At 37.7% G+C, this 144,179-nt stretch overlaps 5 protein-coding genes across 8 annotated transcripts in view; 2 read left to right on the forward strand and 3 right to left on the reverse strand.

Annotated features, from left to right (window-relative positions):
• Positions 1-8,583: 8,583 nt before the first annotated feature.
• Positions 8,584-27,325, reverse strand: cwc22 (CWC22 spliceosome associated protein homolog). The gene is made up of 20 exons (XM_028436773.1): positions 27,228-27,325; positions 25,045-25,101; positions 24,739-24,953; positions 23,529-23,656; positions 22,595-22,813; positions 22,388-22,516; positions 20,075-20,243; positions 19,506-19,559; positions 19,295-19,430; positions 16,836-17,042; positions 16,667-16,729; positions 16,490-16,582; positions 16,169-16,250; positions 15,812-15,872; positions 12,480-12,557; positions 10,977-11,129; positions 10,756-10,883; positions 10,552-10,653; positions 9,415-9,581; positions 8,584-9,333 (listed from the first exon to the last, which is right to left on the reverse strand). The coding sequence occupies exons 2-20, from the start codon at positions 25,097-25,099 to the stop codon at positions 8,915-8,917; spliced, it is 2,658 nt and encodes an 885-aa protein (XP_028292574.1). The 5' UTR covers positions 25,100-25,101; positions 27,228-27,325; the 3' UTR covers positions 8,584-8,914.
• A 580-nt stretch (positions 27,326-27,905) lies between these two features.
• Positions 27,906-76,346, reverse strand: itprid2 (ITPR interacting domain containing 2). 4 transcript variants are annotated; one of them, XM_028436451.1, is made up of 23 exons: positions 76,213-76,346; positions 71,324-71,414; positions 70,606-70,767; positions 69,554-69,596; positions 66,335-66,384; positions 66,109-66,162; positions 58,351-58,390; positions 58,157-58,252; positions 54,970-55,029; positions 54,716-54,863; positions 52,928-52,988; positions 47,364-47,471; positions 44,790-45,135; positions 43,222-43,414; positions 42,796-42,847; positions 39,632-39,714; positions 37,160-38,908; positions 35,200-35,259; positions 34,780-34,904; positions 34,587-34,701; positions 34,383-34,448; positions 32,373-32,741; positions 27,906-30,501 (listed from the first exon to the last, which is right to left on the reverse strand). In XM_028436451.1, exons 2-23 carry the CDS (start codon positions 71,358-71,360, stop codon positions 30,394-30,396), a joined length of 4,125 nt encoding a protein of 1,374 aa, XP_028292252.1. In that variant the 5' UTR covers positions 71,361-71,414; positions 76,213-76,346; the 3' UTR covers positions 27,906-30,393. The 4 variants fall into 4 exon arrangements, with proteins under 4 accessions (XP_028292252.1, XP_028292253.1, XP_028292254.1 ...); XM_028436452.1 differs by lacking the exon at positions 54,970-55,029; XM_028436453.1 differs by lacking the exons at positions 54,970-55,029; positions 58,157-58,252.
• Positions 76,347-81,414: 5,068 nt separating this feature from the next.
• neurod1 (neuronal differentiation 1) lies at positions 81,415-86,176 on the forward strand. Its single transcript, XM_028436320.1, has 4 exons — positions 81,415-81,524; positions 83,011-83,299; positions 84,065-84,294; positions 85,083-86,176. The coding sequence occupies exons 2-4, from the start codon at positions 83,022-83,024 to the stop codon at positions 85,640-85,642; spliced, it is 1,068 nt and encodes a 355-aa protein (XP_028292121.1). The 5' UTR covers positions 81,415-81,524; positions 83,011-83,021; the 3' UTR covers positions 85,643-86,176.
• Positions 86,177-88,451: 2,275 nt separating this feature from the next.
• On the forward strand, positions 88,452-121,024 carry cerkl (CERK like autophagy regulator). Its single transcript, XM_028436221.1, has 14 exons — positions 88,452-88,669; positions 90,209-90,318; positions 94,872-95,102; positions 105,015-105,146; positions 106,514-106,577; positions 110,866-110,996; positions 111,073-111,147; positions 112,934-113,111; positions 113,304-113,369; positions 115,922-115,959; positions 116,041-116,149; positions 116,230-116,326; positions 119,659-119,864; positions 120,383-121,024. Exons 1-14 carry the CDS (start codon positions 88,560-88,562, stop codon positions 120,459-120,461), a joined length of 1,626 nt encoding a protein of 541 aa, XP_028292022.1. The 5' UTR covers positions 88,452-88,559; the 3' UTR covers positions 120,462-121,024.
• A 27-nt stretch (positions 121,025-121,051) lies between these two features.
• Positions 121,052-144,179, reverse strand: part of itga4 (integrin alpha 4) — a 26,804-nt gene continuing 3,676 nt past the window's right edge. The window contains exons 3-29 of the mRNA XM_028436220.1: positions 143,697-143,815; positions 142,363-142,463; positions 141,883-142,015; positions 140,636-140,703; positions 140,170-140,302; positions 137,357-137,442; positions 137,164-137,226; positions 136,943-137,083; positions 135,174-135,282; positions 133,112-133,206; positions 132,176-132,266; positions 132,050-132,095; positions 131,662-131,810; positions 131,294-131,448; positions 130,395-130,547; positions 129,875-129,951; positions 128,752-128,893; positions 127,979-128,080; positions 127,464-127,540; positions 127,171-127,260; positions 126,972-127,059; positions 126,146-126,253; positions 125,912-126,037; positions 125,321-125,446; positions 125,098-125,196; positions 124,419-124,538; positions 121,052-123,633 (exon numbers count right to left, since the gene is read on the reverse strand). Of these exons, the coding sequence (XP_028292021.1) occupies positions 123,532-123,633; positions 124,419-124,538; positions 125,098-125,196; positions 125,321-125,446; positions 125,912-126,037; positions 126,146-126,253; positions 126,972-127,059; positions 127,171-127,260; positions 127,464-127,540; positions 127,979-128,080; positions 128,752-128,893; positions 129,875-129,951; positions 130,395-130,547; positions 131,294-131,448; positions 131,662-131,810; positions 132,050-132,095; positions 132,176-132,266; positions 133,112-133,206; positions 135,174-135,282; positions 136,943-137,083; positions 137,164-137,226; positions 137,357-137,442; positions 140,170-140,302; positions 140,636-140,703; positions 141,883-142,015; positions 142,363-142,463; positions 143,697-143,815 (2,899 nt within the window). The 3' untranslated portion in view covers positions 121,052-123,531. The remainder of the gene's footprint in view (positions 123,634-124,418; positions 124,539-125,097; positions 125,197-125,320; positions 125,447-125,911; positions 126,038-126,145; positions 126,254-126,971; positions 127,060-127,170; positions 127,261-127,463; positions 127,541-127,978; positions 128,081-128,751; positions 128,894-129,874; positions 129,952-130,394; positions 130,548-131,293; positions 131,449-131,661; positions 131,811-132,049; positions 132,096-132,175; positions 132,267-133,111; positions 133,207-135,173; positions 135,283-136,942; positions 137,084-137,163; positions 137,227-137,356; positions 137,443-140,169; positions 140,303-140,635; positions 140,704-141,882; positions 142,016-142,362; positions 142,464-143,696; positions 143,816-144,179) is intronic.

Below are 144,179 nucleotides of genomic sequence, written 5' to 3' on the forward strand. Positions count from 1 at the left end.
TGATGGGAAATCCCCAAATTCCCCTTTAGATAAAACTACTGATAATTCATGCTGATTGACTCTCCTCTACAGCAGGGGTTCTCAACTGGTATCACTCTGGGACCCACATATGCCACTGACCCACTTTTTTTTTTTTTTATTCAACCAATCAAATGTAGTTTTTCAAGAATAGCTGTTGAAAACACACATATTATCTATTTTTTTAAAAATATAAATCTATATATTTTCCTGTGTATTATGCATTCCACAGCATGCCTCTCATAAGGAAAGTTTCTTTCAAAATAAAAGACAAATTCAACATGAGAGACCTTATTTATTTATTTTTGACCAGCTGTCCGCGACCCACCCAGTAAAGGTCCGCAGCCCACTTTTGGGTCCCAACCCACCAGTTGAGAATTGCTGCTCTACGGCAAGTGTTTCTCAAATGGGGGTACGTGTACCAGAGAGAGAGAGAGGAAAATTAACAAATGAAAGCATTAAAAATGTGGTTTCATAATGTTCATTTTTAGTTAAAAATTATAATCACACTGAATATTATTAGCAACTCACAAAATGACAACAAAAATACACAAAATAAGAGAAAAATATACTGTATAATAAAAAAGAACAAACAACAAAATATACAAAATGACACCAAAAAAAACACACACAAAATAGCAAAGAAACACTAAATTAGAGAAAAATACACAAGATCATTACAAAAATAACAGAGAAACATACAAATCGACACCAAAAACGCACACACTGAGCTAGAATTGTTTAAATAATACCAACAACACACAAAAACGACAACAAAAACACACAAAAGAAGAGACAAAATACACAAAATGACACCAAAAACACACACACTGAGCTAGAATACCTTAAATAATACCAACAACACACAAAAACAACAACAGAAATACACAAAATAAGAGAAAAAAATATACTGAATTATAAAAAGAACAGAAAAAAACAAAATACACAAAATGACACCAAAAACACACGCACACTTAGAAAAATACTTACCATTACCAGCAACACACAAAACGACAGCAAAGAAACACTAAATTAGAGAAAAATACACAAGATCATTACAAAATAAACAAAAAATAACAAAGAAACATACAAAACAACACCATAAACGCACACACTGAGCTAGAATTGTTCAAATAATACCAACAACACACAAAAACGACAACAAAAACACACAAATTAAGAGAAAAAAACACTGAATTATGAAAAAGAACAGACAAAAAACAACACAACATACACCAAAAACACACAAAAACAACAACAACAAAAAACACAAAATGATGATAGAAATGATCTCGAATAGATCATGAACTGAAAATACAAGGGTCAGTTTTGGTCCCACATCAGGAGGGAGATGACCATAAATAAATGATAATAAAAAAAATATAGAAATAAATCTATTCAGGAGGCACTAAATACTGTTTCTTGCCACTTATTTTCAAAATGAGATGATTAAACATGTGTGAGCACTCATTCATTCCATCATTATGCTTTATAGTTAGCCATAAGGGGAGTGGGTACTAGAGCTGAGTACGTGTGAGAATCACTGCCCTAAAGAACACACAGGGATCCATGTTTGGACTGTGGAACACAAGAGCACCAACTGTGTATTAATCCTCTGCTGAAAATAGTCCCAGGAAAAGATTTGCTACTAATTACCTCGACCAGCTGTTTGTCATCATCACTCAGCCCTAATGAGACCAAACCACAGTGAGCTGCAGCTGAGGGAACTCTTCATTTTACACGACTGATCCCTGAGTGACAGCAGGTGACGTTCTGCTCAAACTATCAGAGAAATAAACCTCCCAGACACTGGATGGTTGTTTTTCTGGGATTTAATGAAGATTAAAGAGAACTTACAGCTGTTACATGCAATTGTCTTTAATTAGATCTGTGAATAAGTTCTAATCACATTGTGATTTTCAATGGTTTCGATACATCTCAGGGTCCAAAACATCACACACTGAAAAGTAAGGGCCGGAGTTATTTGGTCGATATCGATATTTTTTTCCCCCACGCCTATTTATAGCGACGTTGTTTCTGTAGTAGAATTAACATACAATCTTATTCTGCATTATCATGTTTGCAGACATGAGAAAAAGCTGAAAATGATGTAACATCAGCAATTCCTCGTGCATAATAAGAAAAATATATGAACTCAAATCACTTTAAACATCGTATTTATTTGTGACAATTGTTTTCAAACAAAACAATACAGATACTTGCAGCCAGTCCTATACTTAATGGCCGCGGCTATTCATATATTCAATTGAGAATGAGGAGTTGTCGTCACGGCCTAGAGCCCCTCCCCCCAATCCTCCCCGCCGCCATGTTGGCATAAGTCCCACGGCAAAACAGATTGTTTACATGTGTTTTTAGTAGTAGTAGTAGCGGAGGTACTTGCTATTCCACACTGTTTGACCATGACTGGAAGTCTCTGCTGCGTTAAGAACTGCTCCAATACCTCCCACGATAGCCATGGAAGACGGAGGAACAACGGGATACAGTTTTTTAGGTTACCGAAATGGACACAGCATCTAGGAGAGCAAGTGTCTGACCGGACGAGGAGACGTCGGATTGCTTGGTTGGCTGCAATTAGAAGAAAGGACCTTACTTTCGATCGCACACCCCCGTGGATGAGTGTGTTTTCTGCATTTTCACTCTGGAACGTTCTCTTAAAATGTCTTTATGTCGTTGTCTCTTAAAGCTAGGAAGTGTAGGTTACCTTATGTGATTGTGGACGCTGTAGTGCCTTTGTCTCTGACACACTAAAACACATATGTGAAGAAACTTACTTTTGCCAGTACAACGCTGCTTTCACCAGCTGGAGGCTTGTAGAAGACCAATTCCTGGACCCAGCCGCAGCAGAAAGTCTCGTAACTTTCCAGAGACTTGTGGCTTTTTAACTCCTGCATTGTGTAGTAACGTACACCAAAAACTAGATAATTTACAATGTCCATGTATGTGCACGGAGGTAAAAGGTCCAGGTCTCTGTGCCATTCCGCTGCAGATAGCTCGTACGGGTCGATGTTGCGAATGTCCACTAGCTTCTCCAAGTACATCTTTTTTGCGCTTGGTATCAGTTTGTCCCTGTAAGGTTCGCCTTCTCTTTTTGCATTGCTTTTCTTCTTTTTCCTTGTTGTATTCCTCTACGTAAATGCGCAAAAAGTAAAGCTCTGGCGAATGCGTGAAATTCTGGGGGCGTCTACCACCATCATGGCTGATGGGCTCAGACCCCCCCAAAACAACCCAACTCACCACGTGACTCCTCACTCTCAATAGACTGGAGGTCTATTCATAGGCAACACTTCCCCATTGGCCAGTTTAGGTGACGTGATAGGTGCACCACGTGACTTAAAGTTCTGCCAGTTTTATTTTAGCTCATATTTATTGTTAGCTACCCCGCTAACCCTTTTATTTTAGCCCTAACCCAGGAAATACCCTAAAATGTAGATGTTTTTTGTATATGTATTTTTAAAGGTGGAATTTGCCAAAAAAAATAGGAAGGATCCTTGAGTGCGGCGCTTTAGAACACTTGGCCATCGTGGTACGGTGAAAAAACACACAATTTGACTTGGCTTTCCACACACAGTGCTACAAAAAAAAAAAAAAAACACTACAGTTGTTCTCCCATGCCGCTATGGTAACGTGTATTTTGCAGTACTTCGGCTACTTGGCAGTAACCGCGTTGCACAGCGGCAGTGTCGGCAGTTTTGGAAAGCATTCGTCTTCCCTGCAGAGAATCTGGACCTATTGGAAACAGTCAAAATAACAACTTCTTATTTGTCTTTTAACCAACAGCCAAAACCAAACAGAGCTTTACCTTCTAACCTGAAAACGATGTTAAAACAGAACTTTCCAACTATCTTCATGACATCAGTTACCGTAGGTGTCAGATCATTTTTAATGGAATGTATAAGATTGTAATCTCCTCATGCCACTTTTCTCCCCCTCGTCTATTTGTTTCACCGTCTCTCAGCCCACGGCCTTGATGTGGTTTCCCACAGTTCCTTGCAGCTCCCAGTGGATCTTCTCCATTTGTAGCACCAGCAAACCAATCAGGTCCTTCCAATCCTCAGGGCGTCAGGCCAATCGCAGTGCATTAATGCGGCGACCTACTTACCCACACGGATACCTCCCCCTCTCACCTTGAACGTCACATCAAGGTTGTACAAGGATACAGCAGAGTGTGTGTGTGTCTAAAATCACTGAGAACACACACTCAAGCAATACAAGAAAAATAACTATTTCTTTAAAGTACTTTAAGCTGTCACACATTTATGTAGAAAATGCTACATGTAAAGCCCCTTGACAAATATTTTCTATCATTCTAATATATAAATCAAAGTAAAAACAACATTATCTACTGTTTTCCATCAGTAGAAATGGGTTGAAAAAGAAAAGTATCTCAATCCCACTGTGATGAAGATCAATGGTCGTGATAGTCTTTGTATATACTGTGTGTATATATATATATATATATATATATATATATATATATATATATATATAGTGTGTGTGTGTGGATTCCCCAGTGTTGTCTGACAGGTTGAACTATAGCAGGCGCAGCATCAGGACTCAGTAACCGTTGCTGCTGTGGTTGTTCCTGATAAGACAGTCAGTGAACTGCAGACATCAACATGTTGTGAGTGACACGGTGAGACGACTGTGTTTAATGTAAATAGAACATGTGCTCTCTCTACCAGTCGTTTCAAACAAAGGCTGCACCAAAAACGCAGGCGGAGAAAGGAACCATCTGTTCTACAGTCATGGGCGATAGAATTTTGTGTAACACTATGTACATTTTGGCTCTTTTCTTCTGCTTTTTTGGGTTTTTATTTTCATTGCGCAAAAAGGGAATAAACACATGTATACCAAAAACATTTGTAATGGCAACAATTTCTGGCAGAAATGGTGTATTTTGTGGAAAAATGCCAGGGGTGCCATCATTCATCCGTGACTGTACATGTTGTAAAATGAAAGTTAAGATGTAACTACTTTCTATGAATCCCGAATGACCGCCAGAGGCGGTGTTTAAAGCACTGAATATTCCCTTCGTGCATGCACAGTTCGAGTATGCATATCAACAATGTTACCTGTGACCCCTGGGCAGTGACGTGCCGTGAGCACCAGGGTTGGGTAGGCAGGGCGTTGTAAATCGAGACCATCATGTCGATACTAAGCACAATTTCATGTGTTTTGACTGGCAAGTGTTAATCTAACAAAATCAAGATTGTAAAACACTATGAAAGAAACAAACAATTATTTAATATAGCCTCCATACTCTCCCAACAAGATATATGTCATGACACTGCAGCGCATCCGTTGTTTATGTTGGAAACACGGAGAAAATGACAACAACAATCTTTTGGACCATTCACTGTGGAAAACAATTTTCTGACCTTCCCTTTGCTCAGGGTCTGGTAGCTCAGATGTTGGTCTCCCATCTTTTAAAAGCTGTCGTTTTTTCCTCAAAAGAAAGTTGTGAAAATGTCTATCGTTTCTACCACTGTCATCCTTCTTGTAGTGTTATCCCGCCCACTAGCTAGAGAACGTAGCAGCGGCCGTGCTCTATCAATTCACTAATGCACTGTGAACGTACGTATAGCATTTCGCATAGCACGGTTATGTCCAAAGGCAGCGTAGCGATCTGGCTTTTTGCGTGAATGGTTTTCATATTGGGGAACTGACTGGCCATGCGCAAACACATCTATACACTGATTTGAGCACGAAAGGCAAAGCAGCAGTGTGCTTTTGGGAGAGGGTGTGGCCTCTCCCAAATAAAACAAATAATAAAAATATCAATTCACCCTTGGGTAGGCACTGCCTACCCTAACTGCACGTCACTGCCCCTGGGTGACACAAGAAAGGTAATCGCTTCCTACAGAATCTTCTCGCGGGAATACGACGATTCTCAGTGACATGAAGCTCAGGCGGTCATTTGGGATTCATAGAACCGTAGTGACATTTGTAACTTTCATTTTATTTCATCCCCGCTGACTGCCAGAGTGCTTAAAGCACTGAACGACTTATACCTCCGTCGTCACCAGTGTTTGGAATAACGGCGGGTTTTTTTTTCAGGAACGGGCTAATCTAACTAATTACTTTTTACGTCGTTACGCCGTTTATTTAAACGCCGTTATTCCAAACACTGGTGACGATGCAGGTATAAGTCGTTCAGTGCTTACTGAATGTTAAATGCGGTGATTTCCATGCATTGATTGAATAAACTGTTATCCGAAAGCATCTCTGGCTTCTTACTCAACTGTAGTGAGGAGGTGGGTTAAAAACAAGGTGAGCGATTATGATTGGCTAAGGCGGCGTCATGTGTCATGGTAGCCAATTGGAGTCAGTGTTTTTACACGTGCCAGCACACACACACTGCAGATTTGATGAAGCAGCAGAAATGGCGAGCGTGGAGCAGGGCGATGAAAAGTTGTCATTTTTAAGGTGGCGATGCAAACACTACTTTAAATTAATTGTGGTCAAAGGCAAGAACGTGCATGTGAAGTGTACATTATAACCAGGAGTGAAGACTTTGTCGACATCCGTTGTAAGCAACTCAAATTTAATGAAGCACCTCACGACACACGCATCTAAACAATCTGAATTATTTGACATATAGCAACTTTTTTTTTTTTTAATAGTAACGCAAATAGTTACTTTCCTTGGTAATGAGTTACTTTTATTATTATAGAGTAATTTAGTTACTAACGCAGTTACTTTTTGGAACAAGTAGTGAGTAACTATAACCAATTACTTTTTTAAAGTAACGTTCCCAACACTGGTCGGCACAAGGAATCTCAGACACCAACCTTACCGAGAAGCCTCTGAAGATTGAAGGACCACGCCCAGTGGATGAGGAGTAGCGACATTCACATTGTAGAACCTGGAGAATGTGCATGGCGTCATCCATGAGGCAGCAGCAAACATTTCCTCCAGGGGCACTCCCTTAAGGGCAGCCCAAGATGTAGACACACTCCTGGTAGAATGACAACGCACACCCACTGGTATAGGGCGGCTTGACACCTGATACGAATGGTGAATAGTATCTACAATCCAGTGAGATAAGCGCTGCTTGGAGAGAGCAGAGCCTTTGTTGGGACCTCCATAACAAACAAACAGCTGTGCAGATGTACGAATGGCTGCTGTGCTTTCAATATAAAATCTCAGGGCCCTGCCAGGACACAAGAGCTTTGATCTGGATCTAAAAGACATGTGGTGGGTTTTACAGTGGGAAAAACTTGATCAAACATCTCAGCATCAACTAGCACAAAACTGTCCAGTGGTTCCTCAGGTAAAGATAGACACTCAGGACTAACTATGGTACGATTAGATGAAATATTACATCTGTTAGTGTCCATCTTTGCTCTGCAAACTGCACACAAAGAGACTCAGGGGGGTAATTTGTGAACTATTGAAATCAGGGTTAAATCATTTTACTGAGTAAAATCCATAAAATTAAGAAGATGTAAAAAGTCCCTCGCGAAACAATCTAAAAGGTTATCTACATGTAAATCAAAATCACCTAATAACAGAATCCTATCAAATTTGTTATAAATAATTGATTAAAAACTCATCAATAAAAACAGTGCACGGTCTTGGGGGTCTATAAACAATGATATATATTGCTCCGTGAAAGCCACAACGCCGTTAGATGGGAGAAGGGACGCAAACACTACCTTCACCAGCAAAGGCTTCAGTTAAACCTCCAGTTAACTCGAGAATATAGACAGAAGCACCAATAAGCCGGGGGAAGGGGGGCGCGCATGCCGCTTAGCCAAGCAGAGGTGAATTAGTGTTAGCGTCGAGAAGTGCGCAACACTGTAAACTGGGAGAGGGGACGCAAACGCTACCTTCACCTGCAAAGGCGACCATTAATCCTCCAGTTAACAAAAATAGAGACAGATAATAGCACCAATAAGCCTGGGGAAGAAGGCGGAGTTTAATCACCAAACACACGTGTTGGCGTCGAGCAGTGCGGCGCTAACGCCAGGCTAACCGGGCCTTCACTCCAAAAGTAGGTTTACGGGTCACTACAGTGGGACACGAGAACAAAAAAGGAAACAAGCCTCAGGTGACACCGGAACTTATTACCTATCTTGGGTCACCCAGGGCCCACAGGTAACATTGTTGCTATTCATAATTGAATTGCGCATGCGCCAAGGGAACATTCAGTGCTTTAAGTACTGCCTCTGGTGTACAGCAGGGATGAAATAGAACCATAAAACACATTCTTCCTCCTGTAAAACGATCAAACTCTGAAAATGAACTTCATACAGTACTCATAACCATTGTCTAACAATTCATAAAAATAAAATGAGACTAAGGATTACACACCATGTTCCAAACAGGCAACGTGATATATTCCAAAGTGCCCAAACCAAAATTTGCTGAAGCTGATAAAAGCATTATGCTGTAGAATTTGCTCTGATTATTTGTACAGTTTGAATCTTGATCATTGATCACGAGCGTCTCATGGCTCACTTGAGAGCATTAAACAATACTTAAAACTTTGCTCGGTCACTTGATTCACTTTGATGAAAAAAGTGGGACATACAGATCAGATATAAGAACATCTTAAACTATTTTATTGTTTTTTTTTTTTTTTTTTACATATTGTCATTAACAACAAAAAATTAACAGTACAAAATAAACAGAGAAAAATAGAGAGAGATGGGACTAACAGTGACACCAGGGGGATGTAGACAAATGATAAAGTGAGGGAATGATGGGATAAAAGTAGGATTTCAAGTAAAGCTAAGACAGGCTTTAAAAAAGAACAGAACAGTGGAACAAAATATGTGACTGAGTGGGATCAGTAGGACGTAAAGGAGTGAGAGTGAGCCAAAAGTAAAGGAGGATACAGAAAAGACTATTAAAGGAGTGGAGAACACTTCTACCTCCTCCTCCTTTCCTCTCTCTCTCTGTTCTTGTCTCTGTTCTCTTTATTCCTTTCTCTGTCTGTTTCCTTTCCTCTCTCTCTCTTCTCCCCAGTTTCTCTCTCCCTCTCTCTCTCTCGCCCTCTGTCCCTCTCTCTCACTCTGTCCATTTCTTGTCGCGTCTCCTCCTTCCTTCCTCGCCACTCTTCCTCTGATCTCTCGTCCTGTCTGTCTCGCTGAGGTCTTTCACGTGCACGCTCTACGTTGGGCCGAGCACGGTCTCTATCAGCCTGTCTCTGGTTAAAACTGGCCTCTCCGTCGTCTCTGTCGTTCCTGCGTTCATCTCGTCTCTTCTCTGGCTCGTTTTTCTTCTTTTCTTTCTTCCTCCTCTCATTTTGTTGTTTCCTTTTCTTTTTTTTGTGTTTGTTGTCAGAGTCTGCAAGGAAATCCCCATCATCATCATTTAATTCACAGGAATAACTAAAGCCAGACGTGTGTGAGTTGACGCTAACTGTACCAGAGCTGCTGCTGCTGCTGCTGCTGCTGGAGGAGTCTGAGTCTGATGAGTCGCTGGAGGAGTCGGATGTAGAAGACGATGATGAAGAAGTGTCGGATGATTCAACTTCCTGGTTCTGGGTCATGATCATCTTCGGAGCGTTTTTCAAATGTTCCCTCAACTCATCACTGAAACACAGAACCACAGGGAGGATGAGTCAGCACAAAGGTTAATAATAATAATAATAATGACTAGGCAAGACCTGTATTCGCAAGGCGAATACGTATTTGGCAATTGAAAATTGGCAAAGATTACAACCTGTATCTGATTTGTTGACACGTTACATAATGCAGGAAAAACAAAAGACTGACTTTGACCTTAAGCAAAGGTCAAGGTTGTTCAAAGATACCAGTCTAAGCAACTTTGAACTTTGACCCCTACCCCTATGAGCTTTTCATAAATGTAAGCATTGAACTTGTAGAATAAGTATTCGTAGATATATAGAAAATTTTGGTTTTAGACACTTGACGAGACCTTGACCTTGACAATTTGGTGCCAAAAAAGATTGACAGACCATCCTTGACTTTGCTCCTATGAGATGACATACTTGTCATTAGTGCTGCATTAATAGCCTACGAGGAGTTTTAGGACAAAGCAAGTTGTGAAAGAAAATGTGTTCAATTAATAACACATCAATGACACAGATGATCCTTTATCAGCCCCTTTATCATAGGGATATTTTTATTTATTTATTCCTTTCATGAAAATGCAAACCAACATAGCTTCCCAATGTACATCAAATAACATCACAGTCCAAATAAAACATTTTTATGATTGGAAAGGAGCAGTAAGGAGAAAACAATTCTCATATTTCTGCCCCTCAACTTAATCACTATATAATTGATGACCCCTCCAACCTTCGCCCATCAACTCACACAATTATTATTAATTGAGTAGAAAGTTTGGCAAGTACTGTGTAATTTCATTTAGTTAAAAAAAAAGAAACTTCATTTTTTTTGTGATGTTTGAGTGATTTTGTGTGCAAAGCTATCAGCTGTGCAGGAACTGCTGTGTTTAGCATTATCCAGAAACCATCTGCAGGTGTGTGTGTGTGTGTGTTTAATCATAACACAGAAAACATTTGTGTGTGAGCCTTACGTCAATCCTCCAAGTCCGATGGAGGTGAAGAAGTTAATGGCAAAGCGAGTGTTTCTGGGGTTGTCCCGAGGGAAAAGGCCTTCAAAAAATGACTGCAGAGTGCTGTAACACACACAAACACACGATAAATAGGAATAAAATCACAGGGGAGGTTTTCTCTGTTTGCACGTGTGTATGTGTGTGTGTGTGTGTGTGTATTCCTACATATCTTTCAGCCTCTGGTTGAGTCTGGGGAGGCCCATGTACGCACAGAGCTCCTGAAAGAGGATCTTTACAAAGATTCTGCTGGATGAGGTCGTGGTTTCTTCACTCATGTGAATGGATTCCAACACCTGGTGTGTGTGAGAGAGAGAGAGAGAGAGAGAGGGGTAGGGGGGTCGATCTGAATCCTTCACGTGTATAGATGTGTGCGTGTTTGTCCTTACACTCCAGGGTACAGAGTCTGTGTAGAGCAGGTGTGCGAACAATCGGGCAACGTTTCTTAGTTTGTTGGTTTCCATTCTGTGAATTGTGTCGTACTGTTCAGAAAATATGGCCTCAAAGCTCTCCATGTACTCCTTCTTTAGCAGGCAGAACCTCTGCAGGAACACACACACAGTAGTAAATTAAATTGTGAATGTTTCTTGGTTAAACAATGTTTCCATTGGCGGTATCGGCTCTACACGGTTCCGCACTCCTTGCTTTCGTGACCAGGTGCTGTTTTTCCGGAGCGTTTCTATTGAGCACCAACCTGACGTGAAACTGCCAGACTACACGGGTTGCACTTTTTCACTGCCATCTTCACAAGATCGTCAACAAAAATCAATGGTGGCCAATGCTTCCTCTCTGTGTGTGAGTTGATGACTCTACGCAGTGACGATTTTTTGAACCAATCGGTGTCTGCTTTGTGCCTACGTCACATTTTAAGACCAGGCACCACGGTCTTCCCAGTAGAAACGGGAAAAAGGAGAGTAGAGCCGAGACGAGTAGAGCCGATAACACCAGTGGAAATGCTTAATGCCATGGATTTCTGGATTCAGTGGCAATTTATAACTTTAAGATTCATAAGAAACATTTCAACCAGAGCTAAAGGCTAAAATCTAGTCCCACTATAAATAAATGAATGATTAGAATAATTCCAGCAAGTTATTTTTGTTTTCTTTTTGATCAATATGTAAAGATTTCATTTATTCTGACAACAGTTGCCTCTGACTAGAACGTGTAAAGACACCTTGATGTGGTTACGTTAAGTTATTTTAACTGGATACATTTACAAGCATCAAGAGAAGAAACTGCTTTATTTTGAGACTAGCTTCCGTATTTTTTTAATCTAATCTCTACTTTGTAAACACTTGTTTGCACAGTTGACATTAAATGCTAAATGCTCCCTCTGTTTGCATATTGTCTGACATCTATGTTCACTTTAATCCTGTGTATTTCTTGTGCATGTTTTCTTTTTATGTAATTGTCCTTTAATACGGTTATTAAAATTGTATTACAACAACTTACTCTTGCAACCTTATGCTCTAATCTTTGTCACTGGCATTCTTAGCGAGGAGGAAACTATGACTTTAAATAAGCAGGGCGACGTGTTTCTTAAGCTGTGCACTGACAATAAACACTTTGAATTGATTGAAGCGTTTGATGTGAAGGAGCTATAAGAGTCTTACTTATAGAAACATCCAGTTAAAGTGCTGCTTCAGGAAGTTTAATCCACTTCTACTTCTCACAGACAAACAAATTATTTTTGTGTTATGCAGATGAATATGCTATTCCTTGTGTATCCTGCTGGCATTTACAGCACACACACAAAGTGCATTTCATTGCCATAATCAAGTTTTTGTGAAGATGCTGCACCTTTTCTATGTAAATCTCTTTTTATAAAACATCAGGCTTCAAAGTTCCCTTTGATCGCTATGAGATAACATAAACAGTGTGGTTGGTCTCACCCCGGCCAGCAGACCAAAGAACTTCTCGTAGGTCCTCTGTTGAGCGCAGCAGTCCAGGATCATGTTACACAGCTCTTTCTGTTCAACACAAAACACACAAACAACATCTCATCACTGCACAATGAACAAAGTGTTACACTTCCCTATGACAGGGGGATGTTTAACACAGACAAAACAATGAACTGAGAGTTCTTCATAAGGGAAATGTTGTTCTTTTATCAGTGGCATCATGGGTGATGAAACTATCCAACCTAACACGGAGAATGTTGTTAACAGCTGGACTTAACAGTGGTTCCAAAACTGTGTCTGCTGCCCCAGATAAGAAGATGATACTGATTCAAAGATACAACCACAAAAAAAAGATACAACAAACTGCTGAGGGAGCGCCTCTCGCTCACTTTGGAAAAATATCATCAAACAGACACACAAACATGTTGTGATGTGAAAATAAACAGAGGTTGGTTTAGATCAGAGATGGGTCAACTTTCATCACAGTAGGAGCCACAAAAAGATAATTGTCTGACCTGAGGGCCACATTAGCAGCATTTATCCCAGGATTAAGAATAATGACCAATCTGAAGATTAATACAGCAAACAATAAAGGGTTTTAGTCTGTTTTTATTTTAGATTTGAACATTTTTGTTGTTGTATTGTGTATTGCTGTAATTTTGTATATTTCACACACACATTTTGTGTCTTTTTGTGTTTATCTTGTGTTACTGGAGTCTTCTGTATTTTTGTTGTCGCTTTGCATGTCTTTTTTTGGTCTCTGTGTCTTATTGTTTGTTTTGGAGTTATTTTTGTTCTAATTTTGTTTATTTTTCTGTATTCATGTTCTTTTGTCAGTTTGTCATTTTGTGTATTTTTTCTAAATTGTGTGATTTTGGTGTCAGTTTGTGCATTTACATTCATGCATTAATTACGTGTGTTAGGGTCCATACACAATCAAACCAAGGGCAGCCAGTTGCCCATGTCTGGTCTAGACACACACCAGAGAAACACACCTTTAACACACAAGTCACAAACTTTTGGATGAAACACAATTTAGCATTTCGTTGGTTCATCCGCAGTTAAATATTAACATACGTTTGATGATCTGAAACAATTCAATGTTCTCATTAAGGGAGGACAAAATAACAACTAGGTAAATTAACTCAATGGCTCTAAAAGGACACAGTTAAGTGCAAGACTAGAAGAGCTCAAAACAACATTTGAGATGTTATTTTAATTCTGGTGTCAAATAAAATGCATAATGTGACACAGACTACACAGAATGGTAACACTGAATGTGAGCAGGAACACATTATGGTAGAACAGTAACATTAAACAGAACGACGCACAAAGGAGAAACTTCCAAAACGCTCTACAATAACTGAGCACAATTCAGAGAATTTGCTGCCACTCAAACAAACTTTTTTGCCATTAAGTGAGAGAAGTTTGTCTTCAAACTACTTCAGCAGTGACGTTGCAGAATCCATCCTGAGACAAGGTCATCATCTGTGACGATTGTCACAATGTCCATGAGGACAATCACTGCCTTTCACACCCACATGATGCGTGCCACTAAATCTCGACACAGCTCAGACACAAGGTGACGATGATGATGATGATGGTGATGATAATATCACATTGATGCGTCTTTGTATCTCCTGAAAGCTCAGATTATCTTCCTGTTTAGCTTCAGAGACAAAGAGAAATGCTGGAGCCATAATTTGTTCAAACAATCAGTGACATTAAACACACAAAGCTCCATCTTAGTATTACAGTCATGAAAACGCAAAATGAAAAATATTATACAAGTCCAGCTCTTTAGCTAAATTTGGGAGGTGTTAGATACGTAGAAAACCTGCTCAGTATGCGATGAATTTTGATTTATCCCAAGTACAGAATGTCTGTGTCTGTGTAAAGCAGGGAGTGTTGGGTGTGTATCCAAACATCATATGTTCCTTACATCCATTTCTTTAAGGGCCTATACTACAAAGCTAGATAATTTTATTGCCGTTAGCGGGCTTCACCTAACCAAACATTGTCTGACAGACAGAAGCTGTCCTACGAATCCTGAATACAACTCGCTTGGCGTGTTGATTCCAGCCTGGTTACGTGTGCGCCGCCCTTGTATCAGGGGAGAAGAATACAGCGTCAGACCAATCACACACGAATAAAGCAATTTAAGTCACAATTGAGGAATAATTCTTTCAAAATATGAAGACTTAAAATCCATAATTCAGACCAAAACCAACACTGTTACTGCAGTAAAACCAGCAAGTAATAACACAGGAACTGATGAGTGTTAATGCTTAAATTAGTGAGATTATAAACAGAGAATAAACACACTCTGATCAGTTTCACCTTCTCTTTTACCTTGTCTGTGACTCTGATGCTGCATGCAGATCAGCCTACATAAGGTGGAATATATTATATCTTACAGGACTGAGGCTCTTTGCATACAATACACAGAATACGTTCATTAATTAATTAATGTATGGGTCTGAAATCGCCCGATGCACGCAGGCTTTATCAGCTGACTTAATCTGACTGCACATCAGAAATAAGACACACAAACACACATTGCCCCTGACACATCATGTTTCATGCAACACACACACACAAATGACCTGCAACTGTCAAAATCTAAAAGCAACCATTAGTGTTACACAACGTGGCCTGAGGACCACACACAGACACACAAACACTAAAAGCAGCAGAAGCAAAGACAGCACAAGGTGACAGTGATCGTCTCCCCTCATCAGCGCCACCAGCTGGTCAAACAAGCGTAGAGGAAGGTTTTACATTGAAACATTGCTCACTTTTTTATAGACACACTTAAACTAATTATCTGGGTCATTTTTCCTTTCTATTTATTGTTTAGTTGATGTGGAGAACACAATCACATTGGACAAACCAGATGCACTGTTGGGTGATTTAACACATGTGCTAAATCCCAAAACTTGTCCACAGAAGGCCTTTGAAATGATAAAAATAACGTTTAAAAAAATAATGCAACGTACAAAAAATTACTTAATTATTTGGCAGAACCTCATCTTCCTAAGTCAAGTAGTAAATAAATAATACGAAAAAAAAAAGACAGCAATGCTTCTACAAGATGGTGATATCATAGCATAATATGTTATATTTAGATTTAAAAAAAAAAAAGCCTCACGCAGCTCTTGCCATTAATTTACTTCAACTGTTTTTCAAAGTTAAAAGTTTACCAAAGTTAGATTTACTGAGAAAAGACAAATAGTGACAAATAAACTTTGTCACTATTTATCAGACCAATCAACTGAAGTGAAGCCAAGTGTGTGCGTGTGTGCATGCATGCGTGCGCTCACCGTCTGGCTTTCTGGAAAGTCCATCTTGATCAGTTTGTGTGCGCACTCCTCAAAGTCCAAGCTACATGTATCAAACAAACAAAAAATACCGACTGATCAATGCCGGTGGGCCAAAGCGTGTAACTGTATCTGTTCGTGTGTGTGTGTGCGCGCGTGTATGTGTGTATTTATCCATCTGTTTGCCTGTTTCATCCAGTTTTCCAAACCTGGAAAATGCTCTTCAATGGAACATGAAACACTAGGCGACACACAATGTACTATCTGTTTGTGCGGATACATCTATTCAAGCTCTATCAAAAATAAAATGAAAACAAAACAAGTGTTTGCATGAGAGTGTGTGCGCGCATTTGTATTTACCTGGACTGTATAGCAAGGTAGATGGTTCTTCTGAATGCAACCAGGTTTACTTCTGTCTTATCTAAGATGGTCACCTTCTCATCTGAAATATAGAAAGGTCGATGTGTCTAAAAATACACTATGTCATGCTTTCCAATATAAAACAATGCTTTTATTTAAGGACTGTATTGGCGTCTATGCACACACTGGCATTTCAAACATTAAATTCTAAGTTAACTGGCATTAAAAAGCAAATCCACCTTATTGTATCCACACCAGTGCTTTAATTCTTACATTCCTCTGGAGTCACATCTTTTTATTCAATTAAGTCATCTTCCTTACCTTCTCCTTCCCCCTCATTTTCATCATCATTGTCCTCATCCTCGTCACTGCCATCACCATCCTCCCCCGAGTCACTGCCCTCATCCAGTATATCTAGAACAGGACGAAACAGCTCATTGGTTCATTTTCCAAGGCGTGTTTTCCTGATTACCTACAAACGCTATGACAACTTCTTACCTTGTTTGATGGTTTTGTATTTCTCCTCGTTTTCCAAAAAGTCTGGGTCCATTTTAAACACATCTGAGGAAACACACCCAAATAAATGTCACGATAATACATGAACTTTATTTTACTTGTGAGTTGTTGCTGAGGCCAGTTCCTGCGTTGCCAACTGACTGAGACTCACTGAGGATGTCCTCGGTGTTGTACTCGTCATCCAGAGGTAGCATGTGTGTAAACTGGTCGTCCTCATCTACTAGGTCCAGTCCATCTGGGGTCACGGGATGATCCTTGAAACCATCTTTTCTGATGGCGAACATGACCTCGATCATGTACTGGACCCTCTTATCAATGGCAGACTCATGGAGGACATTCCTGAGACGCTCAAAAATAGCTGAAATATACAGACGCTGTGAGTGGTTATATTGTAATTAATCATTTAGTTTTAAAACACTTCCTAATATTGGAGGGTAAGAATGATCAGTTTTGTTTTCTTATTTATTGTAGAACATTTTAAATGATTTTAAACCCAAAAGAGATCAAATACATGCATCCGCTTCAGAAGCAAAGGTGATTATATTTCATTGAAAGAATTAAGGCAAAAACAGGAAGTCTTTTCATTACAAAAACTAAAACCATTAGTTGGTAACTTTTTTTCGTATAACTACAATATGTTTGTGCACCCATTTTTTTTTTTAAAGATAATTCACAAGGTTTGTCAGTAGGTTTTTCCCAAAAGACTTGTTCACAAAAACAAAGCCCCCACCACCCATAACAGAACATTAATTGTAATTGGGGTCTCTATAACAAGGGTGATATTGACTGTGATCAACCAGTAAATCACAGCTGTATTATGTGTTAATTACAACTTGAAAGTACAGTGAAGAGTCAAGCCCTTTAACTGTTTTTTCGTTTTATTGTTCCAAAAGTTGGTTAAAAAGGGGGGCAGGTATTTCTAAAGTGACCACAGCATTGACCACATCATTAGCTGTACTTGTTACAGCTAATGGAGATCAAATACAAATACAAATTGTAGACGTAAATGCGAGACCATGTGAGTACAATCAGCGTAAAGCACATGGACTGTATGCAGCATCATTTCCATTCAAAGAGAACATGCAAATCCTACTTCTAAAGGGACTATGGACTATATTTGATACGTACAGCAGGGGTGCCAACACAACTTTTAACATGCAAACAACATATGCACCATGGCAGACTTAATGGCTAATGGTATCATTAAAACTTTTGACCAGCTCAAGGCTGGTACCTACAGGTTTGGAGCTTTGTCTCCTCAAAAATAAGGCTACATTCAGGGGGGCTCTCTCAATGTTCTGTAGAAGAAGTACTGCAGGATCCCACCCCAACGAAAATGAATAACCAGGTTTTATAATGCTCTTTGTCCACTAGCAGAGGCTGTGAGCCCTCTGAAGTAGCTTTGGGAGGCTTGACCTTGGTACAATAATCGGATGATGAGTGGAGGCATGTCTGGCTGGACTCCTCTGGTTGTCTGTCCACTACCAAGGTTAAGGAAATGCAGTTCAAAATTATTTAAAGGCTTCAAATTACACCACTGTTACAGAATAGATTCAACCCTTCTTTTTGAAAGTATTGTAATAAATGTAAGGTCATTGAGGGGACATATTTCCACTGTATCTTTGACTGTCCTTTCATTAAAATGTTTTGAGAAAATGTATGTAAAGACATGTCTGTGATATTTGGTAAAATTTTAGATCATAGGCCTGTATCTCGTATTCTTGGTTTGCGTTCTGCTTTTAACCTTAATCCCAACATGTTGAAGCTCCTTGATGTCCTTTTGTTTGGTGCTAGAAGATGCATTTTACTTATATGGATCTCTGACAAACCTCCTCAGCTCTCAATGTGGGTACAAAATATAATAGAACTCTTATTCCTGGAGGCAATGACCTACTGGCTCAAGGACAAACCCTCTTCATTCTATAAAATATGGGACCCCTTTCTAACTTTTGTCAGACCACAGAAAGCACAGAATTTGCGAAGAGGCCTTTAAGGTCTTACTTGGACAGATATTCCTAAAGAGGCTCATTCTCAAACTATTTTCGACCCTTGATCAAGCGAAAAAACTGTTACTCTTTACTGCCTGAAGTCTTGGCTATGTAGACATTTTAATTGGAATTATTTTTATAATCTCTTGTTACTATAATAACATTTACACTTATTCATGTGTTTTCATTTTTTGTTTGTTTCCTTTCTCCTCCCACATCACCCTTTTGTGATATATGCTTGCTTAATTTTGCATTATGTGGGTTGGTTATAGTTTTTGCGTTTTCTTGCCTGTACTGTTTAAAAGATGGTAATTGATGAAACTGTATCTTGCTTTTTGTCTTTAAATTGAAAAATAATAAAAAATATCTTTAAAAAAAAAAAAAAAAACATGCAAACAGCTTTAAATTAAAATGTATTTATTTAATTGCAAAAAAAATAAAATCAAATAACCACATTTGGGCTACGTGGTTTATACCCTTTGACTCCAACTCTTGTGAACCTAGACAACAAAATAAAATAAGTAATGCCATAGACTACTGCAAATTAAATAAATTAAATAATAACATCGATAGAACCAAAGCCTTTAATCCTGGATAACTGTAACATTTTATCTTAGCGTACCGTTGATTCCTTTAGGGGACACTTCAGTGAGCTTGAGTCCACACTCCTTCAGGAAAGCGATAGCGACCTCCACACTGTCATCTGTTGGTCGCTCCAGCAACAGCGTGAGCATCTCTAGACACAAAACCTCATGGGCCTGAGGGAGAAATAACATACTCAATTAGCTAAAAAGATGCTCTCAGTACACATGCTATATGAAGGCGGCACATACCACATTCTGGTTGATGAGATGAGCCACAAACTTTGAGGCTGTCAGACATTGTTGCTGGAAGAATAAACACAGACAACATTCAATTAGAACTCATTTGATGAAGTTGCCAACACATAAAAAAAGAGATTAAATATATGACCCATCAGCTGAAGCACAATTTCATTAGCGTTAAATGACAGAGTTATTTGTATTTGTTGAATTCACTGAGCTTTAAGCTGCTGAACTCAGTGTGAACAAGTGATCGATCTAAATTCTGAGCTCAGAACCAACTTTCCACTGAGGGGAGAGGATGTAATCAAGCGCTCATTCATGTCAAAACATTTCACACTAAATCTAAAGCATGAATCGCAACAAAAATAGGAACAAGTTACAATAGTACCATTATCCAAGTGGGAGAATAGTAGCAATGTTCATCAACAAAAGTTACATTCACGGGACACAGCCAAGAGTTTGGACTTAATTTAACTGCGATGGGTCAATAAAAAGGATTTATGACATGGAACAGATGTTGAGGAAGAGCAATAATTTCTGCATAAGCAGCGTGTGTAGCCTAAGCGACACAATCATACCTTGAGGTTGCGACGATAACTCCGCCTAAAGGCCAGGATAAGACGTTTGAGGATCAGCTCTCCAATCTGAGGGAACTTTGAGTTGATGATGGCGACCAGAGCAGCGTAAACGTGGGTGAAGATGGGAGACGCAGCCTGAGCCTGCAGCACCGAGCGAGCCAGCAGACCCCTGAAACAGGGTGCAAAGGTGTGAGTGGATAAGTCTGTGGGGGTCACACACACCCCTATAAATTTGCTGATCAAAAAAAGCCAACAGAACTGTAAGATGTGAAGATGTTCTAAGGCTGCAATGATGAGTCGACATAATCGATTATATCTTCGACAAAAATTTGTTGAAGCAGATTTTGTATCATTGACTCATCGTTTAATCTGGTAAATTAATGATAAAATCCTTTCTGCTGCAGTACCTCACATTGACTGCTCGGGGCAGTGTTGCACCACCAACTTTGTGCAAGTAAACAGTGAAGAAGAATGGAAGAGAGAGGAAAAAACTGAAGAAGCTTAACGTGACCTAAAGTTTCTAAAGCTTCAGAACTTTTCACCAAAAACCAATTAGTGAAACGCTAAAAGAGTAAACTCTGAAGTTTAGCTCTCAATCATTAAAGCACGACGAAGATACATGAACACCTGTAACAGAACCACAGCAAAGCCCCGGTTTGTACACGGACCAAGAGAGGAGTGACATCCCTACCGCTGATATTTCCTCAATCTTTCATTTCTAATCGCATGCAAATGTGTTTGTTGGTCTGTGATTCAAATAAGTATTAATTAATAATAAATATTATGTCTTTGTGTACATCTGAAAGCATGTTTATCACTGCGCTCATCAGTGTTAGTGACGTACCCGCTTTGAAATATTTTCTTCTGCCTTCTGCTGATAGTAGTGTTTATTAATCTGAACAGTAAACCTCTTTAATTTATTATCAACTATGTGATTTGGATAACATTAATTAGACATATTATGAAAAATCTACTTTTGCAGTTTTTTCTTTTTTTAAATCACATATGAGGTAACTTGAGTGTCCATCAGCACACAAAATGTGAAATAAAACCATCCAGTTGTTTGTTTGTGGTCTGTGTAAGAGTTACACCACAGAAAATTGCTCCATTTCAAATTTTCAACATTTGTGACGTCACAAGTAAAATCGGGAATCAGTGTTACGAGATCAGATTGACAATTTCCAGCCCAATCACATCTTAGAACCCGCCTATTCCAATAAAAACAGGCCAAACACGAACCACGAATCTGGCAACACTGCATTTGTGACACAATGCGACGCAGTGGTTGGACAACACAATAAACTATCACCTTGAATGGACTATTCCTGTAATCACTACATGAGATGATGACAAAAAAGCAATGTAGCAGCTCCGGTAAGTGTTTGAAGAAGCTGAAACAGCCTGTTTTGCTGTTGAAGCTGCTGTTGCTGCATGGTGTACACACTTCATAAAACAATGTTTTTCTGACTCACAATCACAATAGCCGCTTAAGTAGCCATGTGTTTTACTGTAATGTGCAGTTTTTTGGCTGAAGTGTGAACAGCAAAAGAAAGTCGCTAGTGATCAACTGTTGTGTGGAGTCTATAGACACGCCCACTCAAACAGCCCGGTTTGTAAAGTAACTTTTCAGAGGGCTAAAACTCTAAAAAACAAAAGGGTTTGGGAAAATAAACCTCAAATGTTTTGTTGTTGGGATTCTTAGAACAAATGAAGATGGGTAAAAAATGGCACAATATGTCCCCTTTAACTTGTAAGGAATCTTTCAAACAAGATGTTATTATTTATTCTTTTATTTTATGAACTTGATTTAAGTAAAAGGCACTCTGTGATTGGTTTAAACCTCATTACCTCCACAACCTGTAGGCAGGTTAGCTCCAGCTTTTTATAGTTACTTATTTACACTCTTTATTTACTACTACTACTTTGTTCAAGACAACTTACACTGACAAGTTTGTAATATTTAATTTATTGATGATTTTATCGTGATATTTTATGTTTCAAATATAACAACTACACTACAAATAAATGTTTTGATTCCTCTCTGTAAAACATGCTGTCACAGTACAACAGGGACATGTTCACAGATGGAAGGATTTAAGCAGGTGCGCTAAAAAAGCAGTACAAAATATGTGCTTCAAAACAGAAAAATAATCGTGACTAGTTGACTAACTAATCGTTAGTTGCAGCTCTATTTCATACACACTACAGTGTTTCCTCCGTTCTGACCTGAAGCCTCTTCAGCGAGAGGTGAAGCATCTTTTAACGATTCCCATTTACCAGAAACAGGAAATAAGAGCATGTTTTATTGCTCACCTTCCTCTGACAATGTTCTCCTGTAGCAGCTCCTGGATGATCATCACAATGTTGGACACGTTGACTTTGTTGATCAGACCGTTGATGGACTTCTTCAGGGCTTCCCAGCTCATCCTCTGATAGGCCAGGCTGTGACAGACACACACAGTGACGCGTCAGCACTTCCATGCATACATCACTGACAAACTGCACATTGCTCTCTCTCACCTGCTCTTGTCAGTGATTTGCTGCTGCATCATGCGCAGCTTAGCAGGAGGGATGTAAGCTCCACCTGTTCTCGTCAAGATCGGATCAATCTCCTCCTTCTTCTTCTTAACCGGTGGTTCGCTGGCTGAAGTGGGCTCCCTGTCATGTCGAGGAGAGGTGGATCGACCCCTCCTCCGGTGATCCATATCTGGATTGCCTCGGCGATGAAAATGGTCCCCCCTGTTGTTGTGGCGATCATTATATTGACCCAAACAGTAGGACGAAGAGACAGAAATGATGTTAGCTTGTGTTAAAAAATAAAGTCAAATTTTCACAAAGGACAAAGAACTGTCACAGTTCAGATATAAGGAAGATTTTACTTTGTAATAGAAAGTATTTTTACTGCAAGTGCAATTAGATTTGGTGAGCAACAACCCTTGAAATACAGAAGTGTGTTATTTTATTTGTCCACTCTTCAAAACACAAGCAGGCCTATTTTAAGTTCAGATTCATCGTCCTCCTTTATTTCAGACTCAGGAGACCATTTTAAAAGCAAGAAGAAAATTAGTAAACACAAGAAAAAGGAAATACATATAAAACAGATGAAAACAATTAATAGATTCATCGAATGCCAGTGTTTTACAACTGACTATGAAGAGTCTCAACTACTTTGTGGCAGTAATTATCCAAAACGTTGAAGTTAAGGATATATTATCTGGTTAATTATAACACAATGTTTTATTCCTTTTTAATCTATTACACACTTATAGTTGCAATGTAACTGAGAATTGTTGAAATTACACATTGTTGAGTTTCTTTGGTGAAGTCCAAGTTGTTTGTGGAACATTTCTAGAATGTGTTACGTTGAATAAAACTTGGGTTTGGTTGTATTTCCTTTTCTTTTTTTTGGTTGTATTTTCTTTTTAGGTCAAAAGACTTCAAACTTATACGTTACCGTGCTTCACGTCTTCTGCTATAGCCATCTCGGTCTCTTTCTCTCGATCTGGACCGGTCTCTTTCTCTCGATCTGGACCGGTCTCTTTCTCTCGATCTGGACCGGTCCCTTCCACTGGATTTCTGGGACTACAAAAAAAATATGGCAGTAAAATTAAAAAAGTGTAGTATTTTAATCTTGAAAACATTCAAAAGCTGGAAAAATTCTAACTGTTAACACAAAACTGTGAGCTGTGTCTGTGATCAGCTGAGGGAAAAAGAAAAACCAGCAACCTTAAAGCTGATATCTGGAGTTTCTGGGAGAATGCCTCGCCCTCAACAGCTCCACTTCCTCTGCAATCTACCACAAGCCACGCCTCTACGTTTGTGCATGCGTTTTGCGGAACACACAGTCGCACCGGGACGCACTGATATAAGTCTATGGGTCAATGTGGCAATGGACATTTCTGAGGTAAGAGCTTCAAAGCGATCCTCCATGACGCTATGCTGCTCAGTGACACCTGTTTGCTGTTGTGACGCGCGTCCTCATTTCCGTGCACAGTTTATGATCGCGCATTCCCTTTGATTGACAGAGTCCAAGAAGTCGAAGCCTATTGGCTGGGCAAACTTGGTGCTCATTTCCATTTGTAGGGGTTTATAGGGGTCTATAAGACGAAGGCGGGTCTTATATACATTGACGTATATGAATGACCACCTACAGTAAACCATAGTAAAAGTCTAGTTATGTATTTTTTTCAAATTAAAAAAAAAAAAAAAAGATACATAAATTTCCCAGAAACTCCGAATATCAGCTTTAAGTTAGGTTCTAACAAGTAGTTCTATGATTTGCGCTTCTGTCAGTCACCAAGATTCATCTTTACTCTGAAGTTTTCCCTGTTAGCTATTTTCATACCCTGGGTAGTGGATACTTCATTTTGGACACAAGCTCGAGGACAGTTTGGGTCTCATTGCTGTGATCAGCGAGGTGAGCAGCGTTTTCACACCAGCTGCCATGTGGTTCAATTCGGTCTAAATTCCAATGCTATACAACATTTTCTAAAGGGAATTACTTCAGGAACAAGGCCTATCTATTGGGTAACATAAATATTTTACATCACTGGCGTCTAGTTCTGATTAATATAATAAATGTCAAAATCCTCAGTTTCTACTGCTGTGGTCTGATGGAACTATTAGCATTTTAGCCGAACGTGTCTACTTCAGTGTTCTCTTACTTTGATCTGAGCCACACTGCTCCTTATCTTCCTTGTTGTTGTCTCTTCTCCTTCATCGTCATCATCACTTCTACTGCTGTCTGAGCTGCTGGAGCCGGTTCGGCTACGAGTCGTCGGACTAGCCTGTTGGGGTGGATGCTGTTTGGGGCTCTTTTCAGCAGACGCCTCTTCATCATTCTCCTCTGCTGGAGGCCTGGACTCATCTTCTGATGTTCCTGTTAACAAAGACAGGAAAAACAACGTCAGAACATCCGTCCAAATCCAAAACGAGTTTTATTTCTCTGTATCGTGAAAAGCTTTACTGACTGCTGTCTTCCTTCTGTGCAGGACTTGAAGTTTGATTTCCGCCAGGAGAATCCATAACTACAAAAACAGACAGTAATGGCTTTTACATTTAGTAAAAACGCATAGTAGCGTGACAACACACATTTTTTTATCAGAAATAAAGGACACCTGTAATCACGTACATTAGCATTATAAGCACTTGCCAATCATTCCGGTTTATTTTCCAGCTTTGTTTAAGACCCAAAACAAAAAAGGAAAAAGGATTTGCTTCCTTTCCCAACTTTTTAAATTCCTTAAAGATATACAATTATACATTTAAGTAAATATTTCTCATAAAATATTAGAGAAACTTTAGTCAAAGTCTTTGATTTGGGGAACAGTAGGACTTGAAATAAATATATGCTTTACTTTACAGTTAAAATGCAATATTGTGTATTTTAAACACTAATTTAGTTTAACTTAAATTATTATTTTAGTGCAAAAATGCTGATAATGCTACATTGATATGAATGATGTCTTATATCGAGTGTAAGAAAATCCTCCTATATATAAATATTTCCAAGCTCTTGTGTGTGTTCTATAATAAACATTAAAACACCATTTAAAATCTTCAAAATAAGAAATAAGATCAAAGTGCTCAACAAGTACATTTTAAAAGCTACCATAATATTCTAAGTATTTAAGTACCGGTAAGAATGTATATACATATCAAACAATCTAAACACTTTAAATCATATTAGAATTATGTTTTATAACGTAGGCATATCAACGATTAAAGCAAAAAATTTGTGATTTTTCCCTTTTGGCTTGCGTTGAAGATTATAAATTGGATTTTATTTGGATTATTTATATGCATTTCGTGTTCCTCCAGGTTGTTTGTTCTCAAGATACAAACATTTTTAAATAGCTGCCTCCAAACTGAATGCAGCAGGTGATTCTTTGAAAAGCAGAATTCAAATTTGGATTGTTTATTTGCTTTTTAATGACAGGAATGCCACTGTGAGGTAGTTATTATTACTAGTTAATTATGTTTTTTGTACTGATACAGGCACTTACAAACTATTAATAATCGAGGTGCAGGACATTTTAGCTCTATACTTACGGATTGTAGTAAAGCTGAACGATTAATTGCATTTGCGATATTATCGCAATATCATAAAACGCAATTTTATAATAGCAAAGGCAGCGTTTTTTTTCTTCTTGTCCTGTGCTGTTAAGCTCAGAGTGTTTAAGAAGTGCAGTCCACATGTGTTTACGTCTTTCTTGAAACGTGAAGTTATTTAAAAAGGTAAAGCCACAGATTTCTTTGCTTTATTGTTGTAATCTTTGCTTTAAAATGTATATTTTATATTTATTTAAAGTTTAAATAAATCTGAAATTGTTCATTATGAAACAGATTGATTTATTGCTTGTGTTCATTGAAAAATACATGACAAGAGGCCCTTGAAAAAAAAAAATCGCATATCAAATCGCAATATTGAGGCAAATAATAGATTATTTTCCAAAATCGTTCTATTTTATATTTCCTTACTCAATAAACACCCATTTTACCAGAAAAGGCTGTTTGATGATATGACACACACTCCTCCCATTCATTCTGACAACTTAATTTAGTTGTTGATAGCTCAAGACAATGAACTTTAATCATAACTGTTTAAATCTGTATAAAGTACTAGCTCCACTACTCGTCGATCATACAACGCCCCAAATATTATCATTAAATTGACGTCATTACGATCAAACTATTAAACTTTGAGAAACAAGCTATATGAAAAAAAGATTGTGTTATCTTAATTCAATACATTTAATCAACAGATGGTGTGTAATACAGTGAAAAGACTAAAATTAGAGCAGGACAATAGACAGCTCCTAAGCTCATAGTTGAATTCCACAGTTAGACTGAACAATAGCAACCGCTGCATTAAAGAATTCATATTAACCAATACAAAAATCAAAGAAAAAATCTTCAATATGAACCAAATTCGACGCGTCCATGTGGAAGTAAAACTTTACAATCCCCAAACCGCTACGTACCCATCGCCATGCGTGTTGTGGGGAGACGTTAGCAGCTTTAGCTTCGGCAAGCTAAAATACCGAGAATTCAGGAATTCGACTCAACAAATCTGAAATATCTTTTTACATGGTCCTCTAAATATAGTTCTCATATCTGTATTCTACTATTTTATTGTTAGATGTCAACCTACCGCTCCGTTAAATGACTTTTTTCGAAACAACGTCCTCCTGGCCTGCGCTTAACTTCCTGTAATACCCAAAACACCTTCCGGGTCAAAATACACTTCCGGATTTCACAATAAACGCTCACTATAGCTTTTCTAATTCACCTCCTGCTGGTGACAAAATACATATTTTCTCCTAAGATAGTATTTTAAGTACGTCTGTATTTTATGAATGTGGTTTAATTGCTTAAACTGCAACTCGGCACATTGATTAGATTACTTTGAAGATCAGCATTAAAGATTTAGATCTGTCTCAATTTACACAAAAAAAACAAAAAAAAAACCAAAAAAACAAAAAACAAAATCAGAATGAACCCTTATATAAAAATACAGTGGATGTATTTTACGTTTGTATTATATTATTATTTCCAAGTATTTGAATAACATCAGTCCAAATAGATTTTTGGAAAGTTACACAAACAATGGATTAACAGAGATGTCAGCCATAGAAGCAAATAAGAGTAAAGTTTACTCATGCAATAATTGTACAGGATATAAGGGAGATAATGTACAGTAATTATTTGCCTGGAGAAAATTCACACCGTTGAATAACATGATCAAGTCAGATGTTTTTGTGCGTTAATGTGTCTGTCTGCTCTCACAACACAAAATTAAAGATGACAAGAAATGAATTCAGAAAACACATTTTTGTACTTAAAATAAATACCTCTTTATTATTCTAATCTCCACAGAGTGAACTCCCCATAGCATCATCCCTTTGGGAGACATCCGTAAAAAACAAATCGTCATCATTAGATATCCACAGAAATGAACAGACACCCACAGTTAAGGCAGTTAAGTGTTATTATTAAAGATGTGTTGAAGTATTCTTGGTCATTTAAAAAAAAAAAAGAAAAAAAAGTGTTGTTTCACCAGAGAAGAATTAGTAATCATTTAACACTGAAAACACATATAACAAAAGAAAGCTTCAAAGGTTACGTTAATAACAGTTTGAAACCTTTACATTCACACACTTGACCCACGTCAAATAGGTAATTACTCTTAGAAAGCATTGAAAAGAATCACATTTATAAAAAAAAAAAAAAAATGACAACAAACATCAAATTTACCAGAGCCACCATCAACATGGAGAAAGATCAGCTTTTAGACACAAATTTATTTATACAATTAGACTTTGTGGCACTTAGTTAGATTTTATTTCTCACTACGAACGAAACAAAACAATTGCTCTCCCAGCTAATCACGACTCACTCACAGTTAAAATATTTCTATCCTAAAGACCTTGTTGTACATTCACCAGTGATGATGAAACATAAAATACAATTTTAAAGAGCACATTATTTCTATTTTTGTTTTAATCAATGATTCATATTTAATGAAAATATCAAGAATATTACAACCACTGCAATAAATTCAGTGAGGAATAAATTATCCTACAAATTTAAAACGTGTTAGATTAGCCATTATCAGGGATTATTAGGCTCACATCTGAAATGTCTGTCCTTGGACTACTGACATTAATCCTGGGACACAATTGCATTATTGCACAATATTATTGTTTTTATTTTTTTTTCTTTAATAAGAGATACCGACTCTTATACTGGCTCCTACCCCTGACCTGCTGTTACATCATCACCATGACAACTTACCAAAACCCTCTGATACACACATCCCTGCACCTCATAAAATCACAATAACCTTATCACCTGCTCACACACACACACGATCACACACAAAAACATCCAAGCATTTTTGGGCACCTTCAGCTCAGCACAAACACTAGAAACAAGAGGTAAATGCAAGTGCAGCCTAAATAAGACATTAGATTTAAGAATTAGCAAATCAAATGAAAAAGAGACTGCCACTTAATAGAAACAAGTTTCCATTAGATTTAAGATTTGTCAAATGATCTGCTACATGTTGCACAACAAACCAACGAAACTATGGGATGAGCTGATAGACATGATGCAGCACACCATCTAACGGAGTGTAAAAGCACCAGAGGCATGGTATGATAATGATGATGATGATGCAACATGCCTATGTTAAAAACAACCTCTAATACAATACGATGTGAATGGAGGATGTTCAGGATGAATAAAGCTAAGTTTGACCCACAGCCTCAAGAGTAACTCATGACAAAAGTCAAACGACGACACAAAACAAAGAGTTCAACTCTTAATTTCTCTGCTCTGTACCAAATCTGTAGATACTTTTATACTGTATGTAACGAGGGTGTTTTAGTACAAACTAAGTTGCAAAAGCTTGAATTTAATTATGTTTTATGATCTGATTTTAACACAGGCACTGTTTACTTTCCCAGGGTGTATTTTCTCACTCAACAATAAAATAACGTCAAAAAGGCAAGGCATGAAGGTGAGCAGTAGAAAAAAAAAAAAAAAGAATTATAAATGCCTATTATGTCCTTTTGGTCATCTGGGAAATGCTTGAGCAGCTGTTGGAAAAACGAATGACAATTTACAGATCTTGGCAGTAAAAGTTTTTTGTTTTTTTATTTACTTAAAATATAAGGGCTCTAATAATAAAAACCTGACTCCAAAGTGCAACCTTTAAACTCTGAAATGCCTTTGATGGCCTCAGGTATTACCAACTAAGTTATTTCAAACATTAACACAGGCAGTGTTTGTTAGGTGTATACATGATTTAGACATTTAGGTCATTTCACTTTTTGTTTTGTTGTGAAATGCAGTATTTACGTCACTTATTATTATTTTCTGAACAGACTTTATACAGAGTGTGAATTTTAAATGAACATTGTGCTTTGATCTCTACATTGCTGTAATGAGTGGTGCATAAATATGTAGACATATCGCTTTGCTGATGAATGTTTAGGCTCAACTTAGTGGAGAATTTAAAGGGTTAAATAGTGGTGATCGTTTGTACTACTAGTGGTTATCATCCTAACATGATTGCTGATATCTCATGGAGGTCAGACATGCTCAGGTCGTCAAGTCACAAGTAGTGTTAATCACAAAGTGGAGTGGGCGTGGCTTACAGTGTAGGCAGAGTGTTTCTTTGCTTCATCTTCATCAGTGTTGCAGACATACAGTATTACTCAGCTATACAGTGTCACAGACAGTCAAAGGTGTTGCTCAGGCTGTGGTTACGAAGGCAGTAGGTGAAAGTGGGCGGTGCTTTGTTGCTGATACAGTTACAATGGACGCTGCCTCGTGGAGGACGATGGTTGCGGTGGCGTTACGGCAGCGAGCAGCTCGTTGTAGATCTCCTGTCGGATTTCCTGTGCAACACTGTCTCGGATCTGGTGATAGACCGAAATAGAAATGTAATTAAGAACTGTCACTGTGTCATAAGATTAAAACAGAGGTTCCCAAACTTTTCACAGTCTCGTACCCCTTCAGACATTTAAAGGTGCAGTCTGCAACTTTTATAAAAGTGACTTTTTGTCATATTTGCTAAAGCTGTCACTATATAAGGACACCTTTACATGAAAATACTAGTTTGTGTGAAAAAAAAAAAACAGTCTCATTGAGTCCCCCCTGCTACTCCTGCACAATTTGGCAGATTGACAAAATGCAAAATGACCGAGCAAAAAGAACCAATCAGAGACGGGATTGTGTTTGATGGGCTGTCTGACAGCTGTTGCTCACAGGCCCCGCCCCTTTATAGTGTATGGTCTAGAGGAGAAGAAGATGGAATTGGTAACTTTTCTGCTTGAAAGGTAGTTACTGCTGCTTGATTTACATTATGTTTGATTTGTAATTGTTACACTAGAACTCTGTAGTGCATGTGTTGTTCATGTGCGCGCAGCAGCCTCAGTGTGGGTTGCTGTAAGTGACACTGTGTTGTTGCTGCTGAGGTGTGTGCACGTAGAGAGAGAGAGGCTCTGCAGTAATATGCTTTAAATGGTAAATGGACTTGATTTTATGTAGCACTTTATCCCCACACTGAAGCAGTCTCAAAGCGCTTTACATATCAGCTCATTCACCCATTCACTCTCACATTCACACACCAATGGGACAGGACTGCCATGCAAGGCGCTAGTCGACCACTGGGAGCAACTTAGGGTTCAGTGTCTTGCCCAAGGACACTTCGACACAGTCAGGTACTGGGATCGAACCCCCAACCTCTCGATCAGAAGACGTCCCACTACCACCTGAGCCACGGTCGCCCTTTAAACAGAGCATGCTATATTACTGTGATGTGGTTGTCGGACTAACTTTAGCTTGTTAGCTCCTCTGAGGGAGGGACTTTGGAAAGTTTGGAGGCAGTGCAAAAGAGCAGCAGGGAGAGAGGGATCTAAGAGCACATTTAACGTGAAGCCATGTACCCCCTAAAAAACATGTCATGTCAGATACAAAGTAAGCGAACAGTCAAATTTGTCTCTGAATTGTATCCATCCTGTTGAGGAATAATACATATAAAAAAAAAAGAATAATCTGTAAGCACAAAAAAAACATATTATTCAGATTTATCCAATCAATTAGCCTAATGGTATTATTAGTGAGAAACAATCTCTCTTATTTTGGGACCACAAAACATTTGTTGATTAAACATTTACCATACATACATATATTAATCACCCTGAAACTGTCAAACACAACCCTCTACAACTTTAATGAGAAGCGTGAGGTTCAGAGGATCCACATACTGTAACTGCAATGTTTGGCTGAATTTGAGAGAGTCTGAGTCTTAAATCATTCTCCACGCAGTCTTGTTCTCTATTTTGTTTTCATGTTTGTCAAAGCTGAAAATCTACTTTCACACAAGTACGTGGTGGAAAAGGGCATCAAGCGTGTTTGGCTAGAGCAAAACAACGTTGCTCTCGCCATATTTGCACTTTTTTGATGAGACTGTTTTTGCGAGGTAAGTGTGATGGCCAATGTGTAATTTGTGACAATGCATGGAGGCTCCTGACTGCTAGTCTGTTTATATTCTAGTTTCCAATGTTGTCACATTGTTTCTATTCAAGTACGTACCCCCATGACATTTTGCATACCCCACTTTGGGAACATTGGGATTAAAAGATAAGAACTTCTCCAAACTGTGGAAAGAGGTTTTAGCTCTTGATGATCACAGAGCTTTAAAACATTTCAAAAGTAATATTTCTCATCCAAGAGGCTCCATCAGTGAAAAGCCTTTCTTTATGTTGCAAACTTGTGCAATTATTACCTCCTGAATGAGCTGCTGCAGATTGTCCACTCTGACTCTTGTTGATGCTCCGTCCTCCTCCACGTCTTCTCCATTTGTGCCTCTTCCTTCTGCTGCTGCTCCACTGTCCTTCCCTCCCTTTTCCTTCCCATCCCCTACATTTTCCTCCCCATCCCCTCCCTCCCCTCTCGGAGTATGTGCGTTCGGGCGAGGAGGCAGGACGGGGGTGATGTCGACCGATGTTCGGAACAGTTTATGCTTTTGCCCGCCGCCTCTCACTGCAGCTCTGACTGGGCTGGAGGAGCGGGTGGAAACGTTGGCTGATCGATCGCGGTCGTCGTAACCGAGCTCTGATCGCAGGAAGAGCTGTTCATTCAGGAGATCAGACACCTGAATGCATAGAAAATACAATCATACAATGAGACAAATACATCATCGATTGCATATGATGTGTGCGCTAGGGCTGAGCAATATGGACCAAAACTCATATGTCAATGTTTTTTCTCAAAAAGGCAATATACAATATAAATCTTGATATTTTTAATCCAAATGAAGTCAAACCAGCAAAACTATTCTCTCAGACACATTTATTAACAAACAGCTGCACAATATGTGCCATATTTGGCTTTTACCCCCATAAGGGACAGCACGTGTGAGTGAGCTCTGTAGTGTAGCTTCTTTAGAGGAAAGTTTGGGTTAGGACGCACTCAGAAATCCATTTAACTATTTCTTTCATGCTGTTCTGTGAAGTAGTGAAAGTAGCGACTCCTAAAATTAGCATTTCAATAAAAAATGAGCTATAAAACTTAGGTATGCACCAAAATGAAAATTTGTGGCTGAAGCCGAATAAAATATAAACACTGAATATCGAATGTGATTAAGTTTTTCACTATTTTTTTTAAATAGTGCATAAATAACCAAGAATACATTTTTAGACATGTTTTTTAAAGAAAGTAAATGTTTATTGAATATTCTGACATTTTTTAAATATTCCAGTAGCCTTTGCTTTTCAAACTAAAAGCACAACTATCTAACTAACCCAAACGCTTTTCATTTATAGTAGGCCTCCAAATGAAACAAAACATGCATTAAAGGGGAGGTATGATGAAAAAAATCACTTTATAATGGTTTTGCTACAGTGATATTCATCCCTTTAGCCTCATTCAGAGGGTCAAAATTGAAAAAGTTCTGTTTCCTCCCTCCCTTGCTATTCCACATTTTGTAAAAAGTCAGTTCCAAACGGGCGAGTTGGATTTTGCCCACGTTGGCAGGTGATGTCACCTAACATGCCTCTTAGAATATGAGCTCCTTCTCCAACTATCTAACAGCTAACACAAACACTGCGGTTTAATATAGAATATATATTATACTTTATTGCTATATATGTAAATGCAAACTGCACTACAGGACTCTCTAACTGCAATACTTTTTCTGCTGCCGATCGTGTTGGGAGTAACTGCTTGGAGCCACGAACCCATTGTATATACACATCAGCTGTTAGCACTATATGCTAATGCTACACCAGCCTATGCAGCGACACCCGACGTCGCTTGTGAACTGAGGAGGAAACGAGGGAGATGTTTAAGGATTCATGACTCACAGCGCTAACGGACTCGGTTGTGGAATTATACGACTTCCAATTTTTACGAGTGACGAACGAGAGAGAGCGGTAAGCGGAAAGGAGAGAGTCTGGCTGTGTTTGTGTGCCGAAAGGAGGAGCTGCTGCACCTGCTGCTAGTTCTGCAGAGACATGCACACACTTTTCTGACTCAAAATCACTGCACGTTGTTTGATCACGTCATTCCGTTACACACTACTATTCGCCTTGTTTTTAACTTACTCCACCGAAGGCCGAATGTGGCTTTTTTTGCAATATTCGGCCGAATATATTTGGTTACCAAATATTTGGTGCATCCCTAATAAAAATATATATATCGATATAGGCAATATTGTAATTCCCTGTATTACCAAAATAGAAAACGTGATATATCAGATATATTGCCCAACCCTAGTGTGCGTGTGTACACTGACCGGCTCCATGGTTCTCAATGCAGAGATGGTGGACAGATCATCAACACTGCTGTTGCTATGAAGATCCTTGGAAACAAATCAATAGTGGCAGCATTATTTATTGATCTAATCCAATTATTCCATCCTTGCTTGCTCTGTATAGGCTCAGAGTGCAGTGGAGCGTATCCCTAGAAAAGTCAGTGCAAAAAAAAAGCGTGTATTTACTCTGTGTTTTGTGATGTCAATCAACTCCATGAGCTTTTCCTCCAGCTGCTGTTCCAGCTCCGCCAACTCCTCCCTGATGTTGCACCTCAGAGCCTGCAGGTTCTCCACTTCCAGCCTTCACACAAATGCATTTAATGATATTGCATACGTCTCCATCACCATGAAGCCTTTTCATTTTGCAGCTAAAAGTCACCTGTCGGCAGGGCCCAGTTGGTGGTAGACCAGGGCTTGCTGCTGAATGATCGACAGCTCGAGGTCCATCATCTGACGGCGGAACAAATTCAAGTTTCGTCTCTTCCGCTGAAACTCTGCCAAAGTCTTAAAACAAGGCCAACAGAATCACATTAACAGACACTTAAAAACAAACAAAGGGCTGCTATGTCTTTTTTCTAAAAGGAGATAAAAATCCGGAAAAGAAATTGAGATTTCAAATACTTTAATTATTTGTTCAGACCTAACATACAACAGATATTTGAGACTGCTGCAGAAAAAGAAAGTCTGCTTTTGGATCTTAATAAAACACATCAGTGGTACGTTTACTTTTGTAATAAATACAGAAACTTCATTATTCACAAATATAAGATTTAATATAGTCATCATCATATTAGGGTACCTGACGGTAAGATGAAGCTGTTCTGTGCTGGCTGAAAGTGTCCGGAGTGTCAGCTTGAATCTGGGCAGGAAGAAGAGAAAAGGGAGGACGTTTTTCTTTTATCTAATACTTGGATTTTGTTAAAGGTTCTTTAATTTCTGTTTGACCATGAATAAGTATTATAAGAAATAATTAGAGATGCTTCGACACACTCTTGGACCATTGTGATTTTAAATGAAACAAATTACAATTTTTATGATCAGATTACTATTCAGATTCCTCTAAGGCAAAATAAAAACCAAACTATTGTGACTTCCATTCCTATTCTCTCATTGTTATTACAGCCAAATCTTCTGTTTCTAAAATACAACAAAGTCCTAAAACAACTGGACTTTACACTGTGTGACACCTGGATTAAAATAAGGGGTCTTACAAAGATAATTAATTTGCATTTCCTTTTTTGTGCTGTAAAGAAAATGATGATCAATAATAAAAGCGTGTCAGTGAGCAAAAGTGTTCTATGCAATGATGAATTTAAAAGGGGGGGTGGGGGGTGGGGGGGGGTATCATGTAAAAATCACTTTTTCAAGCTTTATATCATGGTAGTGTGTCATCCCCTCATGAAAAACATAACTCCAGTGTTTCTCAGAGTGATTCACGTATTTTTAAGTAATCTTTCAATCTCTAGTCAGCAGCCATTTTCCTGCTGTTTCACTTGAGGAGATGACGCTCCGCCTGGGGACGAGGCCCCTCCCCACCTCATATGTTTTCTTCCTTAGTTCAGCCCACAGTACCCGCCTCTGCAGATATAGATTTTAATTTACTTATTTGAAATACTTTTCTAAGAAATCCCTGGCTTATGTTTATGTACGTATTAAAAAATAAGAAATAGAAAACTTGCACCCCTCCCCCCGCTTCCTGGACGCCCCTCGGCAAAACAGCTGCAGTCACAGCAAACAGCTGAGAGAGAATTGCGTGTTGATCGGCCTACTCTGCTGTTATCGTAGTAGCTACCTGCCTTTAGTTTTTAAAAATGGCTTCAGCGAGAAAATATATTTTTGGATGTGACAAAAACAGCCCTCTTTTTACACTTCCCAAGGATGAAACAATTCATCAACAATGGTTGGAATTCATATTTGGAAGCGGCCCTCGTCCCAAAAAGATCTGCTACATTTGTTCCAGGCAGTTTTCAGATGACTGCTTTCAAAACAAGAGCTTATTTGAAAGTGGCTTAATAAGTACACTGACACTAAAAAACAATGCAATCCCTACTTAAAGAGGACAACTAAATAATAATAATAATAATGCATCAATTTTATTTAGCGCTTTTTTGGACACTCAAACTCGCTTTACAGAATTAAGGGATTATTCTTTCACGTCACAATTAGTGGTGGTAAACTACTATTGTAGCCACAGCTGCCCTGGGGCTGCCCCTCCGACCACCACCAACACTCAAGGGGGAGTGTTCATGGGCGTGTCAGACATTTAGGAGGAGACAGAGGCGAAATCGAAGCGTCATGAACAATACTGCTACAGAGGGAAATTTATTTTGAGTTTTTTTTAAAAATATTTGCTGCATTTTACAAACAATTCTGGATAGCATAGTTATTTCAGTATGCTATAAAATGGTACAATGTGCCTGAAAAAAACATGTTACCCCCCCTTTAAAACAATATCACACACATATGTGCTTTCAATTTCTTTTCCCCAGCAGATTGTTCAGTCTAGTTTTGATTGTTCAGTTTTCACTCATAAATAATAAACAGACTAAAGACACATTGCAGCAGGAGTCTCCAAATCCAGTCCTCAGTGGCTGCAGTCCTGCTTGTTTCAGCCATTTGTAAAGAGAGATTGTTTTCAGGCCCTCTGATTCACCTCCAGATTCATGTGTGTTGTAGTTTTGGGATGTTTATAACGTGAGACTGCTCCTATCTATATAATGAGTTAGGATCTTTTATAGATGGGCTTGAAGAAGACTCACCTCGCTCAGACTCTGAACAGTTCCCCTGATCTCGTGCAGGACTCTCCTTAGCTGCATCTCAGTGCTGGATGAGACCTGACTGGATCCTGGACCAGGAGCAGCAGGAGGAGTTGGCCCCAGGTAGAGACTGTGACTCGGGCCAAATATTGAATCTTGACCTGGAATAAAGCCCGTATTCAGGGGATTCTGGTAGTGGGTGTGGTCTGAAGGCATTTGAGGATAATTGAGGACTGGATTTGGGATTGCTAGGAGAGTGTTGCTGTATCCTTGGTAAGCCATGTGGGGTGATGGAAATTGCTGCCCATGAGGCGCCGTGTGATAAGGAGTATGATGGGGGTATGGGTGGTTGTAGCCCTGATGGTGCATTGTGGGAGTGCCTGGATGGATAAGACTGAGGTTGACATGGCGAGGTGTTGTTGAGGGGTGATGCAGGCTTGACATGCTGTTATGTGGGTGCACTGGAGGAGTTGCTGGGTGTTGTAAACCAGGTAAACTAGAATGGTGGGAAACAAGGTTTGGGAGACTTGCATAGGGAGGCACAGGAGAGGGATATTGTGGATCTGGGAACATACTGGAGGAATACTGGCTAGAAATCAAGCTGGGACAAGAGCTTTGCTCCGAGTACTGAGATGAAGGGTTTTGATGGGGGAACATTGTCTGACCAGGAGTCCAGCTTTGCTGGTTCTGGTTCATTTTTAGGTGAGAGAACTGACCAAGAGACTGTTGACTGGAGAAATAATTAGGAACACTCTGCGTACTCCAGGAGTCGGGGCGAACTACTGGGGACCAAACAGGGGGTGGGCTCGAACTCTGGAGGGAGCAGGTGGATCGCTGCAGGTGGCGAGGGATAGCTTCGGGTGGGACGGTGTTAGGGGGCTTTTTGTTAGAGCCAGACGAGGAAGGATTAATGATGAGAGTGGAGAGAACATTGGTTTGCTCTTCCTCCTGCAGCTCCTGCTCCTCACCTTCTTTGTCCTTGCTGTACTTAACAGAGTACCTGGGCTGGGAGCAGGACATCTGCCCTCGACCAACGTGAATCTTGACAGAGGACACGATCGTGGAAGGTGAAAAAATTGATGAAGGCAGGGAGGAGGACCTTTGCAGGCGCATCATGCCTTGCCTTCCTCTTCCTCGTCCGTAGCTGGGAGTCATCTCCTGTGGGTCAAGTCCCTGAGCTGGCTCTCTCACTTTATACTGTTTGGCTCGGTTCAGAGCATTTAGGACCTGAAAGGACGGGACAGGAGGAGAAAGTAAACCTGAATGATCAAAAAACAGAGACTCTTCTTGGAAAGTGTCCTCAGCACTGTCTGTTTCTGTGAGTAGATTGGTGTCCGTCGGGGTCTCAGTAAGGTTCGGAGTGTTTTCTGGATCTTGACCTGAAACAGCCCGACTCTGTGTATCCTCCAAGTCCAGTTGAAGCTCTTGTTCTGCAGCCAACACAATGTCAGTAGTCTGTGGGTCAAGATCCTGGCTTTGACTTTCATCCCGCTGAACTTGCAGGGGACTGAGCTTGGGGAGCTGGTGAGCTGCGTACTCTGGGATCATCTCTGAACTCACATTAAGCTCCTGCTTTTCTAACGAACTACTCCTCCCATCAGCCTCTGTAGTGTCCTTAATCCCCGCCTCTTCCTGTGTGACTTCTGGCAGATCAAAAGTCGGATGTTTGAGAGCGACGGGTGTGGCCAGGTCTTGTGAAGGGTGTGATGTTACTGTGGTCTCGCTGTCACAACTATCACTACTTTCCTGAACCTGTAATGACAACAAAGCAAAACCAGTTAATAAATAAACCGCTTTCTAAAGAAATCATGAGCAAAAGTACAAACAAGGAAATGTGTGCTTTTCTGAAGAAGACTCCTTTAATTGCACACATTAATAATTTTCTATCCAGTGTTCCCTAATATTTGTTTATCTAAAACAGGAGATTAAAACATCTGACTAATCGACCAAAACGGATTTACAAAAAGGCACAATAATTACACGTTTCAATGCTATAATTTTTATTGTACTATTTTCTTTACAGATATAACATATCTGTGAGTTATATATTTAAAGGATAAAGTTAATTTTGACAACTGGTACATCCCAATGTGCCAAGGATGTCTCGGAGACCTCGAATCTTTAGAAAAAATCTTGCTTTTGGTTGATTTATTTCTTTTGTGCACGTTTATTCTCTGTATCGTCATGTCAAAGGACACCGAAAGATTAACATCTTGGCTAATGAATGTAAAGTGTGTCTGAACACAACAATATCACTTTCAAATGAAAAGTTCCACCTGGACTTAAAAGCCTCTATAACACAGAGTATTATTGGTGCTTTACAATAGATATCCGGCAATTTCTATTTGAAGTGCGATAAACATCTGACTGGAGTTTTACGAGTCACTTCAAATATTTTGGAAATTAAAGGTGGAAACCACAATAAAAGTAACAATGTAAGGGAGTGAGAGAAGTCAAATGTAAATACAAATGGACCTTGAGGTAACTGCTGGAGTCAGCAGAGGGATCCTCAGCAAAGCCACTGCTGTCTGACTGCTGGCTGACGGTCCTCAACAGATCTAAGAAACACAGAGATAAAGTACAAAAAGATTTCATTTCAGTTCACTGCTCCTGCAGTACTCGGTTTGTTCCACAGGTGGCACAGCAACATCAAGTATACACAGCAGGATAGTCCAGAAATTAAAAAAAAACAGGACAGTGTGTTCTCTGCAGCCTGAAACTGGAAACACGTTCCACACAGAACAGGCAGGCTTGGGGAGTAACGGCGTTACATAATCTGGATACAAAAAACATGTAACTGTAATCCGTTACAGTATATTAAAAAACGAGTAATCAGATTACAGGTATTTTTTCTTTTAATAAAAACAGGGATTACATTTTAAAAGCAAGCAGAATATACATCAGTGCAACAGACACACGGTACGGCACTTCATCACAACAATTGAACACGTGAAACAAGCTGTGTTGTGATGACGCTAGCAAACACCGCGATCAACGCGCGTGTTTGTCTAGAAACGGGTCAACTTGTCCTTGAACTGTTGAATTTAATACTTCTGATCATTGAAAAGTTTTCTGAGCAGAGTTGACGCCGGAGCAGTAAATGTGTTATATCTTTCTGTGTCACATCAACACTGTAATTACATGTATTCCTCCGTTAACGTGGCGTTATATTTGTGCCACAATTCTGCCGTCAGCTCACGCCTGAACTTTATCACGACTATACACAGTCCGCGTTATAAAGATTATTGGATGGGGTTAAAATTAAACAAGGGTACATAAGAAATGTTCCACACCGTCTGCTTACACAAAGAACACACACAGCTGTGTGTCTAAAGAACATGCTAGGACTATAAATAAAGCCATGAAGCTGATTTTCATCAAGAACTTTAATTTAATTTCAAATAGGCCGTACAATATTATTTAATGATGAGTGGGGTCAGGTTAAACATTTTGTATTGTGCATTGTTGAAATGTCACTGCTAAATAAATATTTTAATATTTTTAATTGATTCATTCTTTGAAGCATTAATAATAATTTATAGATTTGCAATGTTTTAATTAAAGTGGTTAGTACACATTCAGAGCCAGAAACACAATGGCACTAATAATTTGCCTAATAATTTATTTCGGTGTTTCGGTTTCAGCCAATAAATTTTATTTCGGTGCATTCCTAATGAAACTCAAGCATCATGTTTCATTTAAATTAAAAAAAAAAAAAGAAACAATGTCACAGTACAATGTGAATGATGTCTGCCTGCTGTTAAAATGTCGTCGTCATCCAGGGAACTTCGCTTATTTGCACTGTGCTGTAAGTTAGCGGGTCATAGATGGATGTGTTTTAAGTTATAACCGTCCAGTCTTTTAAAAGCTCTTCTTAAAGAGGTTTAAAGACAAAAACAAATCATGTTTTAGTAAAATATAAGTATTTCAGCCAGAAGACTGCAGGATGCAGGTTAACTGCATTCGCTAGTCAAGGAAATCATTTTCAGCAAATTGTATTTAAATTAGCACACAGTGAAGCAAAGTCAGCACCTGTACATTAAATGACACATTAAACACCAGTGTAGACAAAATGACATAGTAAACTCTGGAGCATGTTAATACCTAAACATCTACTGACAATTGTTACTATGTTGTAAATGTAACCTTCGCAACTATAGAACTTGTTCAAACCTGACAAACCACTTGCTTTTTTGTTTTACATATATTACAAAACTGTAACAATAACATTTATTATATACAATACAATAATCATTATAGTGTGGTCTCGGTCAATGATTCAACTGAATGGTTCATAATTATTGAGTAAATTGATAATCTTTCAACACCTGATTTATTCTAACTACTGTGGGTTATCTCACTCTGTGTTAAACTAAAACATTTCCTTTAATGCAGTGTGACTGTAAAAGGTGATTTTATGTTTGTCTGAAATAATACAGTGAGCAGGTTACATGTATTCCATCCTTTTCTGTCTTTATTTGCATGTTTGTTGTTGAAGTAATCCAAAAGTAATCATTTACATTACTTTAATACTGTATAGTGATACTTAGAGTAAGTTACTGATTCCATTTTTTTAATCAGGTAACTTGAAATTGTACCAGATTACTTTTTAAAAGTAACCCTCCCAACCCTGAGAACAGGACAGCAGATATTTACACTCTTTGATCTGATCAAGATTTAAAAAAACAAAACAAAAACTTTCTTACCCTTCCTTAGGGAGGGCTGGTGATGGTCACAATTAGGCAATAAAATAAATCGATTTATTTTATTGCAATAACAAAACATGCATTGCTGTCTCATAATGATTGCACTTCTTGTAGTGTTGACCTTTGACAGCATGTGCGGACAAGGAGAAAAAAAAATAAAAAATGAAAAACATTTAACAAAAACTTTAACACTAAACTTAGCAAGATTTAGGTACTCTACTTAATTCTAAATATATATAAATTTTAAACATTATGTTAAAGGGTTAAAAAAAATCTGACTTTCACGACATATTGGGAAAGCTTTATCTCTGATATTTATAAGCGTCATCTTATTAAGACCATTTAGTTGATATTATAACAGTTTGACTAAGATTGTTTTCATTAAATGTGTTTCAGTCCTGTGGGACTGAAGAACTAACTGCCTCAGTGGTGAATGTGGATTCATTTTGTTCTAACTACAATATATAGTGATTTCAGCATGAAATTATGCAAACTCTAGCTTGGTTGCTAACCTGCACAGGATAACACCATCTATTTTTTTATTACACGTGTCCTTAAAGAAACTTCTTGGATTCGTTACCATCCAGTCTTATTTTTCATTAACCTAACCTCAGTCCTGTGGTGTTCAAGGCCATTGTTGCCTATTGAGGGCAAAAGAAAGAGTGCAGTCTGGGCCTGAATGGGCCGTTCACACAGCACAGGTAACACACTGAGAACAGTAATGGCGGGCACTCATTTGTCGCAAGTGTTCAAACAGAGTTAATCTGGGGTTCCTCTATGTGGCATGTATAGATGTCACGCTGCACATACACCACAAGGTACAAAGTCGCCTAATATGTGTTCTTCTACAGAGCTGCATGACAACTTGGTGTGTTTAATAGCGAGAAAACCAAAAACATGATGGGCATTGAATAAAAAAAACTGATAACTCACCAGTGGCTCTGGACATTCTTGGCGGGAGATTTTCGTCTTCATTACTCTGAATCTGAGGGAAGAAGAAGAAAAAAAGGGATTCCTTCATCAAAATATTCAGCTACAGGGTAGATTCACCAAGACTAACAAAAGACACTCATCGCGTACAGCAACAAAGCCGTAGATGAACAGACTCTACATATGTACTCTGCCCTCGTGCTCATTCAACAAGTGTCAGCCGCTTATTTACTGTGGCAAACAAAAAACGAGAGACACAAATGACATATTTGTAGCAAAAAGTCACATTGCCACCTAAGCTCCTACTCCAACATTTGCTTTACTGAGATTGATTTGGACCGTTACTGGTTAAGGTGCAGAAAACGTGAAAAAACAGTTTTTTTTTTATTTTTTATAACTATGTTCCAAAAAAACAAAAAAGTAGCGTACCTCCTCCATGTCGAACGAGTTAGCGTTTTCGTTGCGTAGCTGGACCAGCTTGGGTGGAGCTAATGTGACTGGAAGTTTCTCCGGGGTGGATGTCACACTTTGCTCCACTCGGAGCTCTTGAACTTCTTCCTCCTCAGCACTTAACAACTCAGCTGACTGAAGCTGATCTGGGACAGTGCTGCCCTGGTCAGGACTGATGGGAATCAGAATGTTTGTTTAAAATATTACAAATGTGATCCTCACAACATGCAAAGTCTGCACAAATAATCATAATCTCATACAGGGACTATTCTGCTCCAAATTAACAATATCAGCACTATCATAAGCCCAGTAGCCAAAGTGAGTCGTCCATCTAAAGAAGCATTTACATTGAACTTTAATTTAATAATCTAGTTTAAAACAAGGCCATTTTACTCTTTGGTATGTTCTGCACTGGTTGATTTAATGAATCTATGTAAATCTAGAAAGCAAAGTATGATCATTTAGTGACTATATCCAGCGTAAATTAATTTAATTCACACTTGTGTCTTGCAAATGTTGGGAAATCTTCTTTGTACCATGTTTATTAATAATAAGGAACATCAAAACCTTGTTTATTTACAAAAAACTCAAAATAAATTATATCTAATTGGCTTTTAAACAACATTAAGAAAAAAACATCAGGTAATTAAAAATGTTTGGAAAAAACTCCATCCAACTACATCAAAACTATGACTTTTAATCTAAATAAAGAGAAATGTGGGTGCCTATAAGATCCAGTCTTGACAGGTTTTGGAAGAAGTGGTGCCGGAAGTACAACAAATAAAAATGTCACTCATCTCTCCTCGTCTTTGCTTAAAGTTTCTTATATATTAATACATATTTTAACTGTTTTAGCTACAGTTCAGTAAATGCTAAAACTGTAGAGCAAAGATCGGAAACCTATAAAAATGGAAGCCACAAAATGGTTTTGTGTGTTTTTGTTGTCATTTTGTATATTTTTCTGTCCTTCTATGTATTTTTGTTGATGTTTTGTGCATCATGGGTCAATTTGTATAGTTTGTTGCAATTTTTTGTCATTGCGTAGTCGCATTGGTAGTAGTCTAGTGTATTTTTGGAGACATTTTGTGTATTTTTCTGTCATTTTGTGTGTTTTTAAGGTCTGATGTAGAGTCTAAACATCCATCCATTTTCTGACCCCCTTGTTCCTTTTTTCAGAGTCACGTCTAAAATATAAAAAACAATGTTTTTCCAATGTTGATTTGATGTGCGCCATACTAGAGCACTTCTACAGCAATGTCAATCATATTGGACCAGAAGATAATTTTGTCAGTGACTTATTTCATCTATGCTCTTGAAATGATCTGGCTCTTGTTAGCGAGGAGTTAGCCTAATTGCTACTTGTTCAAACACCTGCTCACAGCAAGAGGTTGAGTAGTCAAGGAAAGGATCAACAGTAGACCAGAAATAGTAAGATTATTAAAATAGCAAAATCTGCTCAAATGCTTTTAACTTTGACTTTTGCTTTTGGAGTGATATTTTTCAAAGTTGTATTGAAATCTGTTAATTCCCAACAATAAAAACATTACCTGTTGTGTGACTTGCTCTCTGTCTCACCGTCCCCGCTGCTTTCCTCTGCAACGGTCGCCAGAGAACAGTTGTCTTTTTTGCGGATTAGTTTTTGGCTAACGGTGTCCGCTTTGTGGTCAGTGCTGGTATTGCATCCACCTTGCTCGTTAGTGACAGGTGCTGCTTCGCTGGCTGCCTTGGCATTGGCCTTCAGCTGTGCAGGTGCTTCAGGACTCTCTGATGATGCAGCCAGCAAGTTGTGCTTGCTGATGGTTCTCTTGAGGATTTTGGCGACGTTCCGAGCCGAGTTGGTCTTCTTCACACTCGTTGGCTGCTCATCAGTGCGTCCACCCTCTCCCGTTTCATCTCCAGGAACAATTAAAAACATGAAAAGGTTATTCTAACAAAAAAAGCTGTCATCAGTATATGAACGTGTGTTGCAAGATGTTTTACATTATCCTAAATGTGAGCAGTATGTAAAACATATCAACTAGTCGACTAGACTATTTCAGAATTCAATTCAAGCACAAACAATTTGACGTGGGCAAAATTATACTCTTGAAAATTGTTGTGTGCATTTAATAACCATCAAAAAACATCATTTGCATACCATGTTATTTAGTAGAAATACAACAGAGTTGTGTAGACTGCAAGACGGGCGACTATTTGAACACTGCTGAACATTAAATTATCTCCTCGGTGATTAATCACAGTAAGCAAATCACACTAAAGAGGAAACTAATGATGACTGTAATCAATAGGGATGTAACGATTAATCGTAAGGCAGTTAAAAATCGATTCATAGGTATCACGGTTGATATCGATTTTCTGACAATTGAATCGCAGTACTTTTTTTAACCAGCAGAGGGCGCTATCCAGAAGTGTTGGCGGCGGGCGGAGTCTGCTAATACTTTCTTTCTGGCTGCCTTCTACTCTTACATATGTTAATAAATGATTCATTACCCCTTTAGCACCGAAAGAATATCTGTAATATTACTTGAATATCTGTAAAAGTCACGTTTTTCTATTAGCTCTGTCTGCTAGCATAGCTTCTCTTCTTCACTGCAAGATATCTGCATGCCAACCGACCACTGGGTTACCAGCGCCCTCTGCTGGTCCAAACAAATATGACGTAAATCAGTGCAATGACGGGTTTTTTTTTTAAAGTCCAATTGTTAAGGCACAAAATACATTTTCAGTTGCACTTTTAAAAGAAAAAGAACTATTATGCAGTTTTGCATTGTTTATTATAGAACCAGAATTTACATTAATAGGCTTCATTTTCATTTGTATTATTCCTTTATTTATTTAATTCAAGATTTATTTTTAGTTAAATTGCATTGTTTTGAATAGTTTATTAAGGTATTCTTTTGACAATGAAAAATAAAAGGAAAATAATACAGTATTTTCTAAAAAATTTGTCTACAGTCCCATTTTGTAAATGAAAAACTCGTGAGAGAATCGTATCGTGAACCCAGTATCGTGAATCGTATCGGGAGTTGAGTGAATCGTTACATCCCTAGTAATCAATGTGTGGCATACATTTAGTTTAAAGCACTGAACAACAAACGTTTGGACAACATTATGATCAACAATCACAAACAATGGCAACTCACTATCCAAAAGACAATATAATTAATCACTCATTAGAATTAGTGTAGGAAATATTAATACAGGTAGGAAATATTCACCCATATTTCTGAACATTAAGTTCATGTGAATATCATGTGAGTAAAAAATACATGACAACATATCGATATTTTCATCAGCTAATAAAAAACTAAACTATAATATTTACATGGGACAAAATCCAATCAGAATTACTATGATTATAATTTTTCTTTTTTAAGTTTTCAAATCAAAACTACTTTTGTTGCGTGGAAGGCGGGACAAGCCGGTAAATGATCCACTAGGAAGGAAGCTGATTGTGTTTGTGGACTAACAATGACTAATGTCTACGCTTTGATCACATCAAATCTGTCTGTGTAAATTTGCAAACATGAATACCGTCCCATATCAGGTTGATCAATGGTCATTTAATCTTTAGAAATGCATACATTCTTGTGCTTTATGTTTTAGTCGCCTAAAATCAATGTCATTTAGTTGACTAAAAATAAATTATTTAACTTAAATAGTCCTGATGACAAAATGTGGACTAAAACTAAATTGCATTTTAGTCAAGACTATGACTAAAACTAAATAATAATTTGCTTTCACAATTAACACTAAAGCAGGGCTATATTATGACTAAAAAATGGTTTACCTGAGACACTGACTGTAACTGTGCAGTGTGAAATTCTTCACTAAATGTATTATCTTCTGGGTTAGTTATTTTTTTAGCAATCATCCTAGTTTTCCACAAACGGTAATAAAGAACACATTTTTACTGAACCAACATCTCAACTTTGTGAAATGTGTACATGAGCTGAAAATGTTAAAGCTGCAAAACACTAAAAGGTAAATTTTCTTAATTCTTTATGATACCTTCTTCATAGAAGTTTAATATCTTGGTTTTAAACTCAGTCCTTCAAATATTTACAATTGGATTAAAGATGCATTTATAATCTGTTCTTGGTAGTGGTTTCCATGGTTACCTTTATCCTTTGAGGAGATTATCTGCACAGGTTGCCCAGAAACTTGACTGTATAGCTGAAAGAACTCGTTGGCAACTGTAGTCAAGACCTCAATCTGACGGAAACGACCTGAAAGAAACAGGGGAAAAAAAAAAAAAAAGTTACCCAGGCCTTCACAATAAAAGCCAAAAAAAAGAGAGCAACACTTGATTCCCAAACTTAAATAAACAACAAAAGCCAAAACAAAACAAAAGAAGTGCACTTTAAAAGCAAATAAAAGACTAGACTGGTGCATAGCATAGAACAGCAGACACTGGCTTTCACAACAGGAAAATTTGGAATGTGTGTCGACGACGCCCTGAATAAGCTCTGCCATTCTATTGGAGGAGTGTTCAGTAACAACGGAAGCTTCTCTGAGGGATTGGACAACCTTCTGTCAAAAAAGGGAAAAAAAAAAAAAGTTTCATGTTGGGACTAAAAACTTTGATCATTTCGCAACGAGATTGCTCCCTCTCTCTGTGGTTACATAAATCAACCTGCCAGTCATCTCTTAACAGGATGATGATTTGCATACTTTGCAGCTTTTTCTCCTCCCAATTTCTATATTTGTTCCTGGCTGTTGTAAACACTTGCCGGTCTGTTTTTAAAATGAAACGTCTGTCTTTTGTCTGCCGCGCTGCAAATATCTCTTAGAATGGGGATTATGTTCTGACCTTAAATCTCACTTTCTTCACCAGTGACCTCTATAATCCACACTGGTACAATTCCCTGATGTGGAGTTTAAGTAAATATCTACAAGACATCTGCTATTAACTTATAGACAGACACAGCTCTAGAAGAGTTTTTAGTTTGCACTGATGGCTTCATGGTAAAGTTACATCATCATATATCCAACGGGACTTCTCAGTGACATGAAACATAAAGGCAGGACTTCATTGCCTCACAGCAAGATAAATCAGAGAAATTGTGCTGGTTTTAAATAAAAATGTAAAATAATAGCGCTATGACAAAACAGGAATGGCAAAGAGGGAAAGAAGTGAAGTGCTGACATGGTATGAGAATGTTATAAACATGAGACAGATTCATCACACACGCACACACAGATTATGACCACATACTGTCACAACTAGAACGTTAGAAGTGCTTTTCTGCAGGAAACTGTCTGTAGTGTTCAAGGATCCATTTACCTGTAATGTACACCGTCATTCAGTGTTTATACAAAGTAGTACAAAGCATCATTAAAACGACAGATCCTGTAATCCATTTGGAACAGCTCATATATAAAGGGTTAAACTTTAAGACTTATGAATACTAGTAACTTTATTTAAGAAGCTTTTAGTATTACAATTTACAAAAAAGTTGATAAAAGTTACCTTGAAACCCCAGTTCTCACTATAGGACGAACCTGTAAAGCCTTGGTGTTTAAAAAAGGTAGGAGCCTCTCAGCATTTAATGGTTAGCTTTTTTTTTTTTTTTTTTAAAGTTTGTTGTGTTTTTTTTCTTCTTAATCTTTTCTCATGTGTTTGATTTTTGTTGGCCAGACTTCACACACCGTTTTATATGGGTACCGTTTTATAACCACTCCTCATTGGGTTTTGACAGTTTCTTTTTGGCACTCACTAAAGGGGTATGGGTGTGATTAGTCAGGTGAAACGTACGTGCATTGTAAGAGAGCATTTCCCTTCTCTTCAATAACTGGAGGCTCTAAATCATTATAGATTATAACTGAAATGACTACATCTAAGGCTTGGTGCCAATATTTTTAATTACGAAGTCTTTAATGCCAACCACTGCATGGCGGACTAAAGCTGATGAGTAAATACATTTCGGGAACACCCCCTTTTAAATGTCATACTCTAGTTAACTGAAAACTATAAAAGTGGGAATATTATTTGGTAAATCATGACACAGCAAACCTAACGGCCCCATGAAGCCTGTCCTAAGAAGGGTAAATAAAGAAAAATGGCATCAACTTCAAAAAACCACATTAGCTTTATTAAATACTAACTACAGCCTTCTGAGATCACACATCTGTTTGGATGTCCAATAATAAATTACTAAGATGTAATTTACTCATATTAAAGCTGATATCCAGAGTTTCTGAGAGGACGTCTCGATGCCCCACCCTAAACAGCTCCACTTCCTCCCTCTGCCTCTGCAATCCACCACTACTTTTCTGCACGTGCATCGCGAAACATAACAAGGTCGCATTGATATAGGTCTATGGGTCAGGTAAGAGCCAAAATCATATTTACCTGTTTGCTGTTGTGACGCACGACCTTATTCCCATGCACAGCTGCATTTACTTTGATTGACAGGAAGTCAAAGCCTATTGGCTGGGAGCACTCGGCAATCGTTTCCATTTGTATAGGGGTCTATAGGACGAAGTGGGGACTTATATACATTGATGTATATGAATGACCACTGGCAGTAGACAATAATAAAAGACTAGTTATGTATTTTTTTGCATTTCAAAACAACCTAACATACCTAAACATATGATTTCTCAGAAACTCCAGATCAAGACCAAAAGCTTGACTAACTTTCTTCTTTTTCAATATTTGTCACCATTTTGTGACACCGGTATATGCAGAGCACTAATGTTCCCACAGGATGGAGGGGGGGTTATTTTTTAAAAGTATCATGGCCAGTTACCTGAATCGTTTTGATTCCAATTAATAAGGTTTTGAATCAATTAATCACAATAGGTTTTCGATTCAGAATTGATCTTTCCAATTTTACTTAGACATTAATAAGAAGAATCAATTTTTGAAAATGTCAATTAAATCGATTCAAGATCGGATACATTTTTTTTTTTTTTTTTTTTTAAATCAGCTCTAGTGATAATGTTCCTAATAAGGTCAATAAATATGATAGACTATGCCTATTAGTATTTTGTAATAAATAAATAATAAATCAGAACTGAAACCCAAGTTCTAAATAAAGTGCTCTAGCTGTTCATTTTAATTTGAAGTCGTCTGATGACAGTAATAATAAACATGGGTTTTTAAAAATAATGTCACATTGTTGAGTTGAGCATCATTGTTACATAACGTCACAATAATTTATCAATCAAGCTTGTGGAAAAAAACAAAACAATTATCCTAAGGATCATTAGAGGATTAAATATGAGTCAAAAGAATTGTAAAGGGTTTTTATTTTAAGCACTTTCCAACTTATGGTTCAGTTAATAATATTTCATTTGGGGTGATGGTAAAGAAAGTAGTAGCCAAAAAAAAAAGCAGCACATGTTCCCACGAGATGTAATTTTGACAAGTTAATTGCTGTGATAATTAAGACAGATATCATCATGTAGGTTGGGTCAACACTTCTACTCTACAGCAAGTAGCAAGACAGAGTGAATAAATCAAATCTGACAACTGTGAACAGGCCTGTTATAATTACAAAAAAGAAAAAAAAAAAAGTAATTCCATGTTAAACATTAAAGGAATACCGTGTTTCTTAGTTTGGCCTTATTTTAACAAGATATAAATCAAGTCTGTAGCAAAGTGGCAAAATAATAAAATCCTGCCTTTTTAAAACAAGCCAAATGTGTCATTCACTTATTTTCATAAAGGTCAGTAAATGACAATAGACACAGTTACACTGCCCAGCGGAAAGCAACGATAGTAGTGACGCTGAAGTGTTTCCTGCTGACTCAGTGTTTATTCTGAGATTAAAACAGGAAGTGAAGAACAAGTGAAAAACAACACTTTGTGTTTCTTCTCTCCTCATCCCAAGAGGTCGGGTCTTTTTTTTTAAGATGGTGAGAAAAGAGCTTACATAACGCGCGTACACACACACACACACACACACACACACACACACACACACACACACACACACACACACACACACACACACACACACACACACACACACACACACACACACACACACACACACACACACACACACACACACACACACACACACACACACACACACACACACACACACACACACAGGGTAGCATATGTGTGTACTACTGGGATCTAGGGAACCAGTGGAAGTCTATGGGAATGTTCTGAATAATAAAAACATGCTTCCAAGAACTACAAACTCTATTTGGGGAAAAGTTTAACAAAAACACAAATCTACAGCTGCACAATTCCTACAAAAAGTCTACAAAGTAAAAAAGTAATTTACCATTTGTACTATTAATATTCAGTTGAGATTTCTGTCTTTCAGTAACTAAATTAGGGTTTTTTTTATATTTTATGATGCAGATAAGCAACCATTTTCTTCACCATGACAAAGTTAGCAACTACAAATACTTTAAACTGCTCACAAAACTATTTTATTAGCCATGTGTGGCTAAGAAAGAAGCAGAGACTTGACTGGCTCTGTTACTGTTTATTTGGTAGATCATTTCACTTTGTATTCATCACTAGCTCTCATATTAGTGACTGTGTGGCAAAAAGTGGCTGTATGTGAACCTGACCCTTATCGCACCCTCGCGGCCTTCAAAGAGTTTTTATTTGTTGACCGACTGACTGTTCTGTGTCACTGCTGACTCAACTCAGTTTGCACACCACTAAAGAGGTTGTGACTTGTGTAATTATAACCTAGATATAAGCAAAAGTAGGTTGGGATCCTGAGATCAGCAGATGCAAAATAAACACACAGAAGCAGCCACGCCTGCTGTAATGTGTCAGGTAGTTTAAAAAAAAACAAAAACAACATTATGTTATGACGACTTTGACCTTAAGGCAGGAAATAAAATCAAGTCAACAAGAATAAGAATTTGAAAGAGTTCGACACGCAGAATTTTCCTCATAGCCATCAAAAATAAGAACCTTCCTGTTAATGCCACACCAGCAGAATGATATGAATGTAGTTTTATTGTCTCTTCATAAAACAAAGTCTAAATGGTTTCAAAACAATCATGACAGTGGTCGTTTGTGACTAAAAGTTGCCAAAACATGAATCAGCAAGACAAAGTCTGAACAGAGGATTCGGGACAAAATACCGGTGACAGAACTAATCCAATCAACTCTCAAAACGTATGATTTTCCTTTAACTTAAAATACTTTTCTAACTGAATAAATCACTATAAAAGCTCGAATTTAAACTCAGCAGAATAAACAAGCTTAGCAGAAGTGATCCATCCAATGTGTTCAATAAGCAAGCCTGTACATTCATAGAGGCCAGCATGTCGTCAGCAGCTACGTGTGTGTGCGTGTGTGCGCATTTATACATTCAAACAGCGAGCCAGTGTCTTCATGTAAGTGCAAGTGTGAGAACAAAAAGAGACCAGGATGTTAGCAGGACAGGTTTGTGTCTGCATATCTAGTAGGTTGCACATTGTACAATGCATGTGTGAGTGTGTGTGGCTCTGTGTCTGAGACAAACAGATCTCTGTCCTGTCGTGTACTTTTGGAGCGGCATCTGAGAGAACAGCTAAAAAAAAAAGGCAGGAAAACCACGTAAAGGCACAAGGGCCTGTGGTGCAGCTCTAATATTCACCATCAACACTTTGAGGACAGAAGCCTGTGAGCTTCTTATCCCCATCCTGCAGGAAACAACAGCTGAGCTGCTGTGTTCACTGCTGATGCTACAACTGATGATGGTACTTTACTTACTCGTCAGGGCATAGCTGGGGTTTTCTAGCTCCACGCGCTGCAGCTGCGCTCGTAGGTACACCTACCAGAGAAGAAAAGAGCAGAACCACTTCAGAAAATGATCAAGTTCAGAAAAAATACACATACACACACAAAACAGCATGTTTTAAGCTCATCACCCATACAGACATCTTAGACAAGAAACAAAGGAACTGCAATGCTGCATTGAGGAGGAACAGGAAGAAAGGAACATCTTTACTGTCTAAAAGAACTTGGTCATACTTTTCATCAACACACTTTTCCCCAGATTATACTCAGGATTTCCCCCAGTGCTTTATAGGCCTGGCAGGCCGCCAGGCTTTTCTTCCCCCTCCGGTAGTAATAGTTTTCACTTTTTCATGTTGTAGGCTTGTCAATCACTGAAGTTCCCTGGTTTTACCTCTTGGCCATGTTTGTCCTTTTTATGTTAATTTATTTTACTTTTAAATGTGACCAGCAATGGCTTGTTTTAAGATTCACTAAGATTTAACTTATGTGAAAACAATTTATATTAGGTTTTTTTTTAATTGTGTTTTTTTGTGTTTGTTAAAACCATATCTAAAAATTGTGCCTTTTTGTAAAACTGCGTTTAGGTATCGTTAATAAATGGCTTATAATAACATAAAAGTCAATTTCAAAATTCCTCTCAACTTTTCTTTTTACAAAAACATGGCGGGCCGCCGGTGGGCTTCTCTAACACCAGGATTAGCAAGTTTTCTGGGGGAAACCCTTTATACCAATACTAAAAAGTATTAATGAAAAAGCAGAGGTGCAAACATTAAAAAGTGAATCAAGCTTAATCAATGCAGTGCTACAGTATGTCTACAAGATGTGCACCGTTTCAACAGATAAGCATGAAAAGACATTGCACATTTTGTGCCCTCACTTTTGTGTTTCAATAGCTACAGTATGTGTGCATATTGTATCAAGTTGAAAGAAATTGATCCATCAAGAATAAATACTTTGTTCTTCCATTAAATAAAACCTGATGTTAAAAGCCACAGTGCTCTGAACTCCTTTAATGTAACACAATAAAGTGCAGACAACGGGCCAAACCACAGAACTGTGGTTTTGAAATAAATCCCTATACAAACAAACTTCCAAAATTGTAGAAGACAAAAAAATAGAAAGTAAACATTGAGGTTTTCATTTTTGGTCATTTAGTCAATGTAGTCAGTAAAACTTCCTTTATTTCACAACCCTTTGCTGTTTATTGGGGTTTTGTTGACAAGATTTTACTTCCAGCACACATTTAGAATTTTTATATACAGTACTCAGGATGTGATTTTATGTAGTGATTGTTTTTTTGTTATCATTAAAAGTCCATTGAAATCAGTCATCAACATCCCCCGCCAGACTGGTTGTCATTATAACTCACAACCTTTTCCTAAATGCCCTAAATCTAGGAACTTAGATGTATACATAAAAAAATATTATCAGAATATGAAATTAATAACTATCTTAAACGGTTTCTAAGAAAAGTTGTCCCCTTTGAAGATACTTCGAACATAATAATAAAAAAAAAAAAAAACAGGACAAGGGCAATATCTCCGTAAACAATAATTGCACGCTTCTCATTTTCGAATTCTCATTTCTGAGAAAAGCTGTCCCCTTTAACTCACGGACGCACGGAGCTCAAACCTATATACGGTTATAGGTCCTTAATAATAAAGAATTGGATTTATGTAACACTTTTCTTAAGAAGACTCAAAGCGTGTTAACTTTTATAAACCATATGTAAATCTATAGTCAAACAGTTGCCATTTCTACCTTGATGTCGATCCCTCGTGCAGAGGATGAACTGTTGAAGAACCTGGCAGGAATCTTAGAGTTTAAGTCTGGTTCTTCTCGACCAAAACCCAGATTCATGAGGATCTCCTCTGGATCCTCTTCGTACAAGTCCAGCAGCTCCGACACACTGTGGGACAAACACACAACAACAACAACAAGGTGTTAAACCAATGCGCCGGTAGACAGTCGGGTAGCTGGTGAGTAAGTCTCCTGGTTAGTTTAGTTAGTCTAACCGCAGGTTAATGTGGATCTCCACTGGCTGTTCTTCTGACTGCTCCAACAGCTCTGACCCTCTACAAAAACACAGACAGCCAGTTAGTACTGCGGACACACAGTCTACTGGTTAGTCTGCTGGTAAGGTAGTTAGTTATTAAGTTAGTGAGGTGGTTAGTATGGGAACAATGTCAGTATTTAAACAATGCAATTTCACTCAGTGGCAACAAACAAGCCTCCAAAATCAAGTAAAAATCACAAAAGCAAACGTGCACATCATCATATCTGTGCTAAAAAAAAAAACATATTGAGCATCCCTAGCATTGGTCCAAGACAGCTCCACCAAAACTCCAGAATAGGACAGAGCTCAAATGAACAGCACATGGTCAGTTCAAACAATCGGTTTTATTTAGACTTTCATTAAGTTTTTTTAATTCACCGTCTGCTGTGACAGTACTGGACATCAATGCTGCATCTGTTATCTGTTTTTGTTGGGTCCCTCTTACTAGGGACTTTTTTCTTTGTTAAGCGCAATGAAATGACTATTGTAATTTTCGCTTTATAAATAAAGTTGAATTGATACTTAAAACTATAGGGCTGCTGAATTATAGAAAAAATATTAATCACGATTATTTTAGTCATAATTAAAATCACGTTTATTCAAACGATTATTTGTCAACCGAAAAGTTATTTATTATTGGTACAAAAAAAAAAAAACACAAAATAAATTCTTTAACCATAGATAAAATCCTTCAAACACTAAAATCAAATATGTTCACTTTTGCACAAAACAAAACACTTCTTGCACATGATGTGCCTTTGCTCTAGGTCTTCATCATCAAACCCAAAGTGTTCCCATAGAAGAGAATTTGACTTGCCTTGCTTGTTTACTAAGTGTTTTTGCTGCGTTTCTCCTGCCATGTTTCAAGACCACTAGCAACAACTTTTCTCGTGTTGGCCTGTAGGCTAGCTTTGGCTTTGAGATGGGCGGGGCATAGGGGAGGAGCTTGCATGTGCATGGATTAAACAACTCAAAGTTAGTATTAATAACATGTGTGCCAAGCTTTATTATTTGTAGATGTCCGAAATAGTGGGTTTGTTTTATTTAGCGAATAAAACGTGTAAAAAAAAAAGAAGGAAAAAAAAAAGCATTTTTAAAAAAAAAAAATAATCGTTTTTTCTTAGTTATGTTATTTTTGTAATCATTGGGTGTAACAATTAAAATCGTAATCGAATTTCGATTAATTGAGCAGCCCTATAACACATTAACAATCATTTCCACCATGTAAGTGTTTCTCTTCATACTTTATGAAGTGTGTGTGTGTGTGTGTGTGTGTGTGTGTGTGTGTGTGTGTGTGTGTGTGTGTGTGTGTGTGTGTGTGTGTGTGTGTATTTGTAATAGAATAATTGTTGATGGTGTGCTTTTTCAGTTCACTTTCTATTAAACTGAAGCCACTATCAAACTTTTAATTGATATCTCAATACAACTTTTTCGCTTCCGATACGATACCGATATTGCAGCCTTGCTTATCGGTCGATACCGATATTGAATTGATACGATATCACAAATCATACATACTTTTATCACCTATTTTGTAGTGTGGAATGTTAGAAAACGCTTGATCAAGTGATGTTACGCAAACAGAGAACAATAGTCAACAACAGTTGGTTTCTTTGTTGGGGTGTGAACCACAGTCACCTTTGGATAGAAGTGCTGGAGCGGAAAATGTTATCGGAGAGCTTATATCAGTGATTTTAGATGCAGTCCGATATTGGACCGATGTCAATATCGAATCAGGACACCTCTACTTTAAATCAAAGTATTTGTATTTCATTTCATTATTATAATGAAGTATAATTCAAATGTTAAAACTTTGAATACAAACATGGATTATTTAGTATTTACGTATGCAAACATACATTGTTTGGTAACACTTTACTTGAAGTTTTACACATAAGGCTGACATTACACTGTCATTATCCGTCATTAGCGTGAATAAGGTGTCAAGAAGGCTGTCATTAAACTGTCATTAAGTGTCGTTCGCTAAATTATGACACCTTTGGAGCCATGTTGGCATTTTTTGGGTTAGGTGGGGGGGATCGAGTGGGATTAGGGGAATGAATGACACTTAATGACAGCCTTCATGACACCTTATTCATGGATAATAATGACAGCGTGAAAGTAAAAAGTTACCCATTGTTACCATAAATATTGGTCAGATTTTAAAGAAGCTACTACAGCAGCTGTACTTTACCCATCATGGTGCAAGAGAGTACATTCAACAACAATTTATGATTGAGGGATTTTTCCACATCGACTCCAACCTCCCAAACCTTTCATCAAGCCAACCGCCTAGCCAAAAGACTACCCAGAATTCACCATCTTCAATTACACAAAACACACCAGTTTCCACCAAGTGCCACTATTAGCCATTGCTGCCTTAACCTCATCGTGATGCCCTGCACACTCCTCCTCACCACCACAACCAGTTTAAAACATCAACGGTAAATCCAACAACTACATTGTAGTGGACCTTTGGTGCTAAAAACAAAAAAAACATTTGGATGGTTGAACAGATCTGCAACAATGTTGGAGATCACATAACCAAACATCCAAGGAGAAGGAGTGAAATAGCTGTAGTTGCGTTGTACATTAGTGGTTTGTGATGCTCTTAAAGTTGGAAGTATCTCCTTTAGGTAAACCTGGTATGAGCTATTTATGCTAGCACATGTAGAAAAGAAAATGAATCCAAATGTAAACATCTTTGTGTATTTTTGACAATAACATGCTGATGGACATTTTATTATAGTGCATACTATGTTGGGACTAGCAGCCACTTGGGAGAGTTCTTCTTATCCGACAGAAGACATGAACTGTACGCTGCTTAAATTACAATGCGTGACCTTTTTGGCCACTTAATTATGAAACGGAATCCCAGGATCTGAAGGAAACAGGCTTAATAATGCTGCTTCAGCATCTAAATTGAGCCTGAGGATCATATGAATGCAGTTAAAATGAACAGGAAAGGAGTTTGAACCTTTGTGTGAGAGTGGTTATTTTCAGTCAGGCACAAAAGAATTCTCCGTATTAACTTTAAATTGCTGTCAGGGTTAATTACAGGGCACTGTGTATCAACCTCCATCATGAACGTCCACCATATTTTCTGCTGAAAGCTCTTACAGCGACTGATGGTAGTGTGAACTGACCTGGACACTGTGCTACTCTTTCCTGATCCTGTGGAGTTCATACTTCTGCCCTTCTCTTTATATTGATTTCTCTTCTGGTTCGCAGCAACACTGAAACTTTACAAATACGAGCGTCAGAGTCGAAGCACAAGCAACGGCACAATGTACCAAAGGTAAAGACAAAACATTGTTAAAAAAAAAAAAAAAAAACTCACCAGGATTCAGGTTTACTGTTCTCAGACTGCATGTGGTTTGCTGTAGAGGAAAACACACAATAAGAAAAACAACTGTTAGAAAATATACAATATTGTACTTTAAGGTTTACATGCCCATGCAAAATCATTTAATTGTTCACAGTGGAAAAAGTTGGTTATTGTTTTTAATTTTCCAAGAGGAAAAGGTGCAGTCTGGATCCCATATAATAAACTGTACATATGCATTGTTAATTCACATTTGTATGTGTAACAAGAACAATGTTGGAAAAATATTAATAACTGTTTATAGAATTATTTTTTAATCAAATTTCATCGATAAAATAATAATAATTTTATTAATGATGAAAAATAATAATAATAAAATAAATTTTTTTTATTTTTGGAATTGATTCAGAATCAGTATATTGATCCAGATCAGCTCCAAATTTTATTAAATCTTCCATGGCTTAAGGTCTGTCTTTGTTAAATTTGTCAAAATCCGTCAAGTACTTTTGATGTAATCCTGCTAGCAGACAGACATTTAAATAAATAAACCCCGAAGAAAATATTGCCTCCTTGGCAGAGGTAATTACATTAAAAACTGAATCAAACAACACCATAAAAATAATTTGAATAATAGCAAGACAATTCATCCATCCATCCATCCAAGAGGTAGATCGCATGAAGCTACAGATCCAACACTGCAGCTCAAATTGCTGAAGAAGCATTGTTGGTTCTGGTAGAAAGTTGTAATACACAAGATGTAATTACAGTTTGTCGATACATCCAGTATATAATAGTGACATTCAACAAAATACCCCCTTTCTATAACTTTTAAATCCAAGTACCCCCTTTATCCAATGACAACATTTTGCTCAGAATTCTATAAAACAAAACTATAGAGCATAACGAAGGAATGAATGAGTGATAACACATTTTAAAGAATTACATTGTAAATAAGTAGAATGAAACAGTATTTAGTGCGGTCATCTCCCAACTGGTGTGGGACTAAGACTCACTCTTGTGTTTTCCGTTCATGTTCTAATCAAGATCATTTTCATCATCATTATTATGATCCATCACTAGGGAACAAAGCCCTAAACCTAAAAATAGGAACTATAAACTAAGATTATATAGTAGAACACTAACATTATATTCAAACACGATCCACCATGTACACACAGCTCTAATGGGCTGCAATGGGATGTTGTCCAGTCAGACACAGTTGTAGACAACCCCCCACTTCTGTCCCTCGTTGCATAACCCATCACACTGCTCACACTGCTTCACACTGATGTCCACTCCATATATCATTACGTGTGACCAGTAACAAGACGAAATCTCCTCTGTAGTGGTAGCATTAACCTAACCACTAGGAACGAGTGTATCATAGTGTTTCATGTGGACTCTATTTTCTCTTAAGCGCTTTGAGATGACTATGATGAAATTAGCGCTATATATATATATACAGTATATATAAAGTTGAACTGAAAGATTAGAATTTTAAACTAAAAATAGACATATAATCCCATATTATCAATGCTTTTGATTGTTAATTTTCCACTTTCACTCACCCTCAAGTACCCCCTGTAGTGCCATCCCATATCCCCATTTTAGAAACACTGCTGTAGACCACTGTTGACGTGCTTGCCCACCAAAAAACAATTAGTGGGTAAGCACTAGAATTAGACCAGGAAGCATGTGTTACGTGTGAGCTGCTGGTATTTCAACTTTCATTCTGTTAAAGATACAAAAGCCATCAGCTGCTCCGAGGTGTGACCCATGTTTTCTTTTCTATCTTAGAGAAACCGGTTGAGACACGTCACCTAGCCACCATCTCTCTGGCTGAGAGTCTATGAGCTTTTTAGCTAATCTCAGCAGAATCCCTCTCAATTCGCTCCATTTTCCTCTCTGACACAAAGAGTTTCTAAAGCAGCAGAATGTGACAATGGCTCACCTCCATGGACTAATTTACTAATTCACTACCATTCCAATCCCTCCTGAACTGTACAATTCATCGAGTGACTTCCACACCAATTGCACTGTAATCCTCTGTGATCCTGTCGCAATAAAGCCTGGATCTATTACAGCTATTTAGGAAGTTCTCATGCACGACAGCCTTAAACTTGCGTGTCCCACACAGTGGACAGTAAATACTTCTGTCTGATATCCTACTCAACAGAATTGAAGCACTTAAGGCTCAGGGAGTAAACACAGACAGTCAGACCTAAAGAGCTCTGGTTCACCTGCATTTCCAACAAAAACACTCAAATCCCAGAAGGCTATTATCTTTTCATGCTAATGCTACATCTGTTCAAACATGCAGCCGCTTTGCTACAAGAAATTGAAGTGGAGAAAAAATGAAGCAGCATTACTTGGGGCGGATAAATCCTCATGTTTCACTGAAAAAAAAAACTTCAACATGCATGTTTTGAATTACAGGAAAAAGTTTAAACAATTTAAAAACATTAACAAAAAATGTAATATTGTAGATATTAGTGAAATTGTCACAGTCAACACATCAAAGAATACAAGCTGGACAAGTTACCAGTTGTAAATGATGGTCGTACATCCACCCACTGTCAATTACATGCTGAAATCTTAAAGTTTAATCCTTAAAAACCGCAGTCCTGCATGTGTATGGTGACGTCATCTTGTTTCAACGCACCTGAAAGTGGGGAGGGGCTCAGATCAAGTTTTTGCAAGCTGCCTCTAGACAATCCTGATCTTTCTATAAAGTGTGTTTAAAGTCCTAATATCACCATGTGGTTAATTACCTGCCTATTCTACGTAGACATGTAAAAATAAAAATAAAAAAACATCTCTACTGAAGATTTTGACCTTTTGTGTTCCAATGGTAGTGTACAGGGAGAGCCATGTACATAATTATTTATGCTGGCAATATAGACACAGTATACAGTTGTATACAAAGAAAACTCGGCTTGGCAAACAATATCAGATAACTTGCCAGAACAATACTAGACAACTGGGATCCCATTCGGTGGGGGAGTTACCAACTACACACATTACAGGGGTTGAGCCTCAATCGGAAACACAAAGTGGTAACTTGGGGGGTGCATTGCCATTAACCTGATGATACAATACACAATTGCAATATCACAATACGATATATGTAGATGTCAATAATTAAAAAACTCAAGTACAAAATGGTATGAAATCCAATTTATTTATTTTTTAAAAAACAAGTTAATGGTAACTAACTGGAATTTAAATACCGTATTTTTCGGACTATAAGGCGTACTAAAAATCCTTTAATTTTCTCAAAAATCGACAGTGCGCCTTATAATCAGGTGCACCTTATGTATGAAATTAATATGTCAAAATTATTTAGTACAACTTTGGTAAACTATGAAGCTGCACCACTTGATGGATTTTTGGCGCTTCAGGGCTACCGTAGTCAGACGCCTCATGGAGTGATATGTACCAGTACTGTGCTTCAACATACTGAACTAAAGAAGTGAGTGTATTGTTCTATATTTTATGTGTTAAACCTGAACAATGTTGAGAATTATTGTTAATGAGTTGAATAAAGTTTGACTTATCTGACTATTTTGTTTCGCTTAATGAGCCTTAATAATAATAACAATAACAACAACAAACCGGTGCGCCTTATAGTCCGGTGTGCCTTATGTATGAAAATAGACCCAGTCAGACCAATTCATTGGTAGTGCACCTTAAAATCCAGTGCGCCTTATAGTCCGAAAAATACGGTACTAATATCAAAAACAAATTCCATTTTTCAAACAACTTAACTTTTAATCCTACAACAGATTCTGTTAAATTTTTTAATTCTTGAAGAAAAAAAAAATCTGCTCAGTACTATCCAAGTTAAAATTCATAGAGGAGTGAGGTACTTTAACAAGGTCTTATTGTGGTTCACTGACACCTAGTGACCGGGCATTTACATCATATGTATATGTTAAGCGCAATTAAATGTTTTTTTTCATTTAAAAAAATTAATTTCGATATTTTTTGGATCAATATGGACCAAATTGATTTTGAACTGTTTTTTTTTTTGTTTTTTTGTTGCTTATCTGGCTGCAGGTCGTGTGGACAATATCCTGAGCAGAGAAGCCCAGATGGAGGCAAACAGTCTGTCGTAAGCCCCACTTACCAACCTAATTTCGACATCCCATTTATCCTGGGAGGTAACTATGTAAAATATTAATATCCACCTTTATTAGGATGAACCCACAATGTGCATCAAATTTTCAACAACCAAAGCATTTTGTAAAAAAAAAAAAAAAAAAGCCAGGAGACCTTAAACCTGCAGAAAAGTGGACCTTTTGGACTTGAGTCTAACACATTTGCACAAAGTGCAAATGGGGCTTCACAAAAAAAACTACGCCATCTAGCAGTTTGGGCCAAACAATTATTTAAAGGAAAGCTCAAAGAAAATAAATCAGTGGATGCTAGTGTTGGTATTCAGTGAAATTGAGCTCCTTCAGCCGTTCTCAACCAAGTAAAAATCGTTTTTCTGTTTGCAGATTGTAACAAACCGTAAATCAAGGCTGCAGCTAATGTACATTGTGACCCGTAAAGGATCAACCAATTATGATCTATTCATTCTCAGATTCCAACCCCTGACCTGAAACCACAAACTCCCAACCATGAACATAGCACTTCAAAGTCAAGTCATTACAGGGTATTGTGGCATCAATAACAAATACAGCTCTCACCACCAGAGCAGTCACTCCTGTGTTCAGAGCAGACCACAGGAATGAGGAGCACACACATGGACACAAAGCAGCGTCCCTGTGCATTTCCACACTTCTACTGTTCAATGATTCTCCCTCGTGAGGAGACGAGACAAAGCGATGAGGGCGAAGCATGAGTCGTTCCGTAAAAAAACTACTATTTCTCTGGTAACTGGCCCATACGACAGTCTGTTAAAGTTATGCACACAGATGTAAAAAACATTTGTCATTTTAATATGCAGGCTCTGATGAGATTCAGTCATTGTACTGTAAGTGCTTCCTTTTTACAAAGCTGCTGCCACATGATAATCTCCCACTGCATGAAATATTACACACAGTAAAAGGACATGAGGATGATAACCAGGAAATGCACGTATACATGGCTATTTATGGAATGTAGGCCTTTTCTCTAGGATGAATCCTTTCTTGGGAGCTCTAAATATAATTTTGAATTGATAAATGTGATGGGTGCTAGTGTAAGCAGGCAGCGAGAATCAGGGAGAAGATGATATATATATATACTATATATATAAACTGGGCAATAAAGAGCCAGCAAACAAGCGACTCGTCTGTAGGCCTGAATCCTTATCTGGTCGAGAGAACTCTTGCAATACATTTTACTGTGCAAGATGTGAGAACTCCAAGCGTCGTGCATTAGCTCTTTGTTCTGCAATTGGTGCCTTTCTGCCTATGTCTCTAACTCTTTAAAATGTTTGATCTGGTTGCAGGGACTTGTCCCACTTTGGATTGCATTAAAATGTAGCTCTTACAGTTGCCTCTCAGCTGGTTTGAGGGACATTTCCAAACTAGCCTCTCAGTGGATTGTTTTTGCACAAGCAACCAGTAAAGGCAGCAAGAGAAATGGCAAAACTTGGAATTTATTGACTTTTTCTGTTGACTTAAACTCTAAATGGTCCTGCCTGATGGATTAACTTGTCCAGCTGCTAGACAATGAGGTGAAACCAGCTTTGCTCATGTATCAATCTTCATTGTCACACAGATCTCTCTATCACACCACTGAACACATAACTTAATTGTTTGTAGACAGTGGAAAAGAAAACTACAAAAATTCACACCCTACGTCCTCCTACAAAATGAAAGCGACAACTCTTGTTGGTTTACATAAAACATAAAAAAACCACTGAGAAAAATAGAAAACTAATTTGCACTCGAACATAACCTAGAATTGATGTGTATAAAATAAAAATTAACACACAAACACATCAGGTATGTAGGTATAAAAAATGACTGTCCATCTGCCACAGTGTCTGTAGGTTAAAATATATAGATGTCACATCACTCTATATAAAATCAGAGTGTAGTTGCATGTGAATAATAATTTAACATTGACAACATAATTTATCTGGTAAATTGGCTTTTCTATTCAGTACAGTAACAGATTACTGACATTCTTACACACACACCATGGCATACATACAATGTTTGCCATTAGCTTACTGTGGTCACTTTTTTAAACTGTCCAAACATGACCTCATTTCATTGCTTTCACATCAAGAATAGTCATGGACTCAGGCGGAATGGGTTAGGTTTAAAACCTCTTTATTCCTATCAGTTTCTTTAAACATCCACAGAATCTTCCCCTCTTTATGTCTGTATACGATCTATATTTAATGTTTTATGTTTTACTTTAATTGTGCTGCAGTGCTGCTGTATCTCAATCAGCTTTATATCAGAGGTATGAATTTGTTTGTGATCGCTCCGAGACCACAGTTTTTATCCGGAGTAGATTTTACATCTTTGATATGCTCTAGACTAAAATTACATGAACACACAGGACTAAACATAGCAGGTAAAAGCGAGCTAGGAATCGGCTTTGTGAATGAGCCCTCATATCACCTGCTCCATTCTAAAACATCTTGGTAGCTGCTCCGGTTAAACTGGTGACTCTCTTCTGACTGCAGTATTAACAGCAGATAATGACGTTCAAAAGTAGGTACGTAACGATTCACTCAACTCCCAAAACAATAGGATTCACGATACTGGGTTCACGATACGATTCTCTCACGATTTATTTTACAAAATGGGACTGTCGACAAATGATGATTGAAAAATACTGTACTATTTTCCTTTTATTTTTCATTGTCAAAAGAATCCCTTAATAAACTATTCAAAACAATGCAATTTAACTAAAAATAAATCTTGAATGAAATAAATAAAGGAATTATACAAATGAAGAAGAAGCCTATTAATTTGAATTCTATTTCTATAATAAACAATGCAAAACTGCATAATAGTTCTTTTTCTTTTTAAAAGTGCAACTGAAAATTTATTTTGTGCCTTAACAATTGGGCTTAAAAAAAATCAGTCTGCACTGTATTTATGTCAGATATTTGTTTGGACCAGCAGAGGGCGCTGATAACCCAGTGGTCGGTTGGGATGCAGGTATTCTGTGCAGTGAAGAAGAGATGCTATGCGCTAGCAGACATAGCTAATAGAAAAACGTGACTTTTACATATATTCACGTAATATTACAGATATTATTTCGGTGCTAAAGGGGTAAGGAATCATTTATGAACACGCCGCCTCAGCATTTAAAGAAGAGGCTACATATATAGCGCCCTCTGCTGTTTAAAAAAAGTACTGCAATTCAATTTTCAGAGAATTGATGTGAACCGTGATACCTATAAATCGATTTTTACCTGCCTTACGATTAATTGTTACATCCCTATTTAAAAGAAATCCTAGAATGTCCAAATGCCCTCAGAATTGTGGCTTTACTTTGTTATCCAATCTGTGGCTGCATGAACAACTGCTTAAATCAATATCTGGCTAATGAGTGAAGGCAACTCTTTTTAGTAACATTAGCCTTTGTGTTACTTAAAGCTTCAGTCGTCCAATGTAGCATACCAAATATATTTATTTATTATATTAATACTATGAACTTATAAACTTATAGAGTGTTGTTTGAATGGACAGACAAGCAGCTGCTACTCAATGATATTTTGATCTAAGTTACAATACATAAACAGAGGAAATGTGCAACAATGGGCCGAAATTGTTTATCTTATAAATAGAATTGTGAGATTTTCACAAGACTAACCTTCAGCTCCCAGTGAAAGGTCATCTTCAAAGCTGCAGCCGTTCCTCTGCGCTCCTGTTTACACCAAAAAAAATATTGGAAACAATGTCAAGAAAACACAGAGCTAAAAAACACAAGAAATAAAACCATAATCTTATAAACACATGTGGCAGTGGCCACAGATATGGTATCATGTTGGTATTCATACTATGTATTGTATTAACACAAAAAAAAAAATGTGAACTACCTTTGCTTGGAGAAGGACTTTGATCATCTAGAGAAGCTCCGAGGGGAGTCCTGGCCAAGAGACACAGACCAACAGGGTTGTAATTCATAAATTGAGCACAATAAACCATTTACACTACCCTAGCAGTGATACCAGATCAATTGTAAACATCACAGCACATTAGGCAAAACAAACCAGTGAAACACATCATCTACAGGGAAGTTCAAACTTAACCATCATATACTGTACATTACAGCTAAAATGTCAGTTCAGGAAATGGTGACATTGTTACAGTTCAACAGCCAGTCACATGTAGGTCAGGCTTACATTACACAACCAACTCTGCAGGTCCATAGCAAAAACGTCACTTATCGAATAAAATGCACTTAAAGGTGTTATTTATACAAAGAGGAATTGTCCAGGCTTAGTTCCAATCAAGTTTCAAACAAAGTTTTTTGATCAGACAAGCAGGACTGCTTCACTAAATTGAATACCACATTGTGTAAGTAAACCAATCCACTGCCAAGTACATTAAGGAACATCAAAGTAATGCAAAGTCATTTACAGTATATACCTTCTTTTTTGTTTTCGCCAGTTAAAATCTAAGTCACCCTCAAAAGTTGACTGTAGACGTCAAGGTAAATTTAAGAAACCCTGGTTAATGGCTTGCAAGTTACATCAAAATTAATAAAGTAAATGTGGTCGAGTGTAAATACCTTCAGTTAAATGGCAATGAAGCAAAGTCTCTGCAACCCAGACTAAGTGCTTGTTAAATGAAAAATGTAAATCCAGCCAAAGTGTAGGTCAAGCTAGATAGGAGTCATCCCACGCAAGGTAAACAGCAGTGAGGGTAGCCAAAGAAGAGAGATATCAGGCTAAGATGAAATGTTTTAAGCCAAGTATCTCTTCAACTATCCCCCGCCCAAAAAAAAAAAAAATAGGAACAAATAATTGCACGCTTCTAATTTTTTAACTCCATCAAGGTATTGACACCCTGAAGCCACACACCAAATTTGGTTATGCTATCCAAAGCCATTGACTATCAGGGTTCACGTAACTAATCAAAGCTAAGTAAACGAGCTAATGTGAGTAAATATTCCAATTACGGAAAATGAGTCAAACTAGGTCTAAGTAAACAAAGCTAGTCCACCTCCAGGAAAGGTCTAAGCAAATCTAGCTGCCAGCTGCTAGTAAGACCGGTCTTTTAGTCAACAGCTAACCTGGACTACCTACCCCAGGCTACATGCTTTTTCTGATCCAGGTGTTCTATCATCCCAACTAGTTATCCCAGGCTTATTGGTTGACAGCTCCAGCTAGTTGACAGTCTCATTGAGGTGGTCCGTCTGTGCAGCGTGCAGCCGGACGCTGGAAACACTGAGCCGTTACACAACCTGTCGCTGTTATCAATGGAACAACTTCACCCCAATGTTTCACTACAAACTCAGAAGGTTGTGTAACCGCGAGCAGCCGCAGTGTTCACTGATCCACCCACTTTCCACCGGCAGCCATGTTGGCCTAAGGCCCCATGCCCCGCAGTCATTTCCATAGCAACCTGTGATTCACAATCTGCCAGTTGCGTTGCCACAGAGGTGTTGCAGAGGGCCCGTCCTAGTGGTGTGAAAGGTTGTGAGTGACAGGGGTGAAACTCTTATGTGTGTGATAACAGTGTTGACTCAGCAGGAGGAACCCCTCCTCTGTTTACTTTTAATCTTCTGTCGACTTCTTCCCCTTTTTTTTTTTCTCACCTTGACGCCCTCTGTGCTCTCAGTCATTGGGTGTGGGCCTACCTCCTTTTGTTGTGTATTTGTGTGTTATATGCCTGGGTGTTGGCTTTTGGTTTTCTTAGGAAATAAAACTGGTCCTATATTCAGACATTTAACATTGGTAAACATCAACCAGTCATCTAAGGTGGTAGAAACAGATACATGGTCTGTCAGAGACACTACGGTTTAAAGCAGTGGTTCTCAAACTTTTTTGGCTCAAGTACCCCCCCCCCCCTTTTCTCTTATTTCTGAATCAAAGTACCCCCTTTGTCCGACTATAACATTTGCTTAGAAAACTACTTAAAAACAAATATAGAGCACAATGATGCAATGAATGAGTGATAACACGTTTTAAATAATCTAATTTTGTAAAAAGGTGCAAAGAAACAGTATTTAGTGCAGTGCTTTCCAACGTTTTTTGGAACGTGACCCCATTTTGATATCAAGAATTTCTGCATTTTAGTTTAACTAGGTTTATATTTCACAAAGTGAAAGTACAGACATACAGTTGTTTGAATGTAGGTTGTTTTAATTTAAAAAAGACTAATAATTCAAATTTAAATTTTTCAGAAATTTCAGGTGACCCCAGATGGGGTCCTGGCCCCAAGGTTGAAAAACATTGATTTAGTGAATCCTGAATAAATTTATTTCTATATTTTCTATCATTTCCGGTCATCTCACGCCTGGGGTGGGATCAAGACTGACACTATTTGTAAATGTTCTACTCTCTCTCTCAAGTACCCCCTGTAGTAGGTTGGATGTACAAAGAAGTGTACATACTCTGTAGTGTTATAAAAGGGTATATTTGCGAGTGCAAAGTAAAATAGTATGTGCAATTCCCTGGTGTAATTCCATGGGACATGCGCATTATAATTTAATAAATTAAATTTGCACCATTGTTTGCTGGACTTAAGCAAATGGATAATAAATGTCATCTCCTGTCCTTAGACCCTCCTTCGGCAAGGAAAAACTCAAAAAACCCAGTGGAAAAATTAATTAGACACAAACATGTAATTTACACATCCAAGGTGCGCATTAGGTTATGAACACATGGTGAAAATATCAGTGTTTATAATGCCGTGTTTGCGGAAAAATGTGCATGTTTCACTGTTTGCTTGAGCACAGCCGCTGGCATTGCCCGGCAAAAACCTCTGGGAACTATTTGAATCTATTTCGAACTTCCGTTGTCGCAATTCTCTCTCTAAACAGCCCTGTGTGCGTGCGGCATGTATATCCAAGGTGCACATTAGGTTATAAACACGTGGTAAAAATATCAGCGTTTATACGGCTGTGTTCGGAGCAATATGCATGTGTACATGGACTTTGCAGAGCCAGAGAATATCCGGTCGCCCCTCCCCCGTCATATCCGTTCTAACCCGCGTTCCAAATAAAATTAAAATAAATGTTTTGCATATAATGGATGCACACACTCGGACTAGCTTGATTAGAACAGTCATGAGGAGAATGGTTTCTTTACCTGCATTCAATCAGCCAGTTGGTGATCTCGTTTGGGACTTGCCCTGACAGGAAAAAAAAAAAAAAAAAAAAAAGTACACGTTTAAGAAACCCAACAGCTGTGACTACAACATGACCTATAAATGCATAACAACAACAATACCAGACACCAAATCATTACTCTAAGATACAGTAGATTTCAACTGAACATCACGCACCAATTCACTTCTGGGAAATCAAGAATAACAATATCTCAACCACAAATTGGTAAAGCCATGTAAAATGACAGGGGCATCATTGGACACTGAGGTGCATTGATCGCTGTGGTCTACAACTTTCTACCAAACCAATCGCTGCAGACCACCAAACTTCATGATCCCTTTGGTTTGGAATGCTAAGCTAAGCTACTTATTAAACTGAAGAATAGCAAGAACCTGTCCACACATTTGTTTCACTAAATCATTTAGATGATTGTTGCGATAGCAGAAAAAGTGAGTTACATAAACAGTAAAATTTCACCAATTTGTTTTATTTTTTTGCAATTTTTCTTTGAGGTTACTTTAAAGGTAATTTATGATAAAGTTAGACTAGGTCATTTTTCAGTACATCTCATTACTTTTAATATTTGAGCGTAATGTATCTGTCAAAAAGCAGCACAACAGGACATAAATAAAGTTAAACATGAATTTGATTGTCATTATTAAAAATTTGTTGATATCTTGAAAATCTTGTTTTTTTTTTGCCAACGATAATCATTAGGTTGAATTCTAATAGCATGACAGCCCTAAATAAAGCGTATATAGTTAGATCCTGACACAAGATATTTTGGATGATTTCCTGCTCCGAACTTTCTGAAAATTGTTTCAGGTTTGGATGCATCTATTCCCACATTTTCTTAAATAAATAAATAAATAATACAAATTCCTTGAAAAACCTTCCTAAATCTTCCCAAACGAGTGGAAAAACGTGGTTCAATATCATAATAAACTCTGTGGGTAAGACCATATGCATGTGAAGGCACAGACAGGATTTCAATGTTTCCAAACCAGTGGTTAGTTCCCACTTTAGTCTAACCTGGTTCCTCCGCGTCTCTCAGCGCTTCGCTGCTACTTGGACTCAGGTGGGAGTCCTGGGAACTTTGGGGGTCGGGTTTTGATTCTTGCCAGGTCGAGTCTCGGCTCTTTGCCCAGGCCTGACGCCGCAAGCAAGCCATGGTGACAGGCTGCCGGACGGGACCTGAGGGTTGGCCGAGCAGAACACTACGTCAGAGTCACTGCAGGAACCAGTTTTTCTCAATGAAGAAATAAAAAAGCAACTGTGTATTTAAAAAAAATTAAAAAAATTAATCAACTGGATTCTGTTACCAAACCTAAACATGTGAAACTTCTCTCTTTATCGATAATGTCCATTCTTATCCAGGAAGTATTTGGTTGTTGTTGTTGTACTTTGTTATTAATACTGATGCAATATCGATCACTATTCATTCTTTATGCATCCATAAATGTACTAAGAACGTAAGAATAACACATTGTTGCTGTCCAATACATAGCCAAATGGTGTCCACACAGATAAAACATCATGATACGCTGGTTTATTTAACTGTGCCATGTGCACATTTAACTTAAACATATTTACTTAAGCAGGGTTGTGACACCCATTTAAAGCTTGTACTCTTCGCTTTGTTTATTTCTGTGAGTAAAGTGTTTCCAACAATTATGACATTGTGCATATTTCCACAGCAAATGTATTACTTATACCAAATTACGTCAGCTGTTTTGGTGAAGCGACTCACCGGGAGCAGCGCTGCTTTCCAGAGCTCCGCTTTCCATGTCTTTGTCTCTGGTTGTAGAACTCTAGAGCAACATTATCAAAGGGTAGCAAACCTGAACAGAGACAGGTTCATGTAAGTATTTGGTTTATCCAGCAAAGATACTCAAATACACTACCTTTCTTTCTATTTTGGTAATGCAACAGGGAAAGGTCATGGTAGTAAAATAAAGGTAATGTTATGTAACATTACAAACTAAAACTAAGAGGAGAAGACACATTGCAGATGCAAACATACAGTAATAGTACAGTATATACAGAATTTTTATATCTCAAACAAACAGGGAATGAAACAAACCGCAACAAGGTTTAAGAGGCGTCTTTTTGTGTAACAAAAGGCAAAACAGTGCAGGTCTTTTCCTTCCATTATACTTACGTAAGCTTTTTTCTTTAATATATCTTATTTATTTGCCATTGTTAGTGACATGAGACGACCCTCTTTAAAATCAAATGACCTCAGTAATCTACTGCCTGCACCTCATACAAACAATGTTGGCTCTGGATCAAAGACTTGGTGGCCTGATTAACCCACATTCTCTCTGTCTGTCATCAACCCCCGGTCACTGTAAAAATAAGTTAGCCATTATAAATCCATCCCAATACAAGTAAAACAACTGCAGGAAAATTTGACTCCCAAACTAAACATAAAAAACACAAAAATATTACTTTTTTTTTTTTTTTAGAATAATTTGAAAAACAAAACAGGATACAACATAATTTAAATGAGGATGTTTGAAACAGGAAACAAGTGTTTATACTTAAAAACAGAACAACTTCCTGTCCCAGAAAGGGAAGCATTGGGGTATTTTTAGTAGCATTTTTTTTTCTTCTTCATTGAAATCCAAAACAACAACACCACAGGCGTACACACAGTCTCTGGAACATGGGTTAAGTCTAACAAATGGGAAAAAAACCTGTGTTATGAAAAGGAGCAGAATATATTTGTCTTTGATATCGACTTAACATTGGCTAGTTTGAGCTCAGGCTTATTTAGTGCAGCTTGTTAACGGGAAATGAAATCATTACATGCAATCATGGAGAAAAGTGCTAGGTATTGAACGCGAGAATTATTTATTTAAGCATCAATATTAGCAAGTTAATGACAGAGATGTCGTACACTGAGCTATTACTACTGATCCCATGATATGAGCCTCAAGTAATCCTTATGCTTTTAAACCTCTCTATAAAATCAAATAGAAATTATTGGAATATTTTTTTTCAATATTCTTGCAAAGAAAAAAAATAGTATTAATGGGGTAAAGAAAGTTGAACATGATGTGCAAGTTCCCCCAGTTAAAAAAATAAATTGAAATAATCGACAGTTGGAAATCGATGAAGCCATGAATTACAAAGTACAGTCGTGTCAACCGACTGATTTTAAGATCCAATTAATGTTAATATTATGTAAGTTTGGGGAGACAGAGTTGTAAGCAGTGGTAGAACAATTCCCTGAGAATGATGTGAGCAGAGGTGAATCTATAATATGTCAATTGAGACCAAAATATTTAGAAAAGTAGGCCACTTTCCGTCCTTTCTCTGTTCTTTCTTATAGTGTAAACTGGACATCTGCAGAGACGAGGAAAACTGTCAGTTCAGTAACAACGAGCCAAACTGTTAAGGTAACGTGTCGACTCAGACAAAAACCAGACACAGTGGTTGTGCCCGCACGGTAAAGGCGTCAGACGTTTTTCAGGAAAAGTGCAACACTTAACTCATTTCCTTTTCAGATTGAACTTGATTCACCTGAGACTCCGGTGAAGGATGCAAGAAGCAAGTAAGATATGTTTAGGTTAATGTATTTTTCTTCCTTATATTGATGTTTTTACCACATTTGTGTTTGTAAAAACATAAAGTCTACAATTAAAGTAAACCTTACTGTAAAATAGCTGCTTGTGGTACAAAACTGTACCACAGTGTAGAAAATTGCCTATACAGTATTGATTATTCAGGGTTCCTACAGCTTTAGTCAAATTCAATTGAAGACTTTTTGAGACCTTTAATTGCCATTTGAAATTAAATTCAAGACAAACTTCACAGTAAACATAATTAGGGAGAAAAAAATGCTACATCAATTACATAGGGTTAGTGTAATTTTTTCCTAGTGTCTAGTGCAACTGACGGCCACAAAAGTAAACACAAAAACACACAAAATGACAGTAAAATACAAAAAAAACAACCATACACATAATCAAAATCACAAGATGACGACAAAAATCTAAAAAACAACAAAAAATCACAAACTGACAGTAAAATACAAAAAAAACCAGACTAAAATAATCAAAATCACTCCAAAAACACAAGATTAATACAAAATTAGCCAGAAAACTATAAAACCACAACAAAAATACAAAAAATACACAAAATGACAGTAAAATACACAAAAAAACAGACTATAATAATCTAAATCACTCTAAAAACACAAAAATACTACAAAATAGCCAGAAATGTATAAAACAACAATGAAAGTACAAAAAATAAAAACCATTAAGAAAAGCCATTAACATTAATCTTTGTTGAACAGGCAATTTTAATTTTCATAAAATGTACCTTTTGCCATGTTATTAAAATATGAATGTTACCATTTATTTCTAAATGTTAGACAAATTACAATCATAAAATCATACTTATGTGTTAAAATTTAAATTTTTGCATTGTTTTAAGACAATATAATGACAATTGAGGCCTTATTTATAGATTAATCAATTTGATGCCTTTTAAGACTTTTTAAGGATCCACAGGAACCCTGTTATTGTTGACACATTTAAACTCAAATGGATTATTCTACTACTCAGAAATTGGTCTCAACAGTTAGATGAATGCTCAAGAGTAAAAAAAAAATGGTTGAATGACTAATGTTGGACAGGGCTGCACTCGTACTATACAGCAAACATCAAGTTTAAAAAAAAAAAAAAAAAAAAAATGATTAGTTACACATCCCTGTAGGTACAGATGCTCGCTAAAGTATTCGTATTCAAATCTACTTTTTTTTTGTTTGTGTAGTCACTTAGACGTCATGTCATGAGATCATAAACAATGGTTTCACCACATCAACAGTCCAAACAAAGACAAAATGTAACATTTGTATTTCTATTCTAGTTTCATTTTCCTGAAAACTCTCCCCCCTTTTCTATAGGCTCAGAATTCAGCTCATTTCCATCTGACAGCTAGTATGTTGTTTATCACACTTTATCTTTGCTTTGGAAATATATTAAGATTCGCCTGGGACACATATTATTTTTAGAAACTCTATCAAAATATGATTTAAATCAGTTTTAGGGGAAAAAAAAAAAACATTAGTGAAATACTTTGTCATTTAGTCCAAACATTCAACCTCGAAACATTTCCTGTATAAAGTAATAACGCTGCAAGCTTTGGAGCTTCCCACAGCTTAACTATAGTCGATACATGTAATAGTAGAGAAAAGTGATTATCGACCATTACAGAGTTTTGTCACAAAAAACTGTTCACAGAGTCAAGGGGTTATAACTTTAGAGGGAAACTAAACTTAGTTTAAACAACATTATGCTCGGACCAATTTAAAAACTATGTGTATTTCCATTTGTGGGGTGGTTTTGTGGAATGATCTTGATGAAACGACAAAACAAAGTATGAATAATGAATATAATGCAGTTTAAAATGCTTTTACAAAAAGTATACCTTTGAAATGTACATAAATGAGGAAGGAGGATGTACCGGTAAATCTCAGATAATGATGGCACATTCATTTTTTTTTAACTTTTTTGTTCTGTTTTTCTTGATAGCTCGATTGGAATATTTATTTGTATTGTCCATTTAGTTTATCTTATTGGATTTTGCCTTTGTTAATGGTGAAGAATGGAGGTAGGACTTGACAATCCGAGGCTTAAAGGTGTATTATATTGAAATATTTTGAATATTCAATATTTATTAATTTTCATCTATTTGTCTTTTATTCGTTTGTTCGAAAAATAAAATCAAATCTCTAGCCATAATTTAACAAAGAATGTATTTACAACAGTGAAAATGAATAAAATCCTGTGGAGAATATGCTTATGTCACTAAATATGTGGAGGTTAATTATGTAACTTGTAGGAATTTTGATACGAGAAATGTATTGAAATAACAGAAATACCCCATGGCAGTCACTATTGTAGATGTAGCCTATACTAAGTATTGTTTTTCTTTTGTGTTTTTTTTTGGTCATGGAATGCTTTAATCATAATATATCACTTTGTTTAATTGTGTGTCTGTTTAAATATTAAGATGGAGAGCTTGATAGTTTTTCTATTCTAGTTTAATTTTCTTGAAAACTTCACATTTGCCTGGGGCATTATATTTTTAGGAACTATATTTATAATTTGATTTAAATAAGTATTATATTGAAATTGACTTTTAAATAAAGATTTCTGTTGAGATTTGTTTATTCATTTGCATCTATTTTTTAATTCGTTCGTTCGAAATAAAGACAAAAAAAAAAAAAATCTTGAGCCATAATGTGAAATTGAGTGAAAATTAATAAGAGCCTGGACAATATGCTATATTGGATGTAGCCTACACTAAGTAATGTTTTGTTTTATGACCTATAAAGTGATATAATCCACTACACTCCACATTAGTTAATAAACTCTGAGCATTAGAGACAGCACCTACAACATAGTCTCCACAACTTAAATTACTTTTAAACTCCAAATACAGCTCCACAAACTGTTTATGAAGTGACAAAAAAGTTTGCCATCACATCAGACCAACTTGTTAGTCCTGTTCCTGCTCACTGTGTGACAGACACGCAGTGACAGCAGCAGCAACAACACTGACCGACACCACGGTAACTCACAGAGACGGTGTGAGAGGATGAACAGTGGTACATTAACTCACCGACATGTCGTGTCCGCAGTCTGCGCCCCTGGTTTGAAGCTGTCAAAGAGCTACAAACTTTTCTACAAACTTTTCAACATTCCTGCTTCCGCTTCCTGAAACATCCCCAGGCAGCAGCGGCAGCAGAAAACGGCGTGCACGAGGAGGAGGAGGAGGAGTAGGAGGAGAAAGAGGGGGCGTGACCTCTGTGAAGCAGAGCAGAGAAACAGCGACACCCAGCGGATTTATTATGTACACACACTATAGCCACCAAGAGTTCACATTCTTTAGTCTTTTTCCGGTATTTACCAAAGGTTTAAAGAGTACTGATATATCCTACTCCAGTAGAAGTACTGTTACTTGATTGAAATTGTACTGAAGTACAAATAAGTCATACATAAAAATACTCAAGTACAAGTAAAAAGTAGCTCAATGAAATAGTACTCAAAGTAAAAGTTACTAGTTACTTTCACTCCCCATGTTTATTTTTGGTATCTTGCCAGGGTTCCTTTGCACACAGTAAACATCTCATGTATAAACTTAAAATAAAAGACCATCTTGCACAACTGGAACTGAATTTATTTTCCACAAAAGGTATCTGTATGAAATATAATGTTTGTCAAAATGTAAAATTGTTTTTTTTTAAATAAAATAACACAAATAAATTAATTTTAAAATAAAAAATATCAAGCTTTAGGTATAGCTACATTTATTAACTCTAAAACTGGGAAAATAACCAGCATTCAATGTTGTTTTGGTCAATGATCATTTTAAAACAAAAAAAATGATAATTTACTCAGTAATGGTTGTGTGTAGATTTCTGATGAATTACTTTACTTCTTTTAAAACTTACTTAAGTGCAAGCAAAATTAATGATTCAGAAATATACTCAAAAAAAGTACAAATACCCATAAAAGCTACTCAATTACAATAAAGTGACTACGTAATTCATTACTTTCACTTCGCATATGAAAAACGTCAGAATTGTTGTTGCAAACGAACCTGCAATGCTAGCATTTGACCTCTAGAGGGAGACCAAGCACTACTGGCTATGTTTCAGTCGACGGCGTTTCGAATTAGAAATGTCGATTATCAGGTTGCTGCAAAATTGTTAAAAAGGACAAATCACAGTTTACACATGTTTTAACATGATTCTACCAATAAAACAACCTATGGATTTAGTAGGGTTTTTTTTCCTTTCTCTCAGTTATTCCGGTTTCACAAATTATTTTTTATATGTTTCAGTTTCAAAAAAAAGTAATATATCATTACATTAAGTAATTGTGTGCATTATTTATTGGCTTAATATAAAAACAACAACTTTAGGAGTCACTGCCTCTGGTGCTACTGCTACCACGGGGACAACATGGGCTTTGACTTTCCACATGTGCTCCAGTTGTTCTATAAAGGGATTATCCACTGTTTTTACGAATGTAACCCCAAATGTTTCAATTGTTCTTATTTGAAGATCTGTGCAGGAAAAAAGTCTTACATGGTCCCATAATCTTTTTGTTGTCTTTTAAAGATAGCCTTATTTACAAGTTAGAGGCCTGACACTTTCAATGGCACGTAAAGCTTCATGGGTTGATGACTTCATCCGGGTGAACTAACTCTACTTTCACTACAATGCCCAGTGTCCCATGTTGTATAAAAATATATATTGTTTTACTCCTGTATTACTCCTGATTCACTTGTTGAATTTGGTTCACCCAATACATTCCCTGATATACACACATGGTTAACACTTCGACCTCACAGCACGAATGCTCTGGGTACGTACAAGGTGGAGCTCCACTAAGTGTGACCTTGGATTGCTTTGTGTGGAATTTGTATCTTTTCCTGTGATGGAGTTCGATTCTTTACATCATTAGGTTGATTGAAGTCACCAAATTAACTGTCTTCCATATAGGTGAAAATTGGGGTCATGATTAAATTTGTTGGAACTGCAATGGACTTACTACCTGTTCAGGGTGAATAAAAGTGAGATCTAGACATAAAGAGGAATTCATTAACATTTTCATGCACTCTTGTCAGACTGCCCTAAGCAGGCCAGATACCATAGTACACTGATAGCATACACCAAGGTTTTTGCCTGAGGAAACTCAGCCATCTTTTGACTACCGCCATTAACATACATAACAGAGAACTGAACAGCAGGGAGATTTGCAGAGACACACACTTTTAGCTGGTTAACCTCTGAATCTCAGTCCGGTCTGTTCCCCCCAAAAGAACCCATTGACATCTGACCAACAACCCTAAAGCTTGACTCTGTCTCATTCATCTGAACTGCCATTACAGTATACAGTATATGCACTTTTCAAGAACATACTGTAGATTCACAGAAGTCAAATCACAAGGAAAACATTTTAGCATGATTACTCTAATCAAATCATTAAAACATAATATTCATATTTACATCATAATTATTCCCAAATAATTATGTAACATAGGTAACTGGTGCCTGGTTGACACAAAAATTGGTGACAAGACCTGGCTCCCTAACTGGTACTAAAGACGGTGAACCCTATTGATAGACACTACTGGATTGAAAAGAAAGATATGCAAAAAATGTGTTCCTCTGGGCATTATTGGCAAAAGATGTGTTAAAAAAGTCAATAAATATGATTTAGTAGGCTTGTGCCCAGTCCTGAGACATCGACTGAGTTACCTGATAGGGTTTCTAATACCAGGATACAGACTGAATAACAAAATAACAAAAATGTGCTGACATGAAGTCTGAATGATGCTTTGTGAAAATAGTAACATGAGAGCACATACAGATTTGTTATATCGTTTTTTCCTTTCACTAAATTAAGATTCCAATTTTGCTCACCTCACTTCAGTTTTTGCTGAACAAAATGATTTGCACAACTGCTTAAGTACCATAGGTAATGATACAGACGAGACACCTGCATCCTTCAATGGTACTTACCGTCACCTAAAATGTACACTTCTCCTGGTCCTGGCCTATAGTTAATATAGCATTATTGGCATTAGCTTTTGGACACAGGACAATTTGGAACGAATGCATGTTAACAGAAAAATTTTTGGGAAATTACTCAAGAAAAAAGGTTAAGAAAACATTGTGTGGAGCAAAAACACAGCTAGCATTTACTAAAGTGATTCAGTCAGACTGTTCATATAGGAGCACCTTGAATAATTAGAGATCAGCATGTGCCCTCGGCTTTTGATTTATACCTACCAATGAAAGATCTTCGGTGTTAGAGGCAGAGGACTAGGGATTCCCTTCAAAGCAATGATGCACAAATTACACTTTTATTCTGGTGTTATTGGTGACACTTTTTGTTTTAATCTTCTAAGCTGAAATATCATGTTTCAGGTTGTCACAGGACAGAAAAGAAGAAATGCTTCATGAGTTTGAATTACGTAATGTGTTTCCCTTAACTAATCACGCCCTTTAGTCACAAGTATGGGCGACCGTGGCTCAAGTAGAGAGGTCGTCTTCTGATCGAGAGGTTGGGGTGTGTGTCAAAGTGTCCAATGGGCAAGACACTAAACCCAAAGTACTCCCAGTGGTCGACTAGCGCCTTGCATGGCAGTTCAGTCCCATTGGTGTGTTAATGTGAGTGTGAATGGGTGAATGAGCTGATATTGTAAAGGCAAACACTATATAAAATCAGAGCATTCTGTCATAATTGTTTCTGCAATGCAACAATAGTTCATTGTCACCAATAAGATGACCTTTATGGATTGTTCCTTCAGCTTTATTTCTATTCACCCATGAGAGTCCCAGACATTGATCCGTGTTAAACATTAGCTGTGCACAGATGCACTGGTCCTCTAAAGTTGCCTGGTAACCTTCTAATGAGTAGTCCATCATCACCATAGAAATCTGTTCATCACTGAACAACCTGGTCCAAAGTTCACATCTTTGGTTTTATTGGAGTGGAAAGAGACTCAAAAGTGGATGAGATGTTCCAACCACATTCTTTCTCCAATTCTACAGTTTTTCTGTCTTTTTGTAGACATTTTTACATACATTAAAAAAACCTTGACATTTAAGTATGAACCATCATTTTAAATATGAATCCCATGTCCCCACTACCCCGAGACCTATAACCCTCTTCTCAAACCCACATTCCATTCACACACATTATATATATATATATAAACATGATATCATGCCTTTCAGATTATTATCTAATTCAAACCTACATCATATCCATCATCTACAGCTCCATCATTACTAATGAAACTATTATTTTCATTGCAATAAATATTATCTCTATTGTCCACTACAGCACTACAGTATAATTAATTATTCCCAAAATTGTCTTGTCATTAAAGTTATTCTAATTTAATCATACTTTCAAAATTTGAATAATGAACAAAATTCACTTATAAGTAATCATCTTTTGACCCTCATGAGCATCATGATTTACAGTAGATCATAAGTGTAAAACCCATGGCTCGGGGGCCAATTCGGCCTGCAGGAGAAAGTAAAAATGAGAGAGAATCATTGAGTAAATGAAACTCAACAATATTCACAGGGGCTCACAGTTTTCCCAGTGTTAAACAGTTGAAAAAACTAAAAAAATCTTTCAAAATCCTTCAATTTTCCTCAAATTGTAACTATTTCCCCTAATTAAATATAAATTGGTCACAAAATGTAGGCGATTTAAAGTGAAGAACCTGTTGGGACTGATATCTATCACTTATTGCATGGATGAGGTCAGTTTCTTACATCATTTTGTATTTTATGTATGCGTAGAAGTGCAAAAGGGCACAATGATGTTGAAATGAGTTCATTAATGAATGCCTTTGTCACCCCTGATCATTATCTTTTCTGCCATTATTATTATGACCATCTTTAACACCACTCCTCATTATCAGTTGTCATCATTATCCTTTATCTTTCAATAAATTAGTTACAAATTGCACTCAAGATTAACATCAACAGGAACGGCATGGCGGGTAACACTTGCTGGAGTATGGTGGTGTGTGCGCATGCGTGTGAGAGGCAACAGATGGTCTAATGTCCGCACAAATAGACATTAGAGAGAGAGAGAGAGAGAGAGAGAGAGCCTGGCTGACACTAATGGAAGATCCATCACGTGATCCCAAGACCGTTTTAATGACGTAAGCACCATATGGCGCGTGCCGTGGGTGTGCTAGATATGCAAATGAGCCCACCCCTAATGATCCATAGTGATTCTGGGTATAAAAGCCGCTGCACTCCACACATACACACACACACACACACACACACACACACAGAATCCTTATTGCACATCACACGCGCTCACAGAAGGATACGCAGATCCACAGCGCGGGATGACTGCAGTGTGACGGAGAGCGGCTCGTTACAACAGGTGAGTTTTTACCTGCAGACTAATTAATACACTATTAGATTCATTTAGAATGTGATTGGTTTATATAAATTAGATTTATTTATATTGGTATATATAAAATAACCTCCACAAACAATAATGAATAGCTAACAAATTAGCATTCAAAATCAAATTCAGACAGTGTTCCGTTATAGGCAAAAAAAACAACTGCAAAAAAAAAAAAAAAAAGTAAGAAAATGTAACTTGGATTATTTGAATAAGATTTGGATAATAGCAGTTTATATAGGCCTAAATTTCATTATTAGTAGTTTTTTCTTTTTTTTTCTTTTTTTTTTGACAAAATATTAAATAGTAAGGCTATTAGTATACATGGTGAAACCTATTTTTAAGATTTTTTTTCGTTATGTTAGTTTTTATTTGCTATTATTGATTCTCTACAAGTTATCGTATGACTTTCTTACAACTGCTGACAAGAACATAACGGATCAGGGTTGTCTATACTCTGAATTGAATTATTAATTTTAATGCTATTATTATTATTCAAAGCCATCTCTACTTATTTTGGCCGATGCTGGTTTTTAATCAAATAAACGCCGTTTTATTTAATAATGTATTTGTCGCAAAAAAAAAAAAAAAAATGAACTTTTAAGAAAACAATTGAATTAATATATTAATTTGATCTCTTTTATGAATAGATCGTTTTAGTCACGAATTAAAGGCCATCTATTTTTTCTTCTTCTGTAAAGCCCTATCAAGGTTTCTTCTTTATTTATTCTTTGCGAAAAAAAAAACAAGAAAGAGCAATGCCCACATTGTATTAAACATAGAAATATGTTTAGAATTTGACTTCGTTAAAAAAATATATATTTTTCGACCTTTTTGATCTTCCGACAATTTGCACTTTAACAATTTCATTTGTTGAATAGATGGAAATCGTCAACTTGGGGGGAAAAAAATGACGGGATTTCATTGCTCCCTTCTAGTAACATGGATTTCCAGCCGTCTTCGTTTGAATTGTTAAATAGGGATAAAATCCATATTTCATTTATTATTATTATTTTTTAATATTTTTTACCTATCTCAGTGCCGACATGTCTATCACAGATGAACTCCCAATGGACGGCTGCACTTTATACAGCAGCTGCGTCGCTGTTCGTGCGTGTGTGTGACATGCCATGATTTTTATTTTTAATTTAGGAAAAAAAGAAAAGAAAAAATAGTTTTAGAAAACACCGTTCTTTATAGGTTTGATTTTGTTTGAGAGCATGCAAAAAAAATTAAAAAATAAGTTTTCTCCGTTCGTTTTATTGTCACTAATGCAGCTTTTATTTTCAGGTTTTTTATTGCATTAATATGCATTTATAACCTATTTACAAAAAATAAAAATATAATAACAAATTATAAAATTAAATTAAAAAAAAATATTAATCAATTTATAGTCATCATATTAGATCCAATCTGATCTTGGAGAGCAAAGGTGATCCCTCTATCTTCTTTCTTTGGTTAGAAATCAGCATCATGACCAGGTCAGTGCGGGAGGAGCAGCCGACCACAGAGTGTGAGGAGCAGCAGGAGCTCCACAGCCCAGAGATGGAGAGTGGTGTGGGAGCAGGAGGAGGAGGAGGAGGAGGAGTGGACGAGGAGGAGGAGGAGGACCACCTCCACCATCTGGAGGAAGAGGAGGAGGAGGACGACGAAGAGGATGATGAAGATGATGAAGAGGATGAGGATGGAGAGAATAAGCCCAAGAGACGTGGGCCAAAGAAGAAGAAGATGACAAAGGCTCGCATTCAGAGGTGGGTTTGGTTTCAGAGCTGTTTGATTAAACAAGATGAAGAAAGAAGGCAGGGCAAGTTTGCTTAGTTTTTAAAGTAAATATTTAATTTATTTAAAGAAAGTAATGACTATTGTTAAACAGATTAAATAGGCCTATTGTAGTTATCTTCTTTATACATTCTGAAGAGTGTGAATAAGTAGACATAATTTAGGTTTAACTTTAGGCCTAATAAACACACCAAGGCACATTTTAAAAGACTGTATTCCAACTAAAAGTTTGCAAATTCAATAATGTAAAATAAGTGTTTTTCCCAATTTCAATAATTTTTGTAGCATTAAAGTACTGTATCTCCCATATCCATGGGACTGCTATTGGAGAGAGATTTCTGCATGATAATTCATAAATATATGTTTATGATATGTGTTTCTTATTACTAAGATTATGATTTGTGCCAAGGATCAGAGGATGTGCAATATCTCACATCATCTTGAACTAAAACAGAAAAACTAAATCTGTCCTCCCGTGTTTTGACAGATGAATCCAACTGCACCACCCTGTAACAAAAATGCTTGATTATGAAAATTGATGGCAATTGCCACAACTGATGAGCTCTGAACAAATGTCAACTAAAATGTATGTGAAGTATTGATGATGAGGTGATATGATGGTTAATTTGAAGACTTTTAGCCAAGCTTTCAAACGTTTTGAGTATTTAAGCGAATCTGAACCATAGAGAAAAGTCTTGTTCTGATTAATAACAAGGTTGTGCTGTCTGTGTGTTAAGGTTCAAGGTTCGTCGAATGAAAGCCAATGCCAGAGAGAGGAACCGCATGCATGGTCTGAATGATGCCTTGGAGAGTTTGAGGAAAGTCGTCCCCTGTTACTCCAAAACCCAAAAGTTATCAAAGATTGAGACACTCCGCCTTGCCAAGAATTACATCTGGGCACTTAGTGAGATCCTGCGTTCCGGCAAGGCTCCAGATCTCATGAGCTTCGTCCAGGCGCTTTGTAAAGGTAAGCAAAGTGGGGCGGATGGGGTGTGTGAACTGTCCCTGCTGCAATGTGCAATATATCCAGGCTCATCATTTCTCCCAATCGATCTTTAGTCAATCCAATGGGGCTTGAACTTTGTTTCGCCCCTATAGGAAGACTTCGCAAATGTGCTATGTTAAGAAGATAGGCTAATAATTGCCTATACACTTTGAAAACTGAATCAAACAGAGGCAGTCTTGGCTTTTTTATAGAAAAAAAACAAAACAAAACAAAAAACGTTATTTATTGTGCTTTATATAGGGATTGTTTTAGTTATTCATTGTTTGATGAATGAGATCTATATTTTTTTACAACTATTGATTGAGAATTACGTTTTTTATGGTTTGTACGGGTGGGTGGTTGCATAGAGTGGCCTACTTATTGTAATTAGTTTATCCTCACATTACTGTTTAATTACTGTTTGATATTAAGATATTTACAGTGAATAAAAATTCATTACTGTAATGACATTTTTGTTTCCTAATAACTCAATGTAATCTCCGACATAGCAATACACGCTATATATATATATATATATATATATATATCATATTTTAATTAAAGCATTTAAACTAAAAACAAAAACCTAAACAAAACAATTTATAAAACAATGTTCAAAATTACATGTACCAATTTCACATACAAATGAATTGAAAGTGCAAATACTCTTTACAAAATCATGATGTCAGTAACCATTGTGATAGTAGTAGTTATTATACAGTTAACAGAACATTGCAGTTGACTAATGGTCCTCTCTTTCCACCTGTCAGGTCTGTCTCAGCCGACCACTAACCTGGTTGCAGGCTGCCTTCAGTTGAACCCTCGGACTTTCCTGCCAGAGCAAACACCCGACCTGTCCGCTCACCTCCCCCCCACCGGTGCCGCTGCCTACCCTGGACACTTCTCCTACCAGAGCCCTGGCCTGACCCCCGGTCTGCCTAGCCCCCCCTATGGCTCCATGGATCCCTCCCACATCTTTCACCAGGTCAAAGGTCAGCCCTACGGCTCGCTCGAGCCCTTCTTTGATGGAGTCATGGTCTCCGAAGGCCCATCCTTCGATCCGCCCCTTAGCCCACCACTCAGTATCAACGGGAACTTCTCATCGTCCTTCAAACACGAGCCAGTCGCAGCCGACTACGACAAGAGTTTCTCCTTCAGCGTGCACTACGGAGGAGGAGGGGCTCCAGGACATGCTGCCATGTATGGCAACGGGGGACCCAACCCACGGTGTGGAGAACTGCAGGTCGATGGGCTGATGGGGTTTGAAGGACATTCCCACCATGAGAGGATGATGAATGCCCAGCTGAACGCCATCTTCCACGACTCCTGAGGAGAAGGAGGACAAAGGACTCAGACTGATGGCGACAGAGAGACCTTTAGACGGAGAGACGGTCACATCTATATATGTCTATAATTTCATAGCCGTCTCTCTGGCTGTCTTTGCTTTTCTTCTTCCTGTTTACATCCAGCTAATGATGTAACCTTCTTAATAGCGCTTCATCCAGAAGGAGACGCTCTTTGAATGTCTCGTTATTATTCAATGTATTATTTTTTTGAAAATCAATAATCACTGAGCAATAATCTGGAAGAAACTATGCAATCTTGTTAAAACTTGAGCAAGGCTCATTGTATAATTCCAAATGATAAAAGAATAAAGATTTTTCTATTTTTGGGTCAGTATGTAACAGTTGGCAATGGGTCAATGTTGGGCCAAAGTGTTTCTGTTGTTCATGTGATTTTTACTTTTTTTTTTTTTTTTTTTTTTACAACATTGCTGTAGCATTATGTTGTCATTTCTTGTAACTCTTGTTTATATTTTATAGATGTTTATAAAAAACCCTTCAATAAAGGGAATTGAGTGTGATTCAGCAGAAAGACTCCTGATCTGTAACAACATGAAAAGACACAACACAGTAAGAAAAAAACAACAAACTCAAGTTTATTTCAATCATATTCCACAATTGGATTTCCACAGAAATGATTGACAGGGATTTTCATAATATAACTCCCTTTTGCACTGTAGATTTTAAAAATATAAAAACTCTGAAGTAAGAAGACAACATCGATATATCTTGAAAATCAACGCTGTTGCAAAAACCTGCAAGAGCTAAAGCCAAAAGGACCCAAAATCTGTTGCTTGCCAGTTTGCTGTCAGTCTTTCTATCGTTTGCAGGTCACGTCATACTGGGAAATAAGACCAGGACTGGTAAATAACAAGGTTGTAAGGCATGTTTCATGTCAAACTACTGGTTGGGTTTCATGGAGGTGATTGACTTGCCAAATGGTTGGTTGAAGGCACATAAGTCCATACGTGCACAGTTGGTCTGAAGATTTATCCAGAATGCCTTTTCACATATAAACAATACGCTTTACATAGCCTTTACACTTCTATTATCATGTGAGCTTCACCCAAAAAACACAATATCGATGAGGTGATTTAATTATTCAGACTAGCAACACTAGGTGAGAAGACGATTGAGTGGAAAAAGTGATGAATTTCTCCACCTCTCAAGAAAGAAGGACTGAATTGAGTTTTTAATTGAAAATACTCCTTTTACATATGTTTTGGCAACTGTGCTATCATAAAAATCTGGCATCTGATTTCTGAGGAAACACATTTTTCTAACCTTTATTTAGACTGGACAACCACATTGAGATTAACAATCTCTTTTACAACTATTTAGTAAGAAAAGTTTGGATAAAATATACAATCAGATACACTGAGCTCTGAAACGTACAGTAGGAACAAGACACACATCTCAGGAAAGTAACAACTGTGTTGACTGCATTATCACACCGTGTGTGCGCGTGTGTGTGAAGGACACAGATGTTCGTTCTGCAGGCAAGATTTTAATTTATGAAAATGATCTTGATTATGCATGAGCGGCTTTATCCACGTAAACACACAAACGGACATGCACGGTTGTCTTGCTGAGTGTGCATGTGTGTGTGTGTGTGCATGTGCATGTAAGTCAACAGGGACAATATGGTGGCAATGTCCCACCATTTAGGATCCTTGTGTACAGCTGAATAATAATGAGAGGAAGTCAGACTGGCACAAAAACTAATCATGTGGAAAAGGAAGCAAACAAATAATTACAATTACATAAAGAGTTGCATTTTATACAGAAGCTAAAAAAAAAAAGTCTAAATATTTGTGAGGACCAACAATCACATTGCTGCAAAAAATATATATGTATTTTTCACAATTATTTTTCTCCTCCCAGGTAAGCAAGACAAAATGCATTTAGTGTTTAAAAGAGGAAATTGGTGAAAATAAATAAATAAAAATATAAAGAGCAGTTCCCAAGCAGGGGTATGTGTACCCCTCGGGGTACTCAGAAAGATAAAAATAATAATAATAATAATGATAAATGGGAAATGTTCATGACATGAAAAAAAAAAATATTTATATATATTTTTTTAATTATACAGTATTTTTAATAATAATTTATTGAAACAGGACGATTCTATGCTGTTGAGGCTTACAATAATACAATAATTACCTACATTTTACAAAGGAAACTGTATTTACTTACTATTGAAATAATCAAGTTGCAAGGTATATGTATATATTTTTAATTCCATATATTATATTAATTCCACTCATTGTTTTTAATTTAGAGATTTAGGGTACACATGACTTGATGAAAATGCAAAGGGGGTGCACGGGGACAAAAACAATTGGGAACCACTGTCCCAGAGTACCAGATAGATATTTAGAAAGCTTTTAGAACATATAGGTACCCATGCATGTTGCATTTTAATAACAGGAGCAAGGTAAGCAGTTTCTGTCTGTTGGGTGATCATAACACTGATTAATGCATCTTAAACTCAGACATCTGTCAATAAGACTCATGCTGGCATTGTGTTAAATCCTTGGCTTTATGTATGGCATACAATACTGTCCCCTCTCTATGAAAGAATAACAAAGACTTTTTAAAAAAAAAAAAGCCAACTTCATAGTAACAGATTTTAAGGTAGAGAAGGAAAATTGGCCTATATAATATACTAATTTTGTAAAAATAATAATATCATTTGACTTCCTTTTACCATCAGCCAGCTTAGGCTTCTCGGGAACGCGCGCAGAAGCTGAGCGCGTGTTAATGTCCGTCTCCATAGCGACAAGACCCCGGAAATACACTGTGATCAGCTTACCGCGTGTCCGTCAGCCGAGAACCTTGCAACCCTCGTATTTTGTTTGTTTGTTTGTTTATTTGATTTACTGAGGAGTTGAGTGACTAAACATGTCGAAACAGCGAAAAGGGACGAAGAAGAAAGTGCACGACAAACAGCGCGAGACAATGGAGGAGAGGCAGGATGGAGAAGAAGAGGTGGACGAAGAGCTGGAAGCCAGGTGAGTGGTTTCTCACAGACATGTGTTTGTCAGACTGTTACAGACCATTAACCTCCCCCCAAACCCTCTGAGTCCACGGTACACTATTTAGGAGGTGTCACGGGGGAGTGTGCGCATGTCTACCGTTAAGTTAATACACTCCCCGACAGCGTCTGCACCCTTATCAGATACAGTCAAGTACAGGAAATGTGAGCGCAAAAGCGGAAGTAATGAGTCAAAATAAAATACCGGAGCATATATATAATATAGATTAGTGGTTCTCAAACCTTTTTTTGGCTCTTAGCTTTGAATCCAAGTACCCCCTTTGTCCAATTACATCATTTTGCTTTAGAAAATTATTTTAAAACAACTATAGATCATAATGATGGAATGGACGAGTGATGACACATTTTAAATCATCTCATTTTGTAAATAAGTGGAAAGAAACAGTATTTAGTCCAGTGTTTCCCAACCTGTTTTTGGATCGTGACCCCATTTTAATAGCAAGAATTTCTGGCGACCCCCCAAAACATTTCTTTGATCATGTTTGAGCTCAGATTTTATATATATATATATATTAACTGCATTTTAGTTGAACTAGATTTATGTTTCACAAAGTGAAAGTATAGAAATACAGATGTTTAAGATTGGGTGTCATTTTCATAAAAAAAAAAAAAAAAAAAAAAACAGAAAAAGAATAATCATTACAAAATTTCAAAAATGTTGAATTTTTCAGAAATTTTAGGTGACCCCACATGGGGTCAAGACCCCAAGGTTGAAAAACAGATTTAGTGGGTCTTGAATAGATTATTTCTATATTTTTTTTATTTATTTATTTTAATCATTTCTGGTCATCTTAATCCTGGTGTGGGACCAAGACTGACACTTTGATGACTCTCACTCATACTTATGGGGCAGGGGATTCAAACCCATTGCATCCTACGGTCCAATCCAAACTCAAAGAGCTGAATTTACAGTGAGATATACCAGAGGACACATACAATATATAGAGATGGTAAACTAAAAAAGGACTCCCAAACTGTGTGTGATGGGCTTCACAACTTCTTTTCAATAAAAGAAACCCTTAAATAATCAAATAGGCATATTTTTTTTAAATAAACTAAACTAAAAACTTCACACAAATATCATTTTAAACACACACACTGTAAAAGAGAGAAAAGTAGTCATAGTATATAAATACTTATTATTATTCTGAACAGTGTACCTCATTATTCATATGTTAATATATTGTTTAGTTAAAGACAGACTTGATGAGATTTTTTGCTACATTGATTTTTATTTGCCTGTATTGTATTCAAACAAATAATCAATACACCACTCACCCCTAGTTTATAAATCATTAATGTTGGATTAGGAAAGTAATAGGAATGTTGGTTTTGATAAGTAACTAGATACTGTATATTTACTTAAGAATCATTTTAAGTCACTTAAACTTCAGTTATGTCTAAAATCGCAACTTCTTAATAAACATTAAACCAAGAGTCTCTGACTTTTTTTTTTACTTCTTACTATGTTTTCCTGTGTTTTATCATTTACCAGTGAGTGTGTTGTACTGCGAGGCATCTTTAAACTGGGAAAGAAGAGTCATGATGTGCTTCTTACACGATCCAGGTTGAGTTGGATGCCCATCGTCCCAGAGACTCCCACAGGTCAGTTCCCATGGTTATGGACTGCCACAGCAACCAGGAGCTGTGGATGTGTGTTGCAGAGATACGCGTACCAGCGTCCTAACTATTGTGTGTCTGTTTATGCAGCTCATGTCAAACTAATACAGTTCTGTCCAGCTTGCATCCTTGAATAAAGCAGTCAACTACATTATTTTATCCTCTCAGCTTTATTCTCCTATTATGTAATAGTAATCATTATCATTTGGGGGAATTCATAACATTATTGAAGTTTTTGTTGTGCGGAATGATCCAAAAAGGGACACCATCTTTCCCGGGACTAACTACTGTAGCAACCAGCATCTGTACATAGGAGGACTATCAAATATATTACATATAAGAAAGATTCTTTGACATTTAACATTATGCAAAACTTGCAGAATCTGTGTATCATTCGCTCATTCGTTTTTCATTATGTTACAAAAACATGAAAAACGAAAAAAAAAAAAACACTAATTATTTGACATTTGTTTCCAAAACCAAAATGAAAAAACAGAAAAGGTCTTGTTTTTCAAATTCAAGCTCTTTTGCTTTGGTACAGAAAACGGAAAACGAACACCTTTATTCGTTTTCTCCATTGCCAAAGTACGTGACCCTGAAGTGGAACTTTATCCACATTGCTTTGTATGAATTGTGCATGAATGTTGGTGGTGGTCAGAGGGGCCGTAGGCACAAAATGGCAGCTACGCTTCTGTCAGTATGCCCCAGGGCAGCTGTGGCTACATTGTAGCTTACTTTTTTTTTTTAAAGAGGCATTGGTTGCATGTAATTGATGCTGGAATGTTCAAAAATATAAATAAGATATAAAAACATAGTATTTTGATGGGCAAATCATGTACTGCAATATGTAGTATATGTGCTATATAATAGATAATAATTATGTAATTGTGTTATTATATATCTCATAATATACCATATAAAAAGCAATACTTGTCTGTATTATGACAAAATGATTTAGCAGTAGATGTAATTGCTATTATCAATGTTACTGTAAATAAATATTACACCATGGTCAGTGGACAGTAATGAATATTCGGTAAAGATGTAATATTGTAAATTTGCAGGTTTTTTACCTGTTGCCGCACCCCTCTCACCTAAGTCACATGGGCTTTCTGACAAGGCGGTGGGGGTGGGCGTCTGTGTGCCTCACCTTTGCAACATCCCAAACACTATATAAAATACCAAATGGTCCACAGACACGACTGGAAAAAGACAAAAGCTGATATTTTACATTGTTACTCTGACATATAATGTGTTCGTGCCTCGCTGTACTTATTTTTGGTTCAAAATGTATAGAATTTTGGGGGGAAGATATATTTTAAGTGTGCATACATGTGTGTTTGTGTTGTGGCTGTAGCCAATCTGTTTTGATGTGTTTTATCCAAGATAATGTCATTACGCCAGCAATTTGTGTGTGTGTGTGTGTGTGTGTGTATGTGTGCACTCATGGGTGTATCTGTGTGTGTGTGTGTGTGTGTGTGTGTGTGTGTGTGTGTGCATTTTCAGCTTTAGAGAGCAGTTGGTTCAGTACGTGGGGGGTTATTAGAGTCTCTCAGTGTGAGGAGATTAGCACACACACTCACATACACACACGGGCATTGACTGGCAGCCTGTCAGCATGCTGGGCGGGTGTTGATTAGATATTTCTATATAAACAGATCAGCTGTCATTGTTTATTTCTTCACATGAATTCATCCCGTCTTTCTCCTTCTGTGAGCGAGAAGCAGTCAGACAAATTGTACTGCTGTAGAAATCAAACCAATAACGCGCAATTATTTATGTCGCCGGCTTTGGGATTTAAACCCTTGGCTTCCTAATTTGACAGCGAATTTATATTATTTGAACACATTGAATTTGATTCATAAGAATGAGGAAAAAGGATGGATATGATATGATTGTATAGGTAATTTAAATTCTCTTTAAAAGAGTACATTTTCAACAGACTTACTTGTTAAGATGAGTTAAATATTGCCCAAATCTTTGACTTATTCAAAGTCTTTTTCTTTCCCAGTCCGCGTGATAGTGGGAAGGATCATCAGGTGTGGTGTGCCTAAAACGTGACCATTTGTTTGCCTGCAGGTGATATTTACAATACAGACTTGCTTTAAGATTAGAATACTGTACATGCTGATTGTTGGTTGTAAGGAAAGTGATGGAAATACATCTCTGTGTGAGATGCTTTTGATCTACAACGCTCCACAGTGACCACATGCTCAGGTCACCATCAGGCTGGTCTGCGACAGGGCGTGCACGTTCCTGAAAGTGAACGTGTAAAGCGTCTGTGTCCTAATTTGAAAAGACTATGAAGAAGAGTAAAAATAACTGAATCTGCTTCCAATTTTGTGATTATGAATGGATCAAATGCTGTTATATTGCGTGCATAATAAGCCTTTAAATGCATGGTTTGTCAGCAGCTAAGACCACTATGAATAACTAAAGACGGGATTGAACACTTGGAGCAGAGAATGAAAAACAGGGGCACAGACACAATGTGACACCAACATATGGACGCTGGCCTCATCCAGGAAAGAGGGTGGGAGGTTTGGGGTATTTGGTGTTTGATATCAGCAGGAGGGTATTTCATAGAGAGGAGGGGCACTTAATCACCCATATCATCATTTTTATTGGTGGATTTGTCCGCGTTAAGCTGTTCACTCCTGTTCATCCTGTTTTTACTCATACAACACTCTTTTTTTAATATGTCTGTAGAGCAGGTGTTTGTCTGGTCATTGTTGACACAATTTTGGCTTAATCTTTGTGTGAATCCCTTACCATTCCCATGAGCGATTACTGGTAGATATTAAGATAAATGATAAATTGTGTGTTTTCCAATAAAGGCAGCAGTTAAAAGCCAGCCTAAACCTAAAAACACTAAATAATCATTATACCTCCGAGCACAACACTTTATTCCAAAGCATAACAAAAAGTGGGTTCACACATCAGAATCAGAATCAGAATCAGAATCAGAATCAGAATTCCTTTATTAATCCCAGGGGGAAATTGGTTTTGCTATCGCCACTTATATCACAAATAAAAGAATGAACGTTAAACAAAGACGAAAGAAAGATTGAACGTAAATAAAAGTGAATTTCTGTGACATGCAGCCATGTCGGAAATGAACTGAATAATAAAAATAAATAAAAAATAAAAATAAGTGTATAATTAAGTAAAAGACTGTTAAAAATAAGGATTAGATACACGCACATTACAGTAGTAAGAACTAAAGTAAAATACAAAACAAATATACAAATTTGTATACAAATATACAGATAGTTACAACAATAATTATATAATATGATACTGATAATTACAACAATAATAATACAAATGTACAAATATTATACAGATATTTACAACAATCATAGGGCTCATATTGGTTGGGATCTGTTATCTGTTGATCTGTTATGTATTATATTCAGTTTGTTCTGTGCTGCTGAGTAAATTTAAAGCCTTCAATTCAAAAAATTGCAGATTCAAGTCCTGGTGTGGCTTTTGTTTGGTTTCTGATCCAGTTTTATTCTAGTCTGTGATTTTTCAGTTTTTCTTTAAATCTCTGTGTCTGTTGGTTGGTTAGTTCCTCCTTGTTTATTGCACCCCCTTTCTCCTCAGTTTTTAGGGCTGCCTCTTGGCCAGGTCGTCAATGTAAATGAGAATTAGTTCTCAGTGACTAACATGGGAAAATAAATGTAATAAATGAATAATAGTAATTTCACATTGGGATAGTCCCGGACTTGAACTGAATGGGCGGAGGACGGCTGATCATTTTATCACCTTGAGTTGGATTGTTTTGCGTTGACAGTGTGCTTTTCGAATCTGCAATCGGGTCTTGTTTCTAAATAAGGCCTTACCTCTATTAAGTACACAAACAAACAGGTAACACCTTTACTGAACTCTGAACTGTTTACTGCTGTTGACAACAATAGTAATATCTGTGACAAAATGCTAAATAAACCCCTGATAGAAGTTTTAGTAATAATTATTGTAATATGGTAAAAGCTCTAATTCCACATTAAGCTTGTATCCCTATTATCACATGGTCTGACATGTGTTGTGTAACTGTCTTCGCAGCGCTCCCTTCATTATCCTCAAGAGGATTACGTTTTTATTCCGACAGGGACCAATGAAATCTCAGTATACTTTGATGGGGCGGATTAATAATTGTGTTTATCCAAGTGTGACTACAGTTAATGATATTACGTAAACAGCAGGAGGCTACGCCATATTCAACTCATGAGAGATGTTTGCAGAATGTGGGAAATGTAGAAAAGGAATTATATGATTGTTACAGATCTTATCAAAATATGCTGCATTCAAACCAACCATGTGTTTCCACCATTCTTTGCTGATAGGATTGTCAAACAAATGATTTATGAAAGTCCCTAATGTGGTTGTTTACTAAATCTCCAGGACACATAGTTAAAAACATTGACTGAAATATTTTTTTTTGCATATCTCAAGTGTTATAATTTGTTGCTTAAATTTAAGTGATAACATTGAGATTCTATAAACATGGTTCTCTACTGTTCTCTCCTCTTCAGGTGAGTCGTGCGTGCTGCAGCCGGGGTTCCTGATGCTGCAGGATGTGTATGCGGTCAAAGTAAAGCGGCGGCGGGCGGTGGGCCAGCAGTCTGGTGGACCGGTGCTAGGTGTGGCTCTCTTTCACTCCAAGAGGAGCGGGAGACGACTGGAGGAGGACACAGTGCACCTCCACAACGCCTCTGCAGAACACACACACACTTGGTACAACACCTTGAAGGAGCTACTCAAAGGTAACACTCATGTTAAGCACTAAATTAGAACTTGTTTAGCTTTTTATAAGCCATTTGTTTTATTTAATAAGCATCACATGTGGTGGTGGTGGTGGTGGTGGTGGACAGCAAAATTATCACATCCATAAATCTCATGTAAAAAACCTTTAAAAATATCAGTGAGATGACATTTGCTGTGACATTTGCAGTTCTGGGCGATAAAATCTGGATTAAAAAATAATAAAACTCCAATGTATTATGATTTTTTTTTAATTGTTTTTGCTTTCATCCATTTTCTGTTTTTGTTTGTTTGAAATAATAACAATAATAAAAAAAATGCAAGCCACAAACAACTCCCGCTAATGGAAAGATTTAGATACGTAGCTAGTAAGACGGTGCTTTATATTACATAAGAGCTAACGCAGTGGAAACATGAGTCAGTACGTCTATGAGCATCACACTTTAAGATGATTACACTGCCTTACTGATGAGTAATATATTTATTATTAGCGGGAGACCTGTTAGCGTGTTAGTGTTTGAATTGACGTGGACACACACTGTAATGTAATTAGTTGAATAATAATGTGCATTAGTTCATTACATTTTGTTTTAAATCCCTGACCACAGTGGTAGCATCAAGTGTTTCATCATGTTTCAACTTTCTAAAAAAGCTCCCAAGTGATTTTTTAATTTTTTTATTTATTGAATGGTCAAATTACAATCAACTGGTCTCAATTTACAGTAACAATAAATGAATCTACTTCAGTTTTGTTGTTCAATTACATCAGAATGACTCTGAATAATGTAATATGTTAAGGTTTCATTTATTCAAACAACTTTAATCATGAAATTTTCTTTCCTGAAAAAAGTTGTGTGAATAAATTAAACTTTAACATATTATTTAAAAAAATAAGACAAAATGAACATGCTGGAATTGTTTTAGGTCCATGCCTAATGCCTAAAATCTTTATCAAACGTGTGTAATATCTTTCACTAACTAATCTAATTGGACCACCCCAACTTTGAATATTTTCTATATTTTGATGTACAAAACATTGTCACAGCTGCAGCATAAAAATTGAGGTGTGTTTGCTCAGTATAGAATATTTTTTTTAAATTTTTACACTAGTCAGTGATAATTGAAAACTAAAAAAAAGTCTGCTTCTTCATTTCACTGTGATCGTCATGTAATAAAGTGAGCCACAAATGCACCAGAACAGGATGTTGATCTGATAATAAACTTGTACATGTATTCTAAAATATAAAATGTTGTTATTACAGCTCGATTGAAAAGTTGCAAAATGTGCATGCCGGACAGTCTAAATAACATTTTTTGGAGATTCCTCTTGGAGTTGTTTCCTGCCTTTTACTATTACTGTCACGCCTGGAGGATGTAGTGGTGGAGGACCCAATCACAGAAAGATATGACGGCAGCAGCAGGCGTAGAATTCATAGAACAAGTCAATGTTTATTTTGAGAATCCAACAAAAACCCAAATGCAACAAAACCAAAGGAGGCACGAGGAAAACGGGGAGCAGGAGGCAAAGACTAACAGAACTAAATGTGGACCTCCACAAGGCCTAAACGCAAACAAAACTAAACAGACCCTGACAATTACAATTAAGGGTCGATACAGATCATAAGTAATCAAGGAAACCGATATTTTGAACCGATATTCATTTGTTGTAAGAAAATTTCATTTTGATGTAGAAAAATTAGAATAACACACCTGGGATTAGACTAAACACAGTATACTGTTTTATTTAAAATGTTTACACTGACCAGTGATTAAAAAGATATCATAGATCAGTGTACAGACATGGCTGTATAAGAACCAAAGAAGCGCGTTTTGAAATAAACTTGTTTTATCGGCTATCGTTAGAAAAAATGGCCAATACGATTATTATAAAAATGCCGAATTTCAGCCAGTATTCATGCCAATTATTAGTCGAACCTTAATTTCAATAATAACACCATGACTGGGAAAAGTGAGGTCAGAAGAATCCCCAAGAAATTCCCAGCTGCAGCCATGTGTCTGGGCCCTTTATTTAATAATGTTCTGGATCCTTCTGCAGACGGACGTTCCCAGACGCTGGCTTCCCAATTGATGTTGGGCGGTGCTCTGCTGACAGTTAACACACAATGGAAATGCAGCACATCTGTGTATATGGATTGAACTGGCGAGAACATGCTTTACATTTTGGTTTTTCTCCATTCATGCAGATACGCCGTCTCAAACAGAGACATTACAAGCTATCCATAACTCAGGAGGGCAGAGGTCTTGTTGCTTTGTCACCATGGAATCGGTCTGACACTTTATCGCTGGTCACCTGTCCGTCTGTCCGTGCGTCTGTCCGTCAAAGCAGATTACTCATGAGGCCCTGCAGGAAAGTCACAACTTAGTCAAGACTTTGTCTGTGGCTTCGCCCTCGGGATCATGAATGGCTCACAGGTCGTGTGTCAGCTCAAGTGGTCACACTGCACATCAAGCTGTGACTGCTTTTGGGACTTTACTCGCGCGTGTGTGTGTGCGTGCGTCAGAGCAAGTAAGTAAAAGGTAAACAGTTAGTCGCTCTGCTGCTGTGCAGACATTAAGCCTATTTTCCAGCCAGAGGTCAGTGTGAAAAGCACATTGTTGCGTGAATTGTGGCCGAGGAGTCCCCGTCGCCGTCGACACCTCCGACACTTCTTAACCTTCAGGTCTGAACATTATTTAGCGGCAGTGATTGTGTGTGAAGCAGCTGCAGAGTGCTGTATGAAAGGAAGTGGCAGTCACAGGGACAAAAGGTCAGCAGCGTTGTTGTTGTATAGAGTCTAACTCCAACACATGGGGTCAGACAGTGGGATAGACTGACCAGTTAATAAATGGTTAAAAAGATTGATAGGTCAATGAGCTCATGATGTAATGAAACTGAGCTTGGCTGTTTAGACAGGTGTCATTACTACTGGGCAATTAGATTCATTCACACATTAGGTGCTTACTCTGTTTGGTTCAGAATCAGAATCAGAACCAGACACACTTTATTTATCCCAGGGGGAAATAATTACTTATGTCACAGAGGCTGGACAAATATTTCAAATGAAAATAATAAACACTAAACTAAGAAAGAAAGAAAGAAAACTTACATAATAAAGTAAAAGACTGTTAATTAAATAGGGTTAAATACAAGTGCACACATTACAGTAGAAACAATTAAGTAATGATAATACAAATATACAATTGTACAAATACAACATGTTTTTCTAACATATGGCCAGAAGAGCAACCTTCGTACTGCTTGTAATAAACAGTTAAATCCAGGGGTGGACAGGCCATCTGGCATACTGGGCATTGTCACAGTGGGCCGTCAACCCATGGGCTGGTCCGGTCCGCTACTTTTTTTTTTTCGATGAGCGAGTGGTTGCAGACATGGTAACAGGTGGCCAAAAATGGTCCAAAAGTGGCAAAACCGTGGCAAGAAAAGAGTGAAAAGTGGGGAGGAACCAGGTGGTATGTAATGGCAAAGGGTAGCTCAAAGGGGCAAAATGCGCCAAAAAATAGTGAAAAATAGCAAAAATGTGGAACAAAAAGAGGCAAAATGTAGGGAAAAAAGGAAACAAGTGGTATTTATAGGGCCAAAGGTAGCTTATTTGGATAAAAGTGACAAAAAGAACTTGCGGTTGCAATATTTATTGGAAAAAGGTAGCTAAAGTTTGAAAAATCAGTCAAAAGGGGCAAAAATGGGACAAAGGAAGTTGCAAAACGGCCAAAGAAAATAGGTAAAAAAGGGTTAAAAGGTTTCCCCCTTTTAAGGGTTTTCTGGGGGAATAATACAATTAAGACATAAAGAACCACATGTTGAGCATCACTGACTTAATTACGGCTTCTAAATGGTGTCCGCTGATAATATAGTGGACTGGTCTGGACACAAAATTCCAGGACTGAATTTTTGTCCCAGTCCACCCTTGGTTAAATACTAGTTTTGTGCATCTTTGCTTCACGGCAACACCAATCCTCAAAATTGGGAATGGGAATTGTTACAGGTGTCATATCGTTTTGTTTTTTTTAAAACAACAGAGCCGAGGCTGAGAAATTAACTTATAATTAGTGAATAGAATTACACGGAACAGCTGAGGCGGATTAAATGGATGAAGAGTCACACAGGAACTCAAAGAAATTGATGATAAAAATGACAAAGAGATGAAAGGAAAATCCCAGTATAAAGATAATCCTGGAATAAAAAGGCTCAGAGAGCTGAGGGCAGGTGAGGAGGATATAACAGACAGAGGATTGAACAAAGGATGACATAAAGCAGGATGTAGAGATAATAAGGTGAACAGAAGTAATAATCAGGCATAAACCAAACTCAAGCTTTAGAATAGAGGAAAATGGATTGTCCTGCCTCCGAACTAACAAAGATCTGTTGGAGGAATATAGTTATGATTCCAAAACACTTTTGAAAGAACAAGAAAATGTGTTTGTACTAAAAAATCTTCTCAAAAGCAAGATCACTTACATCTAATCGAAAGGTTCAACCAGTTTTGCTTTTGACAAAGAGGCCAGAAGACGGAAATAGGCAGGATGAAGGGGGCATGTTACACAGTGTCTGCTGCTGTGTTACATATTAACTTGTGCGTCTATAACTTTGTGTGTACCCATAGTGACCTGAAGAGAGAAACCTACATCCCTCCGTCTCTCTCCTTCATATTCATGTTGAAGTTTGTATTAAATGAACTGAAAGCAAGTGTACATGTACCGTACATCTGCCTTTAATCCAACTGAATTCAAACATCAGAATTTCACCCCTGTTAAAATTACTGTCAGAGCTTAGTTTAGGAGCTCCACCTATTATGGAGACAAAAGGACATAATAAATTAGTAGATGAACCCAGTTTGAGGTCATTTGCTGTTTGTTGCTAGGTAGAAAATGACAATTGTTTTGTTTATTCATAATCAGCACTTTGTAATTACATTTAAAGCATCGCATTGATTAAATAAGTCCCAAGAATGCTAATCTCAGAAAAATTAAAGATATTTTGAAGTTTTCTTTATGTTTTTTGTTTTGAGCAATTTAATACAAACAGAAAAGCTTTCGTAGTATGTACGAAACTTAACGTACTGTTCTGTAACAAAGTCAGCCAAAACTCAACCTGTTTTTGTCCAACAACACTCTTCAGTCCTAAATCCTTCATCAGAAACTCAACACTTCTTTTTCATTACGCTGGGATTTATTGCCATAGAAACGCTGATGCAGCACCACAGCAACCTGACGCTGACTGAGGCGCGGAGAAGATCTGATGGATACTTAATCAATGTATTTACATTTCTGGAATTTCCTGAAACATGAATAAAGAAACTTTTTTTCTTGGTATATTCTCACTGTGAGCAAGATATTTAGTCAGAAAGAAGTAAATTATCAGTTTTATTTGGAATATATGTTTGGAATAAAGTTTTCATTGATGTAAAAACTTTATGGTCAGTAAAGAGCGTTTTCATGAATCTAACGTAAGCATTTGTTTTAACAATTTACGTTTTGTTTCTAATGAGTGTAGAGGATTTACCCTTTTTTTTTAAAGAGTGTAAGAATTTATCCTGAAACCTGACTTTAGTGACTTATTACAATGCAGCATCATACAGACAGCCCAGATATGCTTGAATGATAGAAGCAGCAAGAACACAGAGATGATGTTACCATAAATCTAGCTGTGACAGGGAAAGGCCTGCAACCAAACACTTAGAATCAAAGGAAAAGTGTTTTTTTTCCGTTCTTCAGCACGGCTTGGATTGCTAAGCAACGCCCTAAGAACTCTGTGCTGCAAACTGGACATGCCCTGAAACAGCAGAACTCACCCACACATGCTGTCCTTTATCAGAGAAAAAGCCAAAAGTGGCACAACATGTTGGTGTTTTGCAGCCAGTCAAAAAGAGCCTATTTGGAATTTTGCACCAGTGACAGAATCAGTTACTGTATATCATAAGACTTTGTGGTTATAAATAATTGAGATTCATATCTTATATCACCATTTTGAGAAATATTTTCATGATATGATTTTTGGTCCCTATCTCCCAGTTCTATTCAAACAATGTCAACCAACACTGTGTAACACATGGTGGTTTTGGTGGAGGAGAACCCAATCACAGAAAGATATGGAGGGATCAGGCAGGCATAGAATAATAGAAGAGGTTCATGTTTAATAATCAATTTATTTAAAAAAAAAAAAAAGCCACAAGGAAAACACAGGCCAAAACACCACAGCACACAAACAGAGTATCATCGACAATGAACCAACCAGCCGTCATTCTTTTTCCAAACACTCAGCTAAATAGTGAGGGAGGATTGATTGGGAACGCGCTACACCTGGGTGCTAAACATGAGGCAGTTAATCATCACTCACAACCCAAACACAGGAGGCGGAGACATGGACAGGAAGAGGGAAGCAAAAATGGTCAAGAGTTAACAAAACATGAAACAAACAGGGCCAAAAAGGCTAAACATAGAGTCCCTGACACACTGCACTATAAAAATAAAAGTCAATTAGTGTGTTTGTTTTTTTTTTTTCTCTAACCTAGCAAACCTAAAACAAATTTAAAAAGTGCATTTGAAAGAAAAACACAGTATATTTTTGGTACATCATTACTGATTAGATGCTAGATCAATTCAATTCAGCTTTTTTTATATAGCGCAACTTACAACAATAGTCAACTTGAAGCGCTATCAAAATATAAAATTCTTAAGAAAAAAAACAACAACAATTCCACATAAACAAGCATCAGCTACAGTGGGGAGAAAAAAAAACCCTTTTAACAGGAAGAAATCTCCAGCAGAACCGGGTACATAGGTGACAGCCATCTGCTTCGACTGGTTGGGGTTAGTGGACAGCAGGACCAACAGAACAGGATAGAGAGATAGAACATCAGACTAGTTGAGCCGTGAACCACAGATCAGGAACTGCCAGCCCAAGCTTCAAAACACCTGAAACAGAAAACAGAGAGAAGGACGAGGAGAAGGCACTGACTGCAAAAAACATGATACAGTATCAGCAGGTCTTTCTTCATGGAAACACCTGGTGCTAGACTGTGTGAGTGGAATGAGAATGAGTATGGGGTTGCGTAATGGTGTATACAACAGGGGGCAGAAGTGGGAGATTAACTACATCCCGGCACGACGCTATTATACAATATATGCTTTTGCGAATAAGTAGGTTTTGAGTTTAGCCTTAAAGGTGGAGAGAGTTCCAATGGCGAGGACCCTGGTAGCTGAACGCTCTGCCTCTTGTTCAATGACTCCCCTTAAGGCTGCTATCCAGAGTTTCTGAGAAAACGTTCCAATGTCCCACCCTCAACAGCTCTAATTCCTCCCTTGCCTCTGCCAATCTACCAGACGCTACGCCTCTACGTTTGTACATGTGCATTGCGAAACATAACAAAGTCGCATAACTACAAAACGACACATTTATTGTTAGAGTGCCGTAACTTTTGATTAAAACATGTTTATTACCCGTCCATAAGAAATATCGCCAAATCCTGGTCCGTTTGGAATCCTTTTAAAAGCAGCAAGTCCCTCCACCTTTGAAAAGCAGCTCCGAGATAAATCCTGTTGCGGTCACAAAGACGTTTATCCACAAGGTTTGAACCCGGACCTTTCTTTTCTTTTTTAATAGAAGCTTTATACGTTGGAAATCGTGGAATGGGTAACTTTGGTTGGAGTTTTGGAGCGCTCCTCCATGATGTTATGCTGCTCAGTGATACCTATATGAGATGCGCTGCCTCGTTTCCATGCACAGTTAATGCACGCGCATTCACTTTGATTGACAGTCCTCGATCCAGGAAGTCGAAGCCTATTGGCTGGGCTCACTCGGCAATCACTTGTATAAGGGTCTATAGGACGAAGGAGGGACTTATATACATTAATGTATATGAATGACGACTAGTTTGATATTTTTTTGCATTTCAAAAGAATGATACATAAACATAGATTTCTCAGAAATTCCGGATATCAGCTTTAATGTTAAGAATTAAAAGGATGTGCAAATGCCTGCTGCCCACATTTAGGTCCTGGCTCATTGAAAACCCCACTTATAGGGTAAATCATATCATGCACACCTGCCAGCACTGAGTCTCTGGTCAGAATATCGTGCCTGTAAAACAGTGCAGAGCTTGAGGTTGAAATGCTACAGTGGTGTTGGTTAGACCTGAGTTTTTTGGAGGTGACAGCAGGGTGGAGCATCAGTCTCCAGCAGAGAGACTAAGAGGCGTGCTGGAGGTGTCGGGTGGCTCCTCACAAAACCCGCTCAGATCCGTGGGGTGGAGAGATGGCAGGAGGTGCACTCTGTGTGCAATAGGGGTCATTAATGGGGCAAGGTCACAGCCTTTGGGGAGCAGATTATAGTAATGAGCTGGATAATGGAGCGAGTGTGTGTGTATTGATCCGAGCTGGTCTGTGGGGATTTATAATGCGTTCTTTAAATCTGCCTTAATGATGAGCTGTATAGGGGTCTGTGAGCGAGTCTGTGTGTAGTTTGTTGTTGACGCTGTTATGTCTTTACACACACAGGTTGTCACTTAATTGGATGTGTAAACAAAATTGTGAATAAGATCCATATAACAGAGTGTCTGTGGGTGTTAGAATTATAAATATTAACACTGATAATACCTCGACCCCATGCTGACGTCTGCTGCTGTTCTTTAACTGTGTGGATAGTGGTGACAACACAGTGCATTAGGGATCAGTATCTATGACGTACAGGTCAACGACTTACGGAAAAGACTGTATGCTGTAATGATGCAATAATCAATATTTTCATTATTAATCATCCTTCAGTTAAGCGTGAGTAATCCCTTTATTACACTAGAAGTGCATGTCACTGCTATGATAGGTTATACTAGTGATAGAGAATATATTGTACATGATATGAGAGATAACACATGTTATAATGGCTTGTTTCTACAATAGGTGTGCCTTCAGATTTTCACTTGTTTGGGAACCACTGATCTAAAAAGATCAGATAATCAAGAACAACTGTCACAGTTTGTACCTGGATGGATCAGTTTAACTTTAATAACTTTTAATATGCTCAAAATAAGGCCTTAAAAGGCACAAAATGCTGTTTTTGGTTATAGTGAAGATGAAAATATTTCTGTCTGTGTTTTGAGTTTCTGATGAGAAAGAAAAAAGCTACGAAGTAAATTCTAACAAGAGCATCCCTATTTTTTTTTTTTTAAAAGATTGCAATACAATGAGCAATCCGGATCCAACTTGGATCAAACTCAGTGGGGTTATTGATGAACCAACCCATCAATTTTCATACAGATAAGTCAGTTATAAACTGAGATATGATTTTTTATTTATTTTTTTAACATTTTGCCTATGATGAGAGATCCAGAATCAATACATTGATCTGGATCAACTCCAAAATCTAGAAATTTGTGAAGTCCTTTTGACATAATCCTGCTAACAGACAAAAAATAAATAATAAACCTGAAAATAAAACCTCGTTGGTGAAGGTAATAATGTAACTATTGACGCTCAGAAAACTTCACACGTTTTAAATGTCATGTTTTGTATCTCTGACAAGACTTACATAATCTAACAGTAATTTCCACCTTAATGCAATACATGCTTTCTGAATAGACTAAATATTTGAACATTTCAAGTTGAGAAGAGAAACAGCTATTTGTTTAGCTCCATTGAGTAAATATTCACTGACACGTTGCTGATATAGAAACAGTTATCCAGGTAAATCCTCAACTGAAGTCAATCTGTTGCCAAAACAATACAAGTACTAAATTATTGCCATTGCGTTTGGGTCTCAATCCACAAGTTGAGAACCTTTCTTTCTGAAACCGTTCTACTGGTTCAAATAACGTCATAAACGATTTTCATGGTGACTGAGGACTGGTGCCCACGTTTTCAACTGTTTCCTTTTTTACTTCTCTCATTGTGTGTTTGTGCAGGATTCAGCAGTCGGCCCAGGTATGTCAAGGTTCTCATCAACCCCAGCAGCCACAGAAAAGAGGCTGTTCACATCTACAGAGAACACGTGGCTGCACTTTTTAAGATGGCTGACCTACGCACCGACATCACCGGTCTGTAGACCAAATAAATTCCCCCTCATTTCACCAAACGAAACATTAATGGTTAAAATAGTTATTTTATTGTGTTTGGGATCAGAGTATTTGGTTAGTGGATGATCTTGATAGAGATCTAGATCTCAGTGTCGGAGGCGATGAGCGTGTGCATGTGTATCATGAGATAGAGAGAGAGAGGAGGAGGACCAAAGGTCAGATTTAATGGCAGTTTCTGGTCGCTAGGTAACCTGATACAGGGGGCAGAGCTTAGCCCATCTGTTGTGACAGAGGGAGACAAAATATCTCACTCCTCTCCTCGTTCCACCTGTACTTCCAACTTTCTTGTCTCCTCTTATCCTCTCTGATTCTGTCCCAGTGTCACTTTTACTTTGCTTTTCTTTTCCTACCGTAAAGGTTCGGTATGGATTTTGACATCAAACTTTGCTTTAGTTCAACTTCTGTCACCTTATTACATTTTCAAATAAAGCTTTTTGTTCGATTCAATTCGATTCAACTTTGTTTGTATCGCGCAAATTACAACAAAGTCATCTCGATGCGCTTATGAAAAGAGGCCACCAAATCTGAATATAAGCAAGTGAAGCACAATATTGGAAGCTGTAAGAGAGAAAGAAATGTGGAGGAAAAACAAAAAGAAACAGCAGATGAAGTCAAGAAAAAGATATAAAAAGAGAAATAAAAGGGAAAAAAATAGTTAATAAGAAGAGTTTGAATCATTTTTAAATTGTTAAATGAAAAATAATACACAACAAACACGCTAAATAGATACCCAAAGAGGTGCACGCATATCAGTTGCATTTTTAGTAAATCACATTGCATGTGCTCAATTGATCTTTTTGCCTTTCCTCCCAATATTCAGCACATGCTCACACGCTAACATAGCTCATCCACCAGATAGAATATTCATTAGAGGCAAACGTGCTATGGTTTTTTTACGCATAGTAACCATTAGTAAATCATGCCCATAGTCTTCGTCTAGTTTTCATCGGGTGAAAAGTTGATGTTGGCAAAAGAAATGACAAACATTACTTTTCAATGGTCATTTCCTTCACTTTGACATTTCTCTGCTGCCTTTTTTCCACCCCTGCTCCTCCCTTTCCCTCCATTTTCTCATGTCGTCCCTCTTTTTATTCATGCTGTTCCTTTCTCTATTTCAACCATCTCCTCCTTTCCTCTCCTCATCTCAGCAGATGGTATGATATCCGTTGTCCCACTTTTTTTTGGCAGCTATCGAGCACTCTCCTGTGTACATCTGACCACACACAAGCACCCACACTTCATCTATGTCCATCTCAGTGTCTCTCCATCTGCTTACCTCTCTTTCTCTCTCTTTTTTGGTTTGTCCGTCTGATGTTGTGTCTCTTCAGTAACAGAGAGGAAGGGTCACGCTCTCTCAGTGATGAAGGAATGCAAACTGGAAGAATTTGATGGGTCAGTTCTTTATTTCTCGCTTTTGACACTAATCTGTTATTTGGAAAAACAACAACTCCATTTCCTAGATTACTTTTGATTTTCTTGTTCATGTTCACAATCAGCCACATTTTATGTTGTAAATTAACCTTTAGATAAGATTTAGATAACACTTATATTTGACTTATATTTAAGTATACTGTATATTTTCACAGTTTTAAAGCTGTAGTTGGTAATTTATTTGGGTTGTGCCTGATTCACTGCTGAGTAGATCCCTCCCCATTCCCTCCAGCCTCTTTCCAAAACCACACCCACTTAATTCCTGATTTACAAGCTTTCAGGCCGAGAAATGGACAGTGTGAGTTTTTGCTGAATTTAATGTTTAGCACAAATGAAATGATTAAATAAATGTGTTTAATATCTAAATGATGATGATGATGATGATGATGGTGAAATTACTAGATGTGGCCTTTTATTCTTTGGTATCAAAAGGCTAATAATGATTAAAAAAAATATGTATCCAAACAGGACCTCACTATGTTATCTTATTACTTTTATGACTTATACATACAGTATAATATGTGACAATTAGAGTCAGGCCTATTATCTGTGGGGCCTTTTTTGATCTTTTACAGGGGAGGAACATTTTTCAAGAACCCCCTCATAATTTCACATCAATTAAACACAATTTACTGTCATTTGTAGCCCAAAATGCCATAAGAATGATCTATTCTTTGAACGTTTTTACATGAATATTAAAGAAATGAACTTAAAGAGTACCTTAGTTTATTTTTTTCATGTAATACCAATAAACAAAATATGTGAACATTTATTTGAAAAAAAAAAAAAGAGTACTTTGTCACACTTCACAGTGATATTGCAGTGCGTCATGTTCAGTATCCTTATACTGTAGGGTGACCGTGGCTCAGATGGCAGAGGGGTCGTCTTTTGATCGAGAGGTTGGGGGTTCGGCACCTGTCAAAGTGTCCTTGGGCAAGACACTAAACCCTAAGTTGCTCCCAGTGGTTGACTAGAGCCTTGCATGGCAGCCCAGTCCCATTGGTGTGTAAATGGGTGAATGAGCTGATATTGTAAAGCGCTTTGAGACTACCTCAGTGTAAGGATAAAGCGCTATATAAATCAAGTCCATTCACATGTAAATTATGTTATACACTTTTATAATGATACAACATGAATAATAGTTTGATAATTTAGATATTTTTTTAGATAATTCCTTTGGCTTTTTTGTTGTTGTTTTTAAAACATTAAATTGTGATAAACATAATATTTAGACACTGCAAAGTTTTCCACACGTCTTCATGATTTTCCCGTAATGTGTAAATTTATAATCGATTTATTTCAATATTTTACTGTGAAGCTGACACTAAAGCATGCACAAACACACACACACACACACACGCATACATAATACACATGCACACGTCCCCCCTCAAGGATGTTCTAGTAATTATCACTAGCCTTACTTGAACCTTTTCCAAAACTCTACTAACCGTAAACCTAATTGTATCTTTAGCCTGACACCATTAACAGTCACACACAAACAGTGACGCAGCCATGGTGAGAAATCAACCGTTAATTGAGTTGATTAACGCTTAAAAACTAACTAAATATCAGAAACACGTACACGTAGCAGAAAACTGATCAAAGTGTCATCCCTGTCTGTGAGGGTCTTGTGTGCGTGCTTGTGAGTGGGGGTACGTGTGTGTGTGTGTGCGTGTGTGTGTAAGGAGCTTTAATTCTCAGCCCTCATAATGCTTAATGTGCTTAGAGAAGCTAAGCTCAGCATTGCTAAGATAGCTGCTGAATATGTGTGTGTGTGTGTGTGTGTATGGTGTGAGACTGCACTGGTGTGGATTTGGTTGAAACCTACATTTGCCAATTAGGCTAGCTGTCACCGTGGCAACCGGAGCTCCAGGTAATCCAGTGCAGGACAAAAAAGGAGGAAGAGAGAGCCTTAAAGTCTTCCCTCTAATTACCTCTCAACAGAGACTACACAAGTACCAATAACACATTAGTTAATTGTTTCATCCTCTTTATAAAGTAAAATGACTTATTGCAATTGCAGCATAGTAACTTTTCACTTACTTATCAACATCCGAGTTATTTTTGTGCATCAATGTGTCTTTTTCATCTAAGTATACCAACAAATGGTCAGTCTGTGAACAAAAACTGATAAATCTGGGGTGATGGGATTTTTCAGTTAGTTACTTGGCTTTAGTGTATTTGTGAGCGTTGGCTGGGGAAATAAAAAAGACAAATGCACATGAACATATCTACATACAAATATATACATACATACACACACACACAGGTGAACATAAACACACACTTCAAATTGTTCACTGTAAATCACTTTGTGACATCTGTCTGCGAAAAGCGCTATATAAATAAAGTTTACTTACTTACTTAAAACTATAATTAATTAACTTCCATGCAAATTTACTAGCCTGAACTTTTAACTTCTTTATTTACATCCTGGTTATCAATGCGTCTTTTTCATCTGTTGTTTTCACTTTAAATTTCTATTTATTGCTGTTTCTATTGTTTTTTTTAATATATATATATATATGTTGTGTTGTTTTATGGGATATATCCATCTGTGTTCATTATTGAAAAGAAGGAAATCAAGTAAAGTTAAACATGCTTTCAAATTGACTAAAAGTTGCCAACATAAATATGTAATTTATTTTCTGAATTTGTTGTCAAGCTTTAATATTGTCATTAAAAAAAAAAGAAATTCCCCCATTGAAAAACAATGACATTTTACAAGATGTGTGCGCAACAATTGGAGATGGATGTAAAAACCCATCTTTGTCCCTTTAAAGGCCGTTAAACCCTCGATCCACAAACAGCCATGAATAGAATTAGAGATTTAGAACTACAGGCTATATATACAGCCACCACATTCACAGTATTTTGCTTTAAGATAATTTTTTCATGGATAAATCTACCTTTCTGCGATTGTTCCTACATATACATGAGCTAAAGTCAGAAGTTGTATTGTCTGAGCCTGAAGAAATGCTTTTATTGCTCAGAAGTCATAATCTCCTTAGCAGATTTTTACATTTATACGAAGAATATACTATTGAAAATTAATTTTTACGAGTGCAGTACCCGTAGGAAGTATGTATTGCTATAGAAAAGTGGGAGGTTAAGTAGCTTTTTCATGGATGGTTAAATGAGGTTGTGTTTGAAGGTGGGACGTTTTTAGCCACTGGGAAAAAGCAAAAACAGTAATGCAACAGCATGATATTTGAAAGTGTTTTGAAGGATAAATCTGGTTAGATTTCTGTTTTGAGGACAATTAAAGGGTATGTATGGTTGAATATTGTAATAGATATGAATTTGTTATCCATTGGTGTTAAACACAAACACTGAATATGTTAAAACAAATATGTTAAGTACTTAATAATTGGTTTTAAGACACAAATTAGTAAGGTAGCTAGAGAATGACGGCTGTGATGATTTTATTAGAATGAGAAATTGTTCAGTAATGGTGAGGGTTAGTGTTAGTGTGGGTAATTTAAAGAGCGGACGGTTCCTCGGCTTGCAGCCTCTTGCTTAGTCCTCTGCCTGCCCGTGAGTCTTACGACCCCCCCCCCCCCCACCCCTCGCCGTGTGGTGAGACCGAGAAGGCCCGTCTGACCCAGTCGTCCTCTGCACAGGCCCTGTGGCGTGCAGGCAGGCAGCATGGCTGCTCTGCCTGCACCCTCCTCCAGCTCCACGCCACGGGGCGGCCGTGAAGCACCGTTCCTCGAGTCTCCCTGTCTCAGCAAGCACAAAGCGAAACAGTGTGTTATTGTCTAGCTGCTGCTTGATTGACCAAAGTACATACTTCTTCGCTGCTCTACTCAAAACCAGGAGGTGGGGCATGGGGGTGGGCTCTCGGCTCTGGTGTGCTAGTGGCTACGGCGTGCAGTGATTGGCTCTGGCGCGCACATGACTCTCGTGGCTCCGCTCCGTTGGCGGTGGACAATTTTATGAAATAATTCATGAACAAAGTCATTGCAGTCCAAACAAATCTGACGTTGCACACCATTGAACCAAGCAGCAGCCATGTTGAAACTCTCAGTCTGATCCGGATGTGCAGAGATATTTGAGGAACACACAGACAGAGATTCCTTGCTTTCATAGAGAGATGTTAGCATTAGCAGTATTATATGCACTGTTTTCCAAGCAGGCCTGCTATAGATGTGAAAATATACTTTAGTTTGGCTGCATCTTGTTCAAGGTGAAGCACATTAAAGGATGTTGAAAATTCTCTTGCACATCTTTCTGTTTCTGTCAGGGTGGTGTGTGTTGGTGGTGATGGTTTTGTGGCAGAGCTGTGTCACGCTTTGGTCCTCAGAGCTCAACTGGATGCAAATTCTCCTTTAGACCCAGTGAAGTCACGTCTACCACTGGGAATCATTCCTGCTGGTAATAGAGAGGAAATCCTAATAGTTTCCTGGTATATGTGTAACTGTTTAATGCAGTACGTGTGTCATTCTTACAGGTTCAACAGACGTGATCTCCTGTTCAGTCCATGGCGTCAGGGACCCGGTCACAGCAGCTCTACATATTGTGTTGGGTAGGATTCGATTGGAGGCCCCTCATTGTTTGTCATAGTCGGTCCTTTGGCCACTCATTCACACACCGTGTTCATGTGAATCAGTGTCTTGTCAAAGTCTCTGCCTGATCTGGCTTATTATGAGTTTTTTTCCTCAGAGGTATAGCCTAGAATAGATGATGTAATTGGCTGATGGTCCATCAGGTGCCGTTTTATCACATACCAACCACAGACAGACAGGTGTGAGACAACACTGGAGGGAGAAGCTGGCAGATGTCTAACAGCAGGATCAGTTTCACTCTAAAACATGCTAGCTCCGCCCTATACTCACTTTGCCCATCTCCTCTGAAAGGCTGTGTTACACTGACAATGAGATGATGGGATGGTGTATTATTAAATAAAAGAATGAATCTGTATTTCCAGGTAGAAAAATACATCTTTGCATTAAAATGTTGTTGAAATGTCATTAAATGTAAAATTTACAAAGTAAAATATCTAAGCACAGGGTGCACAACCTTTGATTTATTGAAGATGTGCATTTTCACTTGGTGCAGAAGATTTTCTTCCTGTTTCTATCTGATATCATCCCCTTTTTAATTCATGGGAGTTATTAAGAGAATTAACACTAAACCAGATGTTGTTAAAGTTGCACTGGCCACTAATTTTGTCCCCTGAAATAATTCAGCTGAACGGTGGCAAGCTGCTTTTCCTTCAGCCGTTCAATTTCAATCGTTTTTCCACATTTGCGCAACATGTTATGAAGCAATCTGACCAACTATGACAGCTGATCAGCTTTTCCTAATGAGCCACCAGATTAGTTCACGCATTAGTTTTTTCTTTTTAATTACCCCACAGGGCACCAAGTTAAAAACACAAAACACATTTAAATTAGATATATAAATAAATATAGCAAATGATCTAAATGATCAATAAAAACAATGTTCTATAACTTTATTTTGGTCATCAATACAATATAATTTTGAGACCCACTTAAAAAATCCTCAATAACTATAATTTTAGATCTGGAAATAAATTTAAAAAAATGACTCAACAACCAAAGAAAGATGCTGTAAACAATCATCACTGTGCTTTAGGTTTGATGTCAGTGACACACTGACACTGACCGTCTTTGCTTTAATCCTGCACAACACAGACAGACCAACCCAGTCACAGTAGACCATATGTCCAGGAAATCAGATTCTGTCCAGAGAGACAGACAGTCTGTCTGTCTGATGTACAGACAGACAGACAGGTGGGTGCGATTGACTGGGTTACAGCAGGTATGTGGCCAGATGGCTGTGTGTGTGTGTGTGTGTGTGTGTGTGTGTGTGTGTGTGTGTGTGTGTGTGTGTGTGTGTGTGTGTGTGTGTGTGTGTGTGTGTGTGTGTGTGTTCATCCATCTGAAAACTGATCAAGCAATTTCCTAATGCTACAAATAATAGGATTAGCGAATTTCATTCCAGAGTTTTTTGTTTTTTTTATGTTTATGATGCATTCAAGGAGGGTCGGAAAGTACACGATCGCAAATGCCACATAAGTGTTGATAAAAACAATGTGAGTTGAGAAAAACTATATTGTCCCTTCTGTCCTTTAACTGTTATTTATTTATTTTTTAAATTCTTGGATTAAAAGTTCCTTATGTGTGGAAAATGATGATTCAGCATCAGGGGTATAAATCTGTGTATGTTAAGACGAATGATGAGATCAAATGAACAGTGAGGTGTATAGTTTGAGTGAGATAATTATTTGTGCATTTATTTTAGGTTATTTAATATAGTAAAAAAAACTTTTTTTTTTTTCTCACCAGGTCACCTGCAGCAGGTGGACATGTGCAGCTTCTCGACTCTCGGTCAGTCGGTACATTTTGGTTTTTCCGCCATGTTTGGCTTTGGTGGGCGGAGCTTGGCACTGGCAGAGAAAAAGAGGTGGATGTCATCGTCACGACGACGAGAGTACGCTCTGATAAAGACGCTGGCGAGACTGAGGTGCAAGACATTTTTTTATAAACTCAACAATAACAACATTGATCCAATCGTGTAACTTCTTGCTCTTATACCCACGATGATCTTTTTGTTCCCCAAATGAAATACATATAAAATAATGGCATGTACTGTAGAATGTAGCATTTCATTGTAGATATAGAATGTGAATTTAGGTTCTCGCTCTGTTTCCTTCAGACCAGAGGAGTGCCAGCTGTCTTTTTTGCCTGCAAAGAAATCTAATCCTGGCCAATTTGGACATAAGTAAGAAACACACTTTACACACGCACGCACGCACGCACACACACACACACACACACACGCGCACGCACACGCACACGCACACGCACACACGCACGCACACGCACGCACGCACGCACACGCACACACACACACACACACACACACACACACACAGTGTTGGGTGTAAAGCAGTTACTGTAATGTATTCCTTTTTTCAGTAACGCAGTACTATAATGCATTACTGAAACAAAAATCAGCAATATATTACCTGTTACAATCTCAGTAACAAAAGTTACATGGAGACTTTAATGAATTCCACTGATATTCAAGTAAAACCAAAAAAATAAGACAAAAAGTGTTGACAACGCCGCAGTAAATTCTACCCATTTCTGTGGTGTAGAAGAAGAAACTCTACATTGTGATATACTATCCATTTGGCTATGCTCAGTTCCTAAGTTTTTTTTTTTATTCAGGCATACATTTATTGTTTAAGTTATACAAACTTTTATTTGGTATATAGCCTTTTTTGGCTCTAAGGTCTAACATCTTATTTCAATAACATTAAAAATGTATTTACAGTTACATTTTACATTTCCATTCATTTGCAATGCCTATGTTTAGGCATTGCTTTGCAAATGTTGTACATTTTTAAGCATTGATTATGTGTTTACATTGTTAAATAATAATATGTTAAGGAAAAGACAAGTGTTTTGTGGTGTCACATTTGTAGACATTAATCTAAAATGGTAACAGTGTAATAGGATTAGTGTTTTAAAATGGCTACACATAACTTAAATATGCGATTAGCTAAAAGTAACATGAAGTCGTGCAACTCAGTTACATTTTGGAGCTGGTAATATTGTAATACAAATATTGTTTTGCCTGTAACTAGTAATATATAATGTATTATAATTTTAGAGTAACTTGCCCAACACTGCACACACACACGCGCACACACACGCACACACACACGCACACCAACACACACATAAATCTAAGCCTAAGCCTACTAAGGTCATACTAAGGACAGATTCCCGAGATGATTTCATTCAAAGAATCAGAATCAGAATCAGAATCAGAATCAGAATCATCTTTATTCGCCAAGTGTATGTTGTACACACGAGGAATTTGACTCGGTCAACTGTGCTCTCTCCAATAGTGAAAACAATTCAATAATAAACAATCAACTAGAAAAGATGATAATAAGTATAAACATAAGTATAAATATAAACAGTAGTTAGACTAGAATGTGCAAACTCGATAAAATAACAAGATAATAATAATAATAATAATATAAAAATAAATAAATAAATAAAAAATAAAAATAAAAAAAAATAAGATAAAAAGAAGGAAAATAATAGAAAAGAAAGATAATAATAATAAAAGTAACATAGTTCAATAGGCACACTGTAAATTCATCCTTATTTTTTCCATTTTCAGCTTCCATTAACTCAGAACTTCATCACATAGGAAACTGAAATTTTGGCAAGTAATAGAGCTCCACTTACTTTCTCGGAATATACAACAAACAAGGATATACGACAAACTTTTTTCCAATTTTGAGGGACTGGCATGTCCACCTGATAGGATGTATAGCAGGTCTTTTTCTCCACTTTGAGAAAGTAAGTGGAGCTGTAATATTGTATCAAATTTTAGTTTCCAGTGTGGTGTATATTTTGAGTTATTGGAAGCTGACAATGGAAGAAGAAAAAAAAGGACACAAAAATCGTCACATACACACCTCACTAAATTGTCCATATCTGAATATTTACAGTGTATCAGTTGAATTATTAAAGGCGCAGTTTGTAATTTTCAAATCCCTCCCTCCCCGCTGCTCTCTTGTCCTGTCTCTAAACATTCCAAAGTCCCTCCCTCAGAGGAGCTAACAAGCTAACATTAGCCTGACAGCAACATCACAGTAATATAACATGCACTGTTAAAAGTACATTACTGCAGCGCTTCTCTCTCTCAATGTGCACACACCAACCTAGCAGCAGCAGCAGCGAAACAACGCAGTGTCACTCACAGCAGCCCACACGGAGCTCGCACATGAACAAACAACAAATGCACTACAGCGTTCTAGTGTAACAATCATATCAAACATAATGTAAATCAAGCAGCAGTAATTACCTTTCAAGCAGAAAAGTCACCAATTCCATCTTCTACTCCTCCAGACCATACACTGTAAAAAAAAAAAAAAGACAGCGCTCCAGCCACCAGAAAGGGGTGGGGACTGTGAGCAACACCTGTCAGATAGTCCATCAAACACAATCCTGGCTCTGATTGTTTTTTTTTTGCTCGGTCGCGGTGCTTTCTGGCAATCTGCTAAAAGCTGCAGGAAGAGCAGGGGAGACTCAATGAGTCTGTTTTTTTCTAGTTTCATGTAAGGCTGTCCTTACATAGTGACAGCTTTAGCAAATATGAAAAAAAGTCACTTTTGTAAGAGTTACGGACTGCACCTTTAAGGAACAGTTTGTAAAAAAAAAAATCTGAAATTTTTTGGACTGAAGTGTGTGAGGTGCATTTTTTTCTTTTGAGCTTCAAACCATGGAAATTGATGTGTGTTTTCTCAGAGACCAGGACCAGGACAGGGACCAGGATGGAGGCTCAGGTCAGTTACCCTCTGTGTATTGAAGTAGAAGAGAATCGGTCTGGATGTGATTCAAGCTTCAATCTCTTATCGATGCTGAAGGGATTGAAGAAACATGGACCACCAAGCAGGGACTTTACCTGAGCATCAGCATTATGTCCATCCCATGTCTCAGTCCACATGCACCCAGAGGACTGGCTCCCAACACCAGGTACGGTGCATTGTCTTTGAACGCACCACACTGCATAATGTCCTCTGCTGACGGTGCGCTGCACTTCCTGTTTGTGATAGTTCAGCCAATGGCAGCGCGTCACTGATTGCAGTAGGAAACACAACCAGGTCAGAGTTCATCAAACACCTGAAGAGATACAACAGCTCGAGTGGACAGGTGAGAGTTGCACATTTAATAACACTTAGCATTATAATGGCAAAGTCACTATACATTGTTAAAGATTGAGGGATTTAATCTGAAGGACTCATCAAAGCGATCAGCAGACACCTCTGAAGAAGACTGGCAGTTGACAGTCAAAACATGTCAGGAGATCAAAGTATTTTTCCTGAAAATAAGTCAACAAGAAGTCAAAACACACTTACTGGAGTTATAAAATATTATTTTTGAAAACGTTCCATTAAAAAAAAACAATAAAGCAGCTTTAATGCACATTTGAATGAAGACTTAACCCAAATAAAGTGTTCAGCTGAATATAAAAAATATGTTATTTTGAATTAAGATTATTTGATCAAGATGTAGGCTAAAGAAAAGATGATTTTAATATTCTATTTCTGTGGAATTTTCATAGAAATTAATTAATTAACAATAAGTAATAAAAATATTTGGAAACTGAAGTTAGCATTTTTGTTATTTTTATTTAATATATTTTAAACTTTCATTTGCTCTAACCTTTATCATTTTCTGTACTATAATATTGCTTTGACCCTCCACTAATTGAGCAGTTCTTCCGCAGAGGTCCGGAAAGTCTGACTTTACCACCACTGGTTTCCAGCTAACACATTAAATGTGTGTATTTGATGTATCATATGTCTCTGTGTCAATATTGGATAACCTTGCATATAAAACAGACGCGTAAACACCCTCGTAGATCAAGCAGTTTAAGAAGCAACAGACCATTCTGGATCCTAGATGGAACTTTCTAGAATGACTGACCTGAACATCTTAAAGCTCCTCCATCCCTCAGAAAAGCCTAAAAAAGTATTCAGGGACTAGATTAGCCTGGTTGATCCTTGGCGGCCGCACACTAACCCACTTACTAAATATACTGACAGCGTGCCACTCACTGTCCTGCAGAGTAAACAGGCTGTTTACGCACTGACCTACTTCCTGTTCGCCTTCGAGCTCACGCCGCAACGGCAAACAGGGCGACACAGGTCGTGTTCGTAACTATGGTGATGGGAGTCCCACGTAGACTGCCATTCTCACCTGTTTACACCTGCTGCAAACATCTGGACTGGTTCTTCAAAAGGTTACATCCTGATCCTACTCGTGAAGCCCAAATGTCACAGAATGAGAAAGACACGGTGGGACGAACATCTAACTCAGGCTCACACTCATGACTGAATATTGTGGATCAACGGATCATTTTAATTGTCAGTAGATTCATTTTCACATCCACCTTGTGTGCATGACGTCAACAGAAACCCAGACATCCCAGTCCTATAACGTGAAACGTGTGGACAGAAGAAGGGTGAAGAAGAGCAACACACTCGAGCCCGGTGGTCTGCAACCTGCGGTTCTTGAGCCTCATGTGGCTCTTTGACTCTTATGCAATGGCTCCCTGTAGCTTTAAAAATACTAATGAAATAATGAGTTTTTTTTTTTTTTTACAGAGGCTATTAATGATTAATGACAAATAAAATCAAGATAAAACAATTTGTCAACCTAAAATAAATCACGTCGTGCAACGACTCAGTCACCTTCCTACTTTTACTCCTGCAACATCTACAGACCATCAACTTTCCTGCACCTGTGGCTAACCTTAAGTTTGAAATCCCTGGTAAAATAACTAAACCAAAGAAAAAAAAACTAAACCAACAAAAACACTATTCTGGAAGAAAATAGAGACTTTAATTGTGTGGGAACAGATTAATTTAACCTCCAATGTGCCAGTTCAATATGCATGCTTTATGTGTGGCAAGAAATGAGCAATTAGCGTGTGTTGACCACATGATCATGCGTTATCAAATTCAAGTTACTTTTTGAAGCCTTTCAAATACATGAACCAAAAAAAAACAATATTCTTTATATAACATTGTGTTCACGTAAACTGTAAGAATTTGAAGATGCAAGATACTGTTTTATTTCTTAATGTCAATTTATTTTATTTTAAACATGTTTTTAAGTTGCCATTTACATGATCAATATAAATCAATTCAAATGAAATCAAACATTGTTCTCTATCATTGTAACTGTATAGAATTTAATACACTGTATTGTTTTCATTGAGAAGGTATTTTTTTTCGGCTGTTGTCCATCAAATGACTTGGTCGTAACTAACTGTTGTTTAATTCAGAATAGAGAGCAATGTGTATAATATAAATACCATTGCAGTAGTTGAGTTGTGTGACATTTGAAAATAAATAAGTTATAGACTATTTGTTTAACTTAAAAAACATTAGGCTAAGCTAAGCAACTCATTGTTGCCTAGTAACGAACATTAGAAAATGTACAATTAGAAATGGCTAATATTTACCTTTGTAGAATTTAACATTGAGACTTATATTTATGTTCATAGTTGAATATAAATCCACAAATTAAAAGCATGTTAACGCTAATAAATGAACAAAGACTTTAGACAACAGTTAGTGACAGTCCGACTGTCTGCTAGTCTCTGGTGCCCCCTGTTGGAGGATAATGGCACTACCACAGAAAAAACATGATTATTGATTTGAGCAACCAACTTTTTTTCCCCCCTTCTTTTTTCCTCATTATTTGACCCCGTAAAAGGAGCAAAATGTTTTAAAATTTATTTTTTATAATTTGGTTATTGCTGACAAAGAACTGTGTGTTTGTCACCAGTTCTCTTTGTTATTTTAAATAAGCAAGTACAGCAAAGTAGCCAACATACAAATCCAACTTTATTATGAGTGAGAGACAGCAGTGTTACCATAGTGAGAAGATCAAAGGAAATAGAGTAATAAATGTAGTAAGCCGTGGATTAGCACAGGGGTTTTCAACCTTGGGGTTGGGACCCCATGTGGGATCACATGAAATGTCTAGTAAATGATAAAAAATAAATGTATTTTTGCTTTTTTTTTTTTTTTTTTTAATGGTTATTCTTTTACAAATTAAAACAGCTGTATATTCTATACTTTCACACTTTGTCAAATATAAATCTAGTTAATAATAATGATTAAAAAAAAATACAGCATTAAAACATTGTTACTAATACTGTTAACAAAAAGTTGTTGATTTATTTCATTCAATACATTAAAAAATAAATGTCTTTCTCCTTCATATTGAAAAAAAAAAAGAAAAAATCTAAAGGAGCAGAAAGAAGTAAAACTTATATCTGCCCCCTCCATAAAAACTTTAATTGCATTAAATACAAAATGTATTACTTTGAAAAACTAATTTTAGGAAGAAATCCAGAAATTCTTGATATCAAATAAGGTTGGGAACCAAACACTGGATTAGCATGTGAAGTTAACCTCTGTGATTTATATTCCATATGTCATCCAAATACATTTTATGTTTCTCCTCAGTTGAACTTCTCCTTTGTGGAGGCCCATGATGTCTCAGCAGTGAGGGTTGGTCCTCTATCACAGGTCGGCTGCTCAAAGGAGGAGAGTGAGGAAGAGGAGGAGGAGGGCGGGTCCAGGACGGCTCCCATCATCCAATCACAGGGAGCTTTCTTCCCATGGAACATTGATGGAGAGCTGGTGGAGATCGCCAACGAAGTTCTCATCAAGTGAGTCAGTAGAAGGGAAGCAGTGCACACACCCTGCCTGGACCACTGGGACAACTTACAATCACACACTATATGACACACGCATGATTATTATTATTGCAGGGGCGTAAAGAGTACTGATATATCCTACTCAAGTAGAAGTACTGGTACTTGATTAAAATTATACTTAGGTACAAGTACAGGTAAGTCATACATAGAATACTTAAGTACAAGTAAAAGGTTTACGTTAATTTTTGGTTTCCTTGCATACAGTAAACAACTTATGTCACGAAATCTTGCACATTTAGAACATAATTTATTTTCCATAAAATGTACAATTCTTTTAAAATAAAATAACACCAATTGAATTGAATTCAAAATAAAAAAAATTAAATCTCAGGTTGAAATAACCTCCATGCAATGCTGTTCTGGCGCCGTGCACAACGTTTAATCTGATTGGTCGGCTATGATGTGATGCGTTTGATTGTTGCTGTCATTTCATTTTTTTTCATTCATTTTCCTTTTCATGCTGCATTCAGGGTCCACCCGAGACTCATCACTTTGTATGGGGAGGAGGTGGATGAGGTTGAGTCTACCGCATCCTGCAGCTGTATCTGAGTCGCCGTGGAAACCATCATGACCCACCGGGCTGACTTCATGAAAGCTTTACTTGGGAAACTATTAATCATGCTTTATTAGCCTCAGTGTAATTTATTACACAGAAACATTGCCTGATGCACATTTTTTTTTTTTTAATATACATTATTGTTTACATTTCACGATCATTACCAAATGCTTTGTGAGGAATATAATGCCTTAAAAGGCATTCACCTCTTAATGTGTTTACTCCATTACCATTACAATGGACAAATTATATTAATCTTCATTTTTTTCTACATTTTTAAATCAAGAGATTCTAATAATATGATAAACCCCAGCATCACCAATCATCTATTTATCCATGCTCGAAGGTGTGATACGTATATAATTAGACAGAATGTGACTGTGAAGCAACATGTTACACATGCAATGGCTTTTTTTGTGTGTGTATGTTTTCATATTTGTCGTAACTAATTAATTAATTTAAATACAGTACTTTTTTAATCATGCATATTTAAAACAAAATCATGTAGAATGATCTTTTTAGTGGCAGGAAATGCAGTCAGCTGTCACTCACTATTTCTAGGACATGACGTGAAGAACCGGCGTCTGTTAAATAGAAAAGCTTTAATTTTATTTTGTAAAAGTGACAATAAAAGCAGTAAGACTCTCCAGTGCAGAACAACAACAACAACAATGCATAAAACAATCAAAACACTAAAGTCATGGAATAAAACATGAGAACACTGCTCGGGTTGTGCTGTGCGTTTGTTCTGAATGAAGAGAAGGGAAGATGAGGAGTGAAAGAACACACACACACACACACACACACAGGTTGGTTTCAAGTACTGGTCTCTCATTCAGCACCGTGGCTCCACTTGCTTTGTTCTGTCTGCTGCTTGAGGTCCTGGTGCTTTAGCTTGAACTCATGTTGTGGCTTTTTGAAAATTTCAACCAAAAAGTCAAATGTTTTCTGTCGTATTCTACCCCCATTTTCTTTAACGTGAATGGTTTTCACAAAAAAGAAAAAGGTATTTATCATTGATGACTAGGTTGACACTCTGACACGGAGCAGCTGCAGATCCTCACTGATCGTAACCGCGTTAAATCCTCAGAATTTTTCCACATTAACACTCTGATAAACGCTCATTAATGTCTATGAATGTTCAACATCCCAACAAACACATTTTATTGGTAACATTCGAGCAGAATGAAAACCTTTCTTTCATATCTATTTCCCAGGCTGAGTGTTTGTAAAAGCAGTAAACACTTAAAACACACTGACTTTGTGCTTCAGATGAAATGCAGCTAGTTTGCTAGGAATTGTTCTAAAAAAATTCATGATACTTCATAGAGGTGTCCCGATCCGATATTAGCCAGAAAGCGAATATCGAATTTTATCGAACTGCATCTAAAATCACTGATATAAGTTCTCCGATAAAATGTTCTGCGCCAACACTTTTATCCATAGGTGACTGTGGTTCATACACCAACAAATAACCTACTGTTGCTGACTATTGTTCTGTGTTTGAGTGACATCACTTGATCAAGCCTTTTCTAACATTCCACACTTCAAAATAAGTAATAAAAGTATGTATGATATCGTATCGGATCAATATCGGTATCGGCCAATGCATAAGGCTGCAATATTGGTATCATATCGTAAGTGAAAAAGTTGTGTCGGGACATCCCTACTACTTCAGTCTTGGTCGGAGAATGATAAATGATGATCACCCGTAATGGACACGCCCCCTCTGATCGTAACTACTCCTCAAAAAACTTGTATGTTATATTGTTAAAACAACAACACTATTAAAAGTTCTGTTCTGGATCTCACCGTTAACACTAAACATTTGCAGCTAATTACATGATTTGCTAAAAAGCTATGACTGGTTTAACTGGGATCAGATAAATATGAAAAGTAGAAGACTTTTTTGTAACTGTCGTGAGGTAATCTTCAACTCTTTCATGTTATCTCTGAGGTAGGGCTGGGCAATATATCGTGATTCAAGATATACAGTTTTCTATTTTGGCAATACAGAAAATGACAATATCATCTATATCAAGATATATCTATATATATATATATATATATATTTTTTTTTTTAACTTGTTTTGATTCATACAATCAAAGCACAAATCACGTCATACAAGTATTTAATATTATGTATAGACTACATTCAGTTTCCATATTTCTGAACAACATATTTTATAGCTTATTTTGTATTAAAATACTCATTTTAGGAGTCACTGCTTTCACTACTTCTCAGAATAACATTAAAATCCCAGTTAGATGATCACTGAGTGCCTCCGAATCCAGACCTTCCCTTAAACAAGCCACACTACTGAACTCACGCACACGTGCTGTCCCTTGGAAAATAAGTGTGATAAATGTAATAAATGTGTCTGTGTGGCATTTTTTCATCCGCAAATTTAACACAGATTGTCTCTTAAGACTTTATTCGAGTTAAAAAGATCGAGATTTATTTCGTATATATCGCCATTTTGAGAAAATACGTATATCGTTTTGGTCCATATCGCCCAGCCCTACTCTGAGGGTGACGTGACTATTTTAGCTTGTGGTTACTAAATATGTGCAAAAACTATATTTGTGATGTTTCCTTGGTTAAAACGTGCAAAATCTAGAACGATTTGGTTATAGTCTCACTGAGGACTTCTGTGGGAATGATGTTTTGGTGAGTCCGCTTTGATATCATGACACACAGACAAATAAGGACAACAGGAAGTCAGGTTCACAAAACCCTGAGATTATAAATGTCTGTTTTTGGTTCATCAACGTCGGTAACATCACAGGCGATGTCACATAGCAGGAAGCCTGAACTTCCTCTGCTTTTAAGTGTAACCTCCTCAGGGTTCCTCCCCTCACTGATGCTCCATCGCCGCAGTCTTCAAAGGCACATACTTCAAAAGATCCTGTTCAGGAAGTGATATCCGTCAAACTCAAAACGTAGACGGTCTTTGGTGTTCCCGGCGCACATTTCTGCGTCCCAATGTCTGTCAGCACAGACTGAGTGTCAAATGAAAATCAGGTCCAGTGTGATCGTCTCCTTGGGTCCAGGAGGCGGCGTTATGACGAGCTCAGCCTCTTGTCCAGTTTTGGAACATAGTCCCAGCTGTCTCTATTAAACTCCTCCTCTTTCTTCTGGAATTGTCTCTTAAAGAACCCAGCCTAGAGGACGAACAAAGAAAGAACAGGAATATCAGAACACAGAAAACACACCAGGTGTTATTGTTGCACATTACAATATCAACTCTACTATAGGGCTGGGCGATTTTGCCGAAAAAAATCTCAGATTTTTTAAAGAAAAATTCGAGTTTCGATTCAATTTTCGAATATATTTTTTTTCAATGCACTTCAAAATGACTGCTGACAGATATGTTGTCAAAAGTGCAACTTTATTGCTGTGATTGTCCTCAAGAGTTAAAATGCATAGGCTCTGTCATTCAGCAATTTCAAGCTTTAACTCAGGTTTAAGCAAAAGGGCAACAGCGCCTTCACAGTAGCTTAAATTTTCTGATTAAGAAATCAGAAAACTACATATTCTATAACATATAACATTACCATTAAGAAAATAATAAACTCTTCCCTTAGCATCTCAGCATAGTGTGAATAAAAAATGAAACATGCCTGTGGCACACAAATAGCCTACTCAAAGGGTAAACACATGTAAACAAAGAGGGGACTGGCTCACATCGTGCTACGGTAACCCACAAGGACAGAATGCAAAAAAGTCAGAAAAAACTGTGGTGAGAAAAAAAATTAAATATACATATATATATATATATATATATAATTTTGTATTTATTTTTTAAACTCGAATTTGCTAAATTAAAATCATTTTACCTACAAATTCGATAAATTGATTAAATTCATGTTTTTGCCCAACCCTACTCTAATATTAATGCTGACATGTGCAGTTTGAGAACACGGTGGCCTTTGTTGGCAACATTTACCTTCCACAGACACCAGATCAGAGCAGACAAAATCATCAGACCCAAAACTAAACTGATGACTATGATGAAGATCTTCACTGCCGTCGAGGGTTTCTGGGTAAAGATGGCTTCAACCACCACCTGGAAAAACAGGCACACAATCATCCCACTCCTGTGACTGATAATAGATGGACTGGATCAAAACTGGCACACTCATTGCTTTATGGGGCCTCATTTATAAACACTGCATACGTCCAAAAGAAAGCATACGCCACTTGTAAGCAACGTTTGGGATTTAAAAAAAAAAAAAAACTTGGCGAGATAATGTTTACACCTCCACGGCAGCTCTGACCCTGCCGTACGCACAAAATCATGAGAAACGGGAAACTCCGCCCCCAACAGGAGAAGGATGAAATTAAAGACAGCTCTGTGAAATGTATACGTACGTCTGTGTGAAATAATCGAACATTGCACATTTCACAACACATATCATAAGAAGAATATATTTGCAAAAACGAAGGAGGAAAAAATATACAAATACAGTTTTATATTAATAATAATTGTAATTAAAATCCCATGAGCATTGCGCAAAACTGCTGATGAATTGGCTGCAACACCTGTAGCTGTTATAAAAAGAAACGCGCACACAATGCGTGAAGACGATCTTTTATAAATGAGGCCCCTGGTGTGAGGTTCTTACCTGGGCTCCATGCTGATCATGAATAAGGACAGTGTGTTGGTCTTTCCTGGGAGACAACAGCCAAGCGCTGCTCTCTAACTTCATTATGCCATGACGTCCCTGAGACACACAGCGTACAGTATGTTCTTACATTAGAATTAGAAGTGAATCCATCAACCCAACCACAGTACTCTTCCATGTTAATAGGGAAATAAATCAACTGTTTCTGAGTTTGTGTGTTTACCGGAGCTTGAAGCAGCACTGCGGGATTCACGCTGATCTCCAGTTGGATGGTGGCGTCTCTTCCAGCCTCCACGTTACCAAGGCGACACAGCAGCCGCTCACACAGCTCATCCCGACGCCCGCAAAACTGAGAGCAAAGGATGCCAGTACACGTTACATCAGGGGCAGTCAACTAAAATTCAAAAGTCTGGAAAATCTGAATGTCTAATCATAATGTGTCATTTACATTTCAGCTTGGGCTCTTTCATTCAGTATAACAGCCACAGCAGCATGGATTAAACTTATTTTCAAACTTAAATTACTTCTTTTTTCTTGCTCTCTAACCAAACACACTGTTCATCATCACACCTGTGCTCGGGTGACGTCTATACAGTACAATATAGAGTAACGCCCCATGAAATCATCATTTCATTATATACATGATAAACGGTATTTCAACTTATAACACCAGCTGCATGATTACATAATATTTACATAAATAGCACATGATGAAAGCAAAAATGGTCAGATCAGTGTAATGGCTTCAATGATAACTCCACATAAAAGTATCACACTCAAGCGTGTGTGTGTGTGTGTGTGTGTGTGTGTGTACCATTCTGCGCGTGGAAGTGGAGGAGAAAAAAAAGATGAGCTGTTTGATGAAGGAGGCCTGGGGGACGTCACAGTCCTCGATGACGGGGACAGACGTGCCACTAATGGAACACACACCCTGCGATGTCTGCAGACACAGACAGAAAGACTTCAAATGATGTCCACAAAGAACTGAAAAATCAGTTGGACCTTGGTTAACGTCTTAAGTTTCTGGGCTAATTTATTACAGACATACCTGCCAGTCCACGACCTGCAGTAGTCTGTGTCTGTAAGGAGCAAGGATCTTTGGTAGAGCAATGTCTACAACAGTGTTCACAGACCTGCTGGGACCAGAGTTCAACACCTGCAGAGAGAAACATCCAATAAACAACAAGTTTGGACCCCATTCTGTGAAGAATATACCTTTAAAATCAACCCAAACTCAAAACCTTGCTGCTAAGGGCCTCTTCAAATATCTATACAACTAACTGTTCACTTGCTCCATCTAATAAGTAATAATTAAAGAGTAATTAAAGGTCAAGTTTTGGATGACATGCATCTAGGCTGGACATTTAAAATAAAAAATGCCTTCTTAGGGGCGGGGCTCCTGGAGGAGTTAAGCCACGCCTAGTCTATACTATTAAATCTCCAAGATAACAATCTATGCTATGCTAATTACCAATTCAATACTCATCATACTCATCAATTCTCTCAACCCAACCTACTCGACGCAGATTAGAGTCCACAGATGCTAGTTTATATAGGAGAGGCGGGGCTAACAGTGGTGGTTCGTGATGTAAGAAGCCACAATTCTCAGCGAATAGCAAAATATGATTGTAACAGCCAGGTTTCAACCTATAGAGGGCAGTCATTCTTACATTTTTACAACAAAATACGCCAAATTAAAATACTTTGACTATTTACTCTGTAGGTGTTTCCCAGCAACGTTAGAGTTTAAATAGAGTTAATTAACGTCGAGAGCTTCCTCCCACTTCCCTTTCAGTTCTCCTTTCAGCTTAAATCTGAACACTTGCAGTAAATAGACTTCTTGGGATTGCTTAAGAAGTCAGAGTAAACCCAACCTTATATGTGTAATTGAATTTTTCTGGATAACAGTCGGCTGGAATCAAATCCTCATCTCCAAACACAAACGAGGTCGGAGAAACAAAACTGCACAGAGGAAAGAAAGCAAGAGTCAGTAAACGCTGATGTATCTTCCTCTCTACACATGATCAATGCCTGAGAATAATGTACAGTAAAAGTTATTCATATTTGACCCACCCATGAATGTTGACTTTGACTCCATATTTAAGCGGAAGGACAAGGCTCACTGAGTTGTCATGGAGAAACTCGTCCTTCTCATAGTTATCACTGAGGAGAAAACAGACCTTAATAGGATTCAAAACTTTTAGATTTCATTTAATTTTGATGTAAAAAAACAATGAAAAATCAACGCATGAGTTCATTGTTCAAACCACTGAGCCATTAATTCAGCTTAATCTGTAAAAAAGTGCTTGATTGTGTTGTTTTGATGTAGGAGCCAGACGTGGCCCCCACAGAGAGGACTTCCTTACCTGCTGCTGTTAACGTGAATCAGGATGTCTCCTGGTGTGCTGTTCTGGCTCACATCCAACAAGAAGCTGATGTTTAACTACAATAAACAAACACACACCAACCATTAAAAAATGTGCTTTGGGAATAACCTGCGAGATTTGGAATGTCTATTTGTATTTGCTAAGGTTATTTGAAAAGATGTTGAAAAAAAATAAAATCCCAACATCATATTGTAATGAGTCACAGGGGTTAAAGTAGACATTTGGGAAACAGCTACAGAGTGTGATCTCTCCCTACAGCAATGTTTGAATTTCTCTCAGATTTATTTAAATAAAATAACACAATCTATATTTAAATACATCTTCAGATTTCCCAAGTTACTCAAATGTCTTTGTTGCAACGTGATTTGCTCGTCATCCAGTTTTAGCAATACACTAACCTTCAACCATTGTGACATTACTCGCTAAACATCTTGTATGAACCAATAAGAACATTACGATGAGCGGAGTTTGAGAAAATGCTTGGTGAGGCTAACCTGGGCGTTGGCAGGAAGGAGGAGGCTTGTGACGCTGCAGTCAACACTCACTGTAGTAGTGTTAACCTCCTGTGTGACATCACAGCTCACCACATTGTCTTCCTGTCAAAACAGATACACAAGCATGGACACTTTGACTAACAATGGATACGTGGATGCAGAAATATTGGTTGCAAGTCTGTGCTGGATTTTCGTCGCACTGATGTGGGATTTGTAATGAATGCACGCTCGTCTGCTTCAGCTGATGTTTATCACTGATTATTGTCAGTTTGACCAAGGAAATTGGGTGATTTTGTATTGTTTTGAAGGGGTGAAGGCATTTAGCGTGACGGTTTACCAAGATTCTCTGTACCCTGCTATGTAGCATACGTCACTGTCTTTGTTTTAACCTGTGTGTTTGTGGGCATCTGTGTATGGTTGCTGGGGTTTGTGGTTTGTGGTTTTAACGCTGTAAAAGCACTTTGAGTTACGCTATGTATGAAAAGTGCTATACAAACAAAGTTTGATTTGAATTGAGCATCAGATCACAGATGAAGCTACAATTTGGACATAAAAAACAGAAGCTCCGTTGCTAATCAGGTATAATTGTAGTTACTCATGAAAGGGGAGGAAATGGATAAAAAGAAATAAATTAGGCAATATATATATAAAGTCAATATATATATATATATACTGTATATATATATATTTTTTTGGTTTTTGCAGGACAATTAAAAGAGTTATTCCATAAATGAATAGAATGAAACTGTTTATCTAGTGTGCTATAAACTCACATTCTGCAGCACTTTGATGTAGTGGATGTTTTGAGGGAATTGCAGCTTTAGTCGTGGTAAAAAGGCATCATCTCCTGAGTTCACCAGTGAGGCCTTCAATATGATGGTGTGACCAGAGCCCAAAGCAAAGTACTGCTGCTCACTGTGGACACAAAATACAAGGAACAGGATGTGAATCATATCCCAGCCAGAAATAAGCACAATTAACACAATAGCTTCATTTATTAGGTACGGCTAATCAACGTTTCTGGATTATGAATGAGTTACAGCAGAATAATCTGTGGAGGAAAAAATACATGCATGTTCAAACAAACCAAAGCTGTATTGTATATTACCGTAGTTCATTTCTAACTGCAATCTTTAGTGATATAGAGCAGAAGTTCTCCTTTCCCCTTTCTCTTATTTCTGAATCCAAGTACCCCCTTTGTCCGACTACAACATTTTGCTAGAAACAACATATATATATATATATATATATATATATATATATATATATATATAAAACAACAATTATACAGCATAATGATGCTGATAATGATAATGATTACCTCCGGAATGGATTTATTTTTATAGTTTTTATCATCATCTCCCTTCTGGTTTGGAAAAGACTGTTGCTTGTATTTTTAGTTTGTGTTCTATAAAGATAATTTCCATCATTATTGTTATTATGATTAAAATGTTTTTACTAAAAATAAACCCCATGTTTCTAATGCTTTCATTTGTTAATTGTCTACTCTCTCTCTCTCACGTACCCCCTGTAGTGCCATCGCGTAACCTCGTTTGAGAACCACTAACATAGAGTATAGTAGTCAACACTTTTTTATATCAAAGCATAATTCCTGTGAATTAAGCTGTGGCTCATTGTGTTTATTCCTTAATTATTTGTTATTATTTGTAACATCATTAGATTAAAAATTGTAAAAATTAAAAAAAAAAAAAGACACTGATAACTGGTGACAGCAATCAAAATATTAAACATGTGATCAAAGGAAAAACTGCTGCACCACATGAGCTGTGATCAGGTCAAAAAATAGCAAACTTAGGTCCTATGACTTAACACTTGGTGTGTGTGTGTGTGTGTGTGTGTGTGTGTGTGTGTGTGTGTGTGTGTGTGTGTCCTTACGGCGGCAGCACCAGTTGAGTCAACAGCTGTATATTGGTGGAACAGTTCACTAGAGCACAGGAACGAGAAAACCACGTCTGAGGGAGAGAAAGAGGAAGACACGGTTCGAGGCAGTGGTAATAAACAAATGAACAACCACCGAAACTTCCTTAACCGTGACATGGCAAACATTTCCTGTGACATCTGACCTCACGCTGACCTCAGTTACAGATCATGGATATTGGTGACCTGATTACTGGCTCTTGGCGGACTAGGAGAGTGAACTCACAGGAGCAGGATGTTGGATAATGTGCTGCATGTGGGGCAGTGCAGCTGTGCACACGTGTGGAGCAGCAGGATGATGCGACCAGTGGTTTTAGTGGCTTTCAGATTATGGTCTTTAGTTTAATAAGACACTTTGGTGTAAGGTATTTAACACAAAAACTAACTAGTTTATGATGGATATCATTGGTGCAGGTTGTGGAGGCACAGACCTTTGCTGTGATCCAGGTGACTAGGAGGAGGTGTGAGTAGCTCTTACCTGGTTCATGATGGTGTTGCGGTGCCCGGCGTTCTGCTGGAGGATTGGCTTCAGAGGAGGGAAGGTTTTAGAGGAAGCTTTGTGGTGGTTTGATTCTCGGAGGGCGTAGGAAACCTCAAACTGGACCGGTGTAAATATGTCTCTCAAATCTTTCTGCAAGAGTAAGAAAAACAGGTCTACATCATAATTCTTATTAAGCTCAGTCATTTGTTAAACAAATAGAAGCAGGGTTTGAAAAAAAAATGGCTCAAACACCCTCTGCAATAAATATACAGTAAGATAAATTCAGAGGTGAAAGTAATGGATTACAAGTTACTGTAATTGAGTTGCTTTTACGGATATATTTCTAAATCACTCATTTTACTTGTACTTAAGTATGTTCTAAAAGAAGTAATTAGTTACATTCCTACAACCAACCGTTACTGAGTAAATTATAGTTTTTTGTTTTAAAACGATAAACGGACATTGTGAAACTACAAAAAATGAATTGACGAGACAGCAATCAAATACAACCCATCATCGCTACCCAACCAGGTAAAAAAAAAAAAGAAATTGTACATTTTGAAAACCTTTGTATTTCATACAGATTTTGTACAGATTAAAAAATAAATAAATTATTGAATTGTGCAAGATTTAGTCTTTTCCTCTACCTGTGTATTATTTGTATTATGATTTGAGTCAGTTCTTATTGGTCATCCCTCATTCTTCAAACCTAGAATGTACTACGTATTTGTTTGACCATTGTCCCCAACACTACTGAGTTGAGTAGGATATCTAGGCTGTGTTGTAGGTTTCTCCAGGTATAAATACATTAAATGTGACAGACTCTATATAAAAGTTGGCTTATTTACAACCAACTTGTTTCCCTCGGTTTCTTTGTGTGTACGTAAGTGTATTACCCTTTGGTAGGCCACATGAGTTGCACACGTTAGTCCACTTTGCCCTGCCCTCACGCGCCCCTTTGTGCTGTTGGACGACCCGTTGCCATGGAAATAGAAACGATGAGGGAAGGAGGGTTTGTGGAGGAGGTCAGAGGTCAGCTTATACTGCAGATCTTGACGAGGACAGAAATAATACAGTCATGTACCTACATGTGGATACAATATTACCTGATGTGAATGAAATTAATAATGACATCGATGCATGGTCTTTCACAGTGTTTTCATTTGAGATAAGGCTCAGAATAAAAATGTTAAACACGACCAAAAAAGGAACTTCAAGCAGGCCAGTCTTTTTTTTAAAATTTGGTGCCTCACACTAACTGTACCTATAGCTCCTCTGAACCGCCTGGATCTCACGCTGAAGCAGAGGGTCACATTAAAACAGACAGTCTTGTGGTCTTGGCAGAATGAAGCCTGTTGGTCAATCTGCTCAGGCAGAGTGAGGGAAGCCTTCACCTGAATCACTGGCCTTGTTCTGCAGCATAAAAAAGGACAATTGGGGGAATCTATTACAACATTTTCACAATGAGCGTTCTCATTGTCATGTTTTAAACACAGCAGATGTTGGGAGGATGAGTGATTAAACTCTACTTCCTGCTTTTTCTGAAAATGACATGAAGTACCAAAAACTATTTCCTCTACACCTGTACAAAAAGGAAACAGACAAATGCCTGGGACATTTCCAGGTCAAAATGTACCAAGTGGTCACTTTACCTAAGGACAACGGCCGAGTCTGAGAGGAAAGCACCAACAGCCACATCTGCAAAGACAGAACACGCCCTGGTTTAAATCACATTGGAGGAGAAAAGATATACATGCTGTGAGAAAGATATTACTTACCCTGGTAGTCGTTATCGTCAATGTCAATTCCGGAGCTCAGTGACTGGCCGAACATCCTGAGGTCACGACCCAGGGAGGATCCAGAAATCCTCTGAAAATGTGCATCGCAGACAAACACTCAGAACCACAGCCAGTGTTCGATGAGCAATCCTTCACAAACTTCTTCATATTTTGGGCGAACGTGAACTAAATGTATGGTATTTTTGCCGATGTGAACATTATTTTGTGCGCTTTCATCCTGACATTTGTTAACGGCGTTCTGAACGTCATTCAGCAGAGTGCCAGATTTCTATTGAGCCTTCCAGGTGAAAACATGCTGTTAGGGAAAAAATATCAAATATGGCAACCCCAGCCCAGCACCAGCATCTCTACCTCAGTTTCTGTTTCTGCGATTAATATGGCATATCAGTATGATCACTTAAAGGAAGGTCAGTGATGATCCAGGTGGGAAAAATGTTGCATTTTTGTGTAAACATAAACCTTAAAAGGGCAGCCATTCACTCCAGCTTTCAGCCCTAAAGTAGCCTAAAAAACAGGAGAAAAAACTTGCTCTAGAAAATAATTTTTTTTTTTTTTTTTTTTACCAAAACGGTCCCATAGGTACAATAATTTTCCAAACCTGAAAACAATTCACATCAAATTCCATTTTAGTCCATCCAAAACATGTGTTTTAGTTCAATGTGGACAACGTGCAGCTCACAGCAATATATTTTAAGGGAAAAAAGAACCAGTTCATTTTTGGAACTGAGAACTTTTTACATTTTTTGAATTACAAACTGAACTAATTCATTTTAAAATTTGTGAACTGAACTTTGAACTAGTTTGTGTAGGAAATGAACTTTCCCAACACTGACCACTGCATAGCAAACAAATAACGATGGGGGGATTGGAAGAGCGATGATAAATTATTTGTCAATGATTTTACTGTAGTTATACCTGAGATGGAGTTGGTGAGATGCCTTCCTCCCTGCCGTTGTAGATGTAAACGGCTCCTTTAAGATCGTCCTCCTGTGGAGCTCCAATCGCTACATCTACACACAAACACACAAGCTTAGTTTTCCAATTTTCAAGCCATTTATAAACTATCTCAGGTATATATTCAGTGTATTTTGTTTGAACATACAAACACTGCTATAAGCGTAAAAAGACCAAATCCGAAACCTCGGTGTTCTGCATGACTCAGCTCTGACTTTCAGCATACAGTATTATTTACAAAAACATCTTCTACCACCTAAAGAACATCTCCAGAATGAAAGGTTTAATGACTCAGAAAGATCAGGAGAAACTGGTCCATGCATTCATTTTATCTCCAGCAGACTGGACTATTGTAATGGTCTGACAGGAATCCCACATAAGAGCATCAAACAGCTACAGCTGGTTCGGAACGCTGCAGCTCGGTCAGAACACATTAGTCCAGTTTTAAAGTCTTTACACTGGCTCCCAGTCAGCCTCAGAATAGACTTTAAAGTTCCGCTGCTGGTGTATAAATCTGTGGATGGGTTTGGTCCAGAATATGTCAGTGAACAAGTTAAAGGCACTGCTTTTCTCTGCTGCCTATGAGTGACAAGGAGGTTTTTAATTATTTAATTGTTGATTTCAAACTCTGTTTATTGTTTTTAATGTTTGTTTCTTTTTTTATTTTAAAACTCCAGTTATGTTCTATATGTTACACTTTTAATTATGTAGAGCACATTGAATTGGCCTGTGTATGAAATGTGCTATACCATGTGTTTTCAAAGCTTGTGAGAGTGTCCCCCCCCCCAACCCCTCAGAGAACAAAGTGAACAAATATATAGAAATATATAGTGTTATTTCTTACTAAGTTCTCAGTAACTTTTTTCTTGCAAACTTCTGCAAATTCTGTTGTCAGATTTGTATCAATTTTGTGAAAAGTCGCTTTGCTGAGGGATTTCCTGATTTCTTTGCACTCTAACAACACTTCTGGTGCTTACTCAGTAAGTTTTCAGTTTGAATATGCCGGATGTGTACATGACTATGGAACAGCAACTCACACCTTTTGAAGGGGTGAGGTCTTAAAGTTGTTTCCTTTTTAAAGCCAGAGACAAAGTGACTCATACAAACAGCTTTATGTTTAGACCTCTACAGAACATTTTATGTTACATTGTGTCTATTCTTAAGAGACAAACGCAACAAAAACAACATAATATGATCCTGTAATACACAGATAAATGTTTGAAGTTTTACTTTTGTGCTGAATAGTAAAGAAAGTCCTCCAAAAGTGACTTTGTTGAGAGTGAAGTCCTCGACACATGAGTAATGTAAGCACACACATGCAGGCTTTTATCTGGTCGTTGCAGATTACAGAGTAAGTTTTCCACAGATCAGCAACGGGTTGTCATTACCGTTTAATGAACTTAATAACACACTCCACCCCGGACTCACACACACACACACACACACAGATGGCGAGGTTTTTTTTTTGAGTGTATCTTAAAGCCACGCGTTAAAGTTAGGATGACGTTTTCTTGGTCAACAAATGAAAAACCCACCCAGTACATTGTTTTTAGTTGTTTTATGTCGACGCAGTGCCTGCAATAACATGGTAGTATTTTGAGGTAAGAGATCTGAGCCGAAAGGAAAAAAGAAAAAGCACATACACGTCTCTAATTAGTCTCGCTGACGTTCCCTGAGGCAAAGAAATGAACCTGCAGCTGCAGACGCTGAGCTGCTCAGTATTTGTATGAGAAACACTGAGGCACGACATGCTGCGATTGTTGTGATGTCAGCAGCAATGACACCATGGAATTAATACTTAGAGTTGCTGCAGCAGTTTAAAAACGATCTATAGTAGATAATCTATCCTATTATTAGCAGCTTTAAGAGCAAAAACTACAGTGTTTGATGTTAGAAATGAGAATTACGCAATTCTAGTAGTTCTAGTGATAATATGTAGAGTCTTGCACTATTGACAGTAACACAAGTAGTAGTATTAGTCGTAAAATAAAACAAAAACTAGTAAAATTTGTCTGTTTATTACCAGGGTAACCATCATCATCCAAGTCTCCAAGGTCAGCAATGGTCTCTCCAAAGCGGGCGGCATAGGCTTCGTTACCGCTCAGTTGAAACTCCGCCTCCTGCAGCTCTGCCTGCATTAGAGTTGCACAAAGGCACACACACAAACAAAAAAAAATACATTATCATCGTCATCAAAGACTCTGATTGGCTTTCATCATGTGAAACAGAAGCAGGAGTTCAATATTTTCAACTCTTGCGAATGTGCGGATATGCGTAAAATCGTGAGTGCGCTCGCACGGCCAACGCACTTGCCGCCGTACAGGAAAGATTTTGCATCTGGGACGCATTTATCTATTGACTTTGTATGTAATCTGAACGTACGGACATTTCGTGACGCATACGGTGTGAACGCAGCATAAATCCAATACTGACGTTTGGACTATAGATTAGAAAAAATATTTTGAATAAAAAAAAAAAAAAGTAATAATGTTCCAGTAAGTAGCAGCCGACTTACACCTAATGAAATCATTCAATAAATAATAAGCGGATTCGGCATCTCGCTGCGCGCAAAGCATGCTGGTCCGGGTCAAAGGTCAGGACTACCCAGCTCCCGCCTAGCTCGTATCATAAAACGTAAACATGGCCGAGTCTGACAAAGATATTGAATATTTTGAGCATTGTAAAGTGGATGTTTTAAAAGAATATTGTAAGAGACGTGGACACGTTGTTACTGGGAAGAGGAAGAAAGAACTGGTGGCCCTCGCTTGGGCATTGTCATTTCAAAAAGCGCCTATAGTTTTGACAAAACAGCAGGAACGAGAGGCTGTCAACCTTGATTATAAATCTCTGCTCGAGATCGATGTTGACAGTTGATCCTGGGGGGATCGGGCATATTGTGGCGAGAAAGAAAAGGACGCCAACAAACCCTCGAAACCTGCTGGGTGAGAGACACCTCTCTAACATGTACACCACAATATAATATTTATATACTAGTTTACTAGTTAGCTTTAATGTAGTACAGTATATGTCAAACTTACTGATTTAATCCATTCGGCACGACGTTCTGGATCTTTTCTTTCAGTAGGAAATGGGATGAGTACGTATGGCGGGTCGCATATACATCGTGAGGTTCCTTTATTGCACTCGTGAACGGGGCAAAACTCTTTCATCCACGTATTAAGCCCACGTGTACCGTTGGAACAGCCACGCACTGAACAATGGGACCCTGGCATATTGCCTTAAAACGACCTTAAGTAAAGTAAATGCCTAAAAGTCCGTATAAGTAGCCGGTTGTTCCGCTAGACAGGGGCTTTGTTGACACGCTGGGCAGTCGTGAACTCTGACCCGGATATATTGACCCGGGAATCGCGCATGCGTACTGATAATGCTGATTTGGCTTATTCCATGTAGTGAAAAATCCTAAAAATATCAAAACACTTTTTTTTTACAAACTGTCAGTGCCCATAAACATGTTTTAAATGGTCAATTTGATTCGAGCTGGTCTCGGGTAACAAATTTTGTTTGAGTTAAACGAAAAACAGTATAAAATGCCATTTTAACTCAAAAATGTGAATATATTGTTCTTGATACTTGATTTCTTGGTTTGCATCCCAAAAGTACAAATATTTAAAGTGATTGGAATGACGTTCAGAATAATGGTTCAGTGTTCAAATGTTTATTCAGAGCCTAATAAAGAGCTAATATGGATAAAAAATGTGATTTGTTCTCATTAGAAAATAATTCATTCACACAATGAGTGAATTTTCTATACTTGAGGGTTTTTGGTCTTACCTGACCCTGGTTGATGTAAACATGGACCCTCCCCTCATCTCGGGTACTGCCTGTTGTCATAGGAGCACCAACCAGTAAGTCTGACAGGCCGTCAGCGTTCAGATCCACTGCACACACACTGGAGCCAAAGTAGGATCCCAGCTATACAAGGACACACAATATACAGTATTTCAAATGCTCCACAGTTTGAAGTCTGGTTGTGATGACAGTTAGTGTCTCACCTCTTTTCCGGACACTATGGAAACAACCCTCAGTACGCTGTTGTCTACCATGAAAACAAACACCTGCACGACACAAACAGGCACTGATTTTAACCATCACCGACTACACAACACACAAGATCAACAACATTTTTTCTACATCTCATTTTTTAAATCAATTTTCATGAATGTTTCCCATGTTATCTGCTCCTACCTTTCCCCTTTTGTTGTACTGCGGCGCTCCACCCACCACCTCCACAGAAGAGGAACTCTGGAAATGTCCAGCTCCCACAGAGTAACCTGAACATGAAGCAGGACTTGGTGTCAGAAATCTGTAAAACACTCCGATTCCATTTAGATTTACTAGGAAACATTCCCTCGACTGTGTACTGGGTAGAAACCAGCGTGTAAGTGTGTAAAGGCACTGTGCAATTTTTTCAATCGTTGTACTCAGCTCCTGCTCAAACTGTGGGACTCACTTGCACTGTACGGACCGACACTCTGACACAATCTGACTGTTCACACTGTACGTTCTTACACGACACGTCTTGTTTCCGTAAATGCAACGTACAAATTAGAAGAAGAAGAACTCGGAAGTGAATAGACACCCTCAAAAACTCAGCAAAAAGAGCTTTGAAAAATAAAAGGGGGTGATGCGATGAACCAGGTACTGGCTGGACAGACGTTGGCAGTACGATCCATCAATTTTACAGTGGTCCTACGGTGTTTGTGCATGCGCAGTGTGAGAGTTTGAGTACAGCCGGTCCGTGGCACTGCCTCAACAGTGTGATACCCTCACGAGGAGTGACCCGGATTTCAAACATTTATAGCACATGTTATCATGATGAGCAGGTATTTTAAAAAAAATGGGGGGGGGGGGGGGGGGGGTGTAGATGTTGAAAATTACATTTTTGTTTCAACGCATAAATGAAAAAGTAATCTTCATCTTTCAACATAAAAAATGTCCGTTTTGAGTCAGTTGTTCAAAGTTGAGACAGTTGTTTCCCCTACAAAAAAAAAGACAAAAGGGGGGGAAGGGGCACAGGTGTTTCCTATACGTCTTATATCTGCAAACGCACCATTATCCACAGACTTGAACATGTTTGCAAAGTAAACTCACAATTGGACTTCTTTCAATCATAAAGTCATTCATAATATTTAATCCATACAGAAAAAAGTTCTTACAACTAAAAGCTAATGTAAAAAAACAAAGAAGCAAGATCCACAGTAAAGAAAGCTTGACTTAGCAGTTTTATGATAAGAGTCCCTGCATGTCTGTGCACAAAATGAGCTTTGCTGCTGAGATTTAGGCGCTGAAGTAGTTTCCTTTTAGGGGAAATGAGTATCATCGCTGCTCACTCTGTGCTCAGATGAGCTCAGCGTTTCCCTTTGGGGGGCAATGAGGTCAGGGATTCACAGCCAGAGATTAAGACTCCACCTTTTTTAACATTTCCCACATAATCTTTGTCATCTGTCATGACGTAATAGGCTTCTGCTTCTTTAGCCCCTCAGGGGTCTTTGTTGAGTTGGATTTGTGAAACTAAAACTTTTTTATTCAATTGTGAAATATTAAAGTTTTTTGGTGCTTAGTTTAAAATCTGACTTTGTGAAAGACTCTGAGGTCTTGAAAAACTATAGCCTTAACAGTTACAGCATAACAAAGCAAGTTGAAATGTCATTTCTATACAGAAATACTTCCATGCACCATCTAATCTGTCCCTTTTTTAAGGTTCACTTGTTAGGACAGAATTTCAAAAATTCAGTTGGGTTTTTCTGGTTCATTTTAATGTATTTGATTTGTTTTGTTGACTTTGTACCGTTTCAGTTGTTTTCGTTGGTTTGTTTCCTGTCCTGTTTCCATCTCAGGGTCTGGGATGTGTTATCAGCACTTGGCCCTGACTTATTTGGACTTGGAATGGTAAATGGACTTGATTTTATATAGCGCTTTATCACCACACTGAAGCAGTCTCAAAGCGCTTTACATATCAGCTCATTCACCCAATCACTCTCACATTCACACAACAGTGGGACAGGACTGCCATGCAAGGCGCTAGTCGACCACTGGGAGCCACTTAGGGTTCAGTGTCTTGCCCAAGGACACTTCGACACATAGTCAGGTACTGGGATCGAACCCCCAACCTCTCGATCAGAAGACGACCCTCTACCACCTGAGCCACGGTCGCCCACTTATGTTTCACTTATGTTGAAACCATAATGCCTTGCTCACAATGTGTTAGGAGCATCTTTGTGATGTTTTCAATCAGTTGTCATTATCCTGTTTAGTATTATTTGCTTCTGACTGCTTTCTGCACCCAAATGCTCTCAAATGCCCTTAAATATAGCAGGTATAGTATTTTGGACTTCGCTCGTAGTCCAAGCTCACTTTAACCTTCTGAAAGTTTTACCATTTCATTATACAACGCTGTGTTCATTCTAACTCAATGCCAACATTGAGCTTGCCTTTTTTTTTTAAACAAAGCTCAAGGAAAGGCGAGAAAAAAAGTTTGTAGGAAGATAAAAAATATTTACGCCCTCTCTGATCAAGATATAAAATGTAAAGCTTAAAGAAAAGATACAACACTGTCAAAATAAGGATTTCCCAATATTCTTTAGGTTGTTACAAGGGATGTAATATTGCAAAGGAATACATAATAAATAAAGGAATTCTGATTGACAGAACAGGAATCAACCTCCTCAACCAGAACCATCTGATTTTACAAATATATATACAAATGTATATATATTTATATATACGCTGTCATTATTATGAAATGACACCTGTCATTAGCATGAATAAGTTGTCATGAAGGCTGTCACTAAGTGCCGTTCGTTACCCTTACCTTTACCCTAATGCTTAACCCGTGAACGACCCTTTATGAGAACCTTTATGACACCTTATTTATGCTAATGACAGATCATGACGGCGTAATGTCAGCCTTACGTATAAAACTTCAAATAAAGTGTGACCAAATACAATTACTGTGCAAGTATTACTGGTTGTGCTTCAGGTGTGTGTTAGTGTGTTACCCAGGTAGCTTCCAAACTGGAAAACTCCACTGTCATCATCGAGGTAAACAGACATTCTTCTGTTGGATGTGTTGTAGACCAGAACCGAGCCCATCCAATAGAACGTCCCTGGAGCCCCCATGATGATCAGATCCTAAAGGAGAAAGAGATTTTTCACACGAGTATGAATCACATCTATAACAATCCTTTATTGTAATTATAGTTTAATGTCCCCGTCACCCTGAAAAAAGGAAAAAGCGGGTTTGAAAATTAATGGATGGAAAGTTTAATATGTCCTTATGTCACAAAGTCTTAAATTAAACTCTGAGATAAAGATACTGTAAAGTGAACTGTGTACAGACTGCGTGCACAGCTTAGTTTTACTCTATTGATGATGTGTTTAGTGAAAAGAAAATATATTTTTTCAATGAGCGAAAATAATGAATTGTAAATTACTATCCAAACTGAGAGCTTTTATTTAACAAACCTCGGTCAGGAAGTTGGAAATTCCCGCCTGACACGATCCATAATCTCCCCCAAATTTCCTTTGATGATCTTTAAAACACAGACACAGAGAGAGGAAAATATAAAGAAAATACAAATATATGGCAGCAATTGATTTTTCAGAGACCCGCTGCAAATTTCAAAATGACAACAATGGTAATGTTTACTGTTAAAACCTAGCTCAGCCCTGAATGAACTTCCTTACTGCTTTGCCAGAAAGTGGCGTCTCAGACCAATGCCTTCCTACAATCTGAATCTCAGACATTGTTACAGTAAAGTATAACAATGGAGCTATTAAAAACCTTGAAGCTTGTTTATAGTCACTGGTATTTGTAGGGATAAACATTGCAAATCTTAATGGCGCCGCTCTGAGGCCATAAATTGATACTAAAAACCGTTTCATTAATTGTTTTTACTCTCAGAACTAGGAATGCACCGAATATTCGCAAACCGAATATATTCGGCCGAATTTTGCAAAAAAAGGAAAAATTTGGCCTTCGGTGGAGTAGGTTAAAAGCGAGGCCGAATAGTAGCGTGTGACGCAATGACGCAATCAAACAACGTGCAGTGACGAGGTGTCCGACGCACATTTCTTAGTTCCCGTTTAACTTTGCCGTGCCTGTAAAAGCTCCGTCCGTTTTTTTGCGTAGCGCAGTTGGGCCTTTAAAAAAATTATAAATATTTCTAAAAAAAAAAAAAAAAAAACGGAATTAAAGAAATAAAAGTGGAAAACACGGAATTTGGGAAAAAATAAAACTGAATTTTATAGGGCCCTTGGTTTACATTTCTAGCCCATCTACTGTGGCTAAGCAGACTTGTGCCAAAAGGACAATAATTCATTTGTTGTGGGTTTATCCACTTTAATGCACTTTAGTTTTTTTTGGAACGCATGTTTTGTGTTGTTTGAAGGCCTAATATAAATGAAAAACTTTGTTGTGCTTTTTTTTGAAAAGCAAAGGCTACTGGAATATTTAAAAAATGCCAAAATATTCAATAAACATTTACTTTCTTTAAAAAACATGTCTAAAAATGTATTCTGGGCTATTCATGCACTATTAAAAAAAAATTGTGAAAAACTTAACAACCGCATTCGATATTTGCCCAAGCGTTTATATTTCATTCGGCTTTGGCCACAAATTGTCATTTCGGTGCATTCCTATTCAGACATGACATAAAGATAAGAAGACTTACACGCTTACAAAGGACCATATATAATAGGAATGAGTATACCTCTATAGCAGGGGATGATGGGTCGGGGGTGTCTCAGGTCAGCGCCATAACGGTAACACACACCATGAGGCAGCTTATTGTTCTGTGGGTCTTTCTGTGAGTAGTAGACGTTCTTCCAACGATGAGCACATGCCTGAAAACATGCGTGCATCACTCTCGTGTGTGTGTGTGTGTGTGTGTGTGTGTGTGTGAAAGGTGGCTATGTCAAACATTTGAATGTTTTCACACAATTCTAAAACAAGAAGAGCAAAGTCTAATTATTTGACTGTAAAAGTGCTTCAAATAATCAACAACTCAACAAAAGCTGGAAGTCACATCCCCCCCATCCCACCCCACCCCCCCTTCATGTCTGAAGTACAAGTCAGCTTGTTGTTGAGACTCTCAGTTTCAGTAAAAGTGAACAAAATAAAGATTGAGCATAAGCAGCACTGTCATGTTTCACAGAGAGAGAGAGTAACTGTAACTGAGGAGGAGTTTTACCAGCACGTGTCCTCCGCTCTCTCCAGGTTGTCTGGACAGACTGACTCCGAGCCACTGGTGATCACTCTCTGCTTCACACGTTTTCCCACAGCTCTGCACATCTGCACACATTTACCTCGGTCAATGTTCAGGGAGATCACACTGGGTTTATCCACTTCTTAAGTGTAGTCTACCACATTATCCTAAGAGGTTGTTGATCAGATCAATTTTCCAAATATCAAAGCCTTGATTTGATCGCAAACCAATTTTCGATTATTAATGATTATCTATTTGATTTTTGGATATTGCTAATTATTGATCTTCCATTTAACATCAGTCAGCTGCTGAATTATTTGATTTCTCTTTCGAGTAACACCCGTGTGATTGATATATTTCAAATAAGAAGTCCTTGCTGTATTTCAATTTGAAAAATGTAAATTTACTGGCACGCCTTGGGATGTGGGATAAAACTCATACTGGGCTTAACTTTAGACACGTTAATCCCAAATACCTTTAGGTACTACCACTCACTCATTCCCCCTGTCCACAGCCACCACCATTATAGCTAAGCTGCACACTTGTCACCATACTGGCTTGATTACACAACATAATAAGCACAATATATTCTACAACTTCACATCTCACCCTCACTGTAAAACAATCTATTCTTCCCCACCCTTTTTATTTCCTATCTTGAGTCTCTCCTCCCTGCTCCCTTTCCCCTTCCCCTCCACTTAGGTGTAACACTGCTCTCCCTTTTTATATCCTCCCAATAATAAAAGATTTCTTACCCTTCCTTAGGGAGGGCTGGTGAAAAAAAGAAAGAGAAGAAAAAAAAAAAAAAAAAAGGAAAAATGTAAAATTAAAGCTGCACTACCTGAATCTTGAACCATGACAGAGGGGCATGGCTGAATTCAAACGGTAAATCCCGCCCCCCACTCTGATAATCCCGCCCAGTCTCCTCCTCTGGAAGTGCACAATGTCGCGCACGACCGCTGAACGTGCCCCCACATAGGTTGACAGTCTGAAGTTGAATCTAAACATCTCCTAGTTTGTATTTTGTTGTTCGTGTTTTGTTTTTTTTTACCAGAAATGATTACTTTTACAATATACTATATGATGCTAATAACAATCTTTTTTTTTATCAAAGAAAATAATTTGAGTACCCCAACTTTAACCATCAATTCATAATCTTCAATAATAAAATTGTAATTGATCGATAATCTTTTTTTTTCCACTTGCTTTAAATATCATGACAATATTAGCAGAGGATTTTCAATGTTCCTTCCACTTAATCCTTACTTTTGATGAACAGAACAGGTTTCCAAAGCTGTAGAAAACACACAGAAACCCACCAGCATGCATTTGATGACAGTGACGATGCTGAGCGGTGATGTTGCAGCGAAAAACGCCTCCTGGAGAATGAACAGATGAGTTGGTGGACGAGTTTGCAACAGGAGCTCCAACCACCAACCTGTCAATGTGTGTGTGTGTGTGTGTGTGTGAGAGAGAGAGAGAAAGAGAGAGATAGAGACACAATAAGAGATCCATGTATCACTCTGAATGATATATTTGTGTGAAGTCTCATCTAGAACTTCCCTTATTGGCAGCAGTTTAATAATTATCCTGTGCTGACCAGATTACTTTATTTATTAAGTTACTTCTTTAAAACTCAAGCTGACGATTCAAAAAAGAAAAACATGCAGAAGCAAGTTGGGAAAATACAACGCTGAGTTTATACCCTTTTTCTTTTTTTAAACAACTACCTTTTAATTCATGAGCCAAAGCTCTGATTGACAGTTTGGATATTCAGTAATCATGCTCAGCCTGAATCAATT

This window comes from Gouania willdenowi, chromosome 21 (genome assembly GCF_900634775.1).
Source record: "Gouania willdenowi chromosome 21, fGouWil2.1, whole genome shotgun sequence".
NCBI classification, from domain to species: Eukaryota; Metazoa; Chordata; class Actinopteri; order Blenniiformes; family Gobiesocidae; genus Gouania; species Gouania willdenowi.

Bases quoted from the DNA above. Each gene is read 5' to 3' on its own strand.
- itprid2 (XM_028436451.1), bottom strand. From the start codon at position 71,360: ATGGAAAGCGGAGCTCTGGAAAGCAGCGCTGCTCCCG. The intron at 47,472-52,927 runs GTAAGTAAAGTA...TGTTTCTTTCAG, and splicing joins CCCCAGCTATGCCCTGACGA to GTCGTTTCCGTCAGATTGAG. The intron at 30,502-32,372 runs GTAATAATTGCA...GTCTATCACCAG, and splicing joins TGCAGCAGCTCATTCAGGAG to ATCCGAGACAGTGTTGCACA.
- cerkl (XM_028436221.1), top strand. From the start codon at position 88,560: ATGTCGAAACAGCGAAAAGGGACGAAGAAGAAAGTGCACGACAAACAG. The intron at 90,319-94,871 runs GTCAGTTCCCAT...TCTCCTCTTCAG, and splicing joins CGTCCCAGAGACTCCCACAG to GTGAGTCGTGCGTGCTGCAG. The intron at 110,997-111,072 runs GTAATAGAGAGG...TCATTCTTACAG, and splicing joins ACTGGGAATCATTCCTGCTG to GTTCAACAGACGTGATCTCC.
- neurod1 (XM_028436320.1), top strand. From the start codon at position 83,022: ATGACCAGGTCAGTGCGGGAGGAGCAGCCGACCACAGAGTGTGAGGAG. The intron at 83,300-84,064 runs GTGGGTTTGGTT...CTGTGTGTTAAG, and splicing joins ACAAAGGCTCGCATTCAGAG to GTTCAAGGTTCGTCGAATGA. The intron at 84,295-85,082 runs GTAAGCAAAGTG...TCCACCTGTCAG, and splicing joins CGTCCAGGCGCTTTGTAAAG to GTCTGTCTCAGCCGACCACT.
- cwc22 (XM_028436773.1), bottom strand. From the start codon at position 25,099: ATGGATTCTCCTGGCGGAAATCAAACTTCAAGTCCTGCACAGAAGGAA. The intron at 20,244-22,387 runs GTGAGCAATAAA...ACCCTGTTTCAG, and splicing joins GAGAACATTGTCAGAGGAAG to GGGTCTGCTGGCTCGCTCGG. The intron at 12,558-15,811 runs GTGAGCGCACGC...TGTGTTGAACAG, and splicing joins ACTTTCCAGAAAGCCAGACG to AAAGAGCTGTGTAACATGAT.